Raw genomic sequence first — 144179 nt, 5'->3', positions numbered from 1 at the left:
CAGCAAGGGAGGAAGATTTGCGCATGGATTTGGAATCACTTAGAAGAGGAGAGACAAAATGTACAACGTACCCACTTTTAGAGACAAACTCTTCAGTGAGACATGAAAGGCCCTCAGCCAAGAGTATTTTATTGGGATGAAGCCATAGAACAGAGATTTTTAATAAAATTCAACTTCTTAATTAGGTCATATCCAGTAAAAATACATGCAAATTTATGGGCTTTCAATGAGCTTGGCAGTAAAACTCTAATCCATCATTTATGGAAGCAACACAATGGTGCAGTGTAGATATATTCATCTCCACTCCATCGTTACAGAACGCCCATACAACCACAGGAAGACTCTGACTTCAAATCATAAAGAGAGTGATTTTGCCCTTTCAGGCAATTTAAATGAAGGTGGGAAAACATGAAGGGAATGCAAAGGGAACTAGAGTCCAAACAGCAACACCTATAGCTCTGATCAGTTGTTAAGCGGACTTGCCTTGAGGGGCAACTTTTTAAATAGATTTTTTTTTCCTAAAAGTGGTAGAGGCATCTTGTAAAAATTTATAGAATATTTTTGATGTCTCTATGGAAAAGCACATTGCAGGGGCGCCTGGGTGGCTCAGTCTGTTAACCATCTGACTCGATTTTGGCTCAGGTCATGATCTCAGGATTCGTGGGTTCAAGTCCCGCACAGGGCTCTGCACTTACAACAGTGCCTGCTTCTCTCTCTCCCTCCCTCCCTTCTCTCTGCCCCACTTACGCACTCTCAAAATAAACTTAAAACACACACACACACACACACACACACACACACACACACACTGCAAAACCAATCTCCGTATACTTGTTGTACATATGCTTCTAACATAATCATGAATGTGATCATATAATCCCCTATTTACTTCAGATTCTGCCCTCACCCCACTTCCTCCCTCCCCTCTGTAGAAGGAAGGAACACACACAAAGTCTTATGCTGACAGAGAAACACAATACCTGTGAGGCTGGACCATAAACACGTAGGACAGGCAAAGGAGTAGGGGAGGGGTTCCTAGAAGTTGGCAGAGACTAAGCTCCTTAGGGACATAGAAGCTATGGAAGGACTCTATAAAAGTTCCCTATGACATCTGCCATGCCTAAAACGCAAAGGAGAGAACTGAGACATCATTTAAGTTTTGAATGACAAGTCTAGCTGCTGAGTGGTTTATGCACTGTTGTGGGAACAAGTGAAAGTAGGAAGTCAAGTTGGCAAATTCCTACATTAGTTCAGACAGGGCTGGAAGCAGGGGATGTGAGTAGAGTGGGTTGCACATTGGAAGGTAGAGTTTATAGGACTTGCTAAAGAGTGGAAGGTCCCACCATTGCGTCTGTTCACACTGTTGATCATACTGCAGTGCTGTTTCTGAATTCTCTGCCTACATATCCAACCTGCCTGTTAATATCCAGCTCAAGTTCCCTCTTCATGGTTCCTCATTAGACCACCCCATGCCACAATAATTTTCTTCAGAACTCACCCTCTTTCCTTTCCAGCATTTCCCCAACTGTTGACAAATCCCAGAAGCCAAAGAACAAGAACCAATAGAGTCCAAAAAATTAACTTGCTGCCATCAGGGAGAATACACCCAAAGAAACCATGAAGTACCTCAAGACAGAAGGACAGAAAGGGATTTTGAAGGGTGGAGTTTAGATAAAATTTAAGTGATACGTTGTTCTGTCTGGAACAACACTAAGCAACCCTGTGTATAAACATTTAGGCTTAGGCTGAAAAGGACTTAGGATCCCATTCATTCAGAAACTACAATTTTGGAAAATTCGCAATTTTGTGTTCAAAAGCCCTTTTTCTGAGACTCTGAATATGGGTTGAAAAAAAAATCAAAGGTGATTGTGTGTATCAAAGTGAGCCAAATAACGGAACTCTCCCAAACAAGAAGAGGATATTCTATTCTCACATAGGATAGAATTCGAAAGAGCAAAATTTACAGTCATTTAGGATTTTAGATGGTTAACACTTAATAAATAAAAGTGGTTTTGAGAGATACACACTGAACTATTGAACCCTGGTATTCAATGAGCAATTATTGGTTATCTTTTTCTGGACGGAAAAGGAAAGGGGTGTTGATTTTTCTCAGGATTTTAAAATTGTGAATATATTTTAATTTTACAGATGATCTAACAGGAAATTAAGAAACATGGAGATATACTAGGAAGTTGGGTGCTGTATCACTGGAGACATGAACTTGTGACGTTTATCCACAGACCGCTGTGGATATATATAAAGTTTCCCAGAATTCCTGGTCCATTTGGTGATCACCAGTCTATCATGTACATTAGTTTCATACAGCTGCTGTAGCATTACCACAAACTTGGTGGCTGAAAACAACGGCAGTTTATGGTCTCACAGTTCTGGAGGCCAGAAGTCCAAATGTCAAGTTGCCTGCAGGGCTGTGCTCCCTTCGAGGCTCTAAGAGATTCTGGTCCTTGACACCTTCTAGTGGCCCTCAGCATCCCCCGACTTACTGCCACCTCTGTCTGCTCTGTCACCACATTTATTTCTATGTAATCTTTGTCCTTATGTACTAGCTTCAAAACTATTTCAAAACTTTCTCTGTCTCTCTAAGGAAACATAGAATTAGTGTGGGTTGGTTTTTGCTTTGTTTTTTGATAGAGAGCAAGTGAGAGAGAACGCGCAAATGTGTGCATGAGAGTCAGGGAGGAAGAGAGGCACAGAAGGAGAGGCAGAAAGAGAATCCCAAGCAGCCTATGTAGGGCTCAGTCTCACAACCATGAGATGGTGACCTGAGCTGAAATCAAGAGTCAGGACTCTCAACCAGCTTAGTCACCCAGGAGCCCCAGGATCATATTTAGAGCCCAAGCCAGGATAAACTCTTCCTTGCAAGGTCCTTAATTTCACCCCATCTTTTTCCATAGAAGATTTACACTTTGCCAGAGCAGGTAAGATTCAGATTCTGGGGACTAGGATGTGGACAGATCTTTGGGAAATTATGTAGCCTACCACATGTTTTTTGTGTTTTGTTGTTATTGTTTATGAATTAGAAGTGTAATCATTGAGCTTCTTGAAGTTTATACTTTTACTATTTAAAATGGTAATTTGATCACATGTTATCCTAATCAGTTTTCCAAGAATACATTGCATCCACAGTTTTAAAACATGTATTAGATCTCAAATGCTTATTGTTAATCTGTTAATACATTTCCCAAATACACAGAACAAACACTTCCCAATTAATACAATTGGCAATTACACAGTTCTTAATACGAAGCAATGTCCTTTTGTTCTGGTTCACAGCTCTATACACTGAAAGCTTATTGTTTAAGTGATGAAGCACCTGTTTTACACGTTTTTAACAATGGTTTCTTTCATTTATATCCAGCACAGGGTCAATAATGACTCCTTCCACATCTTATTTATTTTGGGACCAGAGCTGAAGAACAACCACAATTAGGAACATCCTAATCTTGTGGTAGAAGAAAGAGGCAGACTAGCAAAATAATTCCAAAAATTTCTACTTGAAAGTGACACACAGCACTTCTACTTGCATTCAATCAATCAAAACATGCAATGGGGCCAATCTGGATGTACATAGGGCCAGGGTATTGGAAAGAGGAGGGAGGAATAGTATAATCTTCCCACAGGCAGATACCACACATTTTTGGAACACCAACTCAACCATATCTAGCTCCGGGCCATTTGTCCTATCAAGAGCAAAAGATACTGGTATTTCTTCAAAAAAACCTTGTTCGTATAGCTTTTGCCGTTTAATGCATTTTTTCTGATTATCGATACGTTGGCCCAATTGCCTGGGTCATGGCAGATTTGCTATGCTACCTTACAAAAATAAAGGAAACGTGGAATACCACTTCTTGATTAGTATTTTTTTTAGTATTTATTTTGGAAGAGAGAGAAAGAACGCAATACTCTGAGCAGAGGAGGGAGAGAGCGAGAGAGTGAGAATGAATCCCAAGCAGGCTCCAGCTGTTAGCACAGAGCCTGACTTGGGGCTCGAGACCACGACCTGACAGACCACGACTTGAGCTGAAATCAAGAGCCGGACGCTTAACCAAGTGAGCCACCTGGGTGCCCCTTGATTCGTGTTGTGAAAGAAAAAATCCATGGTATAGAACGTTTAGTAGTAATTTCACCCTATCAAAATGTCACACACATGCCCCCTATTTTGTCCACTAGATTTCCTCTCATCCAATGTATTTAGCACTCAGAAGTCCCAAATTGGTGGGGACATTTTTCATGTTTTCACATTTTTGTTCCCTCTACCGTTCTTTAATCTTATCTTTAGCTCCTACAATTTTATGTGAGGCAATAAACACATGGGGGAAAAGAAAATTATTAAAAGAATCTCATAAAACCTAGGTCATTAACTGAGGAGCACCATTGTGGCAGGTTACAGTTCCAGTGATGGAAGATGTAATTAAAAAAATAATTCAAACCTATAACACATTGGTAGAAATCTATTTCTCTCTGACCAACTTACCACAGATCAATAAATATTCACCAGCCACCTGTGGATACATATTACAGAAGTGTACTTCTAAACACCAGAGACATCACAGCAGGATTGCTTAATACAGTAGCTTTTTCTAAGCCTCTACAGTGTAGCACAGCAGGGGATTTTAGTCCAGGTAAGAAGGAAGCAGAAAAAATTGCAAATGCACTATTAATCCCCACAGACCATGAATTTCTGGTTAACAAAAGATAGATTACGCTAAGTGTTCTTCAATCAAGGGTCATATTTCTAGCCAAGTAGCCCCTTTGGTCAAACATGACACTAATCCTCTCTAGTCCAAAGGCACCACAGGCCTTTTGGTGACCAGAAGGAAACAGTATTTTCCAGGTGCTATTTTTTTGTAGAGCAATTTGGGGGAGAATGGTAATTGAATTTATCCTAAATTTTACAATTCAAGAGTGAACATATCTACAATGTTTTTTATCCATTTCAGGATATTTCCCAAACATTAAGTCAGAACGAACCATTATCTACAGTGTTCAGATTCCTTCTAGGCAAGATGAATGAGACAGGGTAAGACAGAAGACTGTAGGAGAAAGACCTAGAAGACGGTTGGATTTAAGCTTGATACAGAGCAAAAATAGTTAACTAATATTAGTTAACTAATACTTAACTAAAGCCAATACTTAGCTTTAGTTAAGTATTAGTTAAGATTTAGTCAACACTTAACTAAATCTTCAGTCACAATAATAGAAGTGAAAATTCTGTAACAAGGAAGTAGATAATTTTGTTCCACTCGAATATTAAAACAAACAAACTACAGGACATAATCTTTACTTCTGGGCATGGTATTTGATGAGAAATACAGAAAGGCAGCCCAGAGTTGAGAAAGAATTACTAAACCCTTCGAGAATTTTTAGTTTCCATGTATAATAAGTCACTATTATGATCCTTGTGCAGTTAATGCCCTGATTATTACAAGCTGTCACTCAAACATACACAGAAAATAGGCCAGAGGAGACAAACACCATTTCTCCACTTGCAAACTTGCTTTCAAAATATACTCTAACCACATATGGAACAATACGACGTTAAGAGGACAATTGGCTGTGGAAACGCAATCACACAAAATATTAGTCTTGTCATTGATAGTCTTGCTATCCCAGAGTCCTTGAGTTTCTGATGTATGCCTTGCTTCGTCTATTCCAACATTGTGTGGCCAGTTGAATTTGCTTTTTCTGCTTTTAGCCCTTCCTACAATCCCCGGCTCTCCTTTAATAGGTGCTCAATCTTGTGTTCTCTGAATTGGATCCCTCATCTATGTACATTTATAATTCTACTTCTAAAATGGGGAGTCTGTTAAGTTTTAATTTCAATCTTTCTTCTAACACCATTACTGAGAAATCTTTCCCAACTTTCAAAATCAGAAAGGCTATTTTCCTCTTTGGTTTTCCAGGCCCCTACTTCTAAAACCCTCATCTCCTTCATGTTGCATGCATCGTACCTCCTTTAAACCTAACATTATTCCCATTTCTTAAGTGAGAAAATAGGTCTGGAAAAGCTCAGTGGCTTGGCCTGAGAGAGCACAATTAAAGCTCTGTCTGGCAATCAAGCCCTTGTCTGACTCCATAAACCATATGGAGTCACTATGTCCACATACATAGGGAAAACAATTCTCAAGCTATCTCCATAGGTCCCAATATGAACTTTGTAGTTTTTCTTCAGAAAAGGTTTAATGAAGGCTTTCTTTTTTTTTTTTTTTTTTTTTTACCATATAGGGAGATGGGGAAATAAAGATAGGAAGGAGTTATTAACAGCCCCTGATAACTTGGAAATGAAGATGTTGAAAGTTCATTCCACAGCATTATCAACTTGCTTCAGGAAGAAAAAAAAAGAAAAGAAAAAAGAGAGGTCTTGGTGACAGTTTAATTTTTTTAAGTTCACTTTATTTAGAGAGCAAGAGAGCGAGAGCATGTGTACAAGCAGGGGAGAGACAGAGAGAGACAGAGACAGAGAGAGAGAATCCCAAGCAGGTTCTGCATCATCAATGCAGAACCCGATGTGGGGCCAAACCCACAAACCACAAGATCTTGACCTTAGCAGAAACCAAGAGTCAGATGCGCAACCAACGAAGCCACCCAGGCACCCCTTATTGACAGATTCTGAAGCAGCCTTAGAAGAACTCACAAGAAAACAGTGGGGTGGGGGGAATGTGGATTCACTAGGATAAACTTATCTAATCCCTGGTACTCAGTGTGGCCCATGAGCACTGGTGTCAGCACTGCATCAGTGAACACAGCTATTCAGTTCTAACTGAACACTTGTCTGTTACTAAGGATCATGTGAGGTTAGTGAAAAGGAAGGGAGATCCTTGTATACAACCGCATTATAGTACTGTTTCTGGATAAATAATGGTATTAGTTTGAAAATTTTAAATTGCTAATGGAAAAAACAAAATCTAACACTCCTGAAATTCAGTATGACTGTTGACTCTACTTCTTGTGTTTCAAATATTGCCAAGTGTCAGTTTACTCCTTGCCTCGTATTTTTTATACCCAGCACCAGTTTCAAAAGAAACAAGAGACCTTGATTCTCCTGGTTCTAATTGGTTCTTCCAAATAAACAAGTTTAATAATATTTATGATTGTGTTAAATGAAAGTAAAGAACACATTCTAAAAAGTCCCCTGGCCATACATTTAAGCTCAATATTGACTAGAAATTTCTATAGACTATCACATAATATATCAGTGTGAACCTTTCATCAAGAAGTTCACTACAGATTAAGGTTTTGCCGAACTGCAAGGTTGGCATTCAAATTTGCCAATGAGGTTTCTAGTTAGATTGGAGGCATTTTCAGGAAATTTATTTTTTCTGCCTTTAACACTGAAGTCAATTTCCAAAGTTAGGCCGTGTAGAATACACACTTGCAATCATGTAATATCCACTTGGATTCTTACTCAAAGTATTCTTCATTTATTTATATTTTCCTCCTTTATAAAATGCCAGTGTACAATATTGAACAATACCTTAATGTAAAAGTTTACATTTGACATGTGACATTTTTAAGGGTCAATTTCACTTTAAAAAAAAAAAATTCTCCCTTAAAGAAGTTGTATCCTTAGCTGAAGTCCATGTAGAACTTTTTATCAGTATTCTTAGTCGTGCAAAGTCTCAGCCACAGAGCCTTTAATACATGCTATGGACAAACTTACACTCAGACTTGTTAAACTTCATGTATTTGGAGTCATGAAAACTTCTCTTTACATGATCTCAAAGTGAAAAGCAATCAGTGTTTGAAATGAGCTAAAATTTTGACCTAGAGGTTTTGGTCAAACAGTGCAAACTCATGAACATCCACGAAAGGTCTCCAGAGATTTTTTTTTTTTTTTAAGTAATCTTATCAGCTGAAAAGAGTGCAAAGATTCTCAAACCAAACTCCTTTCCACGTTGAAAATGCCCATTTTCACTAGAAGTAACCATGTCATTCCCGCTTTGTAAGTACTAGAGAAATCCAAAGTGAATGTGAAAGGCTAATCTTGCTCATCAGCAACTTTCTACTAGAAAATAAACTGAGCTGTATGTCAACGGTGCATACCTTTACTTCAATCACCTAAGATTATGAAACTGTACTCAGGAACAAAGTGCCAGCAAAGTCCTTTATGTCCTCTGTCATTTCAATAACTGAATTAAGACTAAGAAGGACTACCAACCAAGTATGAAATCCACAGGATTCAACCTTGCTCATTGTCTTTAGATTATTTCCAGTCTAAACACCACTGATCTTTTTCTTTTCATCCCTTAAGACCATTGTTCTACAACTTTTCTTTTCTGGCTTTAAAATACTCTGTCCGTGGGATGCTAAAAGCTAAGCTTAACCATCTTCCAAGTTGTACCTCTAACCACTCATTTTCAGTAGTCTATACTCACCTCAGAAACTTGACCTGCTAGTATTACTTAGTAAAACAGTGAACATTGTAAACAGCCGAATAAACACTCTGGGCTTTGAGAGCCAAATGGTCTGTTACAACTACTGAAACTCTGCAGTCTTATCACAAACGCAGCTGTAGATCATATGCAAGCAAATGAATGCTGTGTTCCAATGAAACGTCATTTATAGAAGTAGGCAGCAGGCCAAACTTGACCCACACTGTATTTTGCCAACTCCCACTCTTGCCAAGCACACTGTACCACAAACAGAACTTGCCTACTTATCCAAATGCTTGATGTACTCCTAGATACTTATTAATTCCCCTAGGTAATCCCTCCAGTGAAATATTGCTTGAAATTTCTTTCTCTCCCCTTTCTCTTCCAGCTCTTCCTGGACTATCTGAAATCAGGAGAAGCACTCTTATCACTAAGTTGTACTAATAGTTTTATTATATAAATATATAATTCTCATACCAGTAATGGGCAGATTTCACATACATAGATATTATATAGATGTATGGGCATTTTGAATCAGCAGAACCAAATCCTCTCACCTTTACCACTGACATTTTCCTTAGGCAGATAATCGATCTCAAATGTTTTCTGCATCTATGTTTAGATTCCCATTTCCCTTTATCTTCTGAATATAGAATCACCAAGTGCTATAATTTCTATTAGCCTAATAACCATATCCCTTTCTGTAGATATTGGCCCCTCCTCCCAGGTGACTTATTATCTTCTGTGATGCCACTGGTTGAATCTTAGCTGGTGCTTACCTACTCTACTAGAAGCACATGCATGGCCAAGTTTATTCAGCTGCTTATAAAGGGAGGAAATTTTATTTTTTGGTCTGTGCCATCCTTTATCTTTTTCAATCACATTTTCACTCTTAATCAGAAATATGTTTCCCTTTCCTAGTGAATATTCCAATGGTCTCTGGAGATCTCATATTCCATATGTAGTACATTCTTGAACTACTGTCATATTAAAATTCCCTATCTATATGTGTAGCATTATTTGCTTAATTGGAAGTATAAGAGTAGGTAAGGAATGAGCATAACATACCACTAAGGTTTTGTGTTTTTCAAATGAGGGCCTTTAAGGTCTTTTATGTAATTTTTTTTAAGAGATACTATCCTAAGAAACTCAGTATTGGGGAAAAAAAGATCATATGGATTACACAGCAATTGTGCAAATTAAGAATATGTATATGTGTTTTAGGAGGACCAAAACAAATATAATAGAAAGTCAAAGTGGCAGTTGCCAGGGATAATGGATGGGAGAAATGAGTAAACATTGTCAAAGGATACAAAGGATACAGTTGTTGGATGAATAATTCAAGGGATAGAATATACAGTATAGTAATTACAGCCGACTATATTGTGTGTTTGAAAGTTTGGAGTAGATTTTAGGAGCACCTGGGTGGCTCAGTCAGTTAAGTATCATTTTCTTGATCTCAGCTCAGGTCTTGATCTCAGAGTCCTGAGTTCAAGCCCCACACTGGGGTCTGCACTGAACGTGAAACCTACTTAAAACAAAAATTAAAAATTTAAAGTTTCACCACACACACAAAAGTAATAATTATGTAAGGTGACAAATGTGTTACCTAATCTTATTGTAATCTTTTAACAATATGTATGTATATAAAAATCACAACATTGTATACATTAAAATAATATTATAGGTCAGCTGTATCTCAATAAAGCAGAAATAATTTTTTTAATCCTATTTGGAACATTGTCTAAGAGAAGACAAAAGAGTGACAAATGGGGATAAAGAATAATTAAACGAGGGGCGCCTGGGTGGCGCAGTTGGTTAAGCATCCGACGTCAGCCAGGTCACGATCTTGCGGTCCGGGAGTTCGAGCCCCGCGTCAGGCCCTGGGCTGATGGCTCAGAGCCTGGAGCCTGTTTCCGATTCTGTGTCTCCCTCTCTCTCTGCCCCTCCCCCGTTCATGCTCTGTCTTTCTCTGTCCCAAAAATAAATAAACGTTGAAAAAAAAATTTAAAAAAAAAGAATAATTAAACGAATTGCAGAGGTTCTGTGCCTGATCAATACTAATATCCAGGAACTGAAGAGTGGGATTAACTCAGCCCTGGGCACCTAAGGTTAAAAATACATAAATAAAAACTAAATTTAAAAGACAACAAACTTGACCAAACAAAAATGTGCTTCATTTTCTAGAATGATCCATTAATCAAGTAATGGGCTTTAATTTTTCTTTAAAGTTAGAAAGACATTGCTATTGTTATTAAATAGAGACTAGGTTTTTTTGTTTGTTTTTTTTTGCCAGAATGGCATATCGCTATTAGTTGTTACTTGAAAGAAACCTACCACTGGGACAGCCTATGGAAATGCAATTAAGAACCATTGGAGATATCAAGAGACCAAATGCATACAGAATATAAATGGACTATAAAGATTTACAAGGAAATGGTCCCATAGAGGGAGTCTAGTGACACATAACCACCAGAGCTCAGCCTTTAAATGACTTCTAATTTTTTACCAGAACTCTAGGATGGAATTAATTTCATGTAAATTGCTGCAAAACATCTATTTTGTGTTATAATTTGTACATCTGACACTACATATCAATTTTTTTTATGTATTTAAACATTTAAAACAACTGAAGAATTATTAAAGGAGACCTGCTAGGAATTATTAGAACTCTCCCAATGCACCAACTGCAGGGCTGTGGATGGTACAACTATTAGGATGGACTCCCATGGCTTCAACAGGAGCTTTGCTGAAATGAGAACCACATCCCACACTCACGTTTGTTCCCCTAAGAGAATTTGTATTATTTGTAATCAAGCACCTCCAGGAAATGGCTTGTTAGAGTGTCCTCAAATAACCATTCATCTTTGTAGTAACAAATGATTGGTCATGAGAAGTCTATAATCTTACAACCGGAGATTAAAATTTAAAAATAGAAAGAAAGAGGGGATGGGCCAGTAGAAGTCTACCAGGACTGCCATTCCAAAATACCACCAACTGAGTGGTTGAACAGTGAGATTTGCTTTCTCATAATTCCAGGCACTGGAAGCACAAGCTTAAGGTGTCAGCACATTTGGTTTCTTCTGAGCTTGCACATAGCCATCCTCCGTGTCCCCATGTGGGCTTTCCTCTGTGTGCTCACATCCCTGTTGTACTGTGTAGGTCCTAATTGCCTCTTCTAATGACAGCAGTTAAACTAGATTAGAGTCCCCCTTGATGATTAGCATCATTTTAATAATTTCTTCTTTGAAGGCTCTATCTTTAAATACAGTAACATTCTAAGGTACTGGAAAAGTTAGGGCTTCACCATGTAAAATGTGGGTAGGGGACACAATTCAGTCCATAACAGAGAAGAACTAACAAAAGGAAGAAACCTGAAGCCATTAAGGAAAATGCAATGATTTTATTTGTGGAAATTGGCCAAATAGGACTAGGAAATAGTAACAAACTGTCTAGAATAATTTCTTCATGATGAATTCAGCCACTTACTTCATGGATATACCTTGTTATTAAAATAAAGACTACATATAGCATGGTCTTCATGGGCTGCACTATCAGATTAACTCTCTATTATTTCTCCCTATACCCTCTCCCATCTTAAATTCAAGCTACACTGTGTGTCTTTCCATTCTTAAACAGACCATGCTTCCTTCTTCATAGGATCTTTGTTAGTGCCATTCCTTCCACTTGGGAGTATCACGTAGTCATTCATCATTCTTATTTTCAATGTCACATCCTCTAACTTTCACTTGTGTGTCTGACCTCAATCGAGTTTCCTTGTTAGCTCTTCTACAGCAAGATAACTTTTCATTTATAGTAACTATTACAGTTTACACGTTTATTTGTATGCATATATTTCAGTGAGAGCTAAATTGTTCTAACTCAAGAAAATGATGGACTGTTCTAATACAAGCTATCACTTACATGGCATTTATTGTCTGAGATTTTTTATGTGTTCATTCACTTAATTCTTGTAACAACTCTGCAACATATTTAAAGTTGATAGTACCATTCATATTTTATGAATGGGAAAACAGCCACAGAAATTTTCTATAAATTTCTTAAGGTCATCTACTTAGGATAGTACTGGATCTTAAACCCAGGTAACTATGGTTTTATAGTTTGTCCTTCACCAATATCCTATTCCCTGCAATATACTCATTAATTCGGGGTCACACCATTCCTCTTACATATCTCAAAAGGTCTTCAGTTATGAGGATATCAAAAACCAAAATTTTTGAAGTTCAATAGGGTTAAACAAATCACAGTAGAGCAGAGAAAATCATGCTACTTTTCTCTCCATGAAACTAAGGCAAGATCCAGCTCTTCTAACTCCATAAAATACTGTTGGTGAGCCATAAACACATAAGGTATTAGGACTCCAGCAAGAGTCTTCTATTGGGGCGGGGGGGTGGGGAGTGAAATCAGACCAAACCCTGCTCTAAATAACTGCAGCTGGCACATAAAGGAATCAAAAAAGGGTACACTGTTTGATGATCCAAATGATTACTCAATCCAAAATTGAGGCCAATTTTGATATCTTGTAAAACACATACAAATACATACCAGTTAGCAGTAAATATCTACTAATCTATTCTTTACAGATCAAAAATATTCTTTGGACTAGAAAACAATTTTTGATTCCTTTAGGAACTCCACTATTTACTCTGAAAAAGCAGAGTGTAATGGTTAAGATACCAGATTCTAGAGCCAAATTGGATGGATTCAAATGAATAACTAGTTGTGTGACCTCAGGAAAATCAGTTAAATGCCTCCAGAATATAGTATACTAACATTTGGTTTGGTAGTAAAGTTTAAATAAGTTACTATGTATGAAATTCTTAAAATAGCACCTAGAACACTAAGTGCTCTTGATGTTAAGTATTCTTTTATTCCCTGATCAAGGAAGTTTGATTCCTTGAGTTCATATAATTTAGGATTTAACAACACTGTAGATTATTCATGTGGGAGTTATTTTTGAGAACAGTCACAAAGAATTTCAGTTCACTTAGAACTCGAGAGTTAAGGTGGTACCAAGTCATAAAACAAGGCACAGATCTCACAGTTTCATGCTTCATGTAGAATGTGCTAAGATCCTCCCACTGAACCTCAATGTCCAGTATAAATAATATTCTGCACATCCGTTATTTGTTCATTTACCTTACTATATTCCTACTTCTCATGAGCCATCAACCCACATATGCAGATACTGTTTTGGATGCAAGAATTTCCACAGGGTATAACAGAAAAATAAGCCTATGGCTATTACAGATGGCTCTTGGTCTATGACTAGAATACATCTAGTTAGGGGATCCAAAAATGTTTAACAATTCATCACTTTGCCCAACCAATAACTTGGTTACTTTTAAGTTTTATATTTTTCGTGTTTTCTATATATTTTTTAATGGAAATGGTTTTGAAAGTAAAGAAATGGAATAGATGGGGAGGAAAGGAATTAAAGAGCCAATGCAAAAAGAAAAAATCCTCAGGAGAGAAAGAAAAAATGTTGTAAGATGAGCAGAAACCCAACAGAAGCAGGGTGAGAGTCTTAAAACTAAACAATTATTTCAGGTAACTGTTAGCAACACGATTGAGATACAACTAAAAATATACAGATTTCAGCAAGTTGGGGGGGGGGGGGAAAGTCTAGCTAGTTCTAAAGACAGATGACTAAGGAATAAGATTAATTGTTCAAATGTAATTAAGTAAATAGCAATCATAAGCATGTGTAAAATCTAGTACCAAGTAGCAGAATGGAAGGGAGAGTCAACGACTACGGAAGTGTCAGCAATGTTTCCAACCCTTAGCAACTTCCATCTAGTGGGTAAGACACATACACATAATTCTTGACATAGGACTTCAGTTTATTTTCATTTCTTTTTGCCCTGATTTCTATTATTCAATTTGGAAAATATAAATATAGCATAAGGGGAAAAAAAAACTTTTGAAGTTCAGAAGCCTAATACTGATAAGTGTAAGTAACAAGATTGGCCAAAAAAGACAGCAAATGTCAAAAGGGATGAGGGGGAAAAATTCATCTTTATGATGTCTGTTAAAAAAAAAAAATCTAACATTTGACATTTGAAATATTAAAAATGGAAAAATTGAAAAACAAAAATAAAGTACTGCAAAGGGAAAAATACACTTTTAAATGATAAAAATCTCCCAACAAATTGAGAAATTAAAGAGATTACAAGATACCTATGTGTAATATTAATACCAAAAGTCAACTGCATTTTCATATGTTAGTGAAAACATCACCAAGGTAAAACAGAATTATGGAAGGTGCCTAGGAATAAATCCAGTGAAACATAGAATACTAAAAAGTTTTTAAAGAAACAATGTGTGAATAAAAATGACTAATATACCCCATATATTGGGATAACATAAAAGAACAGCTAAATAAAGAGGTAGCATAACATGCTCATCAGTTTTAAGACTATCAGAATGAATTCAAGTCTATATTATCTACACATCTAATAGAATTATAAACAAAATCCCAACAGGGTTTTTGGGGAAGCTATATAACAAATGATACAAAAATTAATGTAGAAGAACTCAGATTTATTGAATTAGAATACAGTCTTGCTATACCAGATATTAGATCTATATTGTTACTCAACTGTAGTAAGGTCTATATTATGAATGTTTAACACTAACCAATGAAACAGTATACAAATTGATACACATCTTCTTTAGACACTTGTATTGCAAAGTTGATATTTCAGTTTGCTGCAGCCAGTATGGATGATTCAACAAATAGTCCTTATACAATTTATTAGTCACATGAGAAAGTGAAATTAAATTCCTATCTCACATCTTTATATTTTTATTTTAGATTTAGAGAGAACATGAGTGGGGGAGAGGGGCAGAGGGGCAGCGGTGACAGGGGTGGGGGGAGAGAGAGAGGGAGAGAGGGAGGGAGAGAGAGAGAGAGAGAGAGAGAGAGAGAGAGAGAGAGAGAGAGAGAGAGACCCAAGCAGGCTCCATGCTCAGTGTGGAGCCCAGCACCCAACACTCAATCCTGTGACCCTGGGATCATGACCTGAGCCAATACCAAGAGTCAGATGTTCAACCAACTGAGCCACCATGCACCATCCCCGTGGCCCTCAATCTCATTTTATACAAAAACCAACCACAGATGCTATTATACAGCACAATAACTAAGATAGCATGGTATTGGTACAAGAACAGAGAAATAGATCAATGGAGTAAAAACTTAAGATCCATGTGTGTATGGATATTTAAGAGAACCATGGCACTGCATATAGTTGGTGAAAGAACAAGCTTATAAAAAGTTATTCTGTGATAAATGGATATTCACATGGGGTGGGGAATAAAAGCTGATTTCTATTTCAAATACATGAAATCAGTTGCAAGTGAATTCAGATATAAATGTGAAAAGCAATATACCTAAAAGTTATATATATATTTAATATATAGGATATATAATCAATACATAATACAATATAACTATTGACAAGTTATTAATCTGGATAAGAAAGCATTAATCATTAAGAAATAGGGAAGTTTGCCCAAATTGAAGTTAAATTTTATTCATCAAAAATACCATAAAGAAATTTAGGGACAAATCAAGGTGTGGTAGAAAACTTACTTGCAACAGATATACTGGTGAGACTTACATCTGACATGTTTAAAGACAAAAAGCAAACCAAAGACAACATCTCACTAAGAATAACCAAGGGATGGGGAGCCTGGGTGGCTCAGTCGGTTAAGCACCTGACTCTTGATTTCAGCTCAGGTCATGATCTCACAGCCAGTGGGATGGAGACCCACAACCGGCTCTGCTCCAACAGTGCAGAGCCTGTTTGGGATGCTCTCCTTCTGCCCCTCCCCTGTTTTCTGTCTCAAAATAAGTAAACAAACATTAAAAGGAATAACAAAGGATATGAACAGATAAAAGAAGAACAGGGAGCAATAAGACCTCTAATACAGTGCTGGAGATTGGCTGGTATTTTAACTTTGGAAAGGGGTGACATTCAGTTTCATTCTTCTGTACTTTTCATGACAAACACAACTATGTTCATCACAATACATGTACAATAATAAACATACCAAGCATTTCCCTGATATCTCTGTTATGGTTAATATTGTGAGCCAGCTTGTTTAGGCCACATAAGTAAGGAATCTTTGGCCAAACACCAGTCTAGAGGTTTCTGTGAAGGTACTTAAATGTGGCTAACATTTAAATCAGACTTTACGGGGCACCTGTGTGGCTCAGTCTGTTAAACATCTGACTTCAACTCAGGTCATAATGAGTTTGTGAGTTTGAGCCTCGCGTCAAGCTCTGTGCTGACAGCTAGGAGCCTGCTTCAGATTCTCAATCTCTCTCTCTCTCTCTGGCTCTCTCTCTCTGCCCCTCCCCCATTTGTGCACGTGCTCTCTCTATATATATAAACACTAAAAATAAATCAATAAATCAGACTTTACATAGATTACTCTCCATAATATGAATGGCTCTTAACCAATCAGCTGAAGGTCTTAAAAGAAAAAAAATCAAGATCCCCAAAAAGGAAGTAATGCTATCTCGAGATCACATTTAGATTCAAGACTACCACATTAACTCTTCCCTGTCCTCTCTAGCCCATCTGCTGGTGGGCCTGCAGATTTGGGGCTTATGAGCCACCACAATCACATGGGCTAATTCCTTAAAATCTCTCCTATAGAGGAGTATGAATACATAACACAAACACCCTCTTGGTTTTGTTTCTCTAGAGAACTCTAATACAATCTCCAAACTGGCAACAATTCACCATTTAGATGCCTATAAACATTAGATAGCTAGATTGAGAGTCCTATAATGGAGTACTGAATCTCAATGAACATGAAGTAGTCCTAGTGAAACATGAATTTCACCAAGTGATGAATCCAAAGAAGCCAAATACAATACCATATAGGATATGGCTCAAAAGGTAAGTAACCCACAATTTCAGCATCTAGAGATGTGTTTTTAAGTGAATAAGTAAAACAAGTGGCGACAATTGTCGACAGGTAATGGTTATCTTTGGAAAGAAGATAGACAAACTGCAAAGGGGCACCAAACAAGCCTTCTGGGGGATCAGGTTTCTTGACTTAGATAGCTCAATTATTTCAAAACAAAGCCTGGATAATAGTCACCTATTTTCGAGTTTCTGGTGTGTTTTATTTTATAGTAAACGTGCATTAGCAAACGAGTGAGAAACAGATTCAGAAGTAGGAGAATGAGAGCACACATACATATGCTGGTAATAGTCTAGTTTTTAGATTCTGTTTTAGATCCCAACTCCATCAGGCGTTAACGTGGAAACTTAATTTGCTACTAGCAAGATCTCATGTTTTGACTTCTGGCTCATTCTACAAAGCTGAAAAGCAAGAGAACAGATTAGACTGGCTACTTTTCCCAACCTGGTGATTGAGGACCCTGCAGAGCCAGATGTTGAGAAATCATTAGTTCTTGCCATGATAGCAGTATCAGCCTGCATACAAGACTGAGCATTTGGAATGATCCATTTGGAATGATCAGTCTGTGCTATTTGCAGGCCATGTAAAAGCTGAGAAGAGTCAAAGCAATGATCCAAGAACACAGTATCTGGAACTGATCACATCCTGAATACCTGTTTCAGCCTTCTGCAGCCAATTCATCACCCAACACTGCTGTAGCCATATGGTTTTGCTAACAGTCTTACCCTTAACTGATTATGGTGCTGTTCTAGAAGACACTGATAATACTGAAGACCTTTTATGAGAAACTTAGCCTGATCCAGAGTGGCAGATTAGAATCACATAGATGTGGCTTCTAAAACAGGCCAAGGGTACAGCAAAGAATATACTGTCAAGTTCCCTGTACCCTGGTAGCCAAACAATTATTGTGATCAGCTCAACCCTATTTTCTCCTATTAGAAATATTCTATTTATAACACTCTCAACGCCAATTCAATGGATACCTTTTCCTGAGACCAAAGAGCATCTTCTAGAATTCCTACTCATTCAACCCTGCAATCTTGCTTTATAATCATTGTCCTTATGCTGCTTTTTAGAAATCGGGCATTTGAATCCCTATGAACAAAATCACAGTATGTTTTTTAAATAATAAGATGAAAAAAATGACTGATAAGGAATATAAAGTCTATAAAATGGCCTAAACACTAAGAAGCACATGTGTGGACAATTTTTTGGCTTGTGAAAAATCACAGATCAAACTTTCAGCTGATGTGCAAAACCCAGGCCACCTATATACGTACACATGCAGTCTCCAAGTGCCTTTATTGGTTAAAATGTGGTTGCTGTCCTAAGGCTCTTTACACTTGATGTTTGGGGTCTTAAAAATACCACATCACATGATTTTAAGATTGAATCTCTCCTCTGCTTAAGGATACTAGAGTCCTAATGTATCTAACCCTCTACCCCCTTATGAATGTCCAAATGATGCCAGGCCTCTTTAAGAATTGTAATCTCTGATAAATGGACCAAGGGGTCCACTGACATCTGCATTAGTGATGCTAAAAATGAATCCTGTTGATAAATACAACATTAAAAAGTATTCTATTTTTGAGAGAGAGACAGAGCATGAGCATGGGAGGGGCAGAGAGAGGGAGACACAGAATCTGAAGTGGGCTCCAGGCTCTGAGCTGTCAGCACAGAGTCCGATGTGGAACTTGAATTCACAAATGGGGAGATCATGACTTGAGCCAAAGTTGGACACTACCAATTGAGCCACCCGGGTGCCCCAGAATACAGTTTTTAAATCCATTTTAGTGTTTTACTTAAAAGTCAAAAAGATTGGGACATAGTGAATTTTAAGAAATTTTAAAGCTGTTCTATCTAGTTCAAAAGTGATAGAATAGTCTAAAATATCTCAACCCATCTACAGTTCTTTTGTCCTCTTCCAACCCGTAGCACACATACGCCCACCCTTCTTTACACATTGAAACACCCATATTCTAGGCAGATAGGCAGGCTTGTTGCAACTCTGATTTTGCAAGGCAGGGAGAAGCTGCTAGAATCTGCTGCTCTCAAGAGTACATTCAGTAAACAGATGAAGCCAGGTGTCCTGGGAAAGAAAGGGAAGCATCACAGATGGAAGAGGTAGGAAAGTTTTCTGGAGTCTGAAAAAGAGATGGAGAGCAGAGGAAAAGCATTCCTGCTCTAGAATTCATTACTAGGTTTCCCAACTCCTGAGAATATTTCTATAATGCCAAATATGACACAAAGCCTAATTAAAAAAATTAAACTGAAGAAGAATCTAGATCTGGTTCTCTTCCATTTGTCAGTGAACAGTTTATGCCCGGGAACAGCAGGACACTTGGTGGACCTGGTATCCTTGCCCTGCTGAGGAAGGAAATCACCAAAGCCCAAGCATACCCTATATGAAATGCATGTACATCTCCCATAGCTGCTCATGAAACATCTATTATTGTTCCCCCACCCCCTTAAGTTCTTACCTTTTTCTCCACATGTCTATCATTTTAATTATCCCCCATCATCACTATATTAACCTTTAGGAGTCCAGGAGTCCTGAAGCCATTCAGGGCATTTTCCTGGTTTGATCCTAAGAGCCAATTCTTAGTTATTGCAATACCTGAAGCACTTCAAGGTCTTTACATTCTGTTATTTCTCAACCTAATGTTAACTCCCTAGGAGTGCTGCTTATCACTAGTTTTCCTCAGATGAGGTTCAGTACAGTGAACGGACTCACCCAAGACCTAAAACTTAGAAGGTGGGGGAGCCCAGGGGGCTCAGTCAGTTGAGTAACTGACTCTTGATGTTGGTTCAGGTCATGATCTTGCAGTTTGTGGGCTAGAGCCCTGCACTGGACTCTGTACTGACAGCGTGGAACCTGCTTGGGATTCACTCTCTCTCTGCCCCTCCCCCTTCAAAATAAAAAACAAAAAAAACTTAGAAGGTGGTCCTAGGATTTGAGGGTTGTCCTGCTGTCTCCTGTCCTACATCCCATCAGTGAATTCACATCAGTACCGATATGTGGACCAGAAGATCTAACCTTTTATTTCAAATCTCATCTAGAAGCCTCAGTGTAAACAGGGACTCATGGGGATATTTAAGCATTACTTTTATAGCTGAAATTTAAATAAGTCATTCAATCTGAAAGACAGTTTCGCAGGAAGCATAAATTATATAAAAAGATGTCACCCAAAATGGACTTCTGATTGGGACAATTATGCTAATGACACAGAAGTAACACAAAGAGACAATAGTTACTGAAGGGTGGGTTTGGCAGTGGGTAGCTATTGAGTACTTACAAAGTAGTTGTGTAAAAGTGAATAAATTAAATCCCCACTTAAGGCAACATGTAAGCTAATTTTCCAATTCACAGGGGTTCCGAAAATCAAAGGGAAAATTCCACGAGTACTAGACTCAAGAAAGCTATTTTAAATTAACTATATGCACACAGCTAAGCTTTTAAGCTCTGAGAGAGAGAGAGAGAGAGAGAGAGAGAGAGAGAGAGGAGAAAAAGACATTCAGATCCAAGTTAAATTTCCATCCAGGCCCACTCTCCTGGATTTGTACTGCAAGCCGGATTGGTCATGTGAGGAGCACTGGAAGGGGGTAGAACAAGGAAGGAAACCTGCCTCATGAGATAAAAAAGCCCAAGAATATCAACAGGAGGCCCATATTAATAAGTGACACTTCTCAGCAGTATGAACCTAGCAATTTCAGATGCTTTACTGCCAATCAGCAATCACAATCACTTCATCTATAGCTCCCTTCCCCTGACATAAAAAGATGCCACTGGAGAGATGTTATGATGCTGAATATATCAGTGAGTTATAAAATATACAAGAAAAAGATAAAAACCATTTGAAGATTATGCCTATACCAGCAAAGTATGGATAAAACTGAAAATAGAATCCGTCAAATAGCAATTTAAGAAAATTCAATTTCCCCTACCTTTCTCAGCTTTTCCAGCAATTTCTAGTGAATTTTTTCATGTTTCTGTATCTCTTATATTATACACACACACACACATACACACACAAACTATCCTAGCCAATTATATCTTTCTCTAAGTTTTTTCTCTTCATTTTTCAAGCTTTTGAATGTGATAGTAAATAAATGGAACTCAGTCTATCTCCCATTGTTCTAAGTATAGCAATAGCTGGTTAGCTACTATTGTTCTATTGATTTGCTTCAAGAAATAAAGACCTGAGTAATGGGAACGATGGTTAGACACTAAGAATGCAAAATAAAACACAGCCTTTCCTTTTAGGAATCTACAACCCTATGAAATAGGGGCTAGGATTAGAATCGAGGGGCCAGAATCAAAACACAACCACCTTACAAAGGCCCTAAAAAACATGGAAAACGCTGTTTTAACTACTTTGAAAAATAGTTTTGCCACAACACAATGAGTACTATCCCCCAAGATACTTTCTTTGGGTGGGGGGAAAAAAGTTACACACACACACACACACACACACACACACACACACACACACACAGCAGAGGAGTCATGTGAAAATAATTCTACTCAGATAACGAGTTGGCAAAATTACTGCAAAAATCCCCTAAATTTTTCAATGTGTCACTAGTAAGTATCTTGCAAAAAGAAAAAAAAAAAGCTATTTCATTTACATATATATTCTTGTCAGGAGGGTAAAACTATTCAAAATGTTCTGAGATCTGTAAGATTTTTGAAAATGAGCATAAAATTGAGGAAGTATACACAATGTTTCCTAAGGGATTATATAGCATGCAAGCTTCATCTTTAACCCCAAGCATGTAGACAGTAATGAAAGTGTCACACAGGTTGCTAGAGTGTATTATTAAAAAACTAAAATATAAATCAAAGGAGGTAAGAATATTGCTGTAGAATTTACTGGCTGTAAGCGGTGTCTCATATTACTCATCAAAATCGAAAAAGTCATACTTATTCTCATAGGAAATTAAGGAGACTTGAAATGGCTTAATGCAAGTTATTTTAACTTACAAGGTAGTTGTGTAAAAGTGAACAAATTAAATCCCCACTTTCAGAGGAAGCCAGAACAGAAATGCAGGTAGCTAAAGGGCAATAATGGAGTAATGAGATAGCCTGAATGCTTTAAAAATAGTTCTTTCATAAAACTATTTTCATTAGGTCTTTTCAGAGTCACAGATGTTAGGGTCAATACTACTAGGTCAGCAGGAATCAGAAGGCAGGCCTGGCAGGTAACTCTTAAGAGTCAAATGGAAACCAACTGGCCACAACAGGGAATACTCACCAACATATCACGGACACATAGTTCACGATTTAAGAGTAGCTTCTGGACTCAGTCTGCCACTCACCAAGAAGCAGATGAAACAATAAGTGGCCTAGGCCAGGAGTGCTCAAACCATTACATCAAATTAATCAAAAAATTACCCAAAATTCTAAAATACAATTTATAAATGATCTACTTACAAAAGATACTTTCAAATCAATTCAGTGACCTAAAATTCATGTAAGGCATAGTTTCTAATAAATATATTTTATATATTAATGGTCCTGGGACAACTTCCCTAGAAGAAATAATGAAGTAGCCAGACCAAAAACTATTCCAAGATTTTTAAATATGAAAGCTACAAAGGCAGACCAATACAGATTTGTCTTTTTGTAACTTAAAAGACAGAATAGTCATTAATAACATTTTCCAAAATGGTAAACAGATTTTAGCAACGCTTTATCTATAGAAGTGAAATTATTCCACAAACACCTAGAAGCAGCATGTCTGGAAAATTCAGTGTATATTAGATCCATGCAAAACATACCTCATATTTGAATGTAGATTAGAATTAGGTAATAATCTCGTAGTTATAAGTAGATATAGCAAAATATGTACTTGCAGGATGTCAAGTATCTCTGCCCCCTCCCCATTACTAAGGCAACCAGTAGCCTCCAAACTTTATAGCAACCACAAAGCCCCACAGATATCCAAGTTTCCCTTAGGAAGTAATCCCTTCTGTTGACAGCTAATGTCCTTGGAGGAAAAGATTAGCAAAAAGGAAGTTCAGATAGAAGGAAGCACAAAAGGAAACAATTAAGCACCTACACTAACTAGCTGGTTAGTGTACTATGAACTTAGAACATTTTACTTCATTTTTCTAATAATCCTGCAAAACAGAAGATTACACCCATTAAGAGGTCTAGAAACCAAATCTCAGGGGGCAAACAACATTTCTCCAATACATGGCTTGTAAGTAGCTGGCATGTATGTGGAGTGTAGTCTTAAGAGTTCTGTATATCCCACGTCACCATGTTTGTTAACAGTTGACAAGAAATGCAACAGGAGAAACTAATGAAAGTGACATTATCTTGAAATGAGGTATTGATTTCTATAGGAGAAAAGTAAATTCTGGAAACAGATTTATGATGCAATAAGAAAATAAACTTATAAGATTGTGTTCTACAAATTCTAAATTAGGGAATAAATGAGACATACCTAAGTGTAAAACTGATTGAAATTAAAAACATACATCTAGGCCTAATAAAAAATAAAGAGCAATGGATCAAGAATTTCTAAAGTCACATTTACACTATAAATACCCTCTATTCTCCACCCTATTTCAAGGAGATCTAGTAAGACTTTCAGTGTATTCAAATTTCCTACACAAACTGAGGCACAAACTCTTGGTGTATGAGTGTGTGTTCAAGAAGGCAGCCATGGTTGGGAACTTATTACGCACTTTGCAAAATATGTTGCAATAATGGTTAAGAGGGGGTGTTTTTTAATATAAGACTCATTAATCGCTTCCCAGCCTTTTGGCCAAGATCAAGTGTAATAGAAGACTCATTAAGTCTGAACTTTGTATAGGTACAGAAAGCAAAAGATTGAGAATTATCTCTATCATATCACCCGTGGAAAAAAAGAAAATATCAGTCACATTTTTGAAATAGTACAGAAAAAAAAAAATCAGATGAAGAATCTATTTCTGTCCTTAGAGAGAGCTATGATTAACAAGTTCATTGTCAGAAGGAATTTTATTTTACTACTTATAGTTTAGTAACATACGATTGAATTGTTCGGTAGAAAGGTAGAAAGTTTATTCCACAATACATGCCCAGCCATTCTTACTTCTAGATTTACAAAATCCTAGTTTTAATAATTCCCCTTTAGAAAACTAAAGGGCAGATGGACTTAACTAAAACCTGTAGTGAATGTGTTTCCCTTAACACAGGCAGAAGCAACCACCTACCTCATCATAGTGATTCTAACTGGCCATCTTCATACCCTTGGAGAATGCTGTAGTTTAAGCCATCATTTACCCCCTTAATCACCGCAGAAATGTCTCAACTAGTCTTCCAGTTCCAGTTTGACTTAATAAGTCCTTCTTACTATTACCAGAAGGTTCTTTACAAAATTCAATTTGATCACTCTCCTGCATACCACTCAATTCTAAGATGAAGTCCAAGTTCCAGAAGTATGGCCCCTTAGGGATTTGGGTCTCCTGGAGTTTTACTTTGGTCATTCTTCCAGAATGTGCTCTGTCATGGAATCATAGTAACCCATCTGCAGTTTCCTAAATGAACCAGGTAGGTCCCCCCACCCTCCTCCCAGCTAGTGTCCCTTATGCTAGTTTTCCCCATTTCCAGTAACAGGTTTCTAGCCAGGATTTGCTTGAGGAGCCCACACTCATCCTTAAGGAGTTAACTGAAGCTGCATCTCCTCTCAGACAATTTGATGGCTAGGTTTCCCTCCTTTGTACTCCACAGTCCCCTCCATACAGATCTTAACAGATTTAGCAGAATAGTTAATACAGTTGTTGACTTGTTTCTCTCACCCCCTACCATCACTGGACCGAACATCTCAAGGAAATGAATTCAATGTGATCTGTGTCCCCAAAATACAGCACACTGTAAACACTAATGAATTTTTATTGAAGTAGAAAAATAACATCCATTTTATTCTAGAATAAAGTCATACATACTAATATAAAGTTAACTCATTTTGAGGTTTCAAAGATGTAGTTTTTTTAAATTTTTTTAAAACATTTATTTAGTTTGGAGAGACAGATACAGAGTGCAAGCTGAGGAGGGGCAGAGAGAGGGAAACACAGAATCCAAAGTAGGCCCCAGGCTCAGCTATCAGCACAGGGCCTGACACAGGACTTGGACTCATGAACTGTGAGATCATGACCTGAGCCGAAGTCAGATGCTTAACTGACTGAGCCACCTATGCACCCCTCAAAAATGTAGTTTTTAGGACAGTTAGGAAAAAGTGCAACTTCTAACTCCTACATATAGAAGAATATTATAAATATGCATAGTAAGGAGTTATATAATTCTGTTGATAGGTTTATGAAGAATTATATCTCAACTCTAATAAATCCACAAAAAAGTGAATAAGCACTTTTTGGAGAACAACTAAGTCAAGGACAGTATTCCACTGTTACAAGAAAATGCAGATTTCCAATTAAAAGGCAAATCCTTCATTTCAAGAGCATGAATAAAACAGTGCTTTAAAAATAATTCCAACTGGTTAAATTTAGTCAGAGTATTCTGTGTCTATCACCTCTTCATTTGATTTTGAATTGATTAAATTTTCATTAACTTTAAGCCCTTGCTTCTTATTATCTCTTTTTTTGAGATTGTCAGAAAGTGTCAGTAGGAATATTGAGCTTGGTAATGCCCCTCATCCTATTTAAATGATCTGTTTTGGCTGAATCCCTGACTGAAGATCTATGTAGTGAGTGGTTTCTAATGATTAAAAACTATGCACAGACACAGTGTGACCATTTTCATCCAGAGCCAAACAACCTCAAATCCATAGTTAGAACCATTGCATACTTTTTGATTCAAAATACACTTTGATACTCAAGAAGACGTATTATTGTTTATAGAATAACCCCTGGGGCACCTGAGTGGCTGTTGGTTGAGTGCCCAAATCTTGAGCTCCGTTCAGGTCTTGATCTCAGGGTCATGAGTTTAGGCCCCACGTTGGGCTCCACGATGGGCATAAAGTCTTTGTGTACAAAAATCAAACAAACAACAAAAAAAAGCAAAAAACAAAACCCACTTACATAATACAAGAAGTACAGCTACAACCCAAGAGAATAAAATAGAATAAAAAACAAGTTTAACTAAAAAGGCAGGAAAGGAGCAGAGTAACAAAAGGAACTAATGGAAAACATATCAAAGGGCATACTAAAGCCCAACCATATCAAGAAATACATTAAGTGTAAATGGTCTGAATACTCAAACTAAAAGGCAGAGATGGCAGACTGAATCATAACTAAGACAACTACCTCCTGTCTACAAGAGGCGCACTTTAAATATGTATGTATTTCAATGTTTTACTTGAGAGAGTGTGCATGAGCGGGAAAGGAGCAGACAGAGGAAGTATGGAAGATCCAAAGCATGCTCTGCACGGACAGCAGCAAGCCCAATGCAGAACTCAAACTCACAAACAATGAGATCACGACTTGAGCTGAAGTTGAATGCTCAACAGACAGAGCCACCCAGATGCCCCCTATAAGAGATGTGCTTTAAAGTTAAAAACACAAGTCAGAAGAAATTATATATATATGATATACCAGGTTTAAGTTAGGCATAAGGAAGTTGTTTTGGTTACATTAATATCTCAAAAAGTAGACTGTAGAACAAGAGCCAATGTCAATAATTAAGGGGGTCATTTCATGAAAAATTAGATAATTAGGAAAATATATAAAAATTCATGAAATAAAAATCTAATAGAATTGAAGGGGTAAGTATTAAATCTAAATCAGATGCAGATATTGATTAAAGATGATTAGAATACTATCAACCTAAATCAATCTAATTGAGTTCATTAAACATTATAAAAACAAATGCTAATTATACATACTTTTCCAATCATACTTGAAATTTTCATCAAGACAAACCATACAATGGGTCAGAAGATAAATCTCAATACATTTCGAAAGGTGAAAGTTGTATGGTAGTTATCAGACCTAAATAAAATTGAATCAGAAATTAGAAACTCTAACATATATAGAAACCTCCCAAATAGAACTTAAATGCCATACCCTTTGACCTATGATTCAAAAAAATAAGGAGTTATATAGATTTCAAACTAATAAAAACATTCCAAAAATGTGTGAAATAGCATTTAGAGGGAAATTTAGACCTTTAAAAGGTTCTATTAGAAAAAGATGAGAGGTATGTAAGCAATGATCTAAGTTGCCACCTTAAACTAGAAGAAAGCTAAACCCAAGGTGAAATAACTAGAGGAGAAACTAGATAGAAAATACTAAACAAAGTTCACAAAAATCAAATATTGGGCTTAATGATCAATCCATCTGACACCTTGCAAGCCTACTGATTTCTTAGGGCTGCCATAACCAATTACTACAAATTAGATGGCTTAAAATTGAAATTTATTCTCACAGTTCCAGAGGCCAGAAGTCTAAAATTTAGGTGTCAGTAGGACTGGTTTATTCTTAACCTGAAAGATCCATTATTGGATTTAGAGCCCACCTTAATCCAGACGATCTCATCTTGAGATCCTTGCCTTAATTACATCTGTTGAAGACCCTTATTGCAAATAAGGCCACATTCTGAGGTTAGAGATGGACAGGAGTTTGGGGAAATGCTATTCAACTTATTGTACTAGGCTAATCAAGTAATAAAAACAGAAGAGACAGATACTAGGGATAGAAGTTTATTACTATAGACACTATAAATACTAAGGATTGTATAGGAATTTTATGAACGATGCCAAAAAATAAAATTTTATAAGAAAATGAAAGCAGGAGTGCCTGAGTGGCTCAGTTGGTTAAGTGTCCAACTTCGGCTCAGCTCCTGACCTCACATTTCATGAGTTTGAGCCCCACATCAGGCTCTGTGCTGACAGCTCAGCCTGGAGCCTGCTTCAGATTCTGTGCCTCCCTCTCTCTCTGCCCCTCCCCCACTAGTGCTTTGTCTCTGTCTCTCAAAAATGAATAAACATAAAAAAATTAAAAAGAAAATGTAAGCAAAGGTGAACTAAAAAATAGAAATCTGAACTCCTAGGTTTATGTAATAGATTAATATTTAATTAACTGAATTCATAAGAGCTTCTTTTGAAGGGAAGTGCAGACCTACGTAGTTTGGTGTAATTCTTTAAATATTTGGGATTCAACACCATCTTTCACACACTCCTTTAAAATGCAAGATGTAAGGATGGCTTCCCTATTCTATGAGACTGATACTGAAAACTGGCAAGGATATTAAAGTCACATCAATAAATGGATTTGCTTATTTAAGTCATGAAATTCAGCAAAATATAAAAGGATCCTATTTTAGAGTTACATAGGCTTTATACAAGGAAAGCAGACATAAAGAAAATTAAAATGACAATTTTGATACAAGTCAATACCCATTTATGACAACAAACAAACAACTCAGAATAAAATGTTCTCAACCCGATAAAATTATCTATGAAATCTTACAGCTGCTATCCTATTTTAACAGTGAGAAACTGCATTCCCCATAAGATTGGGAACAACTCAAGGGAACAACTCAATTCTCACTAGATCTTTTCAGTATTTTACTAGAGATACTAGTAAATGCTTGAAGAAAAATAACAGGCATATATAAAAGTATATATATGTAGAAAAAAAATCTAATTCCATATACAAAGGGAGATCTACCTAAGGAGTTCTAAAAAATCTACCAAAAAACCCTGCTAGAGTTAATAAATGAACTTATCATGGCCACAGATAAGACACATGGTTAATGTAAATTGAAGAATTATATTTCTATATGCAGTAACAAGTAACTGGAGAAGGAAATATTTTTTCAAGTGAAGTTAACAACTGAAAATAAATTTCAACATATGCAAGACCTCTGGCCTAAAAACTACAAACATGGCTCAGAATAAGGAAATAAGACCTAAATGGAGTTGTGTCATATTTATCAACACTATTGCTAAAATGTCCATTTTCTCCCAATTGATCTATAAAGCCCATTTCATACAATTTTAGCAGGATTTTTTAAATAATTTACAAGAAACCTTTGAACTTTGAAAATGCAACTCTAAAATAGCCATAATTCTTTCAACTCCATAAATTAGACAACCCTGTAAACATTGAGCGAAGATTTGTAGATTTCACAAAAGATAGCTGTTTGGCTTATAGCCACGTGAAAACCTACTCAACAGCATTAACTATCAGACAAATGCAAATTAAAATCACAATGAGATACTAGCTCATACCCACCAGAATGCCTAACATTCGAAGGACCTAGAATAAAGGGTTGGTGAGGATGCGGAACTACTAGAATACTCCAAGTATAAAATATCACAACTACTTTGGAAAACATCTTGGCATGATCCTATGATGTTAAGCATATATCTACCATCTGATCTAGAAATCCCATTTCTAAGTATTTTACCCAAGAAAAAGGAAAAGATACATCCACGTAACTTACTGTACCTGAATGATCATAGCAGCTTTATCCGTAACACAAGAACTGGAAGCAAAAGGACCGTAAACAAGTAAATGCATAAACAAAATATATAACTACATAATGCTCTACTGTATAGTAACAACTACAAAACAATCATGCAAGCAATGGAAAAACCTTTCAAGAAAATTACCTTGAGCAAAAGCGGCCAGTCACAAAAGGATATTGTATGCTTCCATTTATATAAAATGGTATAATTTGTGAAGTAATCTATAATTTTTTTAAAAAGCAAATCATCGGTTTCCTGAAACAGAAGATGAAGTGTGGAGGAACTACAAAGGCATACAAAACTTTGAGGCAATGCGAATGTAGATCCTTATAGATGGGTCAATTATACGAGTGTGTGCATTTATCAACAAATTCTGCACAATGTGTAAGTTCTACTGTTTGAGTTATATTTCTATAGAGTTGATAGAGCTGAATCAGAATGGCCAAACACTCATAAGGACAGATTTGGACTGGGGCTGTTACCTTCTTACCAATCCCTAGTATCTCAGAGGAAAAATATGGAAATAAAATTGCCAACAGACAGAAGTTAAAGAAACTGAGAAAAAAAGAACTATGGGGGGATTTAGCGGGATAAAATGTAGAAACAAAAAGGGAAAGAAAATGGCTGAAGAGAGAGATTAGAATCAGCAGAGCCTGTGGAGAAAATATGGCACAAATCCCTGAAGCACACAATATGCAGTCCTGGAGGAAGAAACCAGGCCTAGGGTTGCTAGTGAACAGGATTTTAAAATTCTTGTGTCGTTAAGTGCCAATCCTTATAACTATTCACATGAGGACCTTTCATTTAGGTACTTATATTCCTTTTTTTACTGCACAAGAAGTTTAACTTATATTTGTCCTATGTAATATTCTAATACAAAATGAATAACATTTCACCACCCTAAAGTAGCTCATATTCTATGGAAGATTAAAACATGACAAGCACAAGGACAGGTGGGCATGTGATCTCATTGAAGTATTGTAGAATGGGATCTTAACTTGGAGAGGGAAAGCCTCTGAAGGTCTCTGAAGTCTTCAGAAGTCAGAGGAAGGATGTTGGAAAAAAGAGAGCATTCCAGTTGGAAGATTTAGCATAAAGAAAAGCACAGGACCACCGGAATATAGGCTACCAGATTTGAGATCTATAGATCATAGGGTGGAGACTGTAAGGCATATTGTAGGGGACTTTCTAGGTTTTCTTCATCTTGGACAGGTTTGTTTTTAACTGATCCTATGAAGGAAGCATGAGCATTCAGCCAGATTTTCCTAAATATTCATAGCAGTTCCTTTCCTTCTCAAAAAGGAAACACTTTAGGTAATAGAAAGGTGAGGAGTACCTTTTAAATAGAGTATTAACAGGACTAAATCACTTTTTTTTTTAATAGAACACTCTTGGCTGCGGCATTAAGGATGCATTTGAAAAAATGCTAGGACACAAGTCATTAAGGAACATGATACTGTAGTCCAGTTAAGACATGGCAAGGGACTACAGCCATGCTGTAGCAATGCAGCTGGTGAGAAGAACCACTTTAGGAGGACCTAGGATGCCAAGTCAGAATAGATGTGTAAAATGAAAGAAAGGAGTCAAATACTCAAGTATTTATAGCTAGACTAAAAGGAAACAAAAAGGTATAGAAGGAAGAGAGAAAAGACAGAAAAATTGGGGCAAAGAACATGCAGAGTGGCAGCATTCAGGGAGAGTGATCAAGAATACTGAATGCAGCTGTGGTCCAGTAAGGCAGGGTAGACAGAAACTTGCAGGTAGGGGATGGAAAGATGCAGATTGTTTTAAAAAAAACTGTGGCCAAGTTTTGATGTGAGAAAGGGCAGTGTAAACTAAGAAATGGTAGACAATGATCCAGATCCTTAAAAGTTTTCATAGGCCACTTGTTAGAGTTTAACTTTATCCTGTGGGAAATGAAGAGTCAGTATAAGGTAGGCAGTAAAATGACCAGTGTAGTATTTCACACACCACACAGTGCCTTAGCATAATGAGGTCAGTATTTTATAGTGGACTATATTCAAAACGCTATTTGGAGGGGAAGAATGTCCCCTAACACCACTATATTATCAAGGATGATTTGCACTGAAAAGATCGGACCCTTTTACAATGTAATAACTTGCAATGCTTTAGATATCACATATATGGTGTAATCACCAGATCAGCACCCAAGGAATTGGTCCCGAAGAGCCGAAAAGGACAAGAGCTAGAGAATATCAAGAGTTTCACGTCTTAGAATAGTGAAGAATTTTAAGAAATAGGTCCAAATATACATTTGCATTGGATCCTGACCAATTTGGGAACATGGAGCCATATGGGAAGATCCTGCTACATTAACATTTTGTCCCAGGCAGGAACTGCCAGTTGTCTCTTTACCCAGAAGGTGTAAATACAGCCATAAAGAAAGGAAGGTGAGGAAGACAGGCTGTCCAAGCTTGGCAAGGCTTAGTAAGCTTGCATGAAGATTCAGCTGGTTTATGGCTGACCCCCCCTTCCTAACAAGGGGTTTAAGAATCCCAGTGAGCTAATTATTAACCTGAAAATGAGGAGATTGTACCATTATATCAGAACCTATATTGTACATCCCAACCCTTTACAGAGGGAGGTGGTCAAATCACATAGGAAATCCTTAACAGAAAAAGATTTGTTTTAGTAGATTTGCACTTTTTCCCTTTGATTTTCTCACCACAGATCTACCCCATCCAGTAGCTATCCTAAATATTGCACATCTAATGCTCACATAGGCAGGGATGCATCTGGTTGAACTTGTAACTTCACAGAACAGGAGGACAAAGAAGGCACCAAGAAGTTTGTTCTCTGGCATTTAATGGTGTGAATATTCCACCACCCAAAGATGACTTTTTACCACGCCATTGTGGTTGTGGGGAGACTAGAAGGCATTGTACATTCAACTACACAAGAAAAAAGAATTCTTTCTTCTTAAAATGAGAGAATACTGTTAACATGAAAGTAAAACTGAGCTTAATATCTAGAACCATGATAGAGAATATGAAATGGTATTTTTAAAAGAAAGAGAATGTGAAGCCATTAAATTTACTGTCCAAGGTCACTCACCAGTCACTGACAAAGCAGATAACCTAATACATGCTCTTTTTCCCTTTCTACATTCAATCCAATTTTAAGATGGATCGAAACTGAGTCAAGTCACATTCACCATTTCAAGGAATAAGACTTTCATCATGTCCACAGAAAGGTAATTTCAGTCTAATAGATTTCATTAGACTGAATTTTAGCTTGAAAGCCTTTCTGAAAGCACTGCTATGAAGTGAAGTACAACATAGTTAAAAATGTTCCCCAGTAACCTGTCTATACTTAGCATAGTCTCATTATTTCTAGTTATGCTCCTTTGGACCACCCTAAAGTACCGTGCTCTTACTTGATGTTTACATCCTTTCAATGACTTGAATTCGTTTAATAAAATCTACAGGAGGTTGAGACCTTTCTTACCATGTTAGCATATTTAGCCTCTGGGGAATGTCTGCTTTCACATAATTATGCACAGATTTCATATTTATACAAATATTTTGTGCCTGCAGGGAGGTAAAATGGATCTCATGAATATTCATCAGTGCTATTTCTTCTAGTAAGACACAAACATCTTTCTCTGTGGATACTATACACTAGGATATCTTTATGTGCCCCCTCTCTCCATGCTTTGTTTGCATAAAACTGATGAGATTCAGGGACTGCCAAAGCAGACATTTGTTTTCCCAGGTACCACAGTATTACAATATTCTCAACTCTCCATCCAAATAACTCCATAGCATTTCTCAGGCTCAAATCTTCAGGATCATACAGTTTTCTCCATTTATATGTAGAATTATTTTATTAATTCTATACATAATATAAAACAAAGTACAGAATTCTATACAATTCTAGATACCTAAAATGAGAAAGACTGGGCTTCAAACTGGAAAGGAGATAGTAGTGACAAGGTGCTTTATACCCTTTATGTCATGGCTTCCCACAATATCATCTTCTGCATGCTCAGACTTCAAATTTTAGTAGTAAAATAAAAGGATCATGGAACTACTTCTGGAAAGAAATCTGGAAAAATTTTTTAAAATAAGCAATTTCCTGAGGTATCCAGGCTACAGAGTGACAGAAACATCTCCAGGGGCCCACGGGGACAACCTGGTGGGCCAGAGGTATGCGATTGTGAACTAGAGAGATAAAATGGGCAGCATAGGCATGGAGGAGAGGGATCCCCTTCTTCGGAGAGACACAAAAGAAAGAGGCTGTGGAAATGTAGGGTTGTATTTGGACAAAAGAAAAATCATGGACTGAGGAATCAAAAAAAAAAAAAAAAAAAAAAAAAAAAAAAAAAAAAAAAAACAATTTCTAACTCACTCCAGGGTTGTGGGGCTTTTTACAGACTGGGGCCTACTGCCCTGTTCCCACACCTGGGGAGGAGGGGAGCCCACACCTGGGGAGGAGGGGAGAAACACACTCCAAAAACACCTCCTGAAGGGCCAGGACCTAGACAGCGTGTGACCCCTTTTTAATTTGGTAGTGCTCACAGATGCAGGACACATAACCAACTATTAAAACACATAAAAGACAGAAAATTAGCCCAAAACCACAAAATGGAAGATTTCTCCTCAAGAGAAATTTCAGGAAGAAATGAGAATTGCTCAAAACAGATCTAACAATGTATCTGATCATGAATTCAGAATAGTCATAAGATTAATAGCTGGGCCTGAAAAAAAGCATCAAAGACAGCAGAGAATCTACTGCTGCAGAGATCAAGGAACTAAGAAATAGTCACGATGAATTAGGAAATGTTGTGAATGAGGTGCAAAGTAAACTAGATGCAGTGGCAGCAAGGATGGAGGAAACATAGGGGAGAATAAGTGAAATAGAAGATAAAATTATGCAAAATAATGAAGCTGGAAAAAGAAAGATAAAACAGACCACAAGGGAAGAATTAGAGAAGTGATTCAATGAAATGTAATAATATCTGTATCGTACAAGTTCCAAAAGAAGAGAGGAAGTGGCAGGTTTACTTGAACAAATTATAGCTGAGAACTTCCCTAATCTGTGGAAGGAAGCAACATCCAAATCCAGAAGGCACAGAGAACTCCCTTCAGATTTAACAAGAATAGGTCTTCTCAATGGCATATCTCTCGCCTTCTCCACCCCCCCCCCCTTAATATGAAACTGGCAAAATACGAAGATAAGGAGAAATCTGAAAGCAGCTAGGGACAAACCGGCCTTAACCTACAAGGGTAGAAACAGAAGGGTAGTAGCAGACCTGTCCACTGAAACTTGGCAGGCCAGAAGGGAGTGGCAGGAAATAGTCAATGTGCTGAATAGGAAAAATAGGCAGCCAAGAATCCTTTATCCAGCAAGGCTGTCATTCAGAACAGAAGGAGAGATAAAGGCTTTGCCAGACAAACAAAACTAAAGGAGTTCATGGCCACTAAACCAGCCCTGCAGGAGATCCTAAGGGGGCCTCTGTGAGTGGAATGCTGTAAAGACTACAAAGGACCAGAGACATCACCACAAACGTGAAACCTACAGATAACACAATGACACTAAGTCCATATCTTTTAATAGTAACTCTGAATATAAATGGACTAAATGCTCTAATGAAAAGACACAGGGTATCCAAATGGATTTAAAAAAAATAAGATCTATATACTGTCTACAAGAGACTCATTTTAGACCCAAAGACATCTTCAGATTGAAAGTGAGGGGATGGAAAATCATCTATCATGCTACTGGATGTCGAAGGAAAGCCAGAGTAGCCATACTTACATTAGACAAACTAGATTTTAAACTCAGGGCTATAACAAGAGATGGAGAAGGGGATTATATCAAATTGTGGGGTCTATCCATCAAGAAGAGCTAACAATTATAAATGTTTATGCCCCCAATGTAAAACAGCAACATATGTAAATCAATTAATCACAAACTTAATAAATCTCATTGATAAGAATATGGCAATTGCAGGGGACTTTAACACTTCACTTAACAATAGACAGATCATCTAGGCAGAAAAACCAATAAAGAAACAATGCACCTGGATGATACACTGGACCAGATCGACTCGACATATATTCAGAACTTTTCATCCAAAGGCAACAGAATATACATTCTTCTCGAGTGCACATGGAACATTCTCCAAGATAGATCACATACTGGGTCACAAAACAGCCCTCCAAAAAAAAAAAAAAAAAAATTATCATACCATGCATACTTGCAGATTACAATGTTATGAAACTTGAAATCAACCACAAGAAAAAATTTTGAAAGTCTCCAAATGCCTGGAGATTAAACAATATCCTGCTAAACAATGAATTGGTCAAACAGGCAATTAGAGAAAAAATTGTTTAGAAATATGGAAGCAAATGAAAATGAAAACACAATAGTCCAAACCCTTTGAAATGCAGCAAAGGTAGTCCTAAGAGGAAAATACATTGCAGTCCAGGCCTATCTCAAGAAACGAGAAAAATCCCTAATACAAATTCTAATAGCACACCTAAAGGAACTAGAAACAGAACAGCAAAGAAACCCCAAAGCCAGCAGAACAAGAGAAATAAGGATTAGAGCAGAAATAATATATATTCCAAGAAAAACAATAGAACAGATCAATGAATTTAAGACCTGGTTTTTGAAAAAGTAAACATAATTAACCCCTAGCCAGACTTTTCAAAAAGAAAAGAGAACCCAAATTGATAAAAATCACAAATGAAAGAGGAGAGATCAAAACACCATAGAAACACCATTAGAGAATACTATGAAAAATTATGCACCAAAAAACTGGGAAACTGGAAGAAATGGACAAATTCCTAGACACACACACACTACCAAAACTCAAACAGGAAGAAATATAAAATGTGAACAGACCCATAACCAGCAAAGAAATGGAATCGGTTATAAAGAATCTCCCAGTAAGAGTCATGGGCTAGACAGCTTCCCAGGGGATTTCTACCAGATATTTAGAGCAGAGTTAATACCTATCTCAAGCTGTTCTAAAACACAGAAATGGAAGGAAAGCTTCTGGACTCAATCAATGAAGCTAGCATTACCTTAACTCCAAAACCAGACAAAGACCCCCACTAAAAAGGAGAATTACCAGCCAATATCCCTAATGAACATGGATGCAAAAATTCTCAACAAGACACTAGAAAATCAAATTCGATGATATATTAAAAGAATTATTCACCAATCAAGGAGATTCATTCCTGGGCTACAGGGCTGGTTCGATATTCACAGAATCAATGTGATACATCACACTAATAGAAGGATAAGAACCATATGATCCTGTTAATAGGTGCATAAAAAATGAATTAGACAAAATACAGCATCCTTTAATAAAAACCCTCATGAAAGTTGGCATAGAGCATACCTTAACATATAAGCCATATATGAAAAGCCCACAGCTAATTATCTTCCTCAATAGGGAAAAACTGAGAGCTTTCCCCTGTTATCAGGAACAGGATAGGGATGTCTACACTCACCATTGTTGTTTAACATAATGTTGGAAGTCCTAGCCTCAGCACTCAGACAACAAAGTGAAATAAAAGGCATCAAAATTGGCCAAAAAGTCATACTTTCACTTTTTGTGGATAAAATGATACTCTACACAGAAAACCTGAAAGACTACACCAAAAACCAGATAGAACCAATACATGGATTTGGCAAAGTCTCAGGATACAAAAATCCATGTACAGAAATTGGTTGCATTTCAATACATCAATAATGAAGCAAAAGAGAAAAATCAAGAAATTGAACCCACTTACAATTGTACCCTGAACCATACAATACCTAGGAATAAATCCAACCAAAGAGGTAAAATATCTATATGCTGAAAAATATAGAAAACTTATGAAAGAAATTGAAGAAGTCACAAAGAAATGGGAAAAAAAATTCCATGCTCATGGATTGGAAGAATATTGTTAATATGTCAACACTTCCCAAACAATCTAAACATGCAGTACAATCCCAATCAAAATTGCACTGACATTCTTCTCAAAGATCGTACAAACAATCCTAAATTTTTTATGGAACAGAAGACCCTGAAGAGCCAAAGTAACATTGAAAAAGAAAAACAAAGCAGGAGGCATCACAATCCCAGACTTTAGCCCCTACTACAAAGCTGTAATCATCAAGACAATATGGTATTGGCACAAAACCAGACACATAGACCAATGGACTAGAGAACCCAGAATTGGATCCACAAATGTATGGCCAACTAATCTTTGGCAAAGCAGGAAAGGGTATCCAATGGGAAAAAAAGACAGTCTCTTTAGCAGGGAGAACTGGACAGCAACATGCAGAAGAATGACCACTTTCTTACACCATTCATGAAAATAAACTCAAAATGGATGAAAGACCTAAATGTGAGACAGGAAACCACCAAAACCCTGGAGGAGAAAACAGGCAACAACTTCTTTGACCTCAGCTGCAGCAAGTTCTTACTTGACACCTCTCCGAAGGCAAGGGAATTAAATGCAAAAATGAACTAATGGGACTTCATCAAGATAAAAAGCTTCTTCACTGCAAAGGAAACAATCAATAAAACTAAACAGCAACTGATGGAGTGAGAGAAGATATTTACAAATAACCTATTGAATAAAGGCTTAGTATCCAAAAATCTATAAAGAATTCACCAAACTCCACACATGAAAGACATATAATCCAGTGAAGAAATGGGAAGAAATGAATAGACACTTTTCCAAAGACATCCAGATGGCCAATAGACATATGAGAAGATGCTCAGCAGCACTCATCAGGGAAATACAAATCAAAACTACATTGAGGGGGCGCCTGGGTGGCGCAGTCGGTTAAGCGTCCGACTTCAGCCAGGTCACGATCTCGCGGTCCGTGAGTTCGAGCCCCGCGTCGGGCTCTGGGCTGATGGCTCAGAGCCTGGAGCCTGTTTCCGATTCTGTGTCTCCCTCTCTCTCTGCCCCTCCCCTGTTCATGCTCTGTCTCTCTCTGTCCCAAAAATAAATAAACGTTGAAAAAAAATTAAAAAAAAAAAAAAAAAACTACATTGAGATACCACCTCACATTGGTCAAAGTGCTAAAATTATCAACTCAAGAAACATCAGATGTTGGCAAGGATGTGGAGAAAGGGGAACCCTCTTTCACTGTTGGCAGGAATACAAACTGGTGCAGCCACTCTGGAGAACAGTGTGGAGGTTCCTCAAGAAATTGAGAACAGAACTACCCTATGACCCAACAACAGCACTACTAGGAATTTATCCAAGGGATATAGGAGTGCTGATTCATAGGGGCACATATACCCCAATGTTTACAGCAGCACTTTCAACAATAGCCAAATTATGGAAAGAGCCCAAATGTCCATCAACTGATGAATGGATTAAAAAAAAAAAAAAAAAAAGATGTGGTTTACTACTTTACTAGAATGGAATACATGGCAATGAGAAAGAATGAATCTTGCCATTTGCAACAACGTGGATGGAACTGGAAGGTATTATTCTAAGTGAAATGAGTCAGCCATAGGTAAATATGTTTTCAACCATATGTAGAACTTGAGGAACTTAAAAGACCATGGGGCAAGAGATGGAGGAAAAATAGTTTCAGACAGAGAGGGGGTCAAACCATAAAGAGACTTATAAATATAGAACAAGCTGAGGGCTAGTGAGAGGGGACAGAGGGGAAAATGGGTGTTGGGCATGGAGGAGGGCACTTGTTGGGATGAGCACTGGGTGTTGTATGTAAGCAACGAATCATGGCATCTACCCCTGAAGCCAAAAAGCACCTTGTATACACTGTATGTTAACTAACTTGACAATAAATTGAATTTAAAAATAAGCAGTTTCCCTTACATAATAACATTGTTCACGTGAAGAGTTGTCCATTTATAGGTTTGTTTTGAGACTCAAGTATGCTCTAACTATTTTAGTCTCAATACAGTAAAGAAAACCGATAAAGCCACTATTATGAAGGAGCTTATATTCTAGAGTAAGAGATACAGAACATAAAAAATGGATTAAAAAGGGATGAATGGACAATATGTAAAGGTGAGCACTATGAAGACCTGATAATTTTACCAAACTATTAATCAGACATGTTAATGTACTTGTCACAGATTTTATACCCATGTATAGTATTTCATAGGTTATAAGGTATATTGTTTTATTCTTTTTGAAGTTTATTTTTGAAAGAGAGAGGGGAGGGGCAGAGAGAAAGGGAAACAATCTGTAGCAGGCTCCAGGCTCTGAGCAATCAGCACAGAGCTCGATGCAGGGCTCAAACTCACAAGCCGGGAGATTATAACCTGAGCTGAAGTTGGACGCTTAACTGACTGAGCCACCCAGTTGCCCCTATATTCTTAATAGCATGGTCTTTCTTCTTAATAGCATGGTCTTTCTTCTTAATAGCATGGTCTTTCTTCTTAATAGCATGGTCTTTCTTCTTAATAGCATGGTCTTTCTTCTTAATAGCATGGTCTTTCTTCTTAATAGCATGGTCTTTCTTCTTAATAGCATGGTCTTTCTTCTTAATAGCATGGTCTTTCTTCTTAATAGCATGGTCTTTCTTCTTAATAGCATGGTCTTTCTTCTTAATAGCATGGTCTTCAGTGCAAGTACTAGCACTTTGAAGTTGAGGAAGAAAGACTAACAATAAATCACTGTTCCCTAAATCACGTAGCTAGTATATAGCAGAATTTTGAATTTAGTCTATAGTAATGGAATCCAACTTCAGGCTTTTGCCACTACATAGGCCATGATCTCAGGTGCTGGTTCCTCTGCTCACCCATTTCATCAGGATTTTCAGAAAAGTGACCTGGAGAAGGTCAGGATATAAGTGGAGGATAAAAGGAATGGTTAGAAGGTTCTAGACTAAACATTAACTTTCAGGAGGGATTTAAGCACAAGAAAATTGCAGACTAACTGGACACTATTTAGGTTAATATAGGAAAACAAAAAAAAACCCAAAAAACAAAACAAAATAAAAAGCACACAGTTAAGAGCAAGAGAAAGAGTATTCTTCCCTAGAAGAGAGGAAGGGGAAGTGGGTATTTTGGTGAGAAGTTAAAGGAAAATGTAATATTAAAAAATTAGTAGAAGCTTGAGTCTCAGGCTTCCTTCGGGATTAGTCCAACTCAGCTGAGGCAAATAGAATGGAAGGCCCTATCCAGGAATAAAGACTGCATTTTCCTTAGTGTGTCTGTGTGTGTGTCTGTGTGTTTTCTATTGCAGAAAGAGTAGGGGATAGGATCCCTATCCTATAGGGAGGGGGATGGTGTCATGGTGAATAAGGAATCATTAAAAAGGGCCAAGACAAAGAAAGAAGCCTAGACATGCTCCAGACCATCCAGAGAAACGGACCTATGTGGAGCTGTTGCTTTTACCACACACTTACAGCCACAGGAGTGCCTTCACAGGTTTCTCTGGGCCCTTTGCTCCCAAGAGCATGCCATTAAAATGAAGATGAGGGAATTTCCTTCCTCAAGGTTCTGATCTTCCCAAGTGGCAGAGATGAGGTAATTTGTGAATGCTAGTGTGTGTGCCCTCTTCTTGAGTACCCTTAAGCTAAAGGTCCACTCCACTGACCACCAGCTTGGAGAGAAATTAGAGGAAACTCTGAAATCATATGGTCAATTCTAAGCCACTGGCTGTGGTGCCAGCTATGGCTGTGGCCCCCACCTTCCCCATTCACTTGAAAGCTCTTATAGAGGTGGTGGTTAAAACTACGAAAACTGAATACTACTTCTTCTCTAACAGTGAGTTTCTGCCTCCTGATTCAGAGCTCTTGTTTTTCCCTTTTAGTTTCTAAGACAGCAATGCCATTGTGTAGAGAGCCACCTTGAAAAACAATGCTTTTTGTAGCAATTCTGAGAGCAGTTCTCTTACAATTTCTTAGTCTTAGCATGTTCTTTATCCATTCTCATGAAAAACACCTGAAGATTACAAATAGCTTTTAAATAATTCCCCCACAAGGTCTTTGAAGATATTCAAATCCTTTTAAATCCGAAGCCACCCTGAAAAAGCATGCAGAGAAAAATGGACTAGATGACTCACTGGAATAAACCTTTTCCATCTCTACAAAAAAAAAGGTTTTGTTATGAGAACAGTGACAAATCTGCAGGGCTGTTCCTTTAAAAAAAAAGAATGGGATGTTTAATATGTCCCTTTAACCTCAGCTGACTTTTAGGAAACCCAGAGAAGGATAAATACTTGTAACAAGAGCATAGACCTTAGATCTAAAGACTAAATATTCGTACTCTTTGTTGGATGGCCAGTAGGTTATGCCCTAAGAGAGGTAAGATTTTTTTTTTTTAGATTTAATATTGTTTTACCAACACTCATGATGGTTTGCAGTCTCACATGTTAAATATTTCTGAGTAAAATCAGAAATTAGAAAGCTAGAATCTAGCTTCTAATAAGCTAGAAGTTAATATTCTACGAAGTTAGTTGGATTCAGAGTGACCAACTTGATTTAGATGAACCTCTAATAAGGCAAATTTTAAGTAGACATTGAAAATAAGTGGTACAATAAAAACTAACCATCTCAGCTACCGTGTCCTCCATCTTTACATTTGACTTCCCCATTAAAATCTAAAAGGTTAGCATTCCAGGCAAGGAGCAATCCCGTTCTTTCTAGTGAAGTACACGCTTACTTGAGAACAGCAAAGATACTCAGCCATCAAAAAGTCTTCTGGAAGCACAAATCCCACATCACATATTTGTCCTGGAAGCTACAGGCAGCTGAGTCCAACTATTTGGACATTTTAAAAGGTTGCAGCTATGACCTTGAAACCAACTGTAAGAATCAGATTTCAAGTGGTTTGACCCGAATGAAATTTTTCATCTTAGGCTATAGAAAGCTGGACTGAGTGGAAGGTAATGTCCTAAAAGGCCTCATCTGCTGAAAACAAGTTGAAGTAGAAGGACTAGAGGGACACCTGGGTAGCTCAGTCAGTTAAGTGCCTGACTTTAGCTCAGGTCATGATCTCAGTTCATGAGTTTGAGCCCCACATCCTCTCTGTGAGGACAGCTCGGAGGTTGGAGCCTGCTTCAGATTCTGTGTCTCCCTCTCTCTCTGCCCTCTCATATTCATTCTCTCTCACGCTCTCTCTCTCTCAAAAGAACATTAAAGTAAAAAAAGAATGACTAGATCTAACACTGCTAGTTAAGAAAACAAGTTTTCAAAATAGAAAGCAATTTCTTTTCCTCTCCTGTTACTATACTGATGTAGTACCTTGGCGGAGAAGGGTCTTAGTCCATTCAAGCAGCTAGTACAAAATACCACAAACTGGGTGCCTTGTAAACAATTAATATTCACTGCTCAGTCCTTCAGGCTGAAAAGTCCAAGATCAAGGCACCAGCTGATTCCTTGCCCAGTAAGTGATTGCTTCCTGGTTTACAGATGACGGCTTTACATGGGCTCTTCACAAGGTGAGGAAGGGGAGAGAGGGAAGGAAGCCCTCTGGAACCTGTTTCATAAAGGCACTATTTCCATTCATAAAGGCTCTACCCTCATGACCCAATCAAGTCCCTAGAACCCCACCCTCTAAATACCATCATATTGTCAATTAGGTTATTAATGTATGGATTTGAGGGACAGAAACATTCAGTCTATAGCAGCTAGTATGCGATTTCTGCTCCGCAAAGTTCTCAGGGACAGATTCCCCCAAATCACCATTTTACCTTTCCTAGGTGGCGGCATTCACATTTTGATTTCAAGATTAGGCCATCTAGAGACCAAACAGCAAAACGGAGGGGGAGATGAGAAAGTTACAAACAGTATGTACTCAAGTCTTATAAAAAAGCTCTCAGAAGTTGTACTTACATACACCATACGGAAATGTGTCACAATGGAGGCAAGGATAGCTTTATCCTGGCCTTAAGTGTGCCTAGCTAATTCTTCTGTGACTAAGGAAAAGAGATGGAATTGTAAGTAGTTTTTGTACCTGACCTAAAATCTGAGTTAGCGGAGAACCTGCCAATTTAGATCCTCATGACACTGAGATGGCCAGCTTCTTTGTTACTAAAAGTTGAAACAGTTTAAATACTGCTGTTAGGAAGTAGTTTGAACAGAAGATTAAACTTGAAAACTCAAGATTTTCAAGCATCTTCTGCTAAGAATTCTTTGCCATCTCAATGGAAAGGGTCAGACAATGGGAGCCATTGCAGTTACAAAAATCTGATTAAAGAAGTTGCTTTACCATCTAAACCCATTACTACAAGTAGTGTAGTCATTACGACTGTTTACCTTAGATACATCTAGGATTACCCTTCTCCATTCTTTGTGGAATTAGGTGTGGATGAGAAACTTTCTGTGAGCAATAAGACAGGAGTAGAATGGCACAATTTCTTAACAGAATCATCAAAACTAGTCAATGGTTCAGTATATTCCCTTGTTCCTGCTCTGATGATCCTGGAGATATATTTTTAAAAACCACCTCTGCCAGCCCAGGTCCCTGAGGGATTACTGTGATCCGTTTCCTGCCAAACTTTTCCCCACCCCCAAGCTGCTATAAGATTTTACAAGTGTCTGTCCTTATGCTGGTGAATACAGAGCTCTTCAAGGGATATTACCTGATGGTGAGGGAGAATGGACTAAACCCGAAAGTCGGTAAATCAAAGACCAGAGTAGTTTTAAAAATTACGTGCAGTCATGGTTTGGCTGTGGTTAACATGAAGCATAAGTTGGAAGCCTAGTTATTTTCCCAAAGAAATCATAAGCTTGGCCTTACAAAAATTTCCGAGTGTTCCATTCCTAACACCATTCCTGGGACCTCTAACCTGCATTAGCAGGAAAGAATAAGAGCTGTGTAGTTCCTAAGAGACGAGAGGTCTAATGCCCACTTCAGACATAGGAAGGAGGAGATGCAGTAAAAAACTCCCAAGACAATAGGACCAGGGACCGCAAAGATCCCTTCCAGAAAGCAGAAGGAGAGTTTTCCAGATAGTTTCACAAATCAGTTACCAGTACAAAAAGCAGCTGCTACCTTGGCCCAGAGACCTGGTGACTGCCATGTACGACCCTTTCTCCTCTTTTCTTAATAGGACATTTTAGGGTTGTAATCCTGTCCCCACTCCACTGGCATATTAGGAGTATGGGAGGGAACTTCATCTTTTACCAGCTTCCAGAGCAAGACAAGCTACATCTAAAACACTCCCCAAATGGTCACAATATTATAGACCCTATGCTTTGAGACAGAGGAGACTCAAGTATAGATTCTTGTGGAAAAGTAGTAAGCAGTTCCAGGAGTGGAAAGAGGGGGGTGTACGGCAATTTAGGGAGCCAATGGGATGAACTGGTAAGAACTCCTATTTGTCCCAGAACACTGGTCTTCTATTGTAATAAACATTTTTAGCTACACTTATGTGCACCTAGAAGACTTAAGACCTCATCATCTCTTTAAGCTTCCTTTGCAGCTATAGTAAGATTTCAGAAAATAGAATACAAGTAGAATTTGAGATTCTGAGAGCCTTCATTACAAGACAACTGGTATATACCCTTTGCTACCTTCTTCATCTCTTTCTACATCATTGTGCTTATATAGGATACCATAATCCTGAACCATGAAGACAGAGACCAAATCCTATGGATGGTACAATGGTAACTTGAGCAGTCACTGCTATAGTAAAAGTTCAATGAAGGTATTGGTCAAATCACGAAGAAAAAAAAAAAATGTGTTACAACTTGTAGGTCTCAGACTTCTCTGTTCTAGAAGTAGAAAATGTTTCCTTGACATAAACACTCAGATTCCTACCAAATTCTGAATTGTCACCTGCTCCTCACTCCTTGACTTACACTTAAGCACACAAATGCCTCAAAGTCCTCCAAGAGAATTCATGAAGTCCCTAGGGTTGAAATAAATCTCATGAGCTCAGGACCAAGTCTGTTACTACCCTTTCCATTTAATCTCCTCCATTAAGAGGCCCAATAATGGTCTACTATCAAGCCGTCTTTGAGGGCAGAGTTCCATTGAATACAGCTTTCCTGTAGCTTGTCTCTCCTTAGTGGAACTCCTATCTTGTGGTGACTTGGCAATAGCCATTGTTTTGTGGTAGGTTACAACATTTCAAATTGACTCTGGTATCAAAGAAAACTTTCACTGAACTGGTTGAGTGAACAGGCAAGGAAGACAAAGATGATTGTAATAAGAGATGGAGGGAAAAAGAGTTTGGCGTGGAGGTGATCTATTGACAAAGTACACCATGACATTCGAGGGAAGTTGCTCGATGCCATTAGGCCATCTGTGTTAGATAATTGGCACTTGTTGAAGTTAAGCTCCTACCTTCCATAGAGGCTGGGAGAAAGGGGCAGGATCTCTCTTGATAGTTACATTTCACAGGGATGGCTCTTAATTCCTATAGAAAAACACCCCATGGCTATAAAACTGACAAGAGACTGGGAAAAGCTTTAGATCTCAAAAGGAACAGAAAGGAAAAAAAAAATGTACGATTCTAACTTTTCTAAAATAAATGCACTAAGGGGCTCCTGGGTGGTTCAGTTGGTTGGGCGACCGACTTCAGCTCAGGTCATGATCTCAAGGTCCGTGGGTTCGAGCCCCACGTCGGGCTCTGTGCTGATGGCTCGGAGCCTGGAGCCTGCTTCGGATTCTGTGTCTCCCTCTCTCTCTGCCCCTACCCCACTTGCGCTCTGTCTTGGTCTCTCAAAAATAAATAAATGTAAGAAAAAAAATTGTTTTAAATAAATGATCTAAGAAAAGGTAGGTCAGGGGCCTTGAGTCAGGATGAAACATTTCCCTCAGCTAAGTCTCTTCAGTCCATGGATAGGTTCAAAGAGTACATAGATCAAAGAGCCCAAATGTCTATCAACTGATGATTAAAGATGTGGTATACACACACAAAGATTACTCAGCCATGAAGAATGAAATCTTGCCATTTGCAACAACGTGGATGGAGCTAGGGAATATTATGCTAAGCAAAATAGATCAGAGAGATATTGGGTTTCCCTTACATGTGGAATTTAACAAAACGGGTGAACACAGGGTGGGGGGAGGCAAAACAGGAAACAGTCTCTTAAGGATGGAAGACAATTAAGGATTATTGGAGGGGCAGGGGGTGGGGTTCAGGGAGAAGATGGGAAGAAAAGCAGGAACACAAGGAGACCATCTCAAACAGACATTTTAAGCCTCAATTCTCATTTGCTAATATCCCATCAAATAAGTCATATACTCAAGGCCACATCAAGGGTGAAAGCAAACATATTCTTCCCACCTATGTCAAGGAGAGGGAATGAATATTTCTAGAAAATAGTCAATTTACAATAGAAGCCAAGGATCCCAGTTGTACCTCTGTATTTTCTTCAAGGAGAAGAATTAAGTTCTACTAAGCGCTTTGAAGCCCCGAAACTTCTAGTCACCGAATTCCATTATTTTCTTTTCTTAGTCGACCTGAAATTATCTGATCCAATGGAAAATGAGACTACTGAGGGGTTTAGGGATTTGTTCTATGAAAGTAGAAGACTCTGTCAGGAGTTCCTGGTCTCCAGAGACAATAGAGGCAAGGGGGTGTTGTTTCTATGTTTCGTGCCTGAGAGCTGGCTGATACGGAGTAAGAACACTGAACATAGGAAAAATTAACCACCCACCACTCCTGAACTCAGCCCAACAGTCTGGATTAGATTAAGATTCTGTACTGAAAATTAAAAGACAAAACAAAAAAACCACCAAGCTCTTTAAAACTTTCTCATGAATGTTAAGTACCTTTAGGAGGCTGTAGGGCTATTGTTGCAAGAGTGTAGTGAATCCCCTTACTTAGGGACTCAGTAAACAGAAACCAGATCTTCAGACTTACAGACTCAATACTTGATGCATTTAAAGCAAATTACTTGGCTACTGGTTCTCCTCTGCCCACTGTTTTTCAGCAAATTCCTGTCATCTGATTTTCTAGGAGAATTTCAGCAAATGGGATCCCTCTTCCATTCATTTACTGTTGCTTTTTGACTTGATGCCCGGCTGTGTTTCTATGCCTGTTCTTCCCTTTAGCTCAAAATCAAACTGTTTATTTCTTCAGAGCCAGAAGCTTCCACAGAGAGTTAAGCAATGATTTCTAAGCATCTAGAGAGCTGTATGTTCTCCTACTATAAAATTTGGGGGAGGGAGTTTAATAGAAACTGAAGTAGTTTCTTATCAACTCAAAAAGTTACATTGAGTTAAGAACTCCCTCTTAGGTTTCCTTTTAGACTATAAACAATAAATGCTGAGCCAAACTAACTCTAATTACAGTGAGGCTGTTAAAAGAACTCAGATTACCCAAAACTCAGTTAACTGGAATTTAAGCTCAACTATATTAAGCAATAGATGCAAGTGGCAAGATCAGAAACTTCTATCACTATTTTCCCCCCAAGAAGTCAAAATCCAGTGGGAGTCTTAAGGTCAGAACAGATTAAAATCAGATCCTAGTTAGCCTCTGGGAGCTGTTCCTCTAAGCATCAGCTTAAATGATTCAGCTCTATGTAAGTGTCATTAAATAACAGTCCCTCTTCAAATTCATTCCCAATATATGTTGGCAATAGGTCTCAAATATCCTAAAGTTGGATACATCTAACAATAATTTCTTCAGGTACTATACACACACTTATCAGTTAACTTTCTCTCGGGGTTCACTAATGGGGAGTACGCCCTTCATAATGTTAAAAAAGCCAACAATCGGGGCGCCTGGGTGGCGCAGTCGGTTAAGCGTCCGACTTCAGCCAGGTCACGATCTCGGAGTCCGGGAGTTCGAGCCCCGCGTCAGGCTCTGGGCTGATGGTGCGGAGCCTGGAGCCTGTTTCCGATTCTGTGTCTCCCTCTCTCTCTGCCCCTCCCCCGTTCATGCTCTGTCTCTCTCTGTCCCAAAAATAAAAAAACGTTGAAAAGTTTTTTTAAAAAGCCAACAATCAGGAAGTAGAAGTACTTAATCACCAGTTCATTCAAGGTACTGACAGCTTTTCAACCCATACAGAAATTTCAGGGAAGGGGGGCCAAGATGGCAGAGAAGTAGAGGGAATCCAGACTTCCAATGTCTCTCAAAGAAGCATAGAAGCCAAAGGACTTTGAACACTAGACCTGGGAGGAAAAGAGACTGAATCTACTAGGAAGAAAATGGGAAAGCTGGAAAAAAAGGGGAGTAACTGCGAACTGGGGGAGATAAAAAGGCCACGTGGGCAAGGAGAGGAGGGACCCCCTCCCTCAGACACATGAAGGGAAGAGAAAGAGTGGCTAGGCTAGGGAAGTATAGGACCGTTTCTGGCAGGAGAAAGAACTCAGACTGAGACGGGGAGGGATCCGATCTCTAACTGCGGGCTTTCTTGGGACTGGGGCCAGCTCCCTGTTCGCGCACTTGGGGAGGAGAGGAGCCAGGCCTGGGTGCAGAGGTAGGTCAGGTGCTCAGCCAACAGTTGGAAAAAAAGTGGTTTCCTCCCTGGAGGGCTGCACCATAGCACAGAGCCTGCCGGCTCCGTCACCCCCAGGCACAGTGGCTGGGCCGAGGGCACACTCTGCAGGAGAAAAAGGCCGCCGTGTTTCCCTGGAGTGCCGTGGGAAAAGATAAAGCCTGCCTGCGTCTGCCACCCCGGGGACTCCCTGCGAGGGCAGCAGCGCTCAGTCCGCAATAGACGTTGATCCTCCCTATAGCACAGCGCCACAGACAAAGCCAGCCGGGAACACATCTTGCAGCAAGGAGAGGTGCTTCACCAGCGAAGGGAGCAGGACTTTGAATCCTAGCCAAGAGCAGGGTCAGGGGAGTTGGCAAAGAGACAAGGACTGCCCCGTCTGTGCCTGCAGCACAGTGAGGACAACTCAAATGGAGTCCACCGGGTCTGGCTCCGTGGAGGAAAGACTGGGGGATCACCATCCCCCCCCCTCCCCCAACAACCACCACCACCAAGGCGGGGCCTCAGGGATCACTCCCGGGGTCCCCAGTGGAGGTAGGTTCAGAATACGCCAAACCATGCCCCTTAATACTGGGCAACTGCATATCCACCAGAGCCGCACAGACCCTGTAGACAGCTACTCCCCACAAGCGATGCAGCATTGCCTAGATTAACTCTAGGTCAATTCCTGATATATAGATATATTCTCCCTTCCCCCACCCCCCCCACCCCGCCCCATTTCTCCTCCTTATCTCTTCCCTCCCCTAGGCTGGTTACTCTGGTTATTGGTCTGTCTAAACAGGCATATTTAATCCATTGTCTTGATACAGGTTCTACACCTCTTTTACACTCCTTTCTCCCTCCCTGGAATAATCAAGCCATATAGTTTCTCGGTCTTGGTAACTTTATCTTCTTCCATTTTCCATGCCTCCATATTTGTTTTCCTTTCTCTGTCTGGATTAAGGCCTTTAGTCTCTCTGCCTAATCAATGTTGTTTTACTCTAGGAAGTACCAACAGCTAATGAATTGGTCAAAACCGATTTAAGCAGTATAACAGAATAAGAATTTAGAATAATAGTCATAAAATTAATCACTGGGCTTGAAAAAAGCATAGAGGACAGCAGAGAATCTATTGCTACAGATATCAAGGGACTAAAAAACAGTCATGAGGAATTTTAAAATGCTATAAATGAGGTGCAAAATAAAATGGAGGTGGCCACAGGACGGACTGAAGAGGCAGAGGAGAGAATAAGTGAATTAGAAGATAAAATTATGGAAAAAGGGGAAGCTGAGAAAAAGATTAAAAACAAAATCCAGGAGTACAAGGGGAGAATTAGAGAACTAGGTGATGCAATAAAATGGAACAGTATCCATATCATAGGAATTCTAGAAGAAGGAGAGAAAGGGACTGAAGGTATACTTGAACAAATCTTAGCTGAAACTTCCCTGATCTGGGGAAGGAAACAGACATGGAAATCCAAGGGGCACAGAGAACTCCCTTCAGATGTAACTTGAATCAATATTCTGCACAACAAATCATACTGAAACTGGCAAAATACAAGGATCAAGAGAATTCTGAAAGAAGCTAGGGATAAATGGGCCTTAACATACAAAGATAGAAAATAAGGGTAGTAGCAGACTCCTCTACTGAAACTTGGCAGGCCAGAAAGGAATGGCAGGAAATCTTCAATGTTATGAACAGAAAAAATATGCAGCCAAGAATCCTTTATCCAGCAAGTCTGTCATTCAGAATAGAAGGAGAGATAAAGGTTTTCCCAAACAAACAATAACTAAACACTAACCCAGCTCTACAAGAGATCCTAAGGCAGACACTGTGAGTGAAATGTTGCAAGGACCACAAAGTACCAGAGACATCACATCACTACAAGCATGAAACCTACAGACATCACAATGACTCTAAACACATAGATTTCAATAACACTGAATGTAAATGGACTTAATGCTCCAACCAAAAGACATAGGATATCAGAATGGATAAAAAAACATAAGACCCATATTTGCTGTCTACATGACACTCATTTTAGACCTGAGGACACTTTCAGATTGAAAGCAAGGGGATGGAGATCTATCATGCTACTGCAAGTCAAAAGAAAGCTGGAGCAGCCATACTTATATCAGACAAATTAGACTTTAAATCAAAGGCTGTAACAAGAGATGAAGAAGGGCATAATATAATAATCACAGGGTCTATCCATCAGGAAGAGCTAACAATTATAAATGTCTGTGCACTGAATTCCAAAGCACCCAAATATATAAAACAATCACAAACATAAACAACCTTATTGATAATGTGGTAATTGCAGGAGACCTTAATGCTCCACTTACAACAATGGATAGAACATCTAGACAGAGAATAAAGAAAGAAATGAGGGCCCTGAATGATACATTGGATCAGATGGACTTGACAGATGTATTTAGAGCTCTGCATCCCAAAGCAACAGAATATACTTTCTTCTCGAGTGCACATGGAACATTCTCCAAGATAGATCATATACTGGGTCACATAACAGCCCTTCATAAGTATACAAGAATTGAGATCACACCATGCACACTTTCAAACCACAATGCTATGAAAATTGAAATCAACCACAGGAAAAAGTCTGGAAAACCTCCAAAAGCATGGAGGTTAAAGAACACCCTACTAAAGAATGAGTGGGTCAACCAGACAATTAGAGAAGAAATTAAAAAATATATGGAAACAAACGAAAATGAAAATACAACAATCCAAATGCTTTGGGATGCAGCGAAGGCAGTCCTGAGAGGAAAAAACGTTGCAATCCAGGCCTATCTCAAGAAACAAGAAAAATCCCAAATACAAAATCTAACAGCACACCTAAAGGAAATAGAAACAGCAAAGACACCCCAAACCCAGCAGAAGAAGAGAATGAAGAGCAGAGCAGAAATAATACAGAATCTAAAAAAAAAAAAAAAAAAAAAAAAAAAAAAAAAAAAACACAAAAAAAACTGTAGAGCAGATCAATGAAACCAAGAGTTGGTTTTTTGAAAAGAAAACATGATAAACCTCTATCCAGGCTTCTCAAAAAAATGGAGATGACCCGAATAGATAATATCATGAATGGAAATTGAATTATAAAACCAATCCCTCAGAAATACAAGTAATTATCAGGGAATACCATGAAAAACTATATGCCAACAAACTGGACAACCTGGAAGAAATGGAAAAATTCCTAAGCACCCACACACTTCCAAAACTCAAACAGGAATGAATAGAAAATTTGAACAGACCCATAACCAGTGAAGAAATTGAATCAGTTATCAAAAATCTCCCAACAAATAAGAGTCCAGGACCAGATGGCTTCCCTGGGGAATTCTACCAGACATTTAAAGCAGAGTTAATACCTATCCTTCTCAAGCTGTTCCAAAAAATAGAAAGGGAAGGAAAACTTCCAGACTCATTCTATGAAGCCAGCAGTATTTTGATTCCTAAACTAGACAGAGACCTAAGAAAAAAAGAAAACTACAGGGCAATATATCTGATGAATGCGGATGCAAAAATTCTCAATAAGATACTAGCAAATTGAATTCAACAGCATATAAAAAAAGAATTATCCACTATGATCAAGTGGGATTCATTCCTGGGCTGCAGGGCTGGTTCAACATTCGCAAATCAACATGATACATCACATTAATAAAAGAAAAGATAAGAACCATATGATCCTGTCAATTGATACAGAAAAAACATTTGACAAAATTCAGCAACTTTCTTAATAAAAACCCTCGAGAAAGTCAGGATAGAAGGAACATACTTAAACATCATAAAAGCCATTTATGAAGAGCCCACAGCTAATGTCATCCTCAATGGGGAAAAACTGAGAGCTTTCCCCCTGAGATCAGGAACACAACAGGGATGTCCACTCTCACTGCTGTTGTTTAACATAGTGTTGGAAGTGCTAGCATCAGCAATCAGACAACAAAAGGAAATCAAAGGCATCAAAATTGGCAAAGATGAAGTCAAGCTTCTTTTTTGTAGATGACATGATATTATACATGGAAAACCCGATAGACTCCACCAGAAGTCTGCTAGAACTGATACATGAATTCAGCAAAGTCGCAGGATACAAAAGTAGTGTACAGAAATCAGTTGCATTCTTATACACTAATAATGAAGCAACAGAAAGACAAATAAGGAAACTGATCCCATTCACCATTGCACCAAAAATCATAAAATACCTAGGAATAAAGCTGACCAAAGATGGAAAGTATCTGTATGCTGAAAACTATAGAAAACTTATGAAGGAAATTGAAGATAGAAAGAAATGGAAAAACATTCCGTGCTCATGTGTTGGAAGAATACATATTGTTAAAATGTCAATACTACTCAAAGGAATCTACACATTCAATGCAATCCCAATTAAAACTGCACCAGCATTCTTCTCGAAGCTAGAACAAGCAATACTAAAGTTTGTATGGAACCAGAAAAGACCCCGAATAGCCAAAGTAATATTGAAGAAGACCACCAAAGCAGGAGGCATCACAACCCCAGACTTTAGCCTCTACTACAAAGCTGTAATCATCAAGACAGCATGGCATTGGCACAAAAACAGACACATAGACCAAAGGAATAGAATAGAAACCCCAGAACCAGACCCACAAAAGTATGCCCAACTAATCTTTGAAAAAGCAGGAAAGAATATCCAATGGAAAAAAAGACAGTCTCTTTAACAAATGGTGCTGGGAGATCTGGACTGCAACATGAAGAATGAAACTAGACCATTTTCTTATACCATTCACAAAAACAAACTCAGAATGGATGAAGGACCTGAATATGAGACAGGAAACCATCAAAACCCTAGAGGAGAGAGCAGGAAAAAACCTCTCTGACCACAGCCGTAGCAATTTCTTACTTGACACTTCTCAAAAGGCAAGGGAATTACAAGCAAAAATGAACTATTGGGACCTCATCAAGATAAAAATCTTCTGCACTGCAAAGGAAACAATCAACAAAACTAAAAGGCAACCCACAAAATGAGAAGAGATATTTCTAAATGACATATCAGGTAAAAGGCTAGTATCCAAAATCTATAAAGAGCTCACCAAACTCCATACCCAAAAAACAAAGAATCCAGTGAAGAAATGGGCAGAAAACATGAAGAGACACTTTTCTAAAGAAGACATCCAGATGGCCACAGGCACGTGAAAAGATGCTCAATGTCACTCCTCATCAGGGAAATACAAATCAAAACCACAATGAGATACCACCTCATGCCGGCCCGAGTGGTTAAAATGAACAAATCAGGAGACTATAGGTGCTGGCGAGGATGTGGAGAAATGAGAACCCTCTTGCACTGTTGGTGGGAATACAAACTGGTGTAGCCACTCTGGAAAACAGCGTGGAGGTTCCTCCAAAAATTAAAAATAGACGTACCTTATGACCCAGCAATAGCACTGCTAGGAATTTACCCAAGGGATACAGGGGTGCTGATGCATAGGGGCACTTGTACCCCAGTATTTATAGCAGCACTTTCAACAATAGCCAAATTGTGGAAAGAGCCTAAATGTACATCAACTGACGAATGGATAAAGATTATGTGGTTTATATATACAATGGATACTACACTTGGCAAGGAAAAAGAACGAAATATGGGCTTTTGTAGCAGTGTGGATGGAACTGGAGAGTGTTATGCTAAGTGAAATAAATCAGGCAGAGAAAGACAGATACCATATGTTTTCACTCATATGTGGATCCTGAGAAACAACAGAAGACTAGGTGGAGAATGGGGGGAGTTAAAGAGGGAAGGAGGCAAAACTTAAGAGACTCTTAAATACTGAGAATAAACTGAGGGTTGATGGGAGGTGGGGGAGAAGAAAGTGGGTGATAGGCATTGAGGAGGGCACCTGTTGGGATGAGCACCGGCTGTTGTACGGAAACCAATTTGACAATAAATTTCATATTAAAAAATTAAATAAAATAAAAAATTAAAAAAAAAAGAAATTTCAACATTAAGCACGTTCTTTTTCTTTGAAGATTTTATACCACCTTGGTTCTGTATAACCCAAAACCCTCTCCCTGCCATTGAGAGTCAAGTCTGCTCATGAAATATTCAAGTAATGGCCAAAAGAGAATCTAAAGTGGCATAAGCTAGTTTCATACATGGACAGTGACTCCAATCCAGAAACCCACAACACTTATATTAACAGCTCGTACTCTTGACTTATACTCTTTGAAAAATAGATTCTAAACTATTTAATACCAAAATGGAAGACCTGAATATACATATTTGTACATGTTTATCTCCCATATTATTTCTAAATTAGTACTCTATACTGCAGAACTGCTCTCCATAGTATTCAAGTTATGCTCTAATACTAAAAAGCTTCATCTGTTTTCCAAAACAGTAGAGTTCATCATCTGAATAAGTGCTACCCCCTTGTGTACCACCTTATTATACATGTCCCATCTGTTGTTTCAGCGCTTTCCCCAAGGATTAGTTTGGTGAAGGCTTCAACCAGCCTCACGCAGGCAGTCTGGAAGGACTTCCCATCCGCACAACAGAGCTCCCACGTTTTCAACTCCAGGGGTGAGACATTTCCAAGCATCTGACACACACACTCCTGAGCTCCCAGGAGGACAAGAGGGTCAAGGTCTTTGAAGCCACTGTTGACCAGTGAGGATGGAACCTTTAGATAAAGGCTTTTCCTTTTTGTTTCCCAGGTATTTAGAACAACAACAAAACCCACAATTGGAGAGTCTGCAGGGTGAGAAAGAGGCTCTTAGACCGCATGAAGACAGAGACCTAGAAATTCCTATGGAGTCTGGATTTCCAGCTATCTCCTCACAATGACCTAGAAATGTATGTAAGTGGTCATAGACTTTCTAGGTTGGTCAAGCCCTTGGATGACTGACTCAGCTAATATCAAGTGAGGAAGAACAAACCAGCATGTAATCTAAGAGGTAACAAAATGGTGGATACTTGGAGCCACCATCCATGCACACCTTACCCAGCATCCCCTACCATTCATCTATGCAAACAACAAAATACTGCTCTCCATTAAAGACAGACATCTGATCAGCCCTGCCCACACCAGGGTCTTTTCATCACATTGGACAGCCAGGTAGATAGTTTTGAAGTGCATTTCATAAGACTCCTCAGGAGATGCTACAAAATCTGACAAGAGGCACTCATAGCAGCATCCAATAATACATTCTCCACAAAACAAAAACACACCATCTTTGTGTGGTCTCCCCTTCCTTCTGGGTTTCAACTTTACTCCTGTTCCATAAGAGGACGTCCCAAATGAACTATCTGCATGGAAATCTTTGTCTCAGTTTCTGCACTCAGAACACAAACTAAGAAATCTTTTGTGAGGAAACCAAATGTTGAAGACAGACCTAATGATATTCACCATACTGTATTTGTCTAGGCAGTAGTGTAAAGGCTTTAGGATGGCTTTCAAACACTGGGATAAACCCAGGATTTTCTTGTTTCTATTATGCACGGAATTCAATTAGATGATTTTTACTATTTAACATTTGTATTTTGCAACAGATATTCTGTAGTAATTGCTAATGTTTTATTTGGACTCAACTTTCTAGAAAGTTCCATCTGTGACATTATATAGAAGGTTAAGAGAATATAATCCCAAGATCCATTTCCCCTTTTATTTTCTAATTGAAACCCCTGCAGAGGTTTGGAGACATGGTGTGCCTAAAAGGCCTGTATTTTTGTCTTCCATCCAGCTAAGTGGGGGCTGTGTGGCTGATTTCTGGCCAATGAAGTCGAAGATTACAGGATTTCCCGTAATTATCTTTAAAGGAAGAGAATACAGGCTTCTCAGACTTCCTTGCCTTTCCTCCTGATGCTCGCCGGGAAAATGGGTGCAGTGACTGGATATCCAGCAGGAATTTCAACCATGAGGGGACTTTGAAAAAGGAAGCTGAGTGTAGGAAATGAAGAAACAGATATTTGAAGAACCCATAGAATTGCCATGGCAGATCTGAACTACCCTCAGATTTGTTACATAAGAAATAAACCCCAAATCATTTTTAAAAGCTTATCAGTCACAAGCCACTAAAAAATAATTCTAATTTACAAACTTCCACATATAGAAATTCCAGGCAAGTGGTTCATTAAGGCAGTGATTCTCACTAAGGGGGACATTGTCCCAGCAAACATGTGGAAGGTCTGGAGACCTTTTTGGTTGTCACAACTTGAGTGTTGCCACGGGCATCCAGTAGGTAAAGGCTAGAGATGATGTTAATCATCCTTTAATGCACAAAAGAGTCCTTACTGAGAATTATCTGGCCTAAAATGTCCATAGTGTCAGAATTGAGAAATTCTGCATTAGGTCAATTTACCTCCAGTTCCTTCTTCCAACTCAAACCAATTAGTCTATACAACAAGTTATCCAAATAATCTTAGAATAAATTCATCTGTTTAGCCTATTTGGGGTTATGTTTTTCTCAAGTGTCATTTTTAAGTTTTCCAAGGCCATTAAGAACATACCCTTTTTTTAAAAAATCTTATTTTTAGAGACGGAGACAGTGTGAGTGAGGGATGAGCAGAAAGAGACAGAAACCTAAGCAGCCCCCCGCCTTTTTTTTTTTTAACTTTAGAGACATGAAAGTAATCAAGTGGGAGTTTGAGTTTAGGCAACTGAATGAAGTACCAGATATAACCCAACTCCACTCGCTTCATTGTTTTCTTTCTATAGCTGAAGAGAGAACTGTACGAGGTAATAGCACATGTATGGAGTTATTCTCCCAGAAGTTCATGAGGACAAAAATATTTTCTGTTCACTTTCTTAAGTATTTTCATCATAGACCATTTAGAATTTATTAACCAAAGGAAAATTACAAACATCCATAATCCCAATAGACCCAAAAAAAAACCAATTGCCTGCAGATTATGCCTCTAGAGCTTTTCTATGCACATATATTAGTACATAAATGAGATTATGCTCTACCTACTTTTTATAACAGCCCTCCCCCAACACTCAGTAGATTGTAACTATCAATGGTTATCCACCTCTTTCAAAAGCCCAGTGACTACCCCCCTTTCAAAAGGGAAAAGGGGCTGGACACACTTCTAAATGCTAGTTATACATAGATTCACTGTTTTGAGGTGGTCTCCTTAAACCATGGGAAGTTTTCCTTACATATAAGCAAGCAACGCCGTTATTTCCATCCCGTTTGTAGCGTCTTCTATTGCCTTGTGACACCATCCATTTACCTCCCTCAAACATAAAAGCATATGCACACATAATCTTCATGGGAAAATATTTCAGGTTTTATATTTATTTCCTAGTGAAGCCTAGGAGAAGATACTTTATAATATAGGAGCAAAGCCTCAAATAGAAAAAGAACCTTCCAGTGTGCTAATTTAACAGTCTTCAATTTACTCTTTAAAAGAGGTGGTTTAGGATGGGAGCTGCCTCACCTTGAGAAACAGGAGGTTGGGGACACAATTTGTACTTACCACCCTGAGATACTTCTTAAAGGACAGAAAAATCACAAGGTAGAAGATCTGTAGTTTTGTCAATTAACATCATGTTCCCAAATATTTTGCATGAGCTCATTAGGGGATGATCACCACAGTAAAAGAACTTCCGCCAGTTTGCTGGACCACAATGCCCAAGGTTTGCCTTTTCCAGACTGCACAAATGAACTATGCTTTCAATATTAGTTGATTCTGATTCTATGGGAGCTATTCATACCTCTGCAAGTGTAGATAACTGTAGAAAATTATCATGTCAACATGAAAATAGATCCTGTTTGCAAGCACCTTTCCCTCCCCCCACCCCCAAGGAAAAGATGGTTTGGATGCTTGGGCAGAAGAGAATTCAGCAAGCTTGCATTTCTCAAATCCTGTGCATTCCAAACAAAGGCCTGTTGTCAGGACTGGACTCCCTCTTTCCAAGGAGAAAGCCTCCGAGCCCTTACAGTATTCTTCCTGGTAGGGTTTTATAGGTTTTTAGGCTTTGGGCTTCTCTGGACCATTCTGGTCAGTTAAGCTCACTCTAACAATGTGACCTATGGGGAAAGCCTTTTATTGCTCTGTGGATGGGCTGCTGTCATAATCCATAACCATAAGGACAGCTTTTGAGTCCTGTGAGTCTTCTAATTACAGAGCCTGATTAGAAGTCTTGGAGACCCCAACACACCTGTTTGCATTCTTTTCCATATCCCAGATCTATCTATGTGTCTGTTCTTTGGGCTTTCTTTTGAACCAGTTATAACATTGTCATGATTCCCTTGTTAGGGAGTTAAATTTTTTTTTTTTTTTTTTAGAAATTAAATTTTACATTTATTTATTTTTGAGACAGAGAGAGACAGAGCATGAACGGGGGAGGGTCAGAGACGGAGACACAGAATCTGAAACAGGCTCCGGGCTGTGAGCTGTCAGCACAGAGCCCGATGCGGGGCTCGAACTCACGGACTGCGAGATCATGACCTGAGCCGAAGTCGATCGCCCAACCGACTGAGCCACCCAGGCGCCCCAGGGAGTTAAATTTTTAACATGTGTTCATTTTAAGTCTAAAAGTCAGGATCTTAACTTTAAGAAAATTCTTGGGGCTCCTGGGTGGCTCAGTGAAGCATCTGACTCTTGATTTCGGCTCCGGATCTCACAGTCATAAGATGGAGCCCCTGCATCGGCTCCCTGCTGAGTGTGAACACGGCTTAAGATTTGCTCTCTTTCTTCTCCCTCTGCCCCTCACCCACACTCAAAAATAAATTTAAAAAAATTCTGAGGAACACCAAAGTTTCTTTAAATATTGAGAGCCTCTCCTAGAGTAAAAGCAAACCAATATCCCTCTACCTTACAACTTTTCTACTGGGTTAGTAGCTTAGGTTTGAGATTAAAATCTTCTCTATACCATGCAAAAGCTTGTTAGCAAGTGGAAATAAAGGAGAGGACTACTATGTGTTCAATAGCTAAGTTCTCCCTGTTAGCAGGCTCAAAAGGCTCTCAGGAGGCAGATGCAAGGAAACTCTGATGGCAGACCCAGTCCATCTTCTCTAGGCCCACGTGGCAGGGATCTAGTTCCCAGGACCCAAATTGCTGCAATGATGTTCTTTCACTGTCAAATTTGCTAAATTCTTACACCTCATTCATGCAATTGCCATCAGGGATATATACAAATTTCCTAACCAACCGCCTATATTTAACACCTTAATTTCACTGATGGAAAACTATTTCCAACCCTCCTTAAGCTAATAAGCCTCTCTTGTGTAAATTTCCATAGAAGAGTGCTAAGTTACCAACTCTGAAGGTGTTGATATCTGACTGGGGTGCCTCATAGTATATGCTGGTTAACCACCTCTGAATTGTGGATTCCTGAATAGGGTACTATAAACACCAACTTATCCTAAAGTTTAAGTTAGAATTAACTTGAATATACAAACAGATCACACTGTTAATACCCCAAGAGTCTTAAATTCTACACAGACAATAGCAGTGTTAGGAACAACACAAACTCAGAGCAATCATGGTCTTTCTTTCTGGTATGCTTGGTCTTCCTTATTTCTTAATCACTAATCAAAAATTTTTGAACATCTATGTATGAATAGTATTAAGTTATGGAGTTAAAGATGATTTGGTCTCTTCAAACAGAGCAGGGAGAAAATACTTTTGCCAAATGTCTGATGATGTAGTGACTTTATAAGTATTTTTAATTTTCACAATAACCTTGGAAGTTTCACATTATCATGTAAGAGATAAAACAAATTCAGAACGGTAACAGATCTTGCCACACAAGGTGATGAAACCCAAACTAATCACAATGAATGGGTCTTAACCCCGGGTCTTTCCCTTGGGCATAGCCAGTCTCCCTTCCCCATGCCACCCCCCAAATAGACTAACAAATACAAAAACATCAGTTCCTAAGCATCTTTGTAATGAAATAAAATTAACATTCAATAAGTGACTTTGTAGGAAGCCACTGTTAAGTACCCTACATGCCTTATCTCATTTTCTCAAATATTCTAAAAGCTTTGACAGATAATATACAATCTTAGGAAAGGGAACTGCTCTTTTCACTTTCACATACTTTCTAACTAGCTGATAAGTTAGTAACAAAAAAAAAAAATCCTTAGATAGGAGGGTGGGAAGGGGAGGAGGAGATTATTTCACTCAGGATTGATCTAAATGAAATTCATAAAGAAGGTTAGGCTTAGGCATTAAGTATTGAAGATTTGTATATATGAAGTAGTATGAAAGCTCAAAGAAACTCCAATGTTATTCAGAAAACGGTGAACTCATTAGCATGAATAGAGCTAGGATTTTTTAAAGGCAAAATAGATTTTCCATATATATAGAAAATACTTATTCAACAAGTAATCATTGGGCATCCATTGTTCTAAGTACTAGAGATACAGCAGGGAATAAAATGCACAAAAATACCAGCCCTTCAATGTGCTTATGAAATACCAGCGCAAATAAGTGAGGAATGAATGGACTATTCAATAAATGTGCTGTGGAGAATTGGCTGCCAAGATGAAGCAAATATTAAATCCCTATCTCACACAGCACATTAAATTCATTTTAGGCAGATTAAGAATCTACATGATAAAATAAAACATGAAAGTTTAGAACAACTTAACATTTTCATATGGTACAGATTCACAGAAATCTCAACATAAAAATATTAACAAGAATTCATGAAAATACAGCTTTTGTATGATAAAAAATGAAGACACTACATTGTGTGTGTGTGTATATATCAGGAGGATCTCAGGAATTGTAGTCCTCAGAAAAATTCACAGAAGCTATCAAAAATTACTGGAGCTTCTTTAGGGTTATGTAACCCCTAAGAATAACAGGTTTAAAGGGCCTTTTTCATTAAAGACATTTATAGATCTTAGGATCCCACTATTTCAAACAGCTTTGTTAGGTGGAAACAGGTCACTATGGATCTTGATCCCCAAATAATTTCCTTTTGAATGTGCTTGACCTGTATAGGGATTGTAGATTTCTGTGTGTAGATAGGAAGTTTGGTAATATGATCAGTAAAAACAACATCCTTCAAGTTGATGGGTGGGACACGGGAACTAAAAATGGGGCTCAACAGGATTTAGTGGGAAAAGAGCCTTTGGTTCTCCACTGCTCCTAGTCTCCTGCCCAAACACAATCTCTGGGATAAAGTGATCTCCATTTACCAGTAAGAGCTCTTTCTTCATTAATGGATGGTAAACCCCAACTCAATACAGGGTATCTTTTTTAAGCACATACACATCTTTTAAGTCTGGGAAGATAGAATTAGGCAGATGAATCCTAGTATTAATGTGTAGTCCATACAAATTTTGTAATTTATATACTTCTAAAGTTTAAAAGGCTTTATCCTATAAATATTAGTTGTGTTATTCCAGTTTAAAATTCATAGTGGAAGTTAGAGTTCGAATTTTAAGATAAAGTTCAACCTTATTTTTAGAACAAAGAGATTTTGTGGCACCTGGGTGGCTCAGTCGGTTAAGCATCCGACTTCAGCTCAGGTCATGGTCTCAGGTTCATGGGTTTGAGCCCTGCATTGAGCTCTGTGCTGACAGCTCAGAGTCTGGAGCCTGCTTCAGATTCTGGTCTCCCTCTCTCTGCCCCTCCTCAGCTTGTGCTCACTCTTTCAAAAATAAACATTAAAAATTTTTAGAAGAATTTTAGATTCACCATACTATAAAGTGAATCTACCACATGCATACAAGTTATGTTCTAGTTTTTCAAAAACTCTTAGGTCACTTTAGATTTACAAGAAGTTACACAGTACAGAGAACACTCATGAGACCACATCTAATTTCGCCTTATTGTTAACCCCGTACATTGATCTAGCACATTTGTCAAAACAAGTAAACCAAGAATTGACACATTATTGACTAAATTCCATAATTTATTCATGTTTCACTAGTTTATACCTAACATCCTTTTTATGTTCCAGGATCCCATCCAGGGATTACATTTAGTTATCGTGGCTCCTTAAGCACTTTTAGACTGTAATGGTTTCCCAGGTAAAACACTTTATTGACCTTAACAGTTTGAACGGTTACCCATTAGGTATTCGGTTGAACGTCCCTCAATTGGGATTTATCGGATGTTTTTCTCATGATTTTACCAGGAGTAGGAGTTTCAGGGAAGGTCACAGAGGTAAAGGGCTGTTCTCTTCACAGACATAAAAATGACATCACTGTTGATGTTAACCTTCATCACCTGGCTGAGGTAGCATTTATCAGGTTTCTCCACTGCAAAATCACTGTCTCTGTAGAGGTCTCCCCTGCTGCCCCCTTCTCCAAATAGTACGTTTTGGAAGAAGTCACTATGTGCAGCCCCCACTTAAGAATTTGGGAGTTATGCTCTATACATCCTTGATAAAGAAATATCTACAAAAGTCATGTGGAATTTTTCTGCATGCATTGGTCTATTCCCCTTGTTTATGTATGAATTTGATCATTTATATTATTCCCCTTCGGTCATTGGCCAGTTAGATCTTGTGCCCCTTTGACAGCGATTGGCTTGAGTGTGCACATGCACACATGTATCTATTTTAATAAGCATATCCTTACTTTCTGGCTTAAAGTCTCCAGTCTTCTTTGTCTTAGGGCATGGCCAGCCATTACTCCAGGGACCCATGGTTTCTTTTATTGGAGAATGGCCTTATAAAGCAAGATCTGGGCATTTGAATATGCTTGTCACCACCAGAGTATAAATTATTTAAGCACTTGGAAATGTCCATCTCTTAATTCAAGCAACTACTTTATAGAGCAGTACTTAGGATTGTATTAAGTATGTTTATAGATGCATTTCAAAATGTTTGAAAGACCTTAGTTTAGGCGTAAATATTAAATGTTATTCAAACACTCCTTAAAAGTGATTAAGATTTAGTAGACATAGGTTGATGAAGTTTCTACACTAACTTTTAAAAGACCAATAAAGGAACTCCACTTAACTTTGTTTTATAAAGTTCACAGTTGCTAAAAACCCCAAAATAGTCTTGTTTATATAATAAAAACAGAACCCTCCAAAGCACCCCAGAATACAATGCACATGACAGTCCCTTTCTCAAGTATCTCTAAAATTGCTAGATGTCAACTTAAAAAAAGACAAACATTCTGATAGAGGAATGAGCAATGCATACGTACAGGTAATTCACAGACGGAGAACACAGAATGTCCAATAAACGAATGAAAAGATGCTTACCTTCACTAGTATGAGTTTCTTATAGATACTTTTGAAAGTTACTGTGAACTTAGTGGCTGAAAAATAACACAACTTTCCTACCTTATAGGAAGTCTGACGGGATCCCACTGGGCCATGATCAAGGTGGCAGCCAGATACATTCCTTTCTGGAGGCCGTCCTTACCTTTTCCAACTTCCAGAGGTCCCCTTCCTCCACCTTCAAAGCCAGCAACGTCCACGCAAGGCCTCCTCGTGCTACCATCCCTGTAGCTCTCTTCTGCGGTCTGGTCCACCTTTAAGTACACATGTGATTAAATTAGGTCCACCTGGATAATCCTGGCTAATCTCTTTACTCAGTGTTAGCTGATAACAACGGTAACTGCACCTGCAGGCCTCCACAATTTAATATATTCACGGGTTTTGGTGTTGAGGTCATGGACATCTGGGGCGGGGGTCCATAGTCTGCTTACTACAATTAGTATCATGGGAATTCAATTAAAACAAGGCTCACCTGCTCTCCTAAACTGCCAAAGGGAGTGTAAAGTAATCCAACCACTTTGACTTTTGTCTTTTAACTTGAAGATACAATCGCATCTATAAAGAAACTCAAGCAAATGGGTCAAGATGTCTATTATCTTCATTATTCTGAGTAGCAGAAAAATTTAAAACAAGCTAATTTTCTAACAGGAGGAGATGGGTAATTTGTGGTGTAATCATATACCAATATATAACAATTAAAATGCATTAAGCAGATCTACATGTACATATCAACATGGATATGTCATAATCAAAAAATAAACATGTAGAAGATCACATGATTTATGTTAATTGTTTAAACACACACATATGTATAGATTACTACATAAGTGGAGACTTTTAAGAAAAATACAAAATTGGGGCGCCTGGGTGGCGCAGTCGGTTAAGTGTCCGACTTCAGCCAGGTCACGATCTCGCGGTCCGTGAGTTCGAGCCCCGAGTCAGGCTCTGGGCTGATGGCTCGGAGCCTGGAGCCTGTTTCCGATTCTGTGTCTCCCTCTCTCTCTGCCCCTCCCTCGTTCATGCTCTGTCTCTCTCTGTCCCAAAAATAAATAAATGTTGAAAAAAAAATTAAAAAAAAAAAGAAAAATACAAAATTAAAAGCCAAAGCTGATAACGTAGGTACATAAATGAATATTTATTTACAATAAAAAAGAAATCACAGGGGCGCCTGGGTGGTTCAGTCCATTAAGCATCCAACTTTGGCTCAGGTCATGATCTCATGGTTCATGGGTTTGAGCCCCTCATTGGGCTCTGTGCAGACAGCTCAGAGCCTGGGGCCTGCTTCGGGTTCTGTGTCTCCCTCTCTCTCTGCCCCTCCCCTGCTCACACTCTGTCTCTATCTCAAAAAAAAAAAAAAAAATTAATTAAAAAAAATAAATAAGAAAAAAGATCACAACAAAATACTAGTTACTTTTTTCTGAGCTCCCCATAAGCAATTTATCAGAAATGCTTCCTGACTGCAACCTGGTTTTCCCTTCTCCTAGATCCCTCTCCAGTTCATTCAGAGAGCCAAGTTCGGGGGAAGGGGGAGTCTGGAGCTTTGTCTCATTCGCTTCAAGAAAAATCCACCTCTGCCCTCACATGTGATGTAAAAGTGTATAGACACATGAATGCCTATTGTAGCTGTAACATTTTCTTTGTCTAAAATAAAAGATTTATTTTCATTTAATCATGAATGAATAAATAAAATAAATAACTATTCAAACAACTGACTCCTACTTTTCCCTCACGACAAACCTGGCATCTGAAACTCCACAGTTTCACCCTCTATCCACTATCTTCCGAGTCGAGCTCTCCCTTTTGACGGTTCTCTTTTCTGATACTACTATCTCCTGAACACCTTCATCATTATCCTAACTCCCCAACTGTTCTCCCTACTCCCATCCTCCCTCCCACCTTCTATTCTGGACAGAGCAGCCCGATGTTCTTTGAGAATATAGATCATGTTGTATCACTTCTGTCTGCAAAGCCCTTCCATGGCTTCGCATTTCACCTAGAAGAGACCAAAGTGTGTTGTGGCCTTGTTGATGCTCCAGGTGTTCACCCTTCAAGCATTTGGTACTTGAAGCCTTCTCCTAGACAGCTGTGTGGGTCATTCCTTCGCTTACATGGGCCTTGCCTAAAATTGTTATTTATGACAGAAGCATCTCCAGACCATGGGCACCTAGGTGACTCAGTCGGTTAAGTGTCCGACTTTGGCTCAGCTCATGATCTCATAGCCCACATGGAGCTCTGTGCTGACAGCTCAGAGCCTGGAGCCTGCTTCGGATTCTGGGTCTCCCTCTCTCTCTGGCCCTCCTCCCTTCATGCTCTGTCTCTCCCTGTCTCTCAAAAATGAATAAACATTAAAAATTAAAAAAAAGAAGCATCTCTAGACCAAACCACGTCATTCACAGCAGTTCTGCACTAGCCCCATATTTCAGTCCCGTCCTGTTTTGTTTTCTTACCAGTTATCACCACCTAACGCTCATTTAGCTATTGATTGTATTTCTTTACCACAGAATATAAGCTACAGAGGGGCAGGGACTCCTCATTCATTGATGTAGCCAGTGCACATAAAGAGTGCTCTGTAAATATTGATTGTGCGTGGTCCGAATGAATGAATACTCCAAGTTAGAGTAAGCATTTTAAGATTGTGAAAGGAGGAGGTTTTTGAGGAAAGAGAGCACTTCCAGACATGCAAGCAAAGTTCAAAGGGAAAAGAGAAGTGCAGTGATTTACCTGTAAGGGAGGGATGAAGACAACAGGTCACTAATCAGGCAGCAGGAGACATACTGGGAGGACGAGGGGACAAGGAAACAATGGCAGCTTGTTTTCTCAGGGGCATCAAGTTTATATGAAGAGGCAAGTCTTAAAATGTTTTTTCAAAATGTTCCAGTTCAAGATGGTACTGTAGGAAGATCCTGAACTCACCTCCTCCCAGGTGAGGAGAGTAGAAATCGACTGGGCAATGTCTCAAATGCCAAGTTACTAAGTGCATATTTATTCATTTGTTAAGGATCAATTTTGAAGATGTTTTAAAAAGACAGTTATGCAATCAGAGACATACCTTAGAAGAATTAATGCACAGTTGTGTAATAGATGAATTAAAAAGTGAAGCTATGAGAATCAAAAAGTGAGTTAGCGGGGAGCCTGGATGGCTCAGTCAGTTTAGCGTCAGACTTTGGCTCTGGTCATGATCTCACAGTTTAGTTCGTGAGTTAGAGCCCTGCATGGGCTCTCTGCAGTTAGTGCAGAGTCCTCTTCGGATCCTCTGCCCCCCCCCACCGCCCGCCCTTCCCCTGCTCACGCTCTCTCTCTCTCTCTCTCTCTCTCTCTCTCTCTCTCTCAAAAATGAATAAACATTTTAAAAAAGTCAGAAGCGTTTGAATTATCTGTAGTTATGAAGAGACTCAGCAGATGCAGAGTATACATAATTAGTCACGTTAACCCTGGCTACAGGTTAAAACTCCCTTGGAAACTTTTTAACAACCCCAAGCCTGGACCATACCCTAGTTCAATTAAAGTAGAGCATCTTGTATAAGACCCATATATTAAGATTTTTTGAAGCTCATCATTTGGTTCTAATATGCAGCCAGGAATGGGAATCACAACTAACAATCAGGAATTAATCTCATCAGTGAACAGTAATTCTTGAAGTGCTGGTCTTCTCAACATTAACTGGAGATTTGTTAGAAATGCAAACAGATTTCTAATTTGTTAGAATCAGAACCCACCCAGGCTACTGAAGCAGAAAATCAAGGGGTGGAGCCCAGCAGTCTATTTCTTAACAAGCCCCCCAAGTGGTTTTGATGTACCCTTGGTGTTTGAGAACCACTGGCCTAGGGTTGCCAGATGTAGCAAATAAAATTACAGTATGTCTCATGGGGCATACTTGTGCTAAAATATCATCTATTGCTTATCTGACATTCAAATTTAGTTAGCCGTCTTGTATTTTATCTGCCAATCCTAAACTACAAAACTTGCATGGCATTACCATACATATATTTTTTTAAGCATAAATGCTTGAGGAAAAAATGGCATCATCAACCAATTACAGGATGAGCATTAATAGAAAGACCTGACTTTGTTGAGAAGATTGTGGATATGGTTATAAACTACCTGGGATTAAGTTGTCTGGGGAAATACAGGTGAAGGGGTCATATAGGCTATATTGGAAATAGGCAGATAGAAATATTTGTATTAAAAATATAATTAAGGAACTAATTATCAGAGGACAAGATACCAAAACCTTGAAGTTTAAGGAAACATCTATTTTAATAAGAGAAGAGAGATTAGGAAGCCAATGAAATGAAGAAATCATGCTATTTTTAATGTATTTACCACCAATTTCTTTGGATGATCATTTTATTGTAGAATATTAATTAAACAATATAGGCAAAGGGTACTAGTAAGCTCTTTGAGGGCAGGGACCACAGACTTCATACTGAGAAAAAATACCATACGTGCTAGCATGTTAATATACATACAGGGGTTAATCAATTAACTTTCAATTAACCTCTTTCAAGTGAATGATTGACTGGATTAATAATTTAGAATGAAATGAGAAAGAAAGTTGTCTGTGTCATTGAGCTACAGTCAAATGAAAATGGCCTATCCCAGAAGCACGCAATGACTGTTAGGTTCAAAGATGGAAATAACACAGCAGCAGGTAGTTTTGTTTCATTGTCTAAAAACATAGTGAGGAGAGGGGAAGGTTAACAGTGTGCTTACTGTTTACTAGGGCATGAAGTAACTAAAATAGCTGAACAAACAATGACACAGGATATTTGAATGGAGACCTAGTCTGAAAGGACATGAGAAAATTATAAAGCCGTCAAGCTGGAAAAACATTGATATATGAAGAGTACTTAGTGCTTTATTTCCTGAATATCCTTGTGTTTTAATGGAATATTTCTTTCTATGGTAATCAATGCATGTGGTGGAATGCTTTTTCCTTGAAAATGCAGATGTTGTACTTCCGGCCACTCAGCCTCCACTGGCCTTGTGGTAGGTCATGCTATCGTTAAAAAAGGAACTGGTTGTAAAAATAAGTCTTCATCTCAATGGAAGAATTTATTGCTCCAATAAAACGAAAGGCCCCCAAGGTTTACCGACTCCACTTTACTGAAGAAAGAGAAAGTAAAGCTTGGGGATTTTTCTGCATTATATGACATTGTAGCAAACGTGGGTGGAGGTGGTGAGTAGCTGAAGATATTAAAGGAAGTTCAGCCCAAGGGGAAAAATAGCGGATGGACATTTAGGTTGTTGAAATCAAAATGAACCTCATTTGGGAAGGTGCAAGAGAGAAGTAATCGGAGTCTATTTTACTCGATAGGATCTTAGCTGGACGTTTCTACTGCTCTAGTAAATCACTTATTGAAACTGCCTCCTTGGGCAATATGTTAGTTTACTACTGCTGTTGAAACAAATTACCGCATGCTTAGTGGCTTAAAACAATACAAATTTATTATTTTGCAGTCCTGAATGTCAGAAGTCCAAAATAGGGGTTTACTGGACTAAAATCAAAGTATTGGCCTGGGTGTGTCCCTTCTGGAAGCTCTAGTGGAGAATCCAGATCCATGCTTTTACTAGTTTTTCTAGAGGCTGCCTGAATTCCTTGACTCATGCTCCTTCCTCCATCTCCAAAGTCAGCAATGGCCAGTAGTGTCTTTCTCACATCAAACCGCTGAGCTGCTGAAGTGCCTGCCTCCCTCTTGTATATATAAGACCCCTGTAATTACATCAGGCTAACCTAGATGATGAGATAATCTCCCCACCTCAAGGTCCTAAACTTAAAATCACATCTGCAAAGTCTCTTTTGTCCTGTAAGATAATATGTTTATAGGTTCCTTGGGGTAGAGAATGGACATCTTTAGAGCTATTATTGTGCCTACCACAGAGAGGTAATATCTTTTTGGAATGTTATTTGAATGTGTATGTTCCACAGCAAACAGATTCATAAGAGGTCGAGCACTGTGAGACTCTCTAGGTATGAGTGAGCATTTTAAAGTGTGTCTGTGTTCTTTCTGCTTTGTGCCTCATCAGCAGTCATAAAGGTGACCATTCGTATTTAGGCAGTGATATTTCTACTTACTCAAAGGGCAAGAGAGAAGCCATTTTAGTCCTTTTATAGATCTCAAGACTATTGAAAAGTCACCAAGACTAAGACCTTATTATGTCCATAAAATATATTTCACATAAAGATGCCCAGGAAGAGGTGTGTGATGGGAAGGGTAACATTTTACCTGGTCTTGTTTTATATTATCCTCACTCTTCCTGAAAAACAGGGGTAGGGGAAGTCTTGGAGAAGCAGACTGCTAAGAGAGAAATAAGAGGAAATCATCCACTTGTTGAAAGGGGATAGGATACTGGTGAAATCACTGAAGCATCATCAAGGTGGAGAGAAGGTCTGAGCACAATAATGAAACCTGGCAGGGTGCACAGTCTGTGGCAGCATGTGTCCAACAGGAAACAGGGTAATAAGACTGCAGATGAGCGCTCAGTTGGGAAGGAGAAAGTAGGCGGCATGGAAGCAGTGGAGGGGAACCAAGTACAGTTCCATGTCCTCAGCAGTTGCTAAATTAATAGATGGAATAACCAATGATGATGATCTTTTGATCAGTGAAAATGTCCAAGCTCTTGACTTGCAGAGTGTATCCAGGCACTCAGTGAGAATTAGGAGACGTGTTAATAAAAGGAGCACACATAATAGACAAGATGGGGGTCTGAAGGGGAAAGAAACTCCGAAAGGAGAGCAATATCCATTCTGTTCATGTGGGACCCAAGAGAAAAGAAGCGGCACAAAAGAAACTCAATTACAACATGAAACACATGTAGTTGTTAATAATATCATAAAAGGAAATTAAAGCAGTCAAATCAATGCTTCAAGAGGCGACTTGATAGTAAAGGCTCAGATCTTCACACACAGGGCTCTGTTTTCAAAGTAAATTCAGTTAAAACACTCATTGTAGATTATTCTGCGGGATCAGAGTGGACTGGGATAGGCAGACCAAAGGGAGAATAAAAAATGTGACATAATAGGAACATTATCAGACATAAAACAAAAACAAAAAAAAATTTCTTTTGTCTCATTTAAAAGGCCCATGGGCAGCGGGGCAAAGTAAAATAACTGAAAAAATGTTTTTGTTCTCTGTAGAATGGAAAGGACTTGAACGTGCTTTTGTGTGAGAAGCTTTGTAAAGTGTAATAATATAAATGTGCTCGGTCTTCAGTTCCACAAATGCCGACTGAGGAAGAAATGCATTTATCCCAATTAGAATCTGCAGCAGTAAGGAACCCTAAGGAAACCCTAGAAGATGCACCCAGGGACCTGAGTTCTGGACTGTCTCTGTAATTAACAAACCCTGTTTGGTTTCCATCACAAACTTTTTGGGTTTTCATTTTATGTGTGTGTGTGTTTGGCGTATGGGATTGTGACATTTTTTTAATTATGAAGTAAATTATGCAATAAACTTAATTATGCAATAAAACAAGAATCCAAGTAATACAAAACTCTTGTAAACATTCCTTTTCCATTTTCCCAAATCCCCCTATCCTATCATCCTTCCTCAAAGTAAACGTTCATAAGAATTTAGTGTTTCCTTTCAGATAACTGCATATTTATATGAAATATATATATAAATATTTAGGATGATTTTTAATGAACTTACGCATATTGTTCTACTTTCATTTTATTGACTAATATGTATTAAATACCTTTTCGTCTCTCTGTCTTAAATCTTCCATAGTACTCCACAAAACCATAATCCATTTAACTATTCCTCTATTGGTAGACATTATTTAGGTTTTTCTAGTATTTTGTTATTATACAAAAAAATTCTTGCTATGAATGTTTCTTTATATGCACACACATATAACACATTTATTTTTTTTTTCACCAGGCAAATTCCTAGAAGTAGAGTTGTTGAGGTGCCAGGGTGGCTCAGTCAGTTAAGTGTCCCATTTCAGCTCAGGTCATGATCTCGCAGTTCATGAGTTCAAACCCCACATTGGGCTCTGTGCTGACAGCTCAGAACCTGGAGCCTGCTTCAGATTCTGTCTCTCTGTCTCTCTGCATCTCTGTCTCTAAAAAATAAATAAACACGAAAAAAAATGTTTTTTAGAAGTAGTTGTTATGTCAAAGGGTATGTGCATTTTCTTCTCCATCAAAAACAAGTTTCTCAAATCATTTTCCAAAATAACAGTAGCTGTTTATATTTTTGCCAAAAGAGAATGTGCATGACTGTCCATCCAAGTCCTTATGAACACTGAATATCATCAATGATTTAAAATTTTCAAGCATATTACTAAAGACAGCAAGGTGTTTATAAATTTTCTTACAATAAACAACATAAGAAAATATTCAAATATAATGGGTAAAAAATGGTTTATCATTAGAGTTTTAATTCGTAATTATACATAATTACTGAGGTTTGATATCTTTTCAAATGTTCGTTGACAATTTGCATTATTTTCTGAAAATTGCTTTATCTTTTACTAATTGTTCTACTAAATTATTATTATTATTATTATTATTTATGTTTATTAATTGGGAGTGTTTTAGTCAGCGTGGGCTCTTATAACAAAATGCCATAGCCTGGGTAGCTTATAAACAACAGAACTATTTCTCACAGTTCCAGAGGCTGGAAGTTCAAGATATGGGTGACAGTGTGGTCAGGCAAGGGCTCTCTTCTGGTCACAGATTTCTCATTGTATCCTTCCATTTTTCATGATGGAAGACACAAGGTAGCTCTCTGGGGCCTCTTTTATAAAAGCACTAATTCCATTAATGAGGGCTCCACCCTTATGACATGATCACCTCCCAGAGACCCACCTCCTAATACCATCACCTCCAGTATTGTTTTCAACACATTGGGGTGCCTAGGTGGCTCAGTCAGTTAAGCATCTGACTTCAGCTCAAGTCAGGATCTTGAGGCTCATGGGTTTGAGCCCGCGTCTGGCTCTGTGCTGACAGCTCAAAGCCTGGAACCTGCTTTGGATTCTGTTTCCCTCTCTCTCTGCTCCTCCCCCATTTTTACTCTCTCTTTCTCAAAAATAAATAAACATTTAAAAAAATTTATAAAAAAAGTTTTCAACACATCAATTTTGGGGGGGGACACATTTACACCACAGTGGGGAGGAATCTCAGTATAATCTTTGTGTGATGTTTTCTATAATTATTTTATTCATCCTGTCACATCTTAAAGATATTTCCTTCCATGTTTAGCCTGCTTGCTGTGTGTTTTTAATTAGCAGTGCCTATTGCATTTCATCAAATATTTTCCAAGAATCTATCAATTAATTATGAGTTTTTCATTTCATCTGTTACCATCATACCCATTCTTCTCTCCTGAGATAAACCTACCTATTCCAGTTATTATTGCTAAACAACAAGCCATGCCAAATATAGTGGCAAAAAACAGCAAGCATTTTATTGTATTCACGAATTCTGTGGTCTGGGCAGGACGTGAATGGGCAATTCCTTTGCTGCTTGTGGCATTAGCTGAGTGGTCCTCAACTGGCAGGTGGGCTGGTCAGGAGGTTCCAAAATGGTTTCACTCCACATCCAATGTCTAGAGGAATGACAGGAAGCCTGATCTTACTTAGGACTGACTACTGACTGGTGTCCCTACATGTGGTCTCTCCAGCAGGATAGTCTCAGTGTTGTTGGAATTTCTTACATGGCAACTGGCTTCCACCAGAGCAAATATCCCAAGAGAAATGTGCTTTCCTTTTTATGACTTATCCCTGAAAGTCATTCAGCTTCACGTTCACCATACTGTATTGATCAAAACAGTCACAGGCTCCTCTCGCCCTTTTACCTTTTGATTCAATAAAGCCCAACCCCTAGATGGAAGAAGGATCAAAGAATATGCAGACATTTTTTAACTATCATACTACCTGATCATGATATAATTTTACTCTGCTCTTAGATTCATTTTTCTTACACACCATAAAATATTTTTTGTGTCAGTGTTGGTTTGTAAAAATAACACTTCAAATGCTTATGTTGTGGCCTTATGACCATAAGACTCACAACAGTTCAAAATGATCCAAGGTCATAAAGCCCTGGCTTCCATGGCAGCTGCTGTTTCTTCTCCAGAAGCAAGGATTGTGTTTTGACCTGTCTTCATAACTCCTACCTGTGTGGAACCGCAACATCTCTAGCACTCAGTTCCAATCTGGCCATATGCACAGAAGCTCAGAGTACCCCAATAGCTGCCAGATGAAGCCACAAGAATGGAGTACTGAAAAGCCCATGGAGAGGATTTTACGTAATGAGAGACAGGAGCTTGGAAAGACTGGGAATATATATTAGTCACCCTTGCTCCTGATGAAGGACTTCTTCCATACACAGAAGTTTTATCTGGCCAGTCTATGGACATTCAGTGCAAACAATCACCAGTATTGCTCTTTTTTTTTTTTTTTTTGTCAAGTGTGGTAAGCTTCGTAGCATACCCTCTGAATTTGCTTTCTCTCATTCCCGCTTCCCTTCCCTTTTTTCCTCTACCCTTGTTTCTCTAGCATTATATCCCTCAATAAAGAATTAGCACATAGGTTTGGCTTAGGCTCTTATTGCTGAAGAATTCAAATTGAGACACAGGATTATACTACCACTATAAAAGTACACAGGGAACTTTCCATTTTCCTTTGGCTCTGGAACACTTTGCATAAAATGGAAATAGCTCCTCTACCATTTCAAATTTTTGAAAGAGTGTGGTAATTGGGTCTTGTCAGGTTTTAAACTTCTTCATCTGATTTTTGGCAATGTATATTTTTCTAGAAAATTGTCCTAAGACTTTCTATAGGCAACTTATTACCTGTCAAATACACTCCTTTTGATAAATGTCTGAGAAAAAGAAAAAAAAAAACCAATGATTAATATTTATCTTGTCTGTATCATGAGTTAGTATATCAGGTGGAAAAAATAACCAATCTGCGTGTCACTTCATTCATCTGTAAAATATGAAATTTAGACTAGAATATTGCTCTTTTTCTCCTGGCTCCAAAATTTTTCTCCTGGCTCCAATTATGATATTAGTTCCATGTTATATGAAAAGTAATGCCACAGATTTGCACACTGTATGCCAACATTTAACCATCTTTGTGGACAGGAGATAGCTAATTCATTTCTCAAGAAAAAAATTAAAATTGAAGCAAATTTAGTGATTATCAGCCAGAGGCGACACTGCATTCCTAAGGTACATATACCAGAATTTTCACCATCAGATTTTGATAATATTCTTGATGTGGCAACACTCTCCTATTAGAATCACTGCCACTGGAGGACATTATAATCATTGGAAGTCTCACTGGAAATGTGTTTTGATGAAGAGAAGTGTTCAGAAACATTTATTAATAATAATAATTAGGAGAGAGAGAATAAATATTTAAGTTAATAAATATTTATTGTAATAAATATTTATTAAGTTAATAAATATTTATTGTAAATAAATAAATATTTATCAAGTTAATATTTATCAAATTAATAAAACTATCATACGGCTCACAATGTTAATTTATTTAATTCAAAAATAACCCCCAATAAAATGGATACTACATGAAATGATCATTCTAAGATTGCTTCCAGTTTTATCATTCTAAAAATATAGATTTCAAGGGTTGCCTGGGTGGCTCAGTCAGGTAAGCATCCAACTCTTGATTTTGGTTCAGGTCATGATTTCCTGGTTCGTGAGTTCGAGCCCCATATCGGGCTCTGTGCTGACAGTGCAGAACTTGCTTGGGATTCTCTCTCTCTCCCTCTCTCTCTGCCCCTCCCCTGCTCACACTCTTTCTCTCAAAAATAAATAAACTTTAAAAAATATATAGATTTCAAGACACAGAAGAGCAAGTTTTCAACACCAAACTGGAAATAAATTTATATATATACACATATATATGTATATACATATATATATATACATTAAAAATGGAAAATAGTTTTAATTACATATTAAAACTTCCAGCCAAACATACTGCAAATTGTATTTGGAGAAAAAGCTCTAAAAAATCATCAATAATGGAGGAAAAAAGACCAAAGATGAAAGTTACCAGAAAATTTTTTTAAAATAAAAGCATGTGTAAAAGTGTAAAACTTAAATGCAAAAAAACAAAAAACAATAGAAATTATAATACTACTAACATCAAGATAGATTAAAAATAAAAACATTTAAGGGAGACAAACAAGGAACATCCCACTGTAAAAAGCTTAATGCAGAAAAACAGAAGTATCTGCCTAAATCCTTATGCCCAACATAAAAAAAAGAAACAAGTAAAACTAAACTGTTAGAAAATACAAGGGAAACTGATAAAACCATAACAGAGAGAGGCCCTTGCCTAATTACCTAAGTCTTTATATGTCAAGTTTTAGAACACAAGTACATTTATATGAATAATATAGCTTCAAACCAAGTTCATCAAACTGAAAACTAAAGATGCGGAGCAAATTTAAAGGAAGTCAGAAAAAAAGACACATTATATAAGAAACATAAAGGGCCAGAGATGAAGTCTGAGGTATAAAGTAGTACAATATTGATCCTAAGTAGATTTTAGAATGCATATTGTTAGGGTTTCTCAGCCTTGGCAGAATTGACATTTTGAGTGAGATAACTCTTTGTTGCAGGGGTCTCTTCAATGCATTGTTGGATTCTTAAGAGCCATCCCTGGTCTCTACCAGCTAGATTTTTTTTTAAATGTTTATTTATTTTGAGAGGGAGCAAGTGGAGGAGGGGTAGAGAGAGGCTCAGTTGGTTAAGCATCCGATTTGGTTTTGGCTCAGGTCATGATCTCAGGGTTCCTGAGATGGAGAACCACCTCAGGCTCTCTGCTGACAGGGCAGAGCCTGCTTGGGATTCTCTCTTTCTGCCCCTGCCCCACGTGTGTGTGTGTGTGTGTGTGTGTGTGTGTGTGTGTGGCACAAGCATGCTCTCTCGCTCTCTCTCCCTCTCTCGATAAATAAATATTAAAAAAAAAAAAAAATCACATCACTATAGAAGGCAGGAGGGAAAGTGGAACCGGGCAGGGCCAGCCTCTAACCCTTTTATCAGGAAAGCAAAAGGCTTCCAACTGTCACTTCTCCAGCAGATGTTAGGTGAGGTCTCAATGATCACACCAGTGTCACACATCCTTCACTAGATGCATTTGTTGGGAAAGCACCTTCTCTGGGTCTGTTGGGATTATTACTGAGGATGATGATATTATACATAATGCTTAGCTAGCTAAAATGTAGCACAGAGATTTCTGGCCGGCTGCAGTTAAACTTGGGAGGCGCATGGGTCTCCAGGAATGCCTGAGGCCAGCATAACCACCCTGACTGTGGAATGCCCAGGCTGGCCCTCCCAGGTGTTTCTGCAATCCTTGCAGCCTCGTTGTCTATACATTGTATTCAAAGTTTAGCAAAACAATAGGACACAGAGACCCTAGCTACCTAGCTCTGATTTGATTGGTCTCTTGTGATTGTTCACCTTTAAGTCCTGCACCTTTTGTTTCGCCTGTCTGAAATGTTGTGCGCCCTCTGTACACAAGCCATCAGAGATTTGTGATTGGTCTGACACTGCAATAAACGAGAATGCGAGCGAGGCGAATGGGGTCTTTGAGAACTGACCCCCCCTGCCTTCTCCTCTCTTTCCTGCCAAGTGTGGAGTAATGGTTCATCCGTGGGCGCAAGGTTTGCTGGCTATTCCAGGCATGGGTCCTGCCTCTGGGCACATCTCTAGATCATTCAGAACCAAGATTCTGTTAGCAAAGATGAAAGGGAAGAGGCTGTTGGGGAGGCAATAGCCTCTCACCAAGGTGAGAAAACATCTCTCTTCAGGCCCCTACCCACTTTCATAACCAAATCCCACCCCCACTCAAAATCATTTTCTTAACCAGGTAAATAAATTTTGAGCTTTGTCTCATACAACCTCAAGCAAGTCACCTCTTTCCATCCTTAGGACCACTTACAGAACTGTGGGGAGGAGTTTAGGAATTCCCTGAGCCTGCACTGATGGGTTAACAAGACATAAAGAATTAGAAAGCCACAGGATGAACACACCCAAGTTTGGGTAAACAAGATTAGGTCAACAGGGCAAAGGCCCCCAGTATAGGACAAAGGTATAGGAATAGGAAATCTCAGGATGAAAACATCCAAGTAAACAAGAATAGGAATTCCGGGCAGAAGTGTCCTCCAATTTAGTACAATAGCAGAAAGCTGCTTTCTCTGGAAGGAAGGACAAAAACAGGTAAACAGGGCTATAGACCTCTGCAGGGTGAAGTTGCCCAGAGAGGAGCTAATTAGCAAAAGAAAGGTGCCTTGTTGACCCTGAGGTAGCAGGCTCAGTCTTTCTACCCCTTAGGCCAGTTTAGGTAAACAGAGGTGGTGCCTATGGCATCCCTTCTGCTATAAACAACCTTCCACCCAGCACCAGAATTTTGTTTTGTATTGACCCAAACCCCTAACACTGCATATCTTCAGAACCCCCTTTCCCCCACCCCCATGAGTTATTGTTCACGGTTTCATTGTCTCTTTGTGCACACCCATCACACTTGTAAGCCTTCTGATCCTAATAAAAATGGAGCAAGGGTTCTTACTGGGGGCTCTTGTCTCCTCCCAGACATTAGTCCCTCTGGCATTTCAATCCATTCTCTTGCTGGACAAAAGAGAACTCCAGACCCAGAGTCTACGACACGAAACCTGGATGTTGTTTAGCATCTTCAAATGTCCAGCTAGCTACTCTTTCAGGCCCAAGTGGGTTTACTACTTGGTGGCATGAATGCACTCATTGAATCTTTTTATGGGACAGCTTCTAATGTAATATTTAGGTAAGAAGTAGGAGAGTATTCATAATGTGAAGATTATGACAGCCATACATAGAAATGCCATCCTATAACATTTCTGAAAACTTCTTCATAATAATGAAGGTATGTTTTATTATGATTAGAAACATGGGAAGCTCTACACTGTGCTACAAGAGGCCTTGAGGCCGTCCCACACCCAGCCACTGCCACCTCATGTCCGTATCTTCCCAGGGCTCGGACTGCCTAGTTTTGAGTTTGAATACTTACTGTGGCCTGAGTACTGAGCCAATATACATTATCAGTTTATCTCTTACAACCTCAAGAACATGGAAAACTGCACAAGTCTTCCCATTTTATACAGGAAGAAACATTTCAAAAGTGAAGTTTCATAGCAAATTCTGTAAAAGTTCAAGTAATTTTATCAGCAAAAGTTACAAAGTCAACAATTGTTACCCCATTTTTCCTGAAACCAAGAGGTATTTCCTCACTACTGGGCATTCACATGAGGAAGAACACAAGATACATAGCTCCATACTCCATCATTTTTACTTTAATATTTCCTCAAATACCTCAGAAAGGTTTCTATTTACAAAAATGTCATTTTACCTAAATTTAATGCACACAAAGAGTTTAAAATGTCTTTTAAGTAAGAAAAAGAGGGCAATTGTAATAGCACTGCTTATGACCATTCACACTTAACTTACCAAGACTGATATTATCATCTATAGGGCTCATTATTTCACAAATCAAAAATTATAAGAACATTAAACAATATTTGACATTGCTAGAGATTTGATGAAATGTTCAGAAATATCCTCAAGCCTCGGTAGCCACGGTTATGGTTTGAGAATTGTGTTTTGTAAGTGAGTTTATGTAAATATTTTATCTAAGGAGCCTAATCGATAGCCAGATTTCTAAAAGCTAGTATGAAATCCCAAAGACTGAATGCCTCCAAAACAGCTACAACTTCGTTTTGCAAACCTTTTTTGTACATAGACTAAAAGCTCTGAACAATAGCAATACATTTTCAAACATGACAAGTACAATAAAATCCATTAAAAAAAAAAAGCACAAGTAGGCAAAACTGTTTTCAGATGTGACTCAAAGGTGACTTGTGTAGCTAGCGAAAGGTGAAAAAGCTCATTTGATACAAAAATCTGAGACGTGACACACTGCAAACAGCATATATTGGAAACTGTCCAATTTAGCCAACCTGACCCTCCCACATCTGTTCATGGCCAAGTTTGGAATTCACGACTCTAACATCCCCCCCCCGCCCCCCACTAGTTCACCCCATTCTTGGACTGTGGCAAGACAGATCCAGAAGAGCAGTACACAGTGCAATGGAGGAGATGCATCTATGAGACATTTATATGCCTAGGGAGACTCTGAAGTGGGAGACAGTGAAGGTAAGAAGCAATTTGGAGATGGAAGTAATTAAAAAATAATGCTGTTTTTCACTGAAAACCTTAGAGAGAAATAAATGGTATAAGAGCTTCCACTTTTTAACTAAGGTGTTGTTTGCAAACTGGAGAACTGCTAAAATATTTACATCTTTGAGTGCATGTAGACAGATTTTTCTCCTTTTGCCACTGTCCCCAGAGAAGAAGAGAATGTTCTGGAAGCCACTAATACAGATGATTTCAATTTCCAGAGGCTACCCCTGAGGATAACTCTAAAGAGGAGTGGGGTGAAATGAGGTAGTCAAAAGTCATCTTTCCTCAGCCCAAACTACATAAAAAAGAGGCTTGGTGTGTCCCTTGACACAGAGAGATTCCTTTGCTACTGTTTCAGTGTCATCAGGAAGCAATAGCTCATAAATAAAGCCAAATTGCCATGTAACGGCACTAAAAAAATCACCTGGTCCTCTGAGTCTCAAAATGAATAGCAACGGCATATTGGTTCTTAAAATGAGCTTAAGATGATCTGACTGTTCATTAACCCACTTAACCAATGTATTTATTAGCAGCTGTGTTAAGTAGAAGTGCTAATAAATACCTACTTTTAACCATATATTGCGTGTGGATTACGTTTGTACATATATCTTACTTTCATATTCATGCCCTGAAAAGAAAGATACTCATTCTCTTCTAAATAAGAGGAGCTATACGGCCAGAATCCTCTCTCACTGTCTAGAAAACTGATTGTGTCCATGAATGAGCACTGACCAATCCTGTGCGTGGAGTGACAAGTCCGGAAAAATCAAATTTGATCCGTGTGGGATTTTCAGACAGAGCTGCCCTCATCCTGACCTTTTTGCACACCCACTTTCCATTGAAGCTGCCTGTAGACAAATACAAAGGTTTCAAGCCTTGCCACTCTTCTGACTCATGTGACATATTCAGAAAGGCCAGCATAGAAATCACTGTTTTGTATTTACTGTCATGTTGTGGGCATTGCTCAGATATCATCGATTAATGCCATTATTTCTTTTTTTTTTAATTTTTTTTTCAACGTTTATTTATTTTTGGGACAGAGAGAGACAGAGCATGAACGGGGGAAGGGCAGAGAGAGAGGGAGACACAGAATCGGAAACAGGCTCCAGGCTCTGAGCCATCAGCCCAGAGCCTGACGCGGGGCTCGAACCCACGGACCGCGAGATCGTGACCTGGCTGAAGTCGGACGCTTAACCGACTGCGCCACCCAGGCGCCCCCAATGCCATTATTTCAAAGGAAAGGCGTCAGCAAAGCATGATTCTACATTCTGCCTCATAAATTACTCCCCTTGTCCTTCCTATTTGCCAGACATTCTCTAATGACCTTTCTACCTGATGGTCATCCAACAGGTAACAGTGTAGCAAAAGATGATAAAAATGAACTTCTAATCATGACCAACATCCTTTGTACTTGAATGAATGTCCTCAAAAGCCTGTGGATGCAATTAGGTAAGGTTATCACTTAGGTCTTGACAATATCCATCATCCAAATGGCCTTTTGACGTTTTTGTTTCCCTTACAGTTTTCACACTCATCCTAAATTCTCTATTGTGAGAAGTCCCTTATTTTCCACCAATCTCTTTGTATCTGCCTTTCCCCCCACTCTAGCAGAAGTACTCCTGACAAATCTCTAACTCCTTAAATTTTTCCTTTCACATGATTATGTCCACACTCAAATGATAGCACAACTGATCAATCTTGTCATGCATTTAAAACCGTGTTTACAATACAATACATAAAACAAAAATTGCCTCTGCAGGAGTGTCTGCTGCGTGATTTTGTGTCCCAGTAATCTCATCTCTGCCATTTGCATGTAGACAGCTTCAAGTGTTCCTCCTCTAGCTCATCCAGTATTGGTAAAACAATGAATTGGTTAGAACATACCTTTCCTCGTTATCAGATTGTAGCTTTTCAGTGCCTCTGAGCTGTTTTAAGACTCTATAAATTGTAGATAACAGAGAGCAATGGACAAATAATCCTTGTCTGTAGAAATGCAAATCAATTCTGTTTGAGGAAATTCAGTTCACTTCCCTCTTTCCCCTTCCTGGAAAAGCCAGTTACCTTCCATTTGTAAATTTATATCAACATTGATTTACTTCACATAAATCTGTGCATCTTTGATTGTTTTGAACATCTGTCTGATTCCCTCATTAACGATAAATTAAATAAAATTTTTAACTTCTGCTTATTTTCTGTGTTTGAAACTCAAGTTCTACCTTTTTTGAAAAAAAAAATACCTTAACACTAGGATTCACAGACTATGAAAACTCAAGGAAGAGTACACTTAACCTAAAACTTATTACATTTGGTCTATGTATATTAAAATGACTGAAAACCCCTTTAAAACTTTTATATACAATTTACAAAGTGGCCTGAGTGCCAGTAATTCAAGATGCTATCAACTGAAGAAGTCAAAATGTAAAAGGTTGAAACATTAAAACAATGAAACTGAATTGCTTAATTTCTGTCCTCCCTTTTCTTTTCTTCCTTTTTATATTCTCTGACCTTCAAGAATTAAAAAAAAAAAAAAGAACCAAAAAAATGGCCAAAGAACATTCTCTTCTGATTATATTTATAAAGAAATGTTAGATATAGGAATTCCACTTCTATAGCTTTTCAAACAAGAGTATTCCATTCAGTTCTTACTTCTTGCTGAGTCCAGGTTGAATGTGAGGAACACAGGTTCCATCTTGGGATCCTGGTCACCATAGTACATGGAAGGGAAGCATGTCTCCAGCTTCAGACAATATGAGTTCTGATTCTGGCTCCATGAATTATATGTGAGCCTTGTCAAGTCATGTAATTCCTCTGAGCTTCAGGCAGTTCATGTATAAAACTATTATAATAATAATCATGCTTTTTAGAATTATGTGAGGTTTAAATGAGAAACTATGAAGCTCTAAGAACAAGGCCTATCATGTGGTAGTTGCTCAATAAGCATTATTATCATTATTATTATCCCTTGCTTGATGTGCTCCCAAAGAGTTGTTTTAATTTGTTCCTAAACATCAACATTGCTGACCAGATTTCAAAATCATCTAATGTAAAGAATGTCCTATCATGTACTATAAAAACATAAAAATGTTTCATAACATAAAATCAAGAAATAAAGCATCTAAGACAAAAAAAAAAAAGAATTAAAATACCATGTGCTATAAACTTAATGTCAGGTGAACATGTAAATTGGCCATTATAGTGGACTTCTGTAACAACTACTCTTATAATTAAAGAGATCTCACTTAAGTGGTAGACCTTACTTGGAAATCATGCTAAATGTAACTTTATCTTCCTAAACCTTCTGTTCAAAAGTATTGTGTCCTCTCCATTCAGTTGAATCTCCATTGCATTTAAAAATAAATAAGTAAATAAATGAATATTTGTTTTATATGTTAAATATATAAAGTTCTATATATATGTATTTATGTATGCATATGTATGTGTCTATAACCACCACTGGAAGCAGAACATCTGCCTCTTTGAATAATTCAAAAATTCAAGGAATAGCTGAGTTTTACAGATAAGACACAGGGTCTAATCAACTGCATGATTTGGGGTCAGTAATGAATTCAATCTTGGTAATTGCCCCATTGGTAATAAGAATTCTAAGATGGTCAATTCCTTTTACACAAGCACATAGTAAAGATAAATGAGACAAAGTATGAAAAAAAAATCTGGGATCAATTTGGAAGATAATGTGCTATACAAATCCAAGTTGGCACTACTCTGAAGAACACAAATTTAAGCACTTCAGATGCAATAACTAGATTATTGATGCAAAAAGACCCTATTTTCCCACCTGTTCTTTCTTCCTATCCACTTTCCAGGTGCTGCTGTATAATTTTTCTCACAACCAGGCAATTACATCCCATGAATTGTGTGGTTAGTCAGCTAACCATCTGCTTTCTAGAAGTAGTCATGTGCTGTGTTCACCATTTTTTTTTTTATTCAAACTACTAGAAGGATGTAGAAATCTCAGGTGCAATATTTGAGACGTTATTTATTCTGGAATAATGAACTATGAAGGTGAAGATTTGATTCATAAGACTTGCTTATGAAGTCTTTAGGGCATTGGAGAACAAGGTTGGGGACAAAAGGAACATAGAGATAATAGTCACTTAGTATGTATATATAAATATAAATAAATATATATGACTATTGTTTTTCTTGATTGCACTTCCCCCTAACACCCCAAACTGTGAACAGGCTATAAATGGATGCCTCCAGACACCCAGAGAAAAGCAGCAATCTTAATTAGCCAAATTAAAACAGTAAGACATATCCGATTATCCCTTTTTAGTCTAAACCAGCTTCTAAAATGACAACTGATGTGAAAATAATTAAAACAAGACAGACTGGAAAAAAAGGAGAAATAATGTATTTGGATTTTGAAGAGAAGTAATTAGTTTTGACAGGTTATTTTTTTTATGTAAATTGAAAAATTAGGTCTCGTGGCAGAGGCGATACATTCAAGTGTCTGCATTTCTGGCACAACATGGGAGAAGAAAAAGTTATAATGAAAAGCAACAAAGATAAATTTCAAGCAAGGAAAAACTCTTTAAATTGTTACTTTTTTTTTTTTTAAAGAAGACAGATTCCCAAAGAAAACAGAATTCATTAAATCTGTCTCAATAGTTCAGTATTACTGTAGACGAGAAAACAATCTTACTAATTTCCTAAGATTGTTTTTCCTCCATATAGATTTTTTTTTTAATCTAAACAGCTGGTCTGTTCTTTTGCTGTTCTGTGTTAACATTCATAAGTTATCTTCCTTCAAATTGTCATTTTTATATAGCTTTACTTCTTCATTTCAAGTTTTCAGTAGAAACCTAGACCAGTCTTCATCTTGCACGTGTTGTATGCTGTCGGGCACCGCTCTTGCCTGGGTTCGCCCACACATATGACTTCAACCATCACAGACAAAACAACGACTCCAAAATCTATGAATCGAGCACCGTTGAAAAGGAAATCTGGCAAGGGCAGATAAAAAAGCGGGCCAGCTAGATGTCAGAGACTGGATACTCCCCTTGCACGCTTTTGGCCCTTGTAATCTTGCTTGCCTCCGCATCCATCAACTGCCCCACAATCGATGTGCCCCATCCCACTTTTTTTTTTCCTTAAGCCCCTGCAATCCCACCCATAAAAGAAGGCCAGCCCCGGGGCTCAGGGCTCAGCTTTTGGTGGTGACTCTGCTGGGCCAGCACCAGTGCGAAATAAACTGTCTTTTCTGATTCCCTGAGTGTATGTCGCTTGTCTCTTCCTGGGTGCCGAATATTTGCTGTAACACTGTCATCCATACTTTAATATATAGCCACCTGCACTGTACTGAAATACACAGTTATTCTTGTTGCCTTAATTTATCCATCATTCCTGCAGAAACCATACAGTGCTCTGATACCAACCCCCCATGTTCCAATAACCACAAATGCCTTAAAAAAACAAGAAAGAAATAGTAAGAGGGACCTGTGGTCTGATACTAATGGAGAAACCTACAATGTACTGGCCACAGTTCCCAGCCTTCTTGGAATTAGACACTGTGGGTCTGAAATTTCATCGGGGGGAATATGAACAAAAAAAGGCAGATCAAAGTTGCTATGTGTCCTTCTTGGGATTTCTCTCATATCTGAGCACTGGAAACAAATACCTTGCAAGGTAGAATTGCAGGGCAGAAGTAGTTCAGACCCTGAGCCATAATTTGAGAACAGCTAAGGAGGACCACCTGACTCAGGAATGGGAAATAAACCATTTTTCTGATAAGCCACTGAGATAATGGAGATTTATTTGTTGTCACAAAATAGCTTAACCTATCCTAACAAAAACAATGTTATAAGAAACAGACCAATCAATAGTTTTCCTACTAAGTGAAATAAAGAAGTAATATCAAAAACTATTGATATCTTATCAACTGCACATGGTTAATTTGAATGAAAATACAGTGTAGAGTTAATATTTAAAACTAGGGCTTTGTTGGGGCACCTGGGTGGCTCAGTCGGTTGAGCGTCTGACTTCAGCTCGGGTCATGATCTCACAGTCTGTGAGTTGGAGCCCCGTGTCGGGCTCTGTGCTGACAGCTCAGAGCCCGGAGCCTGTTTCAGATTCTGTGTCTCTCTCTCTCTCTGACCCTCCCCCGTTCATGCTCTGTCTCTCTCTGTCTCAAAAATAAATAAACGTTAAAAAAAATTTTTTTTAATAAAAAAATAAAACTAGGGCTTTGAGGACAAATGGCCTAAGTTCAAAATCTGACTCTGTCTTTTATCAGGTGGTTGATCCTGGGCAAATTGCCTAACCTTCCTGTGCCTCAGTAGACTTATCTGTCAAATGGGGATATTATCACTATCTACCTCATATATTTCCATAAAGACTAAATGAAGTCATTCCTGGAAAGAATCTACCATAGTCCCCAGCACATAGTAAGTCCTATTGATAAATATTTACTGTTGTTATTGTTACATGTAGGTAGAATAGTACATAGTTCTGAAGGAACATGCTTTCCAAATTTAAGTCACTATTTATACAATTGGCTAAAATGTTTTGGCGTTCCTTTCAATAGTCTTCAGAGCATAGCTGAAATGTACAGTCATGCAGCAAGAGAGGGATGTTTCTGTTCTTGAGCCTTGAATCTTTTTGACAACGTCTGACCACGTAGCTGCGGAGACCTTACCTGGGCAGCCATGCGAGGCACTAGATAAATGGCGAGATCCTTCTAATGCCAATGAAGTTTTATAGACAGCAGCAATGCCTATTTACAACCTCAGTAAACCATTTTAAAATTTTACTGATGCCTCTTCATTTGTGTATTTGTGCCAAATGAAATGTCAGGAAGGGCAAAAAAAAAAAAAAAAAGAAGAAGAAAGAAAAATCAGCAATAAACAAACAACACCACCAAAACAATTGAAGCTGCCACAAAGGCTAACTTAATAAAAGCCTATGAATATAACATATTCTTAAATTCTATACTGCATTGCATGTAATGATACTCATACGAGAAAGAGATGTATCCTGATTGCTAACTCTAAGCATCTCGGAGTCTGTGTATACAAATTACCACATTGATATACTTTTATATACTTTTTAACAGGGACAGATATTTAAATATATGGGCTTAAAAACAACTATTTCCAGGTATTCCCTCATACCTTTAAGATACTCCTGGTCAACAGAACCAAGTCTACGCATATTAGAACCTACCTTTGCAGAAAGGAAACAATTTGCGCAAATATTTTTAGGTAACTTGAACTTGTTCTCCTACTCTTTTATTTTTTTTAATGCTTATTTATTTTTGAGAGAGAGAGACACACACAGAGAGAGAGAGTCAGGGAGGTACAGAAAGAGAGGGAAACACAGAATCCAAAGCAGGCTCCAGGCTCTGAACTGTCATCACTGAACCCGACCTGGGGCTCAAACCCACAAACCACAAGATCGTGACCTGAGCCAAAGTCAGATGCTCAACCAACTGAGCCACCCGGGTCCCCCCTCCCATTCTTTTCTATATATGCCTGGGTAATACCTCCTTTCCTAATTTTTAGTTAAAATTATAATCCCTTATAAGAGCTCACAGTCATATTAATAAACACAGCATCATTCTTTGACCCTGAATTTGGCAAAACGTGACCTCCTAAAATATTCCTATATTAATGATAATGATGATGGTGATGATGATGATGATATTAATAAGTAAAATTTATTGGCTAATTATTATTTGCCAGATGATCTATGAAGCTTTTACACTTAATCTTCACTTAATCCTGATAATAACCCTGAAATAAAATATTACCATCATCACTTTATGGATAAGAAAAATGTGGTTTAGAGAGATTAATAAACACATTGAGCTCATACAACTAAAGGTCACACATGGTAGATGTGGAACTTGAACCCAGCAGGCTAGCTCTAATTTCTGTCTACTTAACCATTACAATATATTACCTTTCATTCCCTCTCTTTTCCATTCTCTCTCTGTCATAGCATATTTCTTGATGTATAATAATCATGATATATCCAAATTATGCAAAGTGCTCATGAATTATATTTTCATAAACAAGCTATTTCTTTTTTTTTTTTTAATTTTTTTTTTCAACATTTATTTATTTGTGGGACAGAGAGAGACAGAGCATGAACGGGGGAGGGGCAGAGAGAGAGGGAGACACAGAATCGGAAACAGGCTCCAGGCTCTGAACCATCAGCCCAGAGCCCGACGCGGGGCTCGAACCGACGGACCGCGAGATCGTGACCTGGCTGAAGTCGGACGCTTAACCGACTGCGCCACCGAGGCGCCCCAACAAGCTATTTCTTAATTTAAGTAATAGCTCTTTCACTGTGCCCTGTAATGAAAGTCACTAACTTCCTCTTGCCTCAGTTTTCTCATCTGTCAGATAGATAAATAATACCTTCCTTACTTAATATTTTAAAAAATTCTTTAAGCAATATTAACAGCAAATGATAGATTGGTTGGAGGCGTAATCATTATCAGCACAGAAAATGATGTCAGAGCAAAAGATAAACACTCATTAATTTAACAAATATTTATCCAATAGCACTTATTGCCAGACACTGTTTTAGATACTAAGGTAACAAAAGTTGAGATTAGGGTATTAGTAATGGAAATGGATAGAAAGAAATAATGACTGAAGATTTCATAAGTGAAGGTTTTCTTTATCTATAAAATGATGTTAGAACAGTGGTTCTGAGAACTGGTTTGCATCAGAATTACTAGACCTAGCAAATCAGATCCTCAATTAGTGAAGTCCTGAGCTTCTGTAGTTTACTGATTCCAATGATTCTCAATCGATTCCCATGGCACACACTAATGTCTAGATTCACTGGGCTGCAGAATCCTTTAGGACTCTTCCAACGTTAATGATCTTTGCATTTGTGATTCATGATTAATTATGATTCTATTGCAAAGAAAAGGAAATCTGAAAGATAACAATGAGCTGCTTAGTAGCATCTCTATGAAATGCCTCCAGTTTGCAGAAGCTCGCTCTGGAATTTCATCTGTGGAGACAAGATTTTAGTATTTTTTAAACCTCTATTCTATTTCTGGTGTTTTATCTTTATGTTTTTGAAATTCAGCACCTTTATTTTTAATTTCTAAGTTATGCCCACATCCTTACCCTCTTGTGATGCAGTTTTAATAATGCTAATTAAGGACAGTGCTAGAAAGTGAACTCTGTGTGTATGTAATTTACAACATTTGTTTTACAATGACCTGGTAAGAAATACACACACACACACACACACACACACACATACACACACAAATTTATTACAACTCCCACAACCTCTATTGCCAGCTGTACCTCTTTAACATACATGATTGTTATAATAATTGTAAGCCCCCTTCCCCCTAACATGGATCATTACCTACAAACCTGGAATGAATTTAGCTTCATTATCATTGACCTTATACATGATTGAGCACAATAATGCATAGGAAAGTATTTTGTAAACTGAAAGGCATCACATGATATACATTACTCTTATCTTCAATTAATATGCATTAAAACTTTATTGCTTCAGCAAAGCTTTACAATTTTGAAGCTTTAAGGCTTTGGGCAAAAACAATTGTGAAAATCTTTGTATAGGTAAGGACTAGCTTTTCAAGGATATGTGTAGAATAAACAGTCTTGGAAGATAGAGAAGATAGATAGGTACCCTAGATATCCCTCTAAGGTAGTAGGCTGGTTTGTTTGCTATCCAGGGTAGTAGAGATGTCTCCCTCCAAGGCAAAAATCAGGCAGATTTGCTAGCAGTCCCTAATAAAATTGGGCCTCAGTAACCTCAGGGTTCCTTATCTAGGATATGAGCCCACTGTACGTGCACAATCAACCTAAGACCGACTCTTTGATGCCTCTGTTGACCTTGGAGCGACTGGGAAGCAAGATTGAGGTAAACATGAAGCTCACACCACCTGACGTGCTATGAATAATAAAGTCCTCTGTCTCTGACCCAGGAATCTTATGTCTTCTGCCAACATTCATGAAATTATGCAGAGTAACAGTTTGTAAGCAGGGTAAAATAGGCCTTTCACAGTACTTGACAGGATGTGGATGTCTGATACCCTTACTGGACAGGGAGTGGATATTTGGCAAAAATAAAAAGTAATGCAATCTTCCACAAAAGTTCACATCCCAAAACTATTCTAAAAAAAAATCAGTGTGAAAATCTCTCTCTCCTTCTTACCTTCCATCCCTCTTTCTTCCCTCTCTCTTCTTTCCTTCTCTCTCTTTACTCTCCTGCCTCCCATCCTCCTTCCTTCCCCTCATTGCACTGAATTTTCTATGCTGGTTTAAGTTTCTTCTACTGTTCTAATATCTATCTGCATTAGCATGTTCACTGTTCCAGGAACAGCATGTCCCTGAAAATCTCTGCTGGATATAAAACTTTCAAGCATAACTAATATGACAGTGAAATGAATTTCATTTAAAAGAACAATACATTTCTTGGCCTTCATGGGTCAAGGTTACAGAGGAAGGAACTGCCTTTGTTTACAATCATTTGTCATCCATCCACAAAAACTTCGTTAGCCTAGAATGCTAGTGTGTACATGGGAATGCCTTTCTTTTTAAGAAGCACATTATCTTTGGAAAACAAGCCAAAAAAAAAAAAAAAGGATAACAATTGGTAGTTCAGATCAACTGCCTCAGTTTGTTATTATAAACAGAAGGCATTATAAAGCGATTACTCAATTAATTTTTAACATTTTAACCAAATCAGAAATATCATGAAACTAAGAAACAGCTCACTGGTGAAAGAGGAGTGAGGATCTCAGTGGGAAGTAACCCTAAATTCTGGGGTTATTGACTAAATGGTTGTTGACTGCCCGATTGGGCACATTTTTCACCTGACACAAAAATTTACTACAGCATGCTGCCTCCCTGATAAATGCCACCTCTTGCCCCTGCAAAGGAGAGTGTTATTTCCTCATAAATCCTTGTTTCCTACATTTTCTGTCAGAGGAACCCAAAGGTATGGAGTGTCACATACCAAGCCCATCAGTCCACAAACCTGGCATAGGAGCAGCAAATTACTACCAGCATGTGCATTTCCCTATGTTCCTACCCATTATCCAACTGCATCCTGAGCTTCTTTGAAGTACCAGGCACTGTGCTAGGCTCAGACAGCTATTCAAAAATGAACACCAGCACATTATACTCTGGGAAATTTTAAAGTGGTATTATAAAGAAATGTGTGGGAAAATTAAAAAAATGATAAAACAATCATTTCTGGAATAGTCTAGAAAGTTTCATCAAAATTTGCCAATTGATCTGTCTACTAAAGAACATTTGAGCATTTTTTTAGATGAATAAAAGTGGTTGCCGCTAGAGGAAACAACATGCCAAGGTCCTTGCGTCCCTGGACAAGGAGATGTAATGTAATTTTGAAGGGAACTCTAAGTTAACAGTCAACAATGGTTTCGAAGCTGGAAAACTCCAGGATCGTATTTGTTTATCAGAAAATTACTCTACTGATGGTATTGTGAGCGTTGGGAGGAACAAGACCGAAGCCTGTGCAAAATTTCAAAAGTTAGACAATAATAATGAGAATGCCGTATTTGAAAGGTATTGTGAAATAGAGTTACTATGATTGCAACTTACCATGGATTGTGAGAGCAAAGACTCAAAACTGCCTCCACGTATGTGAAGGAGAGTGAAAATACAAGGGGTTCAGTTGTTTATGCCAAGTATTTATAGAGTATGCTTATTCCAGTAAAACAAACAAAAACCAACCAACCAACAACAGAAAAGAAAAACAGTAGGCAGAGATAATCGGATATGTGAGCATGGGGCTCAGGAGAAAATTTGGGTTTGGATATATAATATGGGTTTGTGTGTCATATGAAAAGGACTTTTAACCATTGATTTAAGTGCTGTACCTGAGGAAAACAGCAGAGATTTGGAACAATATAGAACCCAGGATGGGCTTCTAGGAAATGAAGACTTATAGTGAGAGGGCAGAGGAGGAGTTAGAACAAATTAAATACGAAGATCAGTGGTTATGGATATATGAAAACATCCAGGAAGCCTAAGAAAAGAACATGAAGAAGTAGACTAAAATGGTCAAGTAGTTCATGACATTGGCTGGCCAATTAATAGGTCACTCATGATTCTAATGGGGAAAGAAGCCAATGCTGGATGGAGACGTAAATGGAAATCAAGAGAGTCGAGCTACTGAACACTTCCTGTGTCAACGGCTACCACATGTGTGATGTGCAGTCACACAGGCTGGCATGGTCTGTGGGTAAACACAGTAATCACTAAGGCCAGTGCTACTGGATCAGTGTCCCCAGAGCCCTCTTGTGCCCTCTCATCACCCCCCACCACCATGCAGTTCACTATAGAAATGACTAGAGGAATTTATTGACTTCTTGCTATGTATGGAGCACTGTCACAATATTTGGCTTATTTTATTTAATCCTCACCAAAAAAAAAAAAAAAAACTTCTAAACTATTAACGTCTCCATTTTTACAGATGAGAAAACTAAGTTTTAGACAGTTACATAAGCTTGCCAGTATCAAGCAACACCAGGCACTGAACCAGCACCCACCTCTGCCGGGCTCCAAAGCCCCAGCTTTCATCACCATGTCATTATCTAAGTGGAAGGCACTGAGAGGCAAGCACAGGGCAAGTGCTCTGTCCACATCGTTCTCCACTGCATGTGCAGTTCCTAATACTAGGAATGGCGCTGAGTTTGTGGGGGTGTCAGCTAGCATTCGTTGAATGAACGAAAAACACTGAAAATAAATCTCTCCCTACAGCACTATTCATAACTGACTTTGGAATTTGCTTTGGGATGCAAGCTTAGACATATTTATGAACCTCCAGCCAATCAATTATTTAGTACTTACTCAATGTAATATACATAGCCTTATTCTGCTGGGCTTTGTGAAAGAAACAAAGGCAGAGAAACACAATCCCTAACCTTTTGGGTTTACTACTTTGTACAAAAGAAACAGACGAGTAAACAAACGAAACTCATGTCTGTGGCCAGAGCTTCCATGACCAAAGCTCAATCAGATGCTGGAGATCAGGGGGTCCTGAGATGCAATCAGAAGTCAGTCTCCAGGACATGGGGCAGGGCAGAGCCCGTAGAGAATGAGTCTGGGGCGGTGGAGATCCTCGAAGAATAAACAGCATGCTATCATAAAACATTCACTGCACAATGAATACTGAATGCTGGTTCAAAGTCCTTCCTTTTTGACTCCAAAGATTAGCTTACTCAAGGCAAATTATCAACTTTTGAAGTTCTGGTGGATGAACTCATAATCTGGATCTCCGAAGTCCAGGAATCAAGACACGATTCCTAACCTGGCTGGCAGTGGCTGCAAAGATCCACACATACTCACCGAAGGCACTGAATGTCTTCCATTTGCTCCTTCACCTCCACTCTGCATTTCTTCATCCTGCTCTGCCCTGAGAAGCTGATGACCTACTTGTCACTGGCTTCTGGTTGGTTCTGATGAGCATCACCCATAGGAGTGAGAGGGAGAGAGAGAGAGGAGGGTGAATTCAGGGCATATATTACCCGACCCCCCTCTCTCTCTCTCTCTCTCTCTCTCTGTCTGTCTGTCTTCTGCACCAGCTCTCCTCTTTACATAAAGCAATCTCTCTTTCTCTCTCTCAGCTGGTTGACTATGCCTTCAGGGGTAGTAAATGTGTTGCCCTGTTACTCTCTCCTGAATACTGCTCATCCAGTGTTGCTTCCCTATATTCTGTTAACATCTTTGTAAGTGGTCCCTTCAGTAAACTTTCACCAAAAGACTGTTTGAGGCATAGTCATCTGTTTCCTACTAAGACCCTGCCTAACTGACAAACCGATACTACAGAGATATGCTTCATTGAGAGAAAGAGAAAGAAATACTCTGCCCATGGGAAATGAAAACAGACTTGTAGAAACTTGAGAAGCCACTTTTTACAGAGCTGCATAATTTGCTTTAATTAAGGTCTGAAGCCACAGAAGCTATTAGATTTCAGATAAGTCTTCATAGCAAGTGTTGTACCATGTGTAAACCAGAAATGAAATTCTCAGTCATTCTCTCTTCCTCGTCCTGGGATCCTATGCTTTATCTTTTCTTATTTTCTAAAATGGGAGGGGAAAAGTCTTCACTTTTCTCAAGTGCCACTACAATCATGCAGTGAAAGGATTAATGAAAGTTTATGTACATACTGACCCACGGTCTCCTTAGATTATTTAATGGAAATCACATGCCATTCATTACACACAAGCACTCTCTTTAAGAGCACTCTGGGGAGTTATTCATAGGAATGTTGTGACCAGAAGGTGAAGGCTTACAACAGCTTGTTGAGGTGCAAGTTGGAATGTGTGAGATGTGTAGTTTGAGTTAGCAAAAAATATAGGAACTAGGGGATTGCCCTAGTAAATCACCAAGAAGTAGAGGAAATGCTATAAAAATGATGGCCAAGTCAAGGGATATTCACTGTCCTCCAGGGTGTAGACTTTAAATTCTGCCCTGCAAATTCAGCAATTCTTAACGTATTCTTTGATATGCTTATAATTATTTCTTTATTACACAGTCCATATATTTTCCATTTAACCAGATGTTTTCTCCATCCAAAGACAAAACTATCTTCTACCTTCCCCCTCCCATGACTCAGTAGAATTCAGCCAGGTGAACAAGGAAAGTTTCATGTTTTCGTTCTTACACAACTGTGCTAGCTACACTGTAGGCAAGAGCCGAACACTCGCTAATTTACTATTTCCACACCTTAACTGAAACAACTTCTGTCTGGAAGAAGTTTTAAGAAGAGTGCTTTCAGGTGACACATGTGTAAACATTGAGACTGCTTTGAATGTGCAACAATTTTCACGGGGTCTGTGGGGGGGGGGGGTGCATCTGGAGGTGTTTTGTTGCAACCATAGCAGAAATGGCTTAAGGATCACAATCTACTGATAACTAGTCATGGACTAGATATATCTGAGGAATTTTTTAAGGCACTTTAATAGTTCCAAGCTCTGGTAAAATATCAATAAGAAGTCATCATTTAGACAAATAAAAGCAATACAGTCTCAAGTTGGCTGAAGTTGGAAAAGTGGGGTTTACTGAGTTTGACTTATTAAGATCACGTTTATTTCTTCATGATGTTATAACCATAATCATATGCCAAGACTCATGCTGACTAATGTCATTTAATGTCATATCTTAAATCTTAGGGTATAAAATTTTATCTTCAATTTTAACATATTTTTAAATACTTTATTTAAACCTCATGAAGTCATTATCCCTATTTTATCCCCATTTTATAGTGTCACTCTGGCTAAGTGAATTGGCAAGGAATACACAGCCAGTAAGTGGCAGAACAAAATTCAAAGCCAAGCTTCTCAAACCTAAATTGTGTCCCATTTTTATCATGTAGGCAATTTCTACTTTATGCCAAAGTGCTTATCTTCCTGATCTACTCTTTGGAGAGGTCAAGCTTCTGATCAAAATAGAAGTTCAACACAATTTATAGGCAAAAAAGAACTTCCTGAATCTTTAGGATGTTACTGGAATGTGCTGTTTGAATGAGATATAAAAGGATGCTTTTCACTCTGTCTCCTCTGCTCATTTTGTCACACGACTCAAAAGAAATTCTTTTGGCCTAAGTCCCAATCTATTCTTTGAAATAAAATGAAATAAAATATGTGTCCCATGCTTTAATTTGGGGGTGGGGGTGGGGAGGGGCAGATAATAATATAAGAACATGGAATATAAAGACCAGATGCATGCTTCACTGTTTCAAAAGTTCAATTGGTCTCTTAGCTACTGTCCTCATCACACTGAAATGCCTTCTACAGAGATGGATGTTTCATCCTGAAGTCATCTATTGCTGGCTATGGCTGATCGTTATGATTCCCCTGGGTAAAATGCATTCTCAAAGGGCATCTTGCCTTCTAATGCCTCCTGGCAAATGTGTAAATGGGTAGTTTGATCTGACCACTTGCCCCTAGAGTGTGATCATATTCTACAATCTCTGAGCCCCAGGAGAACTCGGGAATCCCAACATTGAAATAGGCATCGAACCAAGGCAAAAAAAAAACAGCGGAGGTACCAGGGGAAGGAGGCAAGTTGGAAAGGGCCGCTTTATGAGGTGCAGCTCATGTCTGAATCTTTTAGTGCTTCACTGGGAATTTAGGTCCATCAGAGCTTCTTCTGCTTACTTTCCAGGAGTGCTAAAAGAACAGGGGGGGTTGGCCTCTGATACTAAAGGAAACTGGTATCAACATCATAAAGGATTGAGGCATCAAGAGGGAATGCGATAGTGTGATTCAGTCATATTTTCAGTTCTTTTTTTTTTTTTTTTTTTTTTTGAGAGAGAGAGAGAGAGAGCAGGGAAGGGGCAGAGACAGAGGGAGAGAGAGAGAATCCCAAGCAGGCTCTGTGTTGGCAGCAGGGGCTCTAACCCATGAACTGTGAGAACATGCCTGAGCTGAAACCAAGAATCGGACACAAAACCGAGTGAGCCACTCAGCTACTCCTTCAGTTCTGCCTCAAGTATTTAGTAACTCAAACTGAAAGAGTCTAGAGAATGGATTTCCCTACTTACAGATGAAAGCTATCCTAAGGATGAAAAGATAAACAAAGACATAAGGTGAATTTCTTTTAAAAAAAATTTTTTTACATTTATTTATTTTTGAGAGACAGAGAGAGACAGAGCACAAGTGGGGGAAGGGCAGAGAGAGAAGGAGACACAGAATCCGAAGCAGGCTCCAGGCTCCGAGCTGTCAGCACAGAGCCCGACGCGGGGCTCAAACTCACAAACCATGAGATCATGACCTGAGCTGAAGTTGGATGCTCAATTGACTGAGCTACCCAGGCGCCCTGACATAAGGTGGATTTCTAATCAAAACCCAGTAGGAGTATATAGGTTCACAAATGAGTGGTAGAAAAGAAGAGTCCATGGCCTCTTTGAAATAGGAACATATTAAAAGTCAGTCATTGATTTTTTTTCTTTCCTGCCTAACGGTATCTTCAAAAACCAGTAAATGTTCTTTAACTCCAGTGCTAAGGATTCTTACTAATTCTCAGGACTTCGAAAAAAAAAAAAAATTCAACCCGGAAAAAAAAAATTCAACCCAGATCCAAAGGACAATAGACAAATGCCTTGAAATGTAACGTGTTTGGGGGCAACCACTGACAAATCACACTTAATATATTAATCAATAACTGCCACACTAAAGAATGTTGAAGGACACCAGAGCTGGCAAAGGCCTCCAGTCCTGTACGTATAAGCATATTCAATGTGAAAGTGAAAGATTGATGGATATGAATACCATCCAAGAAACTGTGAATACAGACTCTGCTCATCCTGAAGCATTTCTGAAATTCTTAGCAAACGATGATTAAAGAAGCTCCAAAGAAATGTTATTGGTTCCAACCAACACACCCAGTAGGTATCAATGGGACATGAAAATAAATGCAATCTCCTTTCTACTTTAGCAAATCTCCTTTCTAACCACTAGCTTTCTAAATACAGTAAGTCTTAAGTGTTTTTTCCTATCATGGTATTTGCTTTTCAGGTGAATATAGTTTGGGAAGTACAACAGAAGTGTACAAAACTAGAAAAAAGAAGGAACTATATTACTGTCTGAAATGGAATCCATATATTTTATATACATAGAGTTCTGTTTTTCCAATTGATAAGACATTATCAAAGTAAGGTCAAAGGAAAATGTTTTATAGGCACTTCTTTTTAAACTTGCAATTGTTAAAGGAACACTTCTTGTATTTTTTTCCTGTTCTAAGAATAATTCATGCTTAACATTTTTTTAATCTAATGAAACAAATAATATAATCTATAACTGAATCACTTATTGATTACTGTTAGTATTTGTCATATGCCCTTAGAGTGTATTTTTACACGTATATTTAATTTGTATATTTGTGCTTCATCAGCTTGGAGGTACACAATCCTTTTAACATGATGAAATTACCCAGCCACCCTACCTAGAGATTTGAGACCCATTCTAGATTCTTCACTTTTCCTTATACACCACTCGCATTCACCAAATACTGCAGATTGTGTTGTTTTCAGTCTATTATATCTCATTTTTTCCCTTCTCTAGCCACAATGCCACTGCCTTAACTTGATGTGCTTCATCACTCATCTTGGCTATGGACCTAAACCTGATTTATATCACTACTCTTAGTTTTACATTTCAACTGATCTTTCACATTACTTACCAAATTATTATTTTTAGTGCATCAAGGATTGTGTTATTTTTCTGCTTGAAAATATTTCAATGATTTTCTATTCTCCTGAAAAATATCAAACTCCTTAACTTGGTATATAAAGTCATCCATCCTCTAGTGCCATCTTAACCACTCTTTACTCTGGCTGTATTTATTCACTAACCTCTCCTTCCCTTGATGTTCCAATTATTCTCGATTGCTTCCATGTCTCCAAACCACCAGAGTAATCAATGCCTTGCCTAATGCTTTTGATCACTCTATTCCTCAATCAAGAATCATCATCATTTCCCTTCTGAAAACCTGACTTGCTCTCCCATCACCTTCCAAGTAGAAGAATCACACTCTCCTTTATGCCTCATGGTATATGATACTTCCATCTATATAACTCTACCTTCACCATTTCCATGTTTTACTCCTCCTACTAATGGCACTTCTTAATGTTAAAAACCTTGTCTTACTCATCTTAGTGTCCCCAGGACAAAAGAAATGTTCAAAATTATTAAAATAAATTAATGAACAATAGAAATCAGTAGTGCTCTGATTTGTTGGTAAATGTCTATCAAAAACTTAGGTTGAATATCATTTGAACTCACATACGTTCTTCCAGTTCCTATGCCACATTCACTCTACGTTTATCCATTTTTGACTTTGTTGAAAAACCACAAATGAAGGACAAATTCAGCCTATTTAAAATCCCCATGGAATGACAATTCATAAAATGCTATAAAGAGATGAAACTCAGCAAACACCACAAAGCCATTATGAGAAAATTGTCATGCACTAAATCTGCTCAGGACTGCGGGGCGCTTAGCTGATAGTCACATTTGTTTTGGGATGTTTGCCTAGAAATGTTCTTTTAATAAATGTACTAAATAAGATGCATAATTTAGTTCCTTTTCTGTAGCTGGCTGGCCAGCTGCCATATCTAAGCTCCTGCTCCGCCTCTCTCTTTCTATCCTCCTTTGATGTCTCACCGTCTCTTTCTTGGGTTTGATTCAGCACCAAGGTTACCTGCTGGCCTAGTACAAACAATCTCATTAAAAAGCCATCACAGTTGTGTCTGATGGCTTCATTTCTTCCCCAATGGCTCAATTTATATCTTCCTTTGGAACAAGTAGAGAGCAGGTTGTCTCCAGGATGACTTTATTCAGCCATACTACATGCACACTGACAGTAAGACAAAAGAGAACTCTTGCCTTTATTGGGTAGATGAAAAAAAGATTTCCTAGTCTTACTCTACTTATCACCATAGGGTTTGTCAAGGTTCTACTTTCCTGTGGAGGCTATCATGGTCAGTGTTCAAGGATGTTTTTCTTATTCCTATGCAGCCTCAAGTAAAACTCAACAAGCTGAGAATCAGAAGACCTTGGTTCAAGATAGACCACTGGAAAGTAATTCACTGTATGGTGACTAGCATAACCTCATTGACCTTAATACTTTAATTGCTGCACCTTTTTAAAAAAATTTTCACAAAATCTTTACTTATAGTAGTTCAAAACAAGAAATAACCCAATTATCCATCAACAGAATGGCTACACTGGTGTGTATTCATAGAATGGACTCCTATACAGCATGAAAAAAATGAACTTCTGAGACACACAAAAACATGGATGAATCTCATAGACATAATATTGAGCTAACAAGAGTATGATTCCATTTTTATAAAATTCAAGAGCAAGAAAAACTAATCTATGGTGATAGAGGTCAAAATAGTGTTTACTTCTAGGGGATACTGACTAGGAAGGGGAATAAGGGAAATTTCTGGAAGCTGGAAATATTCTGTATCTTAATCTGGAGGGTGACTTCCCAGATGTACACACATATGTAAGGTTTCATCAAACTGTACTCTAAACATCGGAGCATATTACTAAATGTATCTCAGAAAGTTAGGGGCAAAGTGGTATTTCAAATAGACAATTTCTGGATATGGCTAACAAACAGGTATGTTTTCTCACCCACATCCATTCTTCTCCCTTAGTCTGGAAGAAGCTCCATAACTTTCTTCTTTTCACTTTCAGTCAGTGTGCTTCACATGGTGCTTACTCTTTCCTAGGCCACAAATCAGAGCACGATTTTCCTAGTTGCAGTAATTGGTTTAGGAATTGGAACAGGGCCAAGCTGGCTAATGAGTCAATCCCAGAATTTTTTTTTAATGTTCATTTATTTATTTTTGAGAGAAAGGGTAAGAGAGCGCACAAACAGGGTAGGGGCAGAGAGAGAGGGAGAGAGAAAATCCCAAGCTGACAGTGAAGAGCCTGATGTGGGGCTTGAACTCACGAACAGTGGGATCATGACCTGAGCTGAGATCAAGAGTTGGACGCTTAACCAACTGAGTCACCAAGGTGCCCCAGTCCCAGAATTTTTTGTTGGAACTAGTAGAAAAAGATATTCTGTCCATTGTAGTTGCCTATTCATCAGGATATAAGCCTGGAGCTGCCAGAGGCCATCTTGCTACCTTCTGGAGACAGTCTTGCTGAGAAACAGGCTACACAGGAAAGCAGACTGAGATTAAATTCCTTCTGATGACACTGTGTCAGAATCTGGATCTAGCCATCCCTGCACCAAAATTTTTCATTAGATAAATCAATACATTTCCTGTTTTAGCTAACCAGTTTAATTTCAGTTTGTTATAGTTGTAACTGGAGTCTAATACACTAGGAATCTTGGGTAAAATTATCAGACTATGGGGGTGGGGCTTGGAGTATAAAATAACCATTGAGCCTCATCTGATCTATTTTGTGACCACTAGTTCTGTGAGCCCATGGCCCTGCCAGAAGGAGGGTGAGGCAGGTCGAGGGGTCATGTGGGAAGGATTTTGGTCCTTGTTTGGAAAGGGTTCTGGACTAGGAATCTAGGGAACTGGATTCCATGCTCCATTTTGTAGCTTATTGGCGTCAAGACCTTGTGCAAAATACTACACCTCTTTGAACCTTTTGTACAAAACGGAATATCATTACCTAGCTCAAAAGGCTGTTATGCAGATAAAATTCAAGCTTCCCAACTTCTCCAGCTTGTTCATACCCTTAGCTGAGTTAGTGCTTACATCTTTGGCATTCCTGCTGTGCCCTGTATAACCCTCTGACCACAGCCATAATGATCTTTAACAGTGTATGAGCTCTCCAAGGGAAAGAAAGCATTCATCTCTGTGCCCTCTTGCCAACAAGGACTTCAAGTAGGGACTCTAAATTCAAACTAAGAGGTCTTATAGGCCAAGGACCCTTGATATGGCAGACCACCCACCCTTCTGCCCTTCATTTCCTTGCCAAATAAATGAGGCTGATGCTGACATCCTGAACAGTTTGCTGAGTGAAGAATAGGAGCTGAGGCTGCCTGGGTACCTTCCTCAAATCTGGCTGTCCGAAACAAAGGTTAGACAAAGGGCCCCTGAAGCCATCAGACTCATTCCTTCCCTAGCTCATTTATGGGTCATAGAAAAGCTTTCTGCAAGAATCTCTAGGCTTATAAGTCTATGGAACACACCTAGTTGTATGTAAGAGCTATGTGGGAAAAGGCCATCTTTCCTTACACACCCTCATTCATTCATTCACTCATTTATTCATTCATTCAACAAATACTTCATGACACACCCCTCCACATTAGAGAAGTGGAGATGAAAGAAACTAGGTCTCTGCCCTGAAGGGACTAGCCCGGAGAGATCCATATTGGACACAGCCTCCATTTTGGCTTCCCTGTCTGTCTCTTGTCCTATTCCCATGCATTCATTCTCCACCTAACAGCCAGAATGATTGTGTCAAATAAAGTAGATTATTAGCTTAAACCTTATGAAGACCTCCATAAGGCCCTCCATGACAGGAGGAAGTGGACGAGTTGATGAGGTTCTATTAAGTTTAGGGCATGTAGGAAGGCTTCCACAAGATTGACAAGTGATTTAGATGTTTATCTCTGTATCGTCTCCTAATATCAGTATTTAAAGCCTTGGGAACCTAACAGGGATGAGGGTGAGGGTCAAGACACACATACTAGATCCAATGGCAATATAGCCCCAAATCCCAGTCTGGCCTCTGGGACGAATTCTTTATTTAGATGCTTCAGTGACCAAGAGACAGAGCATGAGCACATGCACACACACCCATGCATGACAAATAATGGCATTTCACAGACAAAGGGAAAGGCAATGCGGGGGAAGAGGCCCCAAGAGAGGGTAAGGGCTTCTTTGACTCAACGAAGAGGGGCCTATGATGGTGGCACTCCTTGGAATTCTTGTGTGAAAGCTACGAGGAAATATCCACTCCCAGTAAAGTCCCAGGGCACAAAACACAGCAGAGGTAAAGAAATCTAGGTTTGAGGCCTGGGGAATATCTGTTTCTTCGCTGCATAAACCTACACCAGCTCTCCTTTCTTTCCTTGAGGGCCCTATCTTGTTCCCTGGGACCCAGGAATCTCCCGGTGGATGATGGGAGAGGGCTAACACCACAGCAATCTGGACAGGTGGTCTGCTGCACAAGGAAAAAGAGAGGGCCAGTGGAGCCAAGGAGCGGCAATGAACCTCTGAGCTGGCATCAGGCAGTTTGCCTTTAAGGGCACAGAACCATGAAGGGAACTTGCATGTGGGACTTTCCCACATGACCCTGGGACAAATGATGAAGGAGAAGAAAGGCTTCCATTGGAGCTTTCCATGATGTCACTAGTCTCCAGCTCCAGCTTTGCCCCAGCTTCTGCAGATCCTTAGCACCATTCAGGAACTGTGGAGAAGAGGCAGGAAGGGTAGCATTGTTCTTCCAGGACTATGTCACTGCTCCAGGAGGAAACGTCACAGTGGGCAGAAAGCTATACAACTGGCCAGCATCTGGTCCCAGGCTCAGGAAAGTGTGCCCATTTTAGGGAAATGGGGAGTGTCATAGTAGCTCCAAGCTTCTAAGCTTCTATGGGGCAGCCACTTCCTTCTTTCCTTTCCCATCTAGGCCAAGGTCTGGTGTGAAAGCTCCAGATTTCACTGGATCTGCCTAGAGTGCAGGGAGAACTCAGTTTTTTAACTGCAGACTGGTTCAAAACTGACCTGCAAAGGAAAGACAGGCCTGGGTCTCAAGACATATGGCTCAAAAGGGCTAGGGTAAGGGGAAAGCCATCCTCCAGTTCTTGAACCTCCAGAACCATCCTGTGAGTTCCCAAGTCTTCTTAAGATCCATCCCTTTCCCTTTTCCTGCCCTATAGAGCCCATTCCAAAGGGGAAGAGAAAGGGTGAATTTGCCTGGACCAATCAGAGGCTATCTGTGGCTTACTCCTGCCTTAGGCCCATGAATTCTCCAGGTACAAGAAAGGAGGAAGAGAAGCCAAGGGCTGACCATGGTCATGGGAAGCTGATTCACGGCTGATTTAACCTGGGGTGCCCACTGGTGCACTATCTTATACATCTTGCAGCTGATGAGTCAGTGACAGCAGGGTCTGCCAGCCGCTCCTAGTGTGCCATGAGTTTGAACCTGGGTTCCTTTTTCCTGTGTTTCTTGCCCACATAACGTCCTCAAGCCATGACAAGGTCATTGAATGTCTCATGGCAGAAGCTGCAGAACTTGTCTGGGTCTATTATGTCTCTATTCTGAGGCAAGGTTTCCACCTTAGTGGATTGCTGCTTCAACTTTCAGTTCTTTGGGTATCTTCCCCAGGTAATGTGACTGGGCCAGAAGAGGGGAGGAAAAGGTCATGTGACAAATGGGGCAGCACTGGTTCTTGTCTTTGCTTCTGCTGTTTTTCTGATCTGAGTCAAGCTTCTTTGTTTCCCCCTTTAATGTCTCCATTCCATGGACTGCTAGGTGTCACTTCACTTTGTTGGCATGTTTTTTGCCCTAATAGTGTGTCAGCTTGTGGGACTCAGAAATGAGTGAGGCACAGCAAACCTTACATTGGGTATTGATAAAGAGACACTGGTTCTTCTGGATCATGTGCTCCAATTCCTCCCTCCCCACTGGTTGGGCCCAGGACACTGCTTCCCACAGGAAGCACGTCCTCTAGCAGTCTAAGTGCACCCCATCCTGTTCTGTCGTTCTTGATGCTAGGGAGCTGTCATATTGCCTGGCCCCTCCACTGTCCTTAACCTCCACGTTGCCCAACGTGGGACACTCCATCTTTCCCACAAGCTCTAACCTGCTGATGGCCACTCATAAATCTTGGTTTCTACTGTTGTATCTTTAAAAAAAAACAAATAAGGGGCTTCTGGGTGGCTTAGTTAAGCACCAACTCTTATGCCTGCTCACGTCATGATCTCCTGGTTCATGAGATACAGCCCCACATCCAGCTCTGTGCTGACAGTGTGGAGCCTGCTGAGGATTCTCTGTCTCCTTCTCTCTCTGCCCCTCCCTCCCTCTTTCTGTCTCTCTCTCTGTCTCAAAAATAAAAAATAAACATTAAAAAACACAAATAATATATAATAAGTACTGCCAACCCTTTCTGAGTGCTTAACCACCCCCACCCCCAAAGCACAAACAGTCATTTGACCTTCTTACGAGATCCATATGTCAGAATAGTCTTAATATTGTTATTCTCCTTTCTAGTTGAGGATGTGCATTTTCTTTGAATTTAGTAACCATGAGACTCTCCTATCTTTTCATCCTGTATAACCCATTAAAATCCATTTCCCATAAAAATTAAAATATGGGCTTGGAATGGTAGTCATAGTCCAAGTCTGGGATAACTTCTGGGGAATAATTCTTCACAGCTCTGCCAACCCAATCTCATATTTGGTTAACAGAATGGGGTTCAAGAGTCCAGAAATCTGTGAAGGCTGGCTAAAATAATGATATAAGGTAAAAATCAGCTTCATTTTTAATAAAAGCCAGTATTAAAACTTGTTACTTATGATAAAAAACGCATTATCTGCTTTAGATAATTTAATCTTTAGAGCAATCCTATGAAGAAAACTCTATTAATAGTTTCCAGCATCTTGCAGTTGGTGAAACTATATCATAGTAACTGTGGGATCTTGGCCATGTTACTTTGCCTCTTCAAGTTCCAGAGGTAGGATCCAAGCCTAGGTTTGTCTTCCTCAAAGCCCATAACTCTTAACCACGGCAACTTCTCTTATCCACACCTAAGCCACATCTGGCTTTAACAGCCAGGAGTATAAAGATAAAGACAGATGCTAGCCTCAGAAACTGACCTGTAATGAATGGGATCAATCAGTGCCTATTAGAGTATTTGTTTCCCTTATGTTTTTCTAGGACTGCGAATCTTTACATCCATCTCTCCTTACTGGATTGCAACTCACCCTTGGCTTGCCATGATTTCTTTTCCAGCTGCTAACCTTGTGCACCATGGCACTGAACGCTGTCTGGCTGTCCCAAGGAGAGGAGGCTGTGCAGAGCATGGCATCTGACAAAATGCAGGTCATTTCTCTGAGTGAGCATTATTCATTTCTGTCGGTTAAATTCAGAGGTAGCAGCCTGCATTTCTCCCACTGGGCTGCTAAGAGGAACTGCAGAGCATGAAGAGACGTTTTGAAAATCAAAATACTATGCTGCATTCTCCCATGTTGAGAAGGGCATGTCAATTCATCTCAGCGAGACCTCATGGGGCAGAAGTTTTGTAAACACACTACAGTGGCCCTTGGGTCCTAATTTAAAATATTTCTGTTCTACTTTATTCCAGGCACTTGCTTTTTTGTCCCTGAACCAAACCCATAGTTTGTATTCAGTAGGAAAGGGAGGGAGAGCATGGCCATTTTATGTTTATTCTTCCTTGAGCTATAGACTCAACCTTAAAGGCTCTTCAAATTGGAGAAGGGTCAGGGTAAAGGAGAATTCTCCAAAATATGATCGTTTCTATTTATAAATTATTGTTGTGTTACTCATTAAATCTATTTGTGTCCCTTGCATTTCCATATGAATTCCAAGATTAGCTTTTCAAATTCTGCAAAAAACAGTGCTTTTAATCTGTAGATCAATTTGGGGAATAATGTCATCTTTTAAGATCTTATCTTCTACTTCATGAATATGGAATGTGTTTCCATCCATTTGTTTCTTTTTAAATGTAATTCAATAATGTTTTATGGAGGCACGTGGGTACTCAGTTGGTTAAGCATCCAACTCTTGATCTCCGTTCAGGTCATGATCTCATGGTTTGTGAGATCGAACCCTGAGCTGGGCTCCGTGCTGACAGTGCAGAGCCTGCTTAGAATCCTCTTTCTCCCTCTCTCTCTGAGCCCCACCCCTTTCTCTCTCTCTTTCTCTCAAAATGAATAAATAAATTTAAAAATGTTTTATTGATTTTAATGTAAAAGTTCTACACACTTCTGTTTAATTTATAGAATTTGATGCTGTTATAAATAGAATTGTTTTCTTAGTTTCATTTTCAGAATGTTCACGGCTAGTGTATAGAACTACTATATATATTTGTATATTGATCTTGTATCCTGAAACCTCGGTGAAATTTTTTATTAATTCTGGTAATTTTTCATGGATTCTTGACTTTCTATATACAAAATCATCTTTTGATAATAGAGGTAATTTTAACTTCTTCATTTCCAATCTAGATGTCTTTTCTTTTTTTTCTTTTCTTTCTTTCTTTTCTTTCTTTCTTTCTTTCTTTGTCTTTCTTTCTTTCACCTAATTGGCATCTGATATAGAGATAGTTTCAATTCTCCATTTCCAATCTGTATGTCATTTATTTCTTTTTCTTGTCTAATTGCCCTGGTTAGAATATCCAGTGGAATGTTAAATACAAGTAGTGAGAGCAGGCATCTTGTCTTATTTCTGTTCTTGGGCAGAGAAAATAGTCTTTCACCATTAAGTATGATGTTAGTTATGGGTTTTCCTGCAAGTTATCTTCTACTATTAGGTCACTGGGTGTTTTATTTCATGCAAGATCATTTGATTTTGTCAAATCATTTTTCTGTATCCAGTAAGATTACCATGGAGTTTGTGTCCTTTACTCAATTAATATGGTATATTATGCTGACTGGTTTTTCACATGTTAAAACAATCTAGCATCCCTTGGATAAATTCCACTTGGTCATTGTATATAATCCTTTTTGTATGTTGAAGGACTCAGTTTACTTCATTTTGTTGAGGATATTGTGCTGATATTTGTAAAGGATATTGGTCTTTAGTTTTCTTCTTCCTGTAATGTCTGTGGTATGGGTATCAAAGTAACTGCTCTCCAATATTTTTTGGAAGAGTTTATGAAGGATTGCCATTATTTGTTCTTTAAATATTTTACAGAATTCATCATTGAATTCTAGACTTTTTCTGGTAGGAATGTGTTAATGTACTAATTATTAAATTTGTTTTAGTGCTTTTCAGATTTTCTATTTCTTCTTAAGTTTTAGTAATTTGTGTTCTTCTGGGGTTTTGTTCCTTCATCTAAATTACCTAACTTGTTGGTATCCATTTGTTCATAGTGTTCTCTTAGAATTATATTTATTTCTGTAAGGTCAATAATGATGTTTTCTTTTTAATTCCTGATTTTAGTAACTTGAATCTTCCACAGTTTTTTTCATGGTCAATCTAGGCTTGCCAATTTTGTTTATCTTTTTAAAGAAATACATTTGTGTTTTGTTGACTTTTTTATCTTCTCTACTTCATTTATTTCCACTCTAACTTTATTATTTCTTTCATTCGTTTTTCTTTGGGTTTAGCTTCTATTTTTTCTAGTTTCTTGACGTTATGTCATTGATTTGAGTATAACCTTTTAATGTAAGCATTACAGTTATAAATCTCCCTCTGAGTGCTGTTTTAGCTGCATTGCATAAATTTTGATATCTTGTATTATCATTTTCTTTCATCTCAAAGTATTTTCTGTTTATTCTTTACATACATTTCTCTTTTCACCCATTGTTATTTAGGTTATTTAGAAGTGTGTTAATTTCTACACACTTGTGAATTTAAAAAAATATTTTTATTTTTAATTTTTAAATTCAGCCCACTGTGGTCAGAGAACACACTCTGTATGATTTCATAACTTGTAAATTTATTCTGGCTTGCTCTTTGGCATAATATATGGTTTACCCTGGAGAATATTCCATGTGCACTTGAGAAGAATGTGTATTCTGTTGTTGGATGGAGTGTTCTATGTATGTCTGTTAAATCTAATTGTCTTGTAGTGTTGTTCACATCTCGTATTTCCTTGTGGTCGTCTGTCTGGTTGTTCTACCAATTGTTGGGAATAGGATATTGAATTCTACAACTATTATTGTTGAATTGTCTATTTTCCCTTCAATTTTGTCATTTTTTGCTTCATGTATTCTGGGGCTTCATTGTTAGGTGCATATATATTTATGATATGTCTCCCTGATGGATTTACCCTTTTGTCATTATAAATGTCATTTTTTATCTCCAAGAATAATTTTTACCTTAAAGTCTTTTTAATCTAATATTAGTAAGCCACTTTTGTTCTATTTTGTTTACTACTTGTGTAGTATATATTTTTCCATCCTTGTATTTTCAGTCTCTTTTTGTACTCAAACTTAAAGTGTGAATTTATAGACAGCATATTGTTGAGCCATGTTTGTTTTAATGGAATTCCAACAACTTCTGCATTTGGTTTCTCATTCCCCAGATTTTCTTTTAAAGATTTTGCTCATTTTAATTGCCTCAATTACCTTGGCCACTTCAGGCATCTACATACAGTATTAAGCATTTGCCACTGATTGTGTGTGTGTGTGTGTGTGTGTGTGTGTATCGAATGTCCTGGGGATAGAACTTTCCTCATTGAATGAGCTCTGAGTCAGGTTGACAAAGACAGACTCTGCAAATAAAGATAAGACCAGGAAACTGCCAAACAGATCAAGTAGTAACAATTCTCTGAGGATGAAGCTTTTTGAGGGGCTCCAAATCCATTCTGCTCCCTCCAGTGACTATTAAACTGCTGATTTTCACTTCTAGTATGGTTCTGAAGGTGCTATATTCAAGACCATGATGGGGTAACTTTTACTTCTAACTCACTTTTCTGGGGAAGACATGATCAACACTCATCCAGGCTGCTATTTAGTGACATACACTCTTACAGTCTGCAAGTTCCAAATAAGGAATAATGGTTACTTTGGTTTGTGTTTTTAAGTTAAGGACTTGGATGTGATTTAATTGTTTGTCCTTAAAGAAATAAAACTTTTCTGCGGATTAAGAAGAAAGAAAGAAGGAAAGAAGGAGAAAAAGAAAGAAAGAAAGAAGAAAGAGAGAAAGATTACCTGAAAAAATCTACTTGTTTATATATCATGTTCACTCAAGTTCCCATGAAAGGGTCTTTGCTATCTTCAGACAAGTTAGATTTGCTAAATTCATTTTTTTCTATAAGCTATATAAACTGTTTATAAATTCTTGTCCAGAGGCTTAATAACATGTGCTCTAATTATTATGTGACTAATGCACCTTATTAAGACTTTTAACTGGTTTTTCTGAATGTCCAGTGCTTAAAGGTGAAGAAATAACACCATAGCCCAGAAAATTGTATCTGTTATGCTCTCTTTTTAAAAATGAATAACTATCAATTAGTCTAGTTTAAAGTGCAGTTCTTTGGGGGCGCCTGGGTGGCGCAGTCGGTTAAGCGTCCAACTTCAGCCAGGTCACGATCTCGCGGTCCGGGAGTTCAAGCCCCGCGTCAGGCTCTGGGCTGATGGCTCAGAGCCTGGAGGCAGTTTCTGATTCTGTGTCTCCCTCTCTCTCTGCCCCTCCCCCGTTCATGCTCTGTCTCTCTCTGTCCCAAAAATAAATAAACGTTGAAAAAAAAAAAATTGTATAAAGTGCAGTTCTTTGTACATCTATACTTACTTCCAATTTCACTGCTAAATGACCTATTATCACTTGAAGTTAAGAACTTTGAGGAATGGTGTTGTGATAGCATATTAAAAACACAACTATTATGTTAAAAATAACTCAGCTTTTACTAAGTAACCTTAAATGTAAAACTTAAAGAAAATATATGGGTGCTTATTTTTAGTTACCTATACAAGGTACATAACTTCTATCACACATAGGATCTATGACTTTTAGTAGTGCATATGGCCATGTAAAATAGAACTAAATGTTCTAGCTTTCCTTGCAGCTAATGACTTTGTGAAAAGATCTGAGCAAGAACTTATAAATGGAAGTCATATGTGTAATTTCTTGGTAATAACTTTACTGAAATGTGAAAGGAGGGTTACCATAATCATCCTCACTCTTTCCCACTGGATAGGATATAATATAAATCCTGGAATTCTTAAAGACAAATGGATCTTTAGACAACCTTGGAAATATAAAGCACACATGCTTCAGAGCCACAGAAGCCCAGATCCCTGACACATGAAGCCACAATGATCACTCCCACCCAGCTGCCCATCTCAAGACTTTCACAGAGAAATAAATGTCTTCCTTATTTGAGGCTTTGAGTTATTATTATTTGAGGTTTGAGTCACCCCCAGCTGAATCTAATCTTACCTCATAGAGCAGTTTTCAAGGCTTAAAACTTAACTTTCCTGAGCTAGTGAAGCCATTAAATACATCATAGAAATTCAATTAAGTTACTCATTGATGATCAGTACTGCTTAATCAGAACGTGCTTGGATGAATTCCCTCTGCAATATGATAAAATGGGTATTCTGAGACGCAACTGTTTCTCCAAACACCAAGGTACACTCACACTCGTACCAGTTAATTTCTTATAAAATTGAAACTGACCTTCTTTGTGCCTTCACAATTTTTGCAAGGTTGTGAATATTCATGCATAAAGAATTTGTGTCTTTTTTGCCTGGTAATATTGTTTATCTCTGTTACGTATTATTTTTTCATTATAGAACCTAACAATCACAGTCTCTTGAAAAGTCTCTCCTGATTTCCCTAGACAGAATTTGTACCACATATTTTCATTTCCATAGTATTTTATAGCAGACTTCTATAATGGTGTTCAATACATTATTATATTTGGTGTTTATGCAGTTGTCTTGCTTACTCTGCTGTAAACATCTCAAAAGAAGTGACAGTGTTCTATTTATCTGTGTTTTCAACATTTCACATAGAGCATATAGCAGACTCTAACAGCTTTCTATTGCTTTGTAACTGGTTACCACAATCTTAGGGGCTTAAAACAATACCCACTTGTTGTCTTGTACTTTTTGTGGGTCACAAATTCAGGTGGGTCTTACTAGGCTCTTTGTTTATGGTCTCAAGGCCAAAATCAAGGTGTGAGTCAGGCCAAGCTCTGACACCTGGGATCTTGGGAGGAATCTTCTTCCAAGCTCATTGAGGTTGTTGTCAGCAACGTTGCATCAGTAGGACTGATGGGTCTTCATTTTCTTGCTGCCTATCAGCAGTGAGTCACTTTGAGCTTCTATAGGTCCCCTGCATATTTTGTCACGTGGGCCCCTTTTATGCACAAGCTAGCTATGATATACAGAATCCTATGCTTTGAATCTCTCTGTCTTCCCTTTCTATCACCTGCTAAAAGCAAAATCTCTACATTTTAAAGGCTCATGTAACTAAATCAGGCCTACCCAGATATCCTTCTTGTGCCATATGACTTGAAATAGTCTTCGGAGTGATAATATCATTTTCATGGATTCCACTCGCACTCAAAAGGGAGGTGATTATACAGATGGAGAGGCTCTTGAGGGCTGTTCTTGCCCATCAGGTATACATAATAAATGTATCTAATAAGAAAATTATCCTTAGTATGTTGAATTTTATTAGCATGTAGATATTTAAAATATAAATGTTTCAAACTTTGTTTTAATTTTCCATTCCCAAATAGCCATAAGCACATGGGCATCATTTCATCTTATACTATGATCAGTAATTATCACAGCCTTGGGAGTTTAGGTGACATAACATTATTAATTGGATCAAGAAAAAAGTAAAAAGAAAACAAGAGTAAGAAGAAACAAAGCTAAGAATAAAGCATATAAAGTCCTATCAATTCATTTCCTAGGGCAATAAATGCTTAGTCACTGCATTTGAAAATAACCAAAGGGCTACATTTCTAGAACAATTAAGACCTCCTCCAAAGAGACCTCTGTCTTTGCCTCTATGAAGAACAGTTGGCACTTTTTCCTTAAAAGCAACAAACAACAATGACAAAATTGTATATAAAGAAAAAATTCAAAACAGTGAATAGTGGTGGTGAATTATATAAATGAAGTATGAAAGTATGACTGGGGAAAGTAATTCGGATATGTCAAGACTATATTTGCATCAGAATGCAATGGCATCTTGCAATATAAGAGCATAACTGCTATGCTGGGTATATGTATGTCCAGAGTGGAAGAAACAAAAGCTAAGTGAACTTGGACTTCTTTGTGTTGAGGTCTATCTAATTCTCTGCCCCACACTTTCATTTCCATCTACAGTTCTGCATAGATGGACTTTTTGGCTTTGCTCTACTTTCCTGACACTCTTAGGTGTGGAATAAGTGCTATTTAAAAATAGGACGCCTCCAATCCAGAGCCTGGAACCTCTAAAGTTCCATTCCATCTGTAAAACAAAGTTCTAGTCACAATGAACCTGGTACTTGTTACTGTACTTGATACGAAGTACCTGGTACATACTTGGTAATACCCTGGTCCAGAGCCCAGGGACCGGTTACATGCGGAAAGAACTCACCCAAGTCATCACCCCCATTCCTGATCCTATAGGATCTGTTTCCCATGTCTGCACACTGCCCACCTTGCAGGACTCTGCTGAGATGACTCAGATTCTGGTATAATCAACATTATACCTGTCCTGCCCTCTGGACATTGTGCCTGACAGTAGGTTGTCCTGCCCTTAATGACAATTTTCTGCCAATTCCAAATACCTTCCTCCTTTTATTTCAACCTCTTTTTTTGTTTGTTTGTTTTTGTTTTTTTAAATAATACTCAAGTCTCAGAATATTACACTTGCTTTTTAGGTACAGAATAGTATAGGTAATGCCACAATTCATACAATCTTTCAAGAATTTCTCCAGGTAAATTCATTTATGGGATATTTGTATATAGTCTTCTCCCTCTTCCAGAAACAAAATCTTTAAAAGATGGGAGAAAAACTATCTCATGCAACAATATTAAGAATTTTACTAAGGGGCGCCTAAGTGGCTCAGTCAGTTAAGCTTCTGACTTGATTTCAGCTCAGGTCATGATCTCATAAACTATGATATCGAACCCCGTGTGGGACTCCCTCTGGCAGTACGGAGCTTGCTTGAGATTCTCTTTCTTCCTCTCTCTGTGCTCCTCCTCCCCATTCTCTCTCTCTTTCAAAATAAGTAAATAAACTTAAAGAATTTTACCTAAAATATAAGCTATATACAATCTATACACACATATATAAAACATTGAAATATGTACTTTAAATATCTATAAAATCCATTTACCTTACCCACAAGAGCAACTTGAATATGCGAGCTGTTTTGTAACAGAATTCCATGAAATGTGTGACTGTTGATCTTACCGATGGCCTATACTGACTCCACCAGGGTATGTAATTCCTTCCCTTCACTAACATGAATGCTACCTGGAATCCTGACAGCCGATAGAACATCTCTCTGAAACACTGCCCCCTGTGCTGATTTGCTGCCACCAGCCCTTTCTTATGTTACAATCAGCTAAGGTTGTCTTCTTCCAAGATTACAGGAGTCTTGCCATCATAAGCTGCAGCTCAATCAGCTTTTGCAATGTTTGCCAATTCCATGGAGAGAAGATTAACTTGTGATTTTGTAGTTGCCACCATTTCCCCCCCTTTTCTGGATTGACCAGAAAGCCATTACATCTTCCCACTCAGATGCTTAGGTTGCCATCCATCCTCCAAAAGTTGCTGTGTTCACTCAGCCCTTCAGTTCCTTTGCTCCCTCTGAGATTGTCTTGTACACTCACCATCTTACATATATAATGTGTATTTTCATTTTGCTTAATGTCTTCTAAGAATAGCCATGCCAAAAAAACTAAACAAAGCAAAAACAAACAGATGGCTTACAAGTCTTGATAGGTCTGGCAGGCATTGTTCCTATGTAAGCCACATATCTGATTTTTGATCTCAGTTGCTAGTGACTATAACTTGCGATCCTTTAATAGCTTTGCCACAATTTATATAGGTCAGAGGTCATGCACCACTGGTTCATGGTTTACAGTGTCCCTCTGTAAATATCCACAGTCATCACTAGAGCCTATCCTAATTATTGTAATGACTTGGAAATAAGAAGTAAAGATGCTCAGCCCTATTAGAAAAGTTTGTCTGGCATCTGGATGAGAATATGTTTCTTGAAATCTTTCTGCCCAAGGCTCCTAATTATTTCCCACTGGAGACAGTCATTTAGAGACTTCTGTAATATTCTCCATTTTCTTTAAGTTTATATTTATTGCTAGTACTTCGATTCTCTTAGGTCACTCTTAAACAATTTTCCTGCCATAATCTTTCTAATCCATTTGAGGATTATAGGATGGCTTTCACTCACTTTAGCCACATGTAATTTCTCCTAGTTCTGTTAGTTATTGCTTTGATAACAATGTTATATCCTAATGTGTGAAAGAAGATCCCTTTAACTCAATCAAAACTTGACTGCATTTATTTTCATATTCCAAATACATTTTTTTTGTTTGGTCTGTAGGGGCCATTTATTTTTGAGACCAGCTAAAGAAATAAAAATTTTCTTATTTGAGTCACATCCAACTAACTAATGGGAATCCAAAGGGGACATGGAGATTTGGCTTCTCCACTTTTCATATTTAGCCTGATTAGGCAGAGTGGAAAATAACTGGCTTGAGAAATATAAAAACATACGCGGTTGAATGGAGATATTAACTTATTTCATCCACATGGATCAGTTTCCTAGATGGGACTGAAATAAAAACATTTACCAAACAATACGCTCTTATGCATGGGAACAGAAAGAATATTTATTTCTTAGGATCAGGTGTCAAAGTTCAAAAGTGCATAGAGTACTGATAAATCCATAACCTTCCATTTAGCTCAGTTGGAAAAAAATACAGAATGTTCTGATATCAAATATGAACAGAAAAATTGAGAAACTGAGCAAAGTTTTAATAATGTAAGCCTATACCGATTCAAAGAATAGAATCAGCACTTCTAGTGTATATTATGTGATGTGCTCAAGTATAAAACCTATTAAGTCATTCACTTACAAGGGCATCCTAGGGATAACTGTAAAAAAAAAAAGCAAATAGCAAATACTTCATTTTATAAAAAGTATTGTTGCAAAATTAGCAATAAATCCTGAATCAAAAACCCACCTTGGGCTATCAATAGTTGAAAAAGAATTTTAGTTTTCAAAAACCTACAAACTCAGCCTAACCAATATGTATAAATCATTATGTTCTTTTTCTAATTAGAAAATATAAATCCATGAGACTTTGAAATTTAATTGAGATATTCTGGGTAAATTGGCTCAAATTTTTAAAAGCATGTTGGTAAATCTAGGGGTGCCTGGGTAGCTCAGTCAGTTAAGCTTGAGTTCGAGCCCCACATCGGGTTGTCTGCTGTCAGCACAGAGCCTGCTTCCCATCCTCTGTCCCCTTCTCTCTGCCCCTTCCTTCCCCCACCTCTTTTTCAAAAGTAGATAAACACACACACACACAAAGTATGTTGGTCAATCTATGGGAGGGTCTATACATGTATAACATAAGCATCTTGCTTTTTCAATGTAATTTAATGAGAGTTTCTAATTTTAAAAAAAATTCAAAAATAAAAACCTGGACGTGATTAAATAAAAATTGAAAGCAACCAAACTGTATTACACAAAATTTATGTGATTAAGGTCATAATCTTTATGGATATAAGGATGTCTCTGAAACAACCTACTCTCCATTAGAACAAATTCTACCACGTTAAAAATTTTAGTTTCTAAGCTCACATCAAATTAGAGGGAGCAAACTGAAGTGGGAATGAGGTTGTTAGAGGCAGAACCACTAAATGTAACAATGGCTAAAAAACTGAGAGTTGAAAACTGAGGGAAAGGTCAGAGAAAATAAAAAAAGCAAGCTCAGAAACCTCTGCATCCAGCAGTGGCTGAAAAAGATTCTACTGTATGATACTCCCTATTTATGATATCTATAAGTTCTGGACATAATATAAAACATACTTGCCTAGGAGGTACTGGTGAATGAAGAAACAGACATATTCAGACAGAATCTATAACTGGAGTGTCTGATCTATAAGAAATTAGTTCCTATTTTCATGGCTTTTTATCTTGGAACCAGTCTAGAGCAGTATAGTACTGCAGTGTTTCTGGACGGGGGAAAACAGAAGACTGAATCTGAGAAAACCATGGCCACTAGTCATAGAGAAGGAATACCAGAAGCTAAAGACACTGACAGAAGATTCCCAAATTCTACCTACCCACCTCTTTGGCTGGTATCTGAATCACACATCTGTAAAACAGACTAAAAGTAGCTCCAAGACAAAAGATACGAAATGAAATAAAAACTGCCACCTAAGAAAGAAATTTGATGCACTAACCCCAGCCAATTGCCTACTAAAACAAAACAAAAGTTACACAAACTTTCTGGAATTTGAAGAAAATACTTTCCTACTCATTCAGGATTCCAGCATTACCTTGATACCAAAACAAGGGAAAGAAATGACAAGGAACGAAAAGCATAGGTGCATATCCTACATAAACATAGATGCAAAAATTCTAAACAAAATATTAATCAACTAAAACTGAAAAGGAAAATGATAATTACAGTAGATGCAAAAAAGCATCTGACCAAATCCAATGTATTTCTGATGAAAAGAATCTCAGAAACTAAGAATAAAAGAGAATGCCTTTGTCCAGATAAAAAGCTTATGCCTAACATATTTCAATCTGAATGCTTCTCTTTGAGATCAGAAACAAGTTAAGGATTTCTGCTTTCACTACTCTTATTTAACATTGTACTATAGATTCTAGTCAGTGCAATAGCACAAGAAAAAGAAATAGAAGCTTTTGAGATTATAAAGAAAAAAATAATTTGAATTTACTTGCAGATGATATAATTGACTACATAGAAAGTTTTTAAGAAACTACAAAGAAGCTACTAGAAGTAACAAGCAAATTTAGCAAGGAAACAAGATAAATATACAATATCAACTGTATATCTCTAAACTAGAAGCAAATAATTGCAAAATAAGATTTTAATTTAAAAAAGCAATGATTTAAAATAGCATAAATATAGCAAATACTTAGGGATTTTTCTGACAAAATATATTCAAGATTTGTCCACTGAAAACTATAAAGTAGTGCCGAAAGAAACAAACCGAATAAATAGACATATCTTGTTCTTAGGTCAGGAAACTTAATTTTAGTATGATGTCAGTTCTATCCAAATTATTCTATAGAGTCAATGACAACCTCAGTCAAAACTCCAGTAAGTTCCCTCCCCCCCTTTTTTTTTACAGAAATTAAGAAACTAAGTCTAAAGTTCTATTGAAATGCAAAGGATCTAGAATACACAGAGCAACTTTAAAAATAAAAACAAAGTTTAAGAGCTAATACTACCTGAATTTCAGATGTATTATAAAGTTCCAATATCAAGCCAATGTGATATAAGCATTTAATAATAGGGGCCTAGAAATAAATACTCACAAATATTGTCAACTAATTTTTGGCACAAATTCAAAGGCAATTCAATGGAGATAAAATAGTTTTTTTTTCAATATTACTAGAACAATGGATAGCCACATGCAGAAAGAAAGAAAGAAAGAAAGAAAGAAAGAAAGAAAATAGAAAAAGAACTTTGATTCACACTCCTTATCACACAGAAATATTAACTCAAATGGATCATAAACCTTACTATAAAACCCCAAATTATTAAAATTCTAGAAGCAAATATAAGAGAAAATATTATTTAAACTTAATATTACTTAAAGTTATTATTATTTAAATAAATATTATTTAAATAAATATTTAAATTTAAATAAAATTTAAATAAATATTATTTAAACTTAATATTATTTACACTTGAAAAAGTTTAAGCAGACACCTCAACAAGTAAGGAATGACAATGGCAAAGAAGTACATGGAATGATGCTTAGCATCATTGGCCATTACGAAATGGGAAAATGCCAATTAGAACTATGATGAGATACTACTGCAAAAATATTAGAATAGCTAAAATTAGAAAGACTAGCTGTAAAAGCATTGGCAATGATGTGTGGTAAATGGATATTCATAACACTAATGGAGTGAATGTTAAACTCCACAAGTGAATTGGAAAACATTATGGTAAATTCTTAAAAGGTTAAGCACATGCCTAAAACTCAGTCATTCAATTCTAGGTATTTACCCAAGAAAAAAGAAAAATATATGTACACACAAAGACGTATACCTAATGTTCACACAAGCTTAATTTGTAATAGCCAAAAACTGGAAATAGTTTCTATGAAAGGGTGACTGGGAGGGTAAGTTTAACTGAATTGTATTATCAAATGATACAATTTAAAGAAACAGTTTCCATGAAATGGTGGGTGGGCAAATATGATTGTATTGCATCATAGAATGATACAATTTAAAAATAGAATGAACTACTCACATATGTTAGGACAAGCAAAGTTATCAAAATAATTACACTGAGTGAAAGAAGCCAGATTAAAAAGAGTATGTACTTTATGATTCATTTACATAAAACTATAAAATATGCAGAATAATCTACAGTAGAAGAAAGCAGGTTTCATGAGTGTGGGGAAAGGAAGAACAATGGGGGAATTGTAAAGGGGCAAATGGTCACGAGGTAATAATTCTTGGGAGTGATGGATATGTTCAGTACCTGCACTGTGTTATTGGTATGTGTGTGTATGTATACACTGTATATATACACATACACATATATAAAATGCTCTTTAAATGTAAATAATTTATTGTCAATTATATCTAAATTAAATTGTTTAAAAATATAACATCAAAATTTGTGGAATGCAGCTAATGCAGTGTTTAGAGGGAAACTTATGACTGTCAATTTAGATATTTAAAAAAAATTCTAAATCGATGATTGAAATTTCCATCTCACAAAATTGGGGAAACTAGAGCAAATTAAGATAGAAGGAAGTAAAATAAAGAGCAAACCTGAAAACTAAAAAAACACAAATTATCAATAAATATCAGTAGTGAAAGAGTAGACAAAGCTACAGATCCTATAGACATTAAATAAGGGAATGTTTAAAATAACTTTATGCCAGTAAATTATAAAATTTAAATACAAAAAAAATTGTTTGGAAGACATATTACTAAAGTGGATTCAGGAAGAAATAGTAAACCTTTATAGTCTTAAATCAATTCAAGAAATTAAATTTGTAACTAAAATTTTCCCACAAATAAAACTCCTGATGGATATCTAAGATACATTATATAATATAATCATATATTACATATATTTCTTTAATATATAAACAAAAGTGGGGAAAGAAGAGAGAGGGAAAGAGTTGAGAAGAAGAAAGAGGAAAAGAATGGAAGAGATGGTCATGTAATACCTTATAACAATTTATAATCTAGAGCAGATAATAAAAGACCAAGCTGTGATTCAACCAAGCTCTGTTGCATTTCATGTCCCTACCCTTTGCCTTTATCACAATCACATACACCTACTTACAGCCAAACACATCAGTAAAAATGGCATTTATTTATTTAAAATTCTCTTAGAACCCTAGGCTCTATCAGTCTAGAACCCAGATTGGTGTGTGTGTGTGTTTTCCCTTCAGTTTCACTTAAACTGAGATATATCCATGTTTCATATGGTTAACAGACTCCTCAGAGTGACATGAAACATCGATTGGCAAACCTCTTTTATTTTTAATGTTTATTTACTTTTTTGAGAGAGAGAGAGAGAGAGAGAGAGCATGAGTGGGGGAGGGGCAGAGAGAGATGGAGACACAGAATCTGAAGCAGGCTCCAGGCCCTGAGTTGTTAGCAGAGTCTGACACGGGGCTTGAACTCATGAAGCACAAGATTATCACTTGAGCTGAAGCCAGAGGCTTAACCCACTGAGCCACCCAGGCGTCCCCATCAATTGGCAAACCTCTTAACACAACAAAGTCATAGATTATTTTTCATATCAAGAACTACAAATTGCATCCAATTAGTTCAAGATCTAATCAATGTTCACCAATTCCAGAATGAACTAACAACACCACCCTAGGGCTCATGCTGGTACTTGTCCCTTATAATTGTAGGCACACCTTAGAATCATGGCACTTTGCTTTCTTCACAGAGGTCACCTTATGGCAGCAACTTTTTTTTTTTCCCCTCTCTCTCATAAACATCCAGTCTCCAAAAGAAGCAAATCTAGGATGTGAATTATCTCACTAGCTCTCTTACTCCCATTTTAATGATACATTATTCCTTCAGTTTGGATAACCAGATTGTTTTCCCAGATTATGGTATCACAAAATACAGGTTGCCAATTCTCCTGTAAAATAACTGTCAACCTTTTAAATATGAAATATCAATCCATTTTTTCAATCTTATAACACAATGTACCAATTGGCAGAGTAGGTGATGGACCCCATTGTTTTATTCTTTATTGCTTGTCATAAAGGAAGTGGCTTGAAATGTATAAAAAGTGCTTGTAAACACTGAAATGCTATTCCAATAAAAGACTTGTTTGGATTTCCTTCTGATGGTCTCATTGGTTTTTAACTTATAGAGTTGCTAATACTTTTAGGTACCTCGATTCTTTTTCACAAGAGCATTTATTAAAATGCTTAGCTTTTTAAAAATATGTAAATGAGAAAGATAACTTTATTAGCCCAGAAAATGCAGTGTGAACTTAAGAGAAGCTTAGAGATCTGGTGTTATCCTAAAATGAGATGTTTGTTTATTAGATTGAGATGCTTAGCAAAAAGGGTGAGGGGAGTGATGACAGAACATGGGGCAAGCTGAGGGCAAAGTACAGGCTAACGGCAACCCTCCCGCCCCAACCCCACATGGGATATGTATGATGCTCCTCAGACACTCCTGGCTGCCCGAGAACAGGGGAAAGGAAAGAAAGTGAATGGCTGACTGATAGAGATCACGGTCACGCAGGACAGGAGTCTCCTTCAGTTCATGGGTAATTTAGTAAACTGCAAGAAAAAGGCAATCTTATCCATAATCTAATCTCCAGAAACCTATAGACTCTGTGCCCTGGAGCCCTAATATCACCCTCATCAAGATGTAAGGGGTTTAAATGCTTGCCATGGTGATGTGAAAAACAAAGGCAAATGAAAAATTAAGTTCCTTTACTGCCTACAGCCCACTGACAAGTCCTTGAAACAGGCAGAGTTATCTCCCTCTAGGAGCTCAGCTGCCTGGATGATGACACTTTGCTAGGGGCCAAAAGGAATCTTGGCTTAACATTATCCTGACTCCCTAGGATCCTCTAAGTCTACTTTAACATATAAAAATTCCTTTGGAAACTTCCTTTATCTCAATTCCCCCAAGGTATATGCTAGTAATCATACTCCGAGCTTATGGCCCCTGATATACCTCTGAAGGGTCTCACGACTGAGGTTTTACTAAACAGTAATAAATGGTGTTTCCTAACAGCAGCTAGCCCCTCAAGGTCCTGGAAACCTTGCTTCCAAAATACCTTAGAGACTTACTCTATCCCTAACCCCCTCCCAACCTGACGGTCTATAATCAGTTACCTGTCAACCCCAGTGCAGCTCTTTCTGCCCACAGGTCCTGTGTCTGTGCTTTTTTTTTTTTTTTTTTTTTTTTTAATATTTTTAATTTTTTTTATTTTTGGGACAGAGAGAGACAGAGCATGAACGGGGGAGGGGCAGAGAGAGAGGGAGACACAGAATCGGAAACAGGCTCCAGGCTCCGAGCCATCAGCCCAGAGCCCAATGCGGGGCTCGAACTCACGGACCGCGAGATCGTGACCTGGCTGAAGTCGGACGCTTAACCGACTGCGCCACCCAGGCGCCCCCTGTGTCTGTGCTTTAATAAAACCACCTTTTTGCACCAAAGGCATCTTCAAGAATCCTTTCTTGGCCGTCAGCTCTGGACCCCACCATCACCCCAAAACTCCATCAGGCAGTATAAACTGGATTTTTTTGAAAACACAAAGAATATTTCAAAGAGAAAATAAACATTCGGGGCTGTTTTTGTTGTGCATAGGTTTCTTTCCATTCTGTTCTTTTAAAACCCATTTTATAGATTTTGTAATTTTTCAAGAGTGAAGGCTTTGCAGCTCAATTTATGTGATTATCGAGAGAAACTAATTCAAAAAAAGTGGACAACTTTGTGGAAGTGACCTTATCAGGCTTAGAAAGCCCAAACTTAAAAGGAAGACTAATTTCATCACAAATATCCTTCAGTCGGCAAAAGTTGTTATTTAAAGTGATCAGACTTCCTGAAACACTTAAGCAGTTAAAATCCCTGAATTATTTACATAACGGGAGGAACTCAAGCAACATGACCCATTTCAACTTGCATCCAGAATATCAACCCCTCTTCAATTTTACCTAGCTGTTGGAGTACAGCATGCACTGTGAAATTCCGATGAGCTATAGAAAATATTGGAAATACCTGTGTCTGTCTTAACAAAGCCCTTTATCATTTCTGAGTTGGGACATAGCTGCTTCTCAGCCAATAGAGGCCCCTTTTCTGAGGGTCTTCCACCACCAATATCCATTGCCTAAAATATATCCAAAATGATTACAAGTACGCACATATTCTAAGTTGCTAAGAAATACTCCACAGGGAGCTTGTCGGAAAGGCCAGTGTGCCCACTTCTTCACATTCTTTCCCTCTCTAGTGTCTTTTTTCATTTACCAGCCCAAATTCTGGATATCCAGAGGATGTATCTGAGAATACTGAAGTTGAGACTGAAGAATTCACTCAAGGTCATTACAATAAGCAGTTATAATAGAAGCCAAGAGAAAGGAACTTCTTTTTGCTTAACATAAAACTAACAGGTTAGTTGGACCCTAATGTCTACCATGGGAAACTCAGATTCATCCTGTAGGGGATTCTGATTAAAATGCAACATAAAGAGGGGTGCCTGGGCGGCTCAGTCGGTTGAGCGTTCAACTTCAGCTCCGGTCATGATCTCACGTTTGTGGGTTCAAGCCCTGCGTTGGGCTCTGTGCTGACAGCTTGGAGCCTGGAGCCTGCTTTGAATTCTGTCTCCTTCTCTCTCTGCCCCTCCCCCGCTTGTGCTCTGTCTCTATCAAAAATAAATAAATGGAAAAAAAATTTTTTTAATGCAACATAAAGAAAAGGATCAGAAGTGGAATCCTGTTAAGGAGACTTGGACAAGCTAAACATTACACAAAATATTATCACTTACTTTGAAAACCATATTCATGCTGTGCGTCTATGTATTTGTGCACGTTTCTATGCATGTTGAAGAAAATATGAAAGGACACTTCTGTATCATTTGAATTGCTAAAACAATCCTTATAATAAAAAAAACACCAAGTACTAAAAATAATATATATCAAAATAACTATTTTTTTATTAAAAACTACATCAAATCACTTCAGAATTTTTTTTTTTAATTTTCGTCTGAAGGTACCATGGCAGAATAGGAGCGGAATGCAGGATAAGTGCATACATTTGCATTTGAATGTTGCTAATCACCAGCTGGGTGAAGTTGAGTGAGTGACTCCCCCTGAGCTTTTGCTTCTTTGTGAAATGATTGAATTGAGACCTAACCACTATCTTTGCCACTATCCAAAGTTCTTTGCCACTATCAAAGAACTTTGGGTCTTACATAAGCAAAATTAACATTTTACAGAAATATTTGAAGTGATTTCATGTATCTAAACCGTTATTAAGACACTGTGTTAGCTAACTCTGTAAAAAAAAGATCTGTCTTGTAAAACAATGAACCTCAGATCGGTGCTGATGAAGTCCAAGGTGACCACAGTCTCTCCCTTTCTGACACTGTTGGCCTTTGAACTCCAGACTGTCCGCTTGTTGGGAGTAAGGAGCTTGTGAGATTATTGTGTCCCTAAGGCATGTTAGGTGCCCAATAAATATTTGTTGCATGACTGAGTAAGCCCTTAAATCAGTCTCTTGTACTCAGGTAAGAGATCTACTTAATGAGCTGGAGAACTACTTGGCATCATATAAAAGAAAAAGTAAAATAAAATAAATAAATAACAAAGGAACCTATTTTACTGGACTTTAGTTTTCTGTTCAGCAGTCTTTGAAGAGCCCTGCACTCGCTTGCTTCCGTTAGGAAGAAACTTCTTTCCACTGTTCTTTAAAAAATATCTAGTCATTTTACACTTCCAACAGGAGACACCAGTGCATGGGGCAGCACTGATTGATGTATTTCTCGTGTGAACTTGAAACCTGAGACGTATGTACCTGAACTACAGATTAATCAACACGTGAACACGGGCTGCGGTGTCTAACTGATTAATTATGCTGAATGATGGATACGGGTTTAATCACTTTACCTGATAGATGCAGGGAGCCTGCAGATGACAGTTACCATATCATTTCTCAATAAACTGCTTTCTAACCAGCTTGCGGCAGAAACTTGAGAAGTTGCTGTTCCCGGGATGGGGGAAAAAGCATAGTATTTTCCATGCATCACTTTGCATTTCTACTAATTTATCTCTAAGTTTGTTCTTTGGCTAAAAAATAGCATACTTATGTGAACACAGTAATTATCCAAGAATTCCATTGTCTGGAAATCTGTCTCATCAACTGGAAAACATAATTTAAAAGGTTAATAGGATTCATAATCAAATTTATAATGTTAGGGAAATAAATAACTCTTTCCTTAAGTTAGAAAACCAGCAACTAATGGTAAAAATCAGATGTCTACAAATAAAGAGGAAGAAACACACCTACAAACCACCTCTTCTGCTCTTAAGAGGAAAATGCCAGCTTGATTTACATAAGAAAAAGGGAAGAGCTTAGAGATCACTTCTTTAACTGAAAACAAACAAAAAACAAGATGTATTATATAATTAATATTTTCCTTCTACACAATTCAGTGGACAGCCCTAAGGAGAAAATGAATAATATCTGGACCAACGAGATTTAACAAATTGGTAGCAACCCCTCCCACAGACCATGAAGTTAACTCCTCTTTCCTTTTTTCTTTCACTGCATTTTGTACCTCTATAATAGTTTATCATCTGCCATACTAGTGACACTAGTTTTGTCACACTGTGATAATGTGAAAAATTTATTAGAGTTATGGATGTACATTGGACTCTCCTTCATTCTAGGTGGCCTAGAAAACAGTGGCCATCATATCTTATTTAATACTGTTCTTGGGGCGCCTGGGTGGCTCAGTTGGTTAAGCATCCAACTTCGGCTCAGGTCATGATCTCACAGTTCATGAGTTTGAGCCCCACGTCAAGCTCTGTGCTGACAGCTCAGAGCCTGGAGCCTGCCTCAGATTCTGCGTTTCCTTTCTCTCTGCCCCTCCCCCACTCACACTCGCTTGCTCTCTCTCTCTCAAAAATAAATATTTTTTAAAAAATGCTGTTCTGTACAATGTTTAAGTAATTCCTTACTGGTAGTTGGTACTCAAAAAATCTTACTGAATTAAGTTGAATACATGTACAGATTCTGCAGAGGAAAAGGTTAGTTTGTCCATTCCTGATCTCTGTAACTCCTTTCAGCTCTATGTAAACTGCCTTAAACTTCAGCCTGACTCTCCACCCATAGAGGGCTACTTTCTAATTTATGGGGAGAGTCCAGCATTAGCTGTGAGTGCCACGGTATTTTCCAAGACACCCTCTCTTACTCTCTGTCACTTCGCATAGGCCATTCCTGAGCCCTCTGCCACATGGCTCCTTCATGAACAAGTCTGTCTCCCTGTGGGGCATTAGGCTGAGCCTGCTAACAGATGTGTAAACTAATGCCCACTGCTGAAATCTCAGCCTAGTCAAGAACTTGAGTAATCACATTTTCTGGAAACTTCAGTTGCTGACATCAGGTCTTACTTTTATATCAAAACTTAAACTCTTTCCATTGTTTGTTCTACGTCTAAAGCAGCCATGGTGAAGTTCCCACACTCAGCTGCACCAGGGAACAGCCACTATTCAAGGAGCTAAACCAAAGTACGGGGGTCAGGGTTAGTGCGTGACTGGCCTGAGACTTCGACAGATGTGTGAGCAGGATCTCTGGGTTGTCTTTGAAAGTAGAAGAGTAATGGCAGAGGGTCAGGTTCAAAAGGCTGTTTTGTAGCAGTTATGAGGTTATCAAGATAACAAATAATTTGGAGAGTGAGTTCCTTAGCCAACTCCTTCTTAACTTCTGTAAGCGTCAGTTTCTTCCTCTAATAGAGATATTACCTGCTTTGTTGTAAGGTTTAAGTAGTATAGTATAGTACCTTGTTTGTTCGTACTTAAATATTTTTTTTAAGTTTATTTATTTTAGAGAGAGAAAGAGAAAGCAGGGGAGAGGCAGAGAGAGTGGGAGAGAGAGAGAATCCCAAGCAGGCTCCACACTGTCAGCGCAGAGCCTCATGAACCGTGAGATCACGACCTCATCTTGACCTGACTCAAAAGTTGAGCACTTAACCGACTGAGCCACACAGGTGCCCCAGTGCTTGACAAATGTTAACCACATTTCATGTTCTCTATTCGTATAAGAGTGAACTGCAGTTTACTCAAAAAGAAAAAAAAAGCAGGCAAGAGAAGTGAACACAGCCCTGGATGTGACCACTGACCTAGGAGGAAGGACTGAATCGATTCAACCCTAAATGGTGCTGATTCCAGTCATGAAATAAGGAGAACTATATAGCCTTACTCCCCGGGACACCTAACCCTGACAGACTCTCAGTGTTGTGGTGACAACCCCAGACCTGTGCCTTATGCCAACTCTGCTGCTACAAGGCAAAAACTGGGCACAGAACTTAGAGACAGGCCACTCCTAACATTTGCAGGACCCAGGACAAGAGTACAAATGGAATCCCATGTATCTTATATCTAAATATTTAAAAGTTACAGATAAGGCTATCATACCATTAAACATGTTCTATTCTCTGGTGTTACAGATATCCCTTCCTATATCCAGGAAAGTCAGGTTTGAACTTACTATTCTTGGATACTTTAGAGTTTCCTGCTGGAATGTGGATGGTACAGGGAAAGCTGTCTCCAAACCCTTGTCTGGTCCAGCTTAGGTCTTCATGGTGAGGGTCTTGCTGCATTCCACCCTCTTCAAAAAGAGCCTCTCAAAAATCCATTGGGCATAAGCATAAGCAAATTGGTGGCTTGGTCTACTTTCAGGTGTAAAGGATCAAGAAGTAGCCTTGTACAGCCCCTGGAAGTTGACGTGGGGTCATGTGGCATGGACAGGACACTAGGTACTCGGGGTATGGTCTAGAAAAAGAGGTGCTGTCAATAGTGAGGACATCCCCGTGGTCTTACGCTTTTTCTGATTTCAGCTACTGGAATCTTCTAATGCCCAGGTCCTGAGGAAGAAGTCTTACTTGCCCAAGTCTAAGGCCAAGATGCTTAACTGATAGGTTTGGTAACAGAAGGGAAGACCACTCCCTGAATGTACGAACCACAGCCTCAGGTTACAAAGAGCCTGAGTTATGTCCAAGGATATAACATCTAACAATCAGTTGCTGAGGTGCTGTGACAGCGGCTTGGGAATTTTGCATTGGGAATTCTTTTAATTTCTTTATTATCTTTCCCTGTTTTCTTCTCTTTTTTTCCCCTGGCTTCCATGTATGTGCACAGTTATTTTATTGTATGGAACTAGCTAGATCTTTTGCCACTCACATGATAGGTATGTAGTCCTTGAGTCTTTTTATTAGAAAAATTTACACATAACTTTTATCTGGGTAATCTATCAATATTTTTATGTGAAAAAGCATTGAAGTGTTCTTGCAAATAATACAGCCCACCTAAGACCCTCTGACCAAGGTTCTATCTACAAAAGACAATACAAGATTAGATTTAAAATAAAGATTTAAAACTTCTAAACCTGTATTCCATTCCATTTTACACCTAGAAGAGTTCTCCAAAGCAAGAATTGGAAAGTTAACCATCGATCCAGAATTGCTACATTTGGGGAAAAAAGTCTGAATGACAGGCAGTTACTTAGACACTAAGGCTTTTATTATCCAGATTATTATGACACTAAAATTAAGATGGTAGTTCTTTATAATAAGTATAATCACAGCAATTTTAAGTTGGTAGAGACTTAAAAATGATCAAAATCACTGTGGTGGGAAGTATATTTGAAAAAAAAAATTCAAGTGGTCTAGTTAGTTGCTCACTGTCCTAAGAAGTCTTAGGTCTCATTTCTTTGTCTTTGACTCAAGTCTTTGGTCTCATTTCTTCTTCATTTTTTTTATTTATTTACTTTGAGAGAGAGAGAGGCAGAGAGAGAGAGAGAGAGAGAGAGAGAGAGAATCCCAACAAGCTCTGTGCTGTCAGCATGGAGCCTAATGCAGGGCTCAAACCCAGGAACTGTGAGATCATGACCTAAGCCAAAATCAAGAGCTGGTCACTTAACCAACTGAGCAGCCCAGGCACCCTTCAGGTCTTCTTTCTAGCTAAGTGTAGGTCTTAGTCACTTTGGGCTGCTACAACAATTTACCATAGAGTGGATGGCTTAAATAACAAACATTTATTTCTTTCATTTCTGGAGGCTGGGAAGTTCAAGATCAAGGTGCTGGCAGATCCTGTGTCTGGTAAAGGCCCTCTTCCTGGTTTGCACATGGCCACCTTCTTACTGCATCATCACATGGTAGAGAGAGGGATCATCTTTCTCAGATCTCTTCTTATAAGGGCACTATTCCCATTCATGATGACTCCACCCACATGACCTCATCACCTCCAAAGGCTCCACCTCCTGATACCATCACATTGGAGGTTAGAATTTCAACTGTGAAGTTTGGGAAGATACACACATTCAGTCCATAATAGTGGGCTTTCCTCTGTAAGGAGGCAGAGTCTAGGACTGTGAATAGAAAAGTGCATTTCCAGATTTCCTTGGATGACTTAAGATAAAAGTGAGAAGCAGTGGTAATGAAAGGAGAAAAAGGAAGAAAAATAGGAGCCTCCAAGTGCCTTAGGGTATCTAGAGAGGAGACTCTCCTGGGTCAGACACATCCACAGAAGCTGCCACCTCTTCCAGAACCCCGTGCCTAATCTGGAACTGTTAGTATATTACCTTTCTAAAGAAATTTGTTGATATAAAGATAGAAATAAAAGGCAGAAATCAGGGGTGCCTAGGTGGCCCAGTTGGTTAATCATCCCACTCTTGATTCCAGCTCAGGTCATGATCTCACAGTTCATGGGTTTGAGCCCAGCATAGGGCTCCCTGCTGACAACACGGAGTATACTTGGGATCCCTCTCTGTCTGCCCCTCCCCTGCCCATACTCCTCCTCTCTCTCAAAATAAATAAATAAGCTTAAAAAAAAGAGGCAGAAAGTTAGCAAAGAGAATTCCACCCAGGAATTTGAAATATTAAACATCGAGCTTGAATTTGGTTTGAATCATCATCCCACCCACTTGTAAATTTTCATGAAGTACAGAACTCACAAGGCACAGGAAGATGAGTCAAAGACTTTTCCTCTACAGAAATCACTTTCTGAGTTGCTCTTTGGGGAAAAGAGCTGGGTTAAATGAGACCAAATGCTTTCCATGTTTGATTTGAAGTGGTTCTGACAATGACACACCAAGGAGGCATCGGCATTGGTAGCCAGAGCTGGCGCTGCTAAGCAGCAAGCTAGAGGCATAGAAATCTATAACAACAGAGAATCAGCCCAAATAGGATTAATTTAGGACTGCCTGTCAGTTTCGACTCTTGGGCCATTTGTATAAGGAGGACTAGCTGGGGCTGCAGAATGGCCTTGAACTTGTTTTTAGTTGTCACTAGCTCTATAGACTTCCCCTGTACATTTAGCACACAGGATGAATGATTGAAAGGCAACTGATGGAAGGTTAGTGATTCCCCAAGGAGGTAGTTTCCCTCTTACACAAGAAGATCCCAAGGGCATGCATTCCGAGGAACATGCTTGCAATATTAATTGACTCAAAATGGGAGCTTCCATTTGCAGGGTGAGACTATCTGTCACATATCGAATACTGACTTGGCATCCCCTCAAGAGAAACTTGGGTATAATCCCTTGAAAAATAGAAAAGGCAGCATCACATCAAGGGTAATGTTGCCAGTGGATTCCTGGCTACCTGACATGAAAAAAGCAAATGTGTTTTGTCTGAAATACAGAAAAAAATAAAGTCTCTTCTAGAACTACAAAATATTAGCCATGGAAAAGACCTTGGAGACATCTATTTTAATCTCCTTATTTCAGAGATGAGGAGCAAACTTCTAGAAAAATTAGTGGACAGAACCAAGATTACTGAGCCAAAAGAGAGGAACTATAGAGTAATGACTTTACAAGAGTGTTCTAGCATCAGATTCCCTTGATATAAATGTTGCCCCCACTGATTACTGGCTGTGTAACTTTGAGTGAGTTACTTAAACTTTCTGCACATCAGATTTCCTATGTATAAATGGGGATCATAGTTTCTACTATACTGAGATTACTATAAAGATTAAATAAAATATTTTGTATGGAATAGTTTGTTAGTTGCAAGTCAGATGGTAATCAATAAATTCTAACTAATAATAATAGTGTAATAATTAATAATAATAATAATAAAATGATGATGATGATAAATTCATCATTTCTGTTATGTGACAGGATAAGAATTAGTCCAGAGATCTCCCCTTTGTGCTCTCTGATACAGCAATTTCAGAGTCAAATTTAGTTAACTAATCAACTATAATCAAATAAGGAGTTTTTCTACTTAAAGAGAAAATTGTGTTACTGGCAAGGTAAAGACTAAAGTACTTTGGAGGAGTTGAAGAGACTGGGGTGGATAAAAGGACAATTAAAGAACTAAGTAACATGTTGGAACCATGAAACCTGAATGGATAAAAAGTTTTGGACAGATATCAGCCTAGGAGAGGGATCTAGTAAATTGTCACAAAATTCTGTCTTTAGCTTCATTCTGGATAATATTTTCATAAATATACCCTCAACGTAGAAGACAATGCTTATCAATTAAGGGGATGAAATTAAACTGATAGGGTCAAACGTTGGCAGGCTACAGCCAAAAGATAAATGTGTAAGAAAAAGTATAAACAGATATATTTAGGTTTTTTTAAAAATCTGCTCCATAAACAAAAGACAACAGAGATGTGTTTTAGCAGTAGGCACTTGTCAAACATTTATCAATTTTAGCTGCCATTAAATCTAAAATGATGCAAAACCCAAAGGGCAACACATTTATTGGCAACAAACCCATGCATCGTTTGTATACTGTGAGCAAACATTTTGTCAGGAATTTGAAAAGCTGAGTGACTACTGCCTCTGTGGGATAATGTCACAAAGTAGAAATCAAAGTCCTTAGGAAATAAACGGTGAGGAAAGTGGCAGAGATGAAATAAAAGCTGACAGATCTTGGGGCGCCTGGGTGGCGCAGTTGGTTAAGCGTCCGACTTCAGCCAGGTCACGATCTCGCGGTCCGTGAGTTCGAGCCCCGCGTCAGGCTCTGGGCTGATGGCTCGGAGCCTGGAGCCTGTTTCCGATTCTGTGTCTCCCTCTCTCTCTGCCCCTCCCCCGTTCATGCTCTGTCTCTCTCTGTCCCAAAAATAAATAAAAACGTTGAAAAAAAATTAAAAAAAAAAGCTGACAGATCTTTGAAAAGAAGGAGACAAAAAGTAAAATCAATTCAAGAGAAAAGATAAAAATGGGAGGCACATAAAAGTAAAGAAAAAAAGTCAGAAAACACAGGCAGAGAGGAGAGAAATACAGTAAATTTATGAAAGAAATAGAAGAAAGAATAAACATAAATGAGCAAGAAAATGATAGAGAAGCAGGCAAAGGGAAATCCACTGTACACCCTCGTAGGGTCTCCAAAGAAGGAAACAAGTTACTGGAAAAAAAAATAGAGTCCTAGTTCAAGAAATGTTTCTGAAATAAAAGTAGACTTGAATTTTCAAAGGCACATCTTTGCTAGAGAAATTGACCCAGAAGAGTGGATACCAAGAAATATAGACTTAAACGTACAGAATCCTTTTCACAGCCAGAAAAACATGTTAAAATGTGAAATTATGGAAAAAGCCACAGGAACATTCAAGCCTATAGGATTGTTAACCAATATAAAATTAAATAAAGAAAATATAAGCCAAGGAAATTATATCAAGTCAAATTATTTTTAGCTATAAAAACCAAAGGCAAATAGTGTTGAATAATGAGAACTAAGTAAAAATTGTTCCCATGAGTCTTGGGAGATTACTGGAGGGCAATGTTCAGCCCCCAAGAATAACAGGGGGGACCACAGTGGCAGGACAGGCATGGACAGGCATGGATGAGGAGCACGAAATGGTTAATCGTTCAAAGTCAAAGGATATCATTTAAGGCTGACAGACCAGCGGTGCCTGGGTGGCTCAGTTAGTTAAGTGTCCAACTCTTGATTTCAGCTCAGGTCATGATCTCACAGTTGGTGGTTTCAAGCCCCACATCAGGCTCTTTGCTGAGCCTGCTTGGGATCTTCTCTCTTCCTCTATTCCTCCCCTGCTCTCTCTCTTTTTCTCTTTCAAAAATAAATAAACTAAAAAAAAAAAAATTAAAGCCAACAGATCAAATAATAGAATTATAAGAGTATTTACATATACAATGACAATAATTTAAGAAGACTTTTAAATTGACTGAGGAGAGAAAGGAGGGAGTAGAGGGGAAAGGAAGTGGAAATATGATAATTGTATCATCTGTCATATAATCAAAATTCATTATTTTTAAAGGATTAAGGTTGTTATATAACTTTATTATTTTAAAGGAATGCAACCCTGCCTAAACATCAGAATTACACACATAACCACACAGAAAAATGAAGAAAATGGAACACATAGTGAAACGCACACACAAAGTTATGAATAAAGCAAATCATAAACTGCTTTCACAGAACTAATATAAACATATACCATTATTTTATTAAAATAAAAAAGATTACAGAATGCATTAATATTTCTGTTAATGAAAATAGAATTTATTCATGATCTAGCCTTATTTTTTATTTTCATGTATTCCATCTACCGCTGGCTTCCTTGTTGTTGTAGTGGAACATGACATTTCTCCTACTGCCTCATTGCCTCTGTGCTTGCTATTTCTTTTGCTTTCCCTGGGATCTTCCCACGACCAGCCAACTCATATTTGTATTCTCTAGGTCTTTAGGTTCCATTCCCAGAAAGAGATTTTCTCAATAGTGTACATATATAGTATTGGCTTGTATGTGTACCTAAAATTTTTCTGGAAGGTTAAGCAAGACCTTAACAATAGAAAGGGAAACTGAGCTGTTGAGTTGCAATTCTAGGGGGAGAATTGTTTACTTGATGTAATTTTATACTCCGGATATTTGAATCATGTGGTAATATTACTTATTTTTAAAAATGTCTTAACGTAATGACACATTGTGATGAGACCAAAGAAAGGTCACAGAACCCAAAAGAAAGTTGTAAAGAGATTTTTTTGTGAATATATATTCATAAATGAGTTTTACACTAAAACATGGGACAAGCAAGGAGAGGTGAAAGTGATGGATATCTAGGTGGAAGATGAGATGAAGAAAATCTTTTTTTTAGTTTGTTTATTTTGAGAGAGAGAGAGTGAGTGCACACAAGAGCGAGTGGCAGAGGGGCAGAGAGAGAGGAGAGAGGAAACCCCAAGCAGGCTCCACACTGTCAGCAGGCTGTGCAATGTCAGCACAGAGCCGGATGCGGGGTTCAAATAAATTGTGAGATCATGACCTGAGCTAAAATCAAGAGTCAGATGCTTAACTGACTAAGCCACCCAGGTACTCCAATGAAGACAATTTTACATTCACAAATTATCATTATATGTGCACAGAGGTACAAGACACTGGTCCATAATGGGCAAGAGGGAGTGTGGACAGAAGTGAGGTTGGAAAAACAGGTCAGGTCAAGTATATACATCATGTTAGCAATCTTACATCTCATCCTGGAAGCAATAAGAAGCCACTGGAGAATTCCAACTGAGGCTTTCAAAAAGATCACTACCTACCAGAAGTTACCTCAGTTTTTTATGTAATTGAGAACACCTGCAATAACTTATAAAACCGTAAGATCAACTGGATAAATAGTATGTGATTAGTTTTAGAAAGAATGTGAAGAAATTCATTTATACTGTTGGTCATTTTGTAAATTGGTCCAGGCACTTCAAAGAGCAATTTACCAACATATATTTACATCCCAGTGTTTCTCTGTCCAAGTTTATATCTAAGGGAAACACTCATGTAAAAGCACAAGGAAACAAGTACAGGAGATTTTTATGGGATGTTTGTAACAGCAACATGGAAAGTGTCTAAGTCTCCATAAACAAAAAAGTAGATGAATACTTTGTGGTATGTTCACAAAATATTATTCACAGGTAAAATGCATTATGACAGATCACCTTATGGTACACATGTGCACATACACATACACACACACAAATATAAATCAATCAATAATTATGTCAATCCAGGTAAATAGAGTCCAAATATCCTGTATTCCTATTGTTGCTGTGACTAATTATGAAACTTAGTGGCTTAAAACAACAAAAATGTATTCTTTATAGTTCTGGAGGTCGAAGTCCGAAAAGGGTCTCTGTGGGCTAAAATCAAGGCACCAGAAGGCTGCCTTCATTCTGGAGGCTCTAGGGCAGAATCCGTTTTCTCGCCTTTTCCAGCTTCTAGGCTATCTACTTTCCTTGGCTTGTGGCCCCTTCTTCCTTCTTCAGCAGGGACTAGTCAAGTCTTTCTTCTCGCCTCCCTCAAACACTGGCTCTTCAGTCTTCCTCTTACATCATTTAAAGCCCTTTGTGATCCCATTGGGCCTATTTAGATAATCCAAGAAAATCACCCTATCTCAGATCAGCTGATTACAAACCTTAATTCGATCTGTAATCTTAAATCTCTCTTCCATATCATAACATGTTCCCAGGTTCTGGGGAATAATAAGATGTGGGCATCTTTAGGGGGCCATATTTGTGTCCACCATATACCTCTGATAACTGATGATCCTCTGCACTCTGATTCTTTATCATGAGCTAAGATCTGCTCAGTACAGTAGTAGGTAATAATGCAATGCTTACTTATTTAGATAATAGACAAAGTAACTCTGACGCACAGATTCAACAGCAACCTCAACATCACCATCAGAATTACATACATAAACACTACTTTGGAATTCAAGGTTTATAGCACTTAACTTGGCTCAGTGAAGACCCAAAATAACCTTTCAGGAACCCACAACTTAATTAGAGATGTTGTCAGCCAATGTCAAAATAATATCTATAGACATGAGCAATTCACATTGATCAGTGCAGATGAAACCAAATAAAATAGCACAAAAGGCCTTTCCTTCCTGAGTTTTCATGCCATTGAAGTCCAATTGCTAAAATCAAGTGGGCAAAGAAATCATGCTTGCTTTTGATTTTCCAGACTGCTAACACTCTGTGATGATTTGGAGAGTTGCTGTTCTATCAAACCAATCACAAATAAATGACTGGACACTCATTTCCATTTAGAATGTCTGTTTAAATGCTGATTTGACCTCTAAGTGTACTGGGGGTTGAGTAGTGTATGTAAAACTGTCATTAAAATTGTATATGAAGCACAGGTTAAAACGAAGCTACTATGTCTTGTTGGCTGCTTTTTATTCCCTGGAATCCTGAGAGGAAAGAAAGCAATGGCCATCAATCATCAATAAGATGAGGCAGAACAAGGAAATTTTAATGTTCATTATAAAAATATCTGAGCCTTTCAATTTTGCTTGAGGGAATTAGACCACCTCCTGCTAAAGCACTTTATGGTATTTTAAAAAATATGATAGAAAATAACCCTCTTAAAACATAGACCAGTGAATGCTGTTCTGTTTTTGCACCGGAAATTAAGGGTGTAGAGCATGTAATATAAATGTCTTCAGACTTTCACAAGAAACACTCAGTGAAAATCCTTTTAAATTTATTTGGTGGTTTACCTCCCACCCTGAGGGGTTGAAAATCTCAAGCACAGGAAGCAGTTACTGATTTACTGGTTGATCCGCAGCCTTTTGCTTCAGTGACAGCTCATTTGACCCATTTCATTTCTCTAAATTGCTTTTTAATTTCCTGAGGACAGCAGTGTTGCTGTAGTGTGTTTAGAGCATCATGTGTTTCAAAATGCTGAACGTGCTCATTTTCTTTCATATTTCATCTCAGTTAGAAAGGCAGATTTCCTTTAGAAGAACACGAGTGTAGGTTTGGAGGGTCAAGGGATCCCAGCTGAGTCCCCGCTCTGCTGTTTGCTAGCCATGTGACCTTGGAGCATTCACTTACCCTCTGTGGGCCTAAGCTTCCAGCATCTATTTAAATAAGGGACTGAACAATATTTCCAAAGGTCCTTTCTGTTCTAAAGTGTTACATTTTTTTAAAAGTTATCGCTATGGGTGCTTAGCACTAGTAAATCTACACATTATCATTTTTCATACAGTGAAAAGGTGGTTTTGCTAATTTCAGAAACAGTTCATCCACGCACGACTATTTAGAACAAAATAGCATGTTCGGTCATCAAACAGCAAACACTTACGACGGTTCATTCTATAAGACATGTGGCTTGTCTTTTAACATGTTTTATTATATATCTCTTTCTTCTGAATAGAATGTTTACTTGGACTCTGGGATGAATCCTAACCAGACATTGGTTATAAAATGCAACAGCTGAGACCATTGATTTTTTTTTCCAGCTCCCAAACTTTTTTCAGGCTGTCACACTTCATAAAATTTTCTCCCCTTCTTGGTTATCTTTTCAAACCTTATCCCTCCTTAAAGGCCTAGATGGAATCCACCTGGTCAATAAGGCTCTGCATGAATAGACCCAAGTTTTTATTTCCTGAGTCACCTCAGAACAGAATTTGATCATGGAAATGCTAATCAGAACCACAAACATCTATCAACTTGTATGTTTGTGTGCAAATTAGAAGGTATAGAGGAAACATAGAAGGGTAAAACATGACTTAATCATTTTAAGGTTACCTATTATTAATTATAAAATGGATGACAAATAATCCAGAATTTTAAAAATTTTTTTACCCTTGAACTATTTTACTTTTACACATGAAATAACTTACCAAATATACATATCCAATAAAGTTAGAAATGCTATGGTTGATGTGAGGATAGAAAACCTGTCTTCTCTCTAGGTGGATCCCAAAACACATCCTTATAAATTGAACACTCTGAAGAAAATGATTTTAAAACCACAGGGCAACAGGGGTTTGACACTGAATGCATAAAAGAAACACAATCTGGATCATAAGTCTTCCTAGAAGCAGTGAGAATGAGCCCAAATTTTAAAAAGATGCATGGATGTTGGGTAGATTAAGGTAACTCCGTGGAAGCCTCACAGGTTAATGGAAAGAGCACGAGGAAAGCATTGAGGGGCCACTGCAAGGAGATTTGGAAATAGAAACAATTATAATGAGAGAAATACTTTGTAAAATGTATTATCTTTCTTTTTCCATTTTAATGCATGCGGCTTTATCTTTAGTCATTCGGGATTACTTCTCTGTCTTGAGTGGTTGAGTGAGGATGGGAGTGACACAGAAGTAGAAAATGAAAACTTTCAGGCAGAAACACAGAAAGAGCATTTCAAGTTTTTAATACCCAAAAGATTAATTACGAAATAATAGGCTTGAAAGCTACACTTTGAGAAGCAGAAAAATAAGTGGCCTTAATAATTATTAACATATAAGGGACAGGGCTGCCTGGGTGGCTCAATTGGTTGAGGGTCAGACTTTGGCGCAGGTCATGATCTCATGGCTTGTGAGTTCGAGCCCCACATCAGGCACTCTGCTGTCAGTGCAGAGCCTGCTTCAGATCCTGTCTCCCTCTCTCTCTCTGCCCTTCCCCTGCTTGTGCTCTATCTCTCAAAAAAATAAATGAAATATTACAAAAACATATAAAGGGCACACTTAGATCATCGAGTTTGGGGCTATTTTATGTGTATGTATGTGTTTCTTAGGGAGGCTATGCCTTTTCCCCATGCCAGGTAGGTAGTCTAGGGGGACCGGTTGCCTGTTGGGTAGAAAAAGAACTGAAAATGTCCACATGAGTTTTGACAGACCAAAACTGATCAGAGGTGATAGTTGTTTCTGATGTATAACATGGAACAGGCTGAACACCTACCTAACTTCAGGTCAGAGCACAGGATGAAAGTGATGGGACAAATCTGCCAAGTGACGGTGAGCTTCCAGCATACCAGGGTCTGAGTACAGTGCTCAGGAACCCAGAAGATTGCTGGAGACTGTGATGATGCACGTGGTATTCAGCAGAGGTCTTCACTGTGTAGGGACTTGGGGACTGATGGCTAATGGCTATGGTACAGACTCAAGAGCCAAATACCAGCAAAGCACTTGCAAAAGGCCAGATAGGACCAGTTTAATTTAGGAGGGACCGGTTTAGGGAGAAGACCTAACTAGCCACAGGACAGCAGAGAGAGCAAGACCAGGGGACACTGTACAGGTGTCAAAAATCTGCAGATTCAAACTTCCACCACCAGAACAAGACTGCAGCAAACACTTTAAACCCAATGCTACCAAAAGGAAGGGAAAGGAGAGAGAAAGCACTTGTGTGAGGTTTTTGAGTCATTAAAAGAAGTACTTGAAATTATTGGACCAGTAGGATTAAACCTAGTCTCCACCAGCAGAAGGTTTGTATGTGATCATACGACCAGATACCCTCAGAGGGAGTATAGGGCTGAGGAAAAGGGTGGAGAAAATGGGAGGAAGAGAAGATGAATTATAGAATAATAAAGATGTTATATTCAGCATCAAGCTCAGTAAAATAGAGCCATGCCAAACAAATCAGTTTGAAAATAATCGAGAATTCATATGGATAAATAATGACAATGAAGACCAGAAAGCTGGGCTAAGTTGTGGAAAATTCCAAATGTAAGTGTTATACGTTTCAAATGATGTCCTTCTTCTGGACTCCACTGGTTCCGAATCCTCTGTCCTCTCTGTCACAGGCTCCTAGGAAGGTAATTTTCCTGCTACTCCAACTATCTCCCAAGAATCCACCCAGTCATTCATCAGATCAACGGACAATCAAATGAAGCATATGACAAAACAAAAAACAAAGACAAATAAGAGGGTCAGGGTATAAGGTGCTGTGAAGGGTCTGAGTGAACAAGTTAGCCTGGCACCATTTCTTGCATAGACGGAGAAGACATAATACCTCCGAGCCAGAGAATAAGGACTTTATTACTCACAGCAATAGCAACAGCGAAAAGAGTAGCATTTTTCCTGCTTCTCCAGGTCCAAATTCCAATAGGGCAACACAGGGAAAGCCAGGCAGCATTTACTCTCATAGTGGGTTACATTACCAATTGCGTTACATAACCGCAGACTTATGGAACTCCCATCTTTTATCCTGGAGAGTAAGCATGCCAGCCTTTCGCCCACAAAGAAAGTTCTTACCTTTATCACATTATTCGGTAAACAAACCTGTTGTCTCTGAAGAGAAACTCATCTCTACTTTCCAATGCTGTTCACTCCACAAACATTCTTGGAAAGATAGTTTGGAACAAAGATAGTCTGCTCAGTGGGGCGCCTGGGTGGTTAAGCGTCTAACTTCAGCTCACGTCATGATCTCACATTTCGTGAGTTTGAGCCCGCATCAGGCTCTGTGCTGACAGCTCAGAGCCTGGAGCCTGCTTTGGATTCTGTGTCTCCCTTTCTTTCTGCCACTCCCTCACTCATGATCTGCCTCTATCTCTCTCACAAAAATAAAAAAATAAACCTTAAAAAATGTTTTTTAAGAAAAGATAGTCTGCTCAAAAGATGTACAGAAACATGACAGACCTATGGAGAATTGTCTACTAACACAAGACTGTGAGGCTCTCCCCTTAATTATTCATCTTACCACATATGATAAAGGTTATCATTTACCTCAGAAATGGAGGTTATTAAAAACATTTGAGAACAAAAGTTATTTTCAAAAACCATAAAGAGTAATACTTGTTTTAGTCAGTTTGGACTGTTACAAGATGCCACAGACTGGGTAGCCTAACAATAATTGTTTTATGTTTATTTATTTGTCATGAAACAGAGACACAGAGAGAGAGAGAACATGCAGGAGGAGGAGGGGCAGAGAGAGAGAGAGAGAGAGAGAGAATCTCAAGCATGCTCTGTGCTCAGCACTGAACCCAACACAGGGCTCAATCTCACAAAACCCGTGAAATCATGACGTGAGCTGAAATGAGGAGTCAGATGCTTAACTGACTGAGCCACCCAGGCATCCCAACAATAAATATTTAATTCTCAAAGTTCTGGACACTAGGAAGTCCATGATCGAAGTACCAGCAGATCCAGTGTCTGGTAAAAGTCCTTTTCCTGATTTGAGACCAGGTTGTTGTAGTGTCATGTGGCAGAGAACAGAGAGACAGGAAGCAAGTCTATTTGCACTCTCTCTCTCTCTCTCTCTCTCTCTCTCTCTCTCTCTCCTTCTTGTGTCTCTTCTTACAAGGCAGGGCACTAATGCCATCACAAGGACTCTACCCTCACGATCTAATTACTTCCCAAAGGCCCCACCTCCTAAAACCCCATTAGGGGATTAAGGTTTCAATATATGAATTTTAGAAAGACACAAACATATAGTTTAATATCACTGAACTTTGAAAATTGCTTGAAAAAGAGACTAAAGAAAAAGTGACATTTCATTAATCCAAGTGAGACATATGTTTAAAGGTCATTCATTATGTGACTTATATTTATCTTAATTCCCTAACTAGAAGTTTGTTTCCTTTGGAATCCAAACTATATATTATATGAGCTAACTATTTCCCACATCACTAATCACAGGAACGAGTGCATAGTAAGCACACAATATACACCCTTGCTGATACAATGATTTATTAATTTGAATCTGGGGGTTGCTAAAAACAGTGGATACAATTTACCCAAGGGATACAGGAGTGCTGATGCTTAGGGCACTTGTACCCCAATGTTTATAGCAGCCCTTTTCAACAATAGCCAAATTATGGAAAGAGCCTAAATGTCCATCAACTGATGAATGGATAAAGAAACTGTGGTTTATATACACAATGGAATACTAGTTGGCAATGAGAAAGAATGAAACATGGCCTTTTGTGGCAACATGGATGGAACTGGAGACTGTTATGCTAAGTGAGATAAGTCATACAGAGAAAAACAGACACCATATGTTTTCACTCTTATGTGGATCCTAAGAAACTTAACAGAAGACCATGGGGGAGGGGAAGAAAAAAAAAAAAGGTTAGAGAGGAAGGGAGCCAAACCATAAGAGACTCTTAAAAGCTGAGAATAGGGGCACCTGGGTGGCTTGGTCGGTTAAGTGTCCGACTTCGGCTCAGGTCATGATCTCATGGTCATGATCTCATGGTCTGTGAGTTCAAGCCCCACGTTGGGCTCTGTGCTGACAGCTCAGGGCCTGGAGCCTGTTTCAGATTCTGTGTCTCCCTCTCTCTCTGCTCCTCCCCTGTTCATGCTCTGTCTCTCTCTGTCTCAAAAATAAATAAACGTTAAAAAAAAATAAAAAACTGAGAATAAACTGAGGGTTGATGAGGGTTGGGAGGGAGGGGAAAGTGGGTGATGGACATTGAGAAAGGCACCTGTTGGGATGAGCACTGGGTGTTGTATGGAAAACAATTTGACAATAAATTTCATATTAAAAAAAAAAGTGGATACAGCTTGTAATGACCAGCCACACTGACACAGCAGAGAATACTGTTTTGCCCACACTCTTTCATTACACATCTCATTCCTCAAGGAAGCAACCATCTCTTTAATGCTATTTCCTTTTTGGGAGTTTCTTTTACATTATACTTATAAAGAACACTATCCAAGCTATTTGGATACCTCTAAAACGTCAGTTTATAAGAGAGTTAAGTTTCAAGTGTGCGGCATTGCTCTCTTTTAAATCAAGGACTTGGAAGCTGTACTTCTTTTTTTTTTTATAACTTGTATTTTTATATCAATGGTAGCCACTGTGTAGCTGCTTTCTAATTGCACAGGACCATTGCTAGAAATTGAATTTCTAATATTGATGCTTCCCATTCTTAATGGCGCAGTCAAGTTTTCTTTTAATTAATTAGAAAAATAATGTTTGTTATAGGAAAACGCCTAAAGCAAAACCTGATTCCAGGTAGCAATCAAAGGAGGAAACAAAACACTCAGTGGTCACTATGTGAACAATCTCTCTTTTAAGGTCAACACAACAGATAAAACTGCAGTGTTTTCTGCTGTTGCTTTACTTACTAGAGTCAGCACTTTAATTCAGAAGAAAATGACAGCATCTCTTATTTAAGTTTAAAAGTTAACCTTGGCCAAATTATGATAGAAGTAATTAACAATAGTACTTTAGTCAATTTAGCTAATTAAGCTTTATGCTGCATCTCTATGATCTCCTTTGATTTCTTCAAGGATTTTCGAACCTCTGAAAATGGAAAAGGAATTTTCATAGGACAAAGTTGCAAAGCAGAATTGAGATGAAAGGCTGAATGACTTCGGGAGAATCAGTCCTGTATATTTCATGGTGACGTATGACTCACGCACAGTCACATCTCAGTACTTAAAGAGTGCAAACACGCCACTGTATTGAACTGAAGCCAGGTCAAGTGTTTTTGTTTTTGTTTCTTCCTTTGACCCTCCCTCTTTTAGAATCAGCCATCCATGCTCCATTTTCATTCAGCTTAATCTCATTACATTATTTAACAATTCATTATTTTTGAGGTTTTTACCTCTTCCTAACACAGTAAGACATTTATGATTTCTCTTAGCCTTGTATTCATTACACATTGTGACTTTCCATGGTGAGTGCAGCAGAGTGAAGACTGAATTATTACAATCCAGGTCCTTATCTAAAACTCCTTGCCAGTGTGTTTTTCTTTAGTAATAAAGACAATGGAAAATAAATAATACTAAAATGTTTTTATTTTTTTTAATCTTAATTTATTTATTTTGAGAGAGATAGAGGGAGAGCTCAAGCAGGGAAGGGGGCAGAGAGAGAGGGAGAGAGAGACAATCCCAAGCAGGCTCTCTGCTGCCAGTGCAGAGCCCGATATAGGGCTCTACCTCACAAACTGGGAGATCATGACTTGAGCCGAAACCAAGAATCAGATGCTTAACTGACTGAGCCATCCAGGTGCCCATAAAATGTTTTTAAATTCCACCTTTGGAAAGTTATTCTGCTGCACATAAATAAGGGTTTTCTATGTCATTAGGATATTGTGCAAATGTGTGTGTGTGTGTGTGTGTGTGTGTGTATGTGTCTGCGTGTGTGTCAGGGGATAATTTCTCTAGCATTGCAGATAAGAAACAAAGCTTATGCAAATGAATTGATTCATAATGAGACCTTACATAATGTGATTTTGTAGTACTGTTTTCTCTTCATATGCATATCCATTTTATTGCTGTTAATTCTTGTCTTCTGCTTTACCCTGGAAATATTACTGTTTCCTCCATTTTTCCATGGTAAGAGAGTGCAAGAGGAGTGAGAAGGGGTGTCCTCTTCAGCTCTTATTGTCAATACATGAAATGCTTGCCATTGTCAACACAATCTGGTACCACAGCCATCTTCACATTCCCAGACACCACTGTGCACAATTTATGAGGTTTACATAAAGGTTA

The 144179-nt window shown here is 38.3% G+C and overlaps 1 pseudogene; it reads right to left on the bottom strand.

Moving 5' to 3' along the window:
* Positions 1–104030: 104030 nt before the first annotated feature.
* LOC125168140 (zinc finger protein 346-like) lies at positions 104031–104751 on the bottom strand (annotated as a pseudogene).
* Positions 104752–144179: the final 39428 nt, after the last annotated feature.

Source organism: Prionailurus viverrinus, chromosome B3 (assembly GCF_022837055.1).
Source record: "Prionailurus viverrinus isolate Anna chromosome B3, UM_Priviv_1.0, whole genome shotgun sequence".
Classification (NCBI taxonomy): Eukaryota; Metazoa; Chordata; class Mammalia; order Carnivora; family Felidae; genus Prionailurus; species Prionailurus viverrinus.
Note: the sequence above shows the minus strand (reverse complement) of the source record. Positions and strands in the feature narration are given on the sequence as shown.